Raw genomic sequence first — 127,714 nt, 5'->3', positions numbered from 1 at the left:
AACCCCCCAGGGAGCCCCAGCAGGGATGTGTTTAGTGGCCAGCACATCCCACATGTTGGCTCCTAGCTTCTATCACCAGACTGTCTCGACCTGCCAGCCACCCAGGTAATGACACGGAGACTTTTTATTATTATGAAAGCTTGGCCTTTAGGTTTGTTCCAACTAGCTCGTACAACTTAAACTAACCTGCTTATACTAATCTACGCTCCGGACCCTCATCTGTTTCTCTACATCGGGCTGGAGAGAAAGTCTCTATCTCTGCCTGGAAGTCCCTCCTATCTCCTGCCCAGCTATAGCTGTCAGTGCTCTATTAAACCAATCAGAAAGTGATGGAGAAGATGCTTACAAAACACCAAGACAAAGCCAGCATGCTGGGCGGTGGTGGCACACGCCTTTAATCCCAGCACTCCGGAGGCAGAGCCAGGCGGATTGCTGTGAGTTCGAGGCCAGCCTGGTCTACAGATTGATTCCAGGACAGCCAGGCATACACACAGAGAAACCCTGTCTCAAGACAAAAACAAACAAACAAAAAAAACCCCAAAGCCTGCCGTGATGATGCTGCCTGTAATCCCAGCACTTAGTGATTTCCAGTCCAGCCTGGTCTACAAAGCGAGTCCAGGACAGCCAGGGTGACAGAAAAAAAACCAGAACCGAAAACACCAAGACAGGTGATGCTTCATAAAAATAACAATAAAATAAGCAAATAATAAAATAAAAATAATAATACTGGTCTGGCCTTTACAGAAATCAGCATCTGAATAATACAAAGGCAACCTTTACATGACCCACAAAAAGATTATCCTAACAGGCTTCCTGGCCTCCCCAGCAGTACCCTGAAAAGGAGCCACAGAGTCACAGAGCTGTACCCCAAGACCTCAGGCCTCTGACTACAGATATGGCACCGGGCCTTGTCCCTACAGCTCTGGTCCTGCATAGTTGTGTTTTCTGGGGGAAAAGAATTTGAGTGTATGTATTCCTTTAAAGCATTGAGTTAGGGACTGGAGAGATAGCTGAAAGGTTAAGAGCACTGACTGCTCTTCCAGAGGCCCTGAGTTCAATTCCCAGCAACCACATGGTGGCTCACAACCATCTATAATATGATCTGATGCCATCTTCTGGCCTGCGGGTGTACATGCAGGCAGAGCACTGTATACATAATAGTAAATAAATCTTAAAACAACAACAACAACATTGTGTTCGGGACTTGGGTGTATGTAGCTCAGTGATCAGTCATGTTATGGGTCCCAGGTTTAATTTATGGGAGAGCAGACTGTGGCCATCAGCATCTTATCATACCTGAAGGGTCAAGAGTGCACTGAGGAAAAACAAGGGTCAACACCTTCCGAAATCCTGGAGTAGTGATGCGCCTCCCTCCGCTAGCCCAGCATTTGAAAGGCAGAGGGAGGGAGTGGCAGGAGTTCAAGACCATCCTCAGCTACATAGTGAGTCAGAGGCTAGCCTGGGCTACAGGACTCTGAGAACAACAAAACCCACCTGTGGGCCTGAGGATGCACCTCAGTTGGTAGAGTATCACATATGCATGAAACTCTGGGGTTCATCCCCACCACTTAATCCAGGGCTCATGGAAACTGCTTGAAATAGAAGCTGCAGGTAGAGGCAGAAGGCTCAGCCTTGGTCTCATGGAGAGTTGCAGGCCAGTCTGGACGACATGAGTCCCTGTGCCCTGCCTCTGTTTCCAAGTCACTACATGTTTAGAGTGTCCCTAGAGATGTTCAGACATGCTCAGTTTTGAGGGCTGCATAGATTTGAACTCACAGCGCACACGTGGGCGGCTTCCTAAGGTGAAGTTTCGTCTGGAGCAATTTGGGGGCTTGGCAACATTCCTTTCTCCTACTGCAGGAAGGTGAGCTAGACATAGGCCCTGATTTGCCTCAAGACACTCTGTAGTTTCCCTTGAAATAAACACTCAGCTCTTAAAGAGGCTCTGATGGATGAACCCAGATCTGGCAGGCAACGCATGGAAGGAGCTGGTGGCGGTTTACCCAGCCTAAGCAGCAGAGGAAGTCCCTGGTGGCTGGGGAGGCTTCTAGGCTTGAGACTAGCATCTAGCCCTGGAGCTGATTCTTTGAGGAAGAGTCCAGGAAGGACAGTGCCTCTCTGTAGCCACCCCTCCCTGCAGAGCTGGTACCCGAGGCACATGCAGGGTCCAGTTGTCTGCGGCTCTGCCCACGACGACGTTGCGTGGGCTGCACCAGCAAGGCTGTGTGTGCTTTGCCCCAGTTCTGCTTTAGCTCAGGGCAAACAAACCATCCCCAGTCCTGCACTGCCTGATTCTGACCCAGAAATCAGAACTTTAGCATCAGGCTGCCTCTGACTCCAGGACCTGGTTTAATGGATCTGGGGTGGGGGTGGGGTAGGGGTGGGGTGGTTGGTACAGATACCTGCTGGGAGCCTAAAAAAGAGCAGCTAACCTTTTGGAATGAGTGAGTGTGCCCAGACCGCTGTGGTCCTCACATGTGGAGAGCTGGGAGGCAGTGAGTGGAGATTCTGAAGGACTCAGCAGGGCTCATCTGGACCATTAGAGGCTGCACAGACTGTTGGGTGCTGTCCCTTTCTGGGACACAGTGTCCAGCAGGGCACTGCAGGACTGGAAACATCTTCCTGCCTGCCCGGTTCTAAGGACAAAGACACATAAGAGCCTGTGTTTATATTATTATCATCTTGTAGTCCTGAGACATCCCCAGTTGATGTCACTAAAAAACCAACTGGACAGACACAAGTGTTCCTGTCAGGGCCTCATGGGTACCTGATGCAACTTGAGACATGGGGTGGGGGATGGGGGAGGGGCTGCTGAGTGCTGGCTGGCTGCTTTTCCATATTTGGACACCAGAGGAAATGACCATTGTCACTGGTTAGGGATGCCAGTGCAGTTCTGCGTTCTCCCACTAGGGGCCGCCACCTCTCTCACCAACAAGGTGCCTGGGGCCTGGGTGTGGCCAGGGCAAGCTGGATGCTGAGGGGGCCTAGGCCAGCTAGTATTTCCAGAATGCCAGAGAAACCCATCCCAAGGCCGTGTAGCTGTTCTGATCCTGTGAATTAGGGACTTTTCTGCAACCTCAGGACCAGGATAAGAACCACAGCCTGGTTCGTATCCTGGTTCACAGCCTTGTTGAGGGTCGCCTGCCTCTGATTCACAGACTCCTTTCTGAGGGAACAACCAAGTCCTCAACATCCTGGAAATGGCTTTCTAAAAGTATTATTTTTTTTTTCCTGAGACAGCCTTGGCTGTCCTGGACTCACTTTGTAGAACTTACAGAGATCCTCCTGCCTCTGCTTTCCCAGTGCTGAAATTATGGGCGTATGCCAACACAGCAGGCCTGTATATGGCCCTTTAGAGCCATCCAGGGCTGCTAACTTGGTTTACAATTCTAACCTGGTCATTGGGAGAAAATAAAAAATGAACCATGAACATATTCTCCTGCTGCTCAGACTCCCACACACATTAGCATCCCTGAGGCCAGAGGTCAAACAGCTGGAGGAGGAGGGCTGGAGAGGTGGCTCAGAGGTTAAGAGCACTGTCTGCTCTTCCAAAGGTCCTGAGTTCAATTCCCAGCAACCACACAGTGGCTCACAACCACCTATAAAGAGATCTGGTGCCGTTTTCTGGTGTTCAAGTGAAACATTGTATACATAATAAATAAATAAAAAAGAAAAGAAATTGCTCTCTTGCTAAGGAGCCACACACCCCCCCATCAGCACCCCTCCCATGACAGGGCATAGACAGAATGGGTCACTGTGATATGACTTTCCTAGGACCAGAAGTGACATTTATAGTTAAGTAGGTCCCTAATCTGTCCCTGAGTAGACATGACTTGAGTTTACATAGTGAGTGACAGAGAAGACAGAGGTCAGCCAGCAGCCCTGGAAGTTTCCAGGATTAGACTCTACCCCTCCTTCCTCCACCTCCCCCGCCCAGTGCTTCTTTATGGATGTGTTTACCAACTTAGATGTATAGGAGACTCGATCGCTCGATCAATACTGGTGAGAGTTACTCTCTACCACTATCTTAGTTTGAGATAGGTCCCACTATGTAACCCTGGGTAATCTGGAACTCAATATATAGACCAGGGTAACCTTGAACTCACAGGAATCCACCTGCTTCTGCCTCCTGGGTGCTGGGATTAACAGCATGTGCCTCTGTGGTTTTTGGGATAGGGTCTCAGATTTGCTGTCCAGTGGGTGGCTGGGATTTACTTGCCTTTGTGACCTCTCACCTTAGTGTTGATGGTGCAGGTACTCACTGCTGTGCCCTGTACAGGAAGTCTCTTGTGTACCTGTATGACAGGATGCAACACCTGTCTATTAAAAACAAAAAACAAAACAAAACAACAACAACAAAAAAACTATGACTGAGGCAGGAAATAGATGAGACATCCAGCAGGCAGAAGGGATTCTGCGATGGAGACAGCCGTGAGGGATTCAGCCGGCAAGACGTGAGGAAGATGGACGCATGGCAGAACTTAGATTAGTATGGTGGGATAATTTAAGTTATGAGCTAGTCAGAGAAGAGCTTGGCTATGGCCTAGATATTTGTATAATATTTAATGAGTCTCACGAGTAGTTATTCCAGGAGCTTGGGGGGCAACAACAGTGCCCAGCTTTTTATGTGGATGCTGGGGACCAGCTCAGCAGGCCCTTTACCCACTTAGCCATCTCCCCAGGCCCAGAGACATCTCTTCACGCAAGCAGAGAACCGTGTGACTGTACACCAGGAGTTATACTTTATTTAACATGGAAAGGACTAACATTTAATTACAAGGTTGAGAGTGCCTGAAAGCACTTTGTTTGGTTTTAATTCCACCTCCAAAGAAACAGGCAAGTCTAAGACCTGATAGCTGTGAGGGCTTTCCCAAAAATGTCATTCCCTCAAGGCTTAGAATTAGTGCAGCGCGCGCGCGCGCGCACACACACACACACACACACACATACACACACACAATTTAAAAGGTGCTTGATCTCAGGCTAAAAGAGGACTTGGAACCATTATTAGAGACATTCTGGATGTTATACATGAAATCAAAAACGAAACACAAAAACTGCAGTTTCTGGAAAAATACTGGCAGGAACAGAACTTTTTTTTTTTACTTTGTGTGAAAGTTCTACTCTCACTACAGGTGTTGCCGGAAGGCATTAGAGGCCTCCCTGTGCGTTATTTGGGCTGATCCCACTGGCTGAGCACGCTCAGCCTAGGGGAAGGAGCCACGACAGCTTCACATCCTGCATAGAAAAAAAAAAAACCCGGTAAATGTCAAGTTCCTTTTATTTTTGTCTCTAAGCCATTTGCAGGGCAGGTTCTTTTACAGTGAGTCATTCTTGTAACAGCACTCTAGCAGCTAGGGGTGACAGGCAGTGGGTCCTGGGGAGAGGGGGGCGTAGAGCTTCCTGGGAAATCCTGCATTCCCCTCCCCCCACACCCGGTACAATTCCACAGGATTTCCACAGCAGGCCATCTGTCTTGGGAGGGCCCCCGAGGATGCTCACCCTCCATCCTTTCTGGACATAGGTAGTACAGGAAGTTAAAAGAGAAGTAAAGGGTTAGGAGGAGACAGGCACGGGCCTTAACAGTCACTTGAAGAGGAAGATTGGCAACTTATCCATTTTCCTTTTGTGGCAAGAGCCTTTCTTGACCTTCGCGTGTGCATTCCCGAGATCTGTGAGCAGATCTGTGAAAACCACTCCGGTTTTGGTCAAGCCCAATTTGGTGAAGAAAAGCAGAGGTTGTGGGGATAGACGCCTGGTGACCTGTTGGAGCGGTCAGATTAACTGTGTCAGAGTTGAGGCCCTGACAACCCTCACTCTTAAGTGCCAGGCTTCTCTTTAGTTCCCTAGGCCTTCCTCACGTGAGGAAGGACACACCTGCTACCCGGAACAGAAGCCTTGGCTCCTGAACAGCCTCGCAGGGGCCCTAGAGGGCAGTGTGCATGACCCTGGGCTTGGCCTTACTTGGGAGGAGGAACCGGGGTAGAGAAAGCCTGAAATTCTTGCTTGCTCTTGAAACTCAAAACCTTCCTTCTCAGCTGCTCCCGACCCTGGTACCCTCTGTCCACCGTTACCTCTGTGGCAGCTTCCCTCTGCTGTGAGGTTGGTGGTGCTGTTCCGCAGGGTGGTCTACCAGCCTCAGTTGGCAGAGACTATCTGCGTTTCCACAAACCATGGACAAAGCACAGGCTGGACCCTGATGACCTGCCCTTTCTGTCCCTGTCTCTGTGGTCTCTGTAAGACTCCCATGCCTTTGCTCTTCTGACCTGATGCCAAGCTACCTTCTGCCCAGAGGAGGAGTGCCAACTTTCTCAAGCTGGTGGAGTGCCCTTCACAGGGGCTTGTGGCCAAGTCTTGAGTGCTTCTGGACTGGGACGGAAGAGAAAATGTGCGGAGGGCTACGCTGGGAATGGCTACGTCAGTTCTCCCAGCAAAGATCTCTCAAACTCCATCCTCCCCGAGGGCTTCCAGAGCAGAGCATTGGATTAAATGCAGGAGCAGTGGCCACAGCCACTAGAGGGACCACAAGAGGCACAAGGTCTTTGGTGACAACATTATAGAGTCCTCAAATGCCACTTAGGGGACTCAGCGGGCCCACCTTACCATAATGAGCTAGTTTGGGTGTGAGGCCCTCCATCACAGGATGCCGTGAAGAGGCGGACAGCGCTCACAGAAAGTAGACGCAGGCAAGACAGTAGGGCTGGCCCACAAGCTGGATTTGGGACTTCAATATGGACCTTCTTGGGCCATGTAGGTGGTTGAGAACCAGAGTGGGGGTGGGCAGGGGCTGGGCGCCCCGCCCCTCCCGTCCCACCATAGGGGTGGACTATAGAAGGTGTCGGGGCTGAGATGTTGGAGAACAGGTGACCAAGGAGGGGCTGAGGCAGCAGCCTCTGGAGAGGACACATTTGATGAGTCCCAAGAGAAACACGGATGACAGGTGGGCGCTCAGTCCACCCGATGCACAACTGGCCCTTCCTTGTCTGGATTCTTGTTAGTTACCAGGAAACCGGCGGCGACGGTTGACAAAGGCACAGTGTGAAATGTGCAAGGACTGGCCAGGTGATCTGCGAGTGGACTGGGAGCCCGGAAGGAGCAGGGACACACAGGCACAAGTCCAGCCATCTTTGTGGCCTGTGTGGGTGGGGATTGGAGTAAAGTGGACAAGCCCTGTGTGGGGCTGAGGAAGAGAAATGCCCCCTGCCAGTACAGTAGGCAGAGGGAACGGCAGAGCCACAGGAGCATGCTGTGAAGGAGAAAGGGAGGTGGGAGGGACGTGGGGACCCAGCTTGCAGAAGGGCTGGAGGATGCCCAGCCAGCCTGGGTGGTGCCGGAAGCCTGTGGGGGACAAGCGGGCTGGATGATGGTGGCTCCCAGGGAGGATCACGAGGGAACTCTGGCCATGTGCACCGCCTTTAAGAACCTACGACACAAAAAGAAAGAAGAAAAACCCTGGGTTAGAAAGAGCAGCAGGTGAGAGGCAGGCATTTTGCCAGTGGCAAGCTGCTTGCCTAGAGAAAGGAGGGGTCTGAGGAACCGTTACCAGAGTGGCTCTGCCGTGGGGAGCTTTCAAGGCTTTAGTCTCCTGTTTTGAGACAGGATCTCATGTAGCCTAGGGTGACCTCGGATTTTATATATAGCTGATGGTGACCTTGGACTTATGATCATCCTGACTCTACTTCCTATACTCTGGCATGAAAGGCCTGGCTTTTTATTCCCCATCTTTAGCTGGCCCCACTTCTGGAAAAAAAAAAAAAAAAAGAAAGAGAAAAAAGAGCAATAAGTTTGCCTGCTTTTTCATCTTCTCAACAAACTGAAACTCTGTGTTTTATTTTATTTTGTCCAGGATGGGGGGAGGAAGCTAAAGGGCAGATTCTCTCTCCCACTGTAGCTGTAGGTCCCTCTGAGTAGGACGGACCTTTGGCGGGAGGGGAGTCTAAGGCTGCCAGAAAGCTCTCCATCGCCAGAGGCTAGCGAAAATGCAAGAAAAGCAGACGCTCCAAGCCCTGAGGACAGGATGGGTAAGAAGGGAGGCAGAATTATTTAAGAGGGGCGGCGGAAAAAGCATTTGGCTGGAAAATTCCTCAGTACTAGAGAAGAAAGAGTTAAATATCCATTGCAAAGAATAACATTCTCCAAAAGGAGGGAAATCACTTAAAATACACAGCACGGAGAAAAAGAATAACATTTATTAGAGAGGCGAATATGAGGGCACAACTGGGGGGAATGACAGGCAGATTCTTTTCTCTTAGGGTAAGAATAGAAAGAAGCAGTCATGACAGCTGTATTCAAACTTACTCAGAGGCCAGGGGTTTACAATAAACTCAAGTGTGCAGCAGCCAGCCAGGGGACCTAGCTACAGTGCAAGAGTCCAGGGACCTCCCCAGCAGTTATAAAAACAAAAAGGTGGTTAGGCAGAGGAATAACAAATAAAATAGACAGGTAAAGGCTAAAACAACACTGTTCTAAGGCATCCTTTAGTTTTTCAAATTGCAATATATACAAATCCACTCTGTGGGGCGGGACTACGGATATGTTTGACAGAAAGGGACGTCCAAAGTGACACTAGCGCAACAAGGCTCGGAGGAGTCTAAGCAATTTGGCAACAATTAAGCGCATCATTGATACTGCACACACAGAGAACGTGCCCTGGCATCATTTTTTTTTTTTTTTAAACCAAAGAGGTGCTTTGAGTTTCTGGGAGTCAGGGAGCAGCAGCCGGGCCCATAGGGTTTGGAGGTGGGGGGGGCGGGGGGGGGGGTGGGGAGTGGGGGGAGGGTGGGGGGGGGGTTGGAAGAGTCTAGAAAGAGAATGCTACAAGACTGCTCAGCTCTCTCCTCCTGACTTATTTACTGTCTGTTGTTTTGAGACAAGGGTTCACTATGTAGTCCTGGTAGGCCTGGATTTCACTACATAGACCAGGCTGGCCTTGAACAGACAGAGATCTGCCTGCGTCTGGCTCCCAAGTGCTGGCATTACAGGTGTACGCCACCATGTCCAACTGTCTATAGTTTTTTACATTGATTTGTGTGTGTGTGTGTTGTGTGTGGTTGTGCACATGTGCCATGGCGTATGAAGGTCAGAGGTCAGTTTTGGGGAGTTGGTCCTTTCCATGTGAGTCCTACAGACAGGAGACCTGCAGGGGGCACTGAGACTCTGCCCATAAAGGGGCTCCAGAAAGGCTGGCTTTAAAGACACTGTGACAACAAAAGTTACTCAAAGGAAATATGAATTATAAAATGATGTGTATTAAAAAAAAATATATCAGGCAGGCTGGGTCAGCTTCCTGATTTCTGAGACTGTACTAAATAGTGACGTGTGGCTGCTGGGGCCTTGGGGTGGGCATGGGGACCTCTTTGTACCAAGAGCCAGTAAAATATTTATCTCAGCAAAATCATGAGGCTGAGGCAGGAGAATTGTGAGTTCAAGGCTAGCATGGGTTACATAGCAAGACACAGCACACAGACACACACACACACACAGACACACACACACACACACACAGACACACAGAGACACACACACACACACAGACACACACACACACACACACACACACACACACACACTAGTTGGGCATGGTAATGCTTTTAATCCCAGCACTTGGGAGGCAGAGGCACGTGGATTTCTGAGTTGGAGGCCAGCCTGGTCTACAGATCGAATTCCAGGACAGCTAGGGCTGCACAGAAACACTGTCTCAAAAAACCAAAACAAACAACAAACACAAAAAAGAAAGAGTTAGCTGTGGACGGATCCCTTCTGACCCATTCACAGCTGGCTCGTGGTGACCTCAAGGTGGGCTATCAGGACGGACACTATTCAGACCTGGACTTGGCAGCTGCTTCTGCATGTGACCAGTGTCACTGTCACGCTCTCCCCTTCAGCATCAGTACCAACTTAAAATGCAAATTCTCACATGGCCCAGATTCCTTTCAAACACTAAGACCGTTGACTTTATTCCAGCTGTAGTTAGCCGGATTAAATGTGCCGGAAATGCCAAAAATGTCTAGTAAATTCAAACGCTGGGTCCTATAGATGCCAAAGATTAAAAAGAAAAAGAAGGTCTTCCACTTAAAAGGGGCCATTGCTCGCAGCGGCTGATGTACAGCAACTCCGGCCGCTAACAGGAATAGAACCAAGTTTGAGAAATATCACGCTCAGCTTGGGCACCCAGTTGCTGGACAAGCTTGTCGCTCTAGCACCAGCCCAGGTCCATCGGATGGAGCCAGAAGGCTAATGCCAAGTCACAATTAAATCACTCAAGGAGGACACCTTCCTGGATCTCTTTTGGTTGTTTGGGACACTCAGCGGGGAACTGAGCTTCGGCTTTTAGGGCACTCAGTGTGGGCACCAAGAAAATGTTCCCAGCTTCACTCGAGGGCAGGGAGATGTTACTTACTCCCATCGATGACGTGACACAGGTAACTTCTGTTTATTTGCTCTTACTCTGTAGCCCAGACTAGCTTGAAACTCATTGGGATAGCCCTCACCCAGCCTCTTGAGTGTTGGGATCACAGGCACGAGCCACCGCCTTACATTTGTTTAAAAAAAAAAAAAAAAAAAAAAAACTACATGTTTTGTTGAAGGGGACGGCAATGCTGATCAGATTTCAAACGACACAGTAGTGAGCTGGCCACTGGCAGCTCTGCACGGAGCCAAAGTTGGACAAGCGAACTCAGGCACAAGACGGCCCCCTCAGGTCCCCCCAAGTGTCTGCGTCGCTTGCTTTCTGCTGGCCTCTTGAAGGCCTGTAACAGCCACAGTGGTGGGGAGAGACAACTCCAAACGCTTTGCAGGGTTGGTTTGGTTTAAGTGGATTAAATATAAGTCTTAGCACCTTTGGCGTTTTTGTCCAAATAGACTTCGACGTAGGAAGTCGGGACGTAGCCCTCCTCGTCTTCGTTCCTGCGGATGCGGGTCCACCCGTCGCCCTTGTCCTCCTCAATCACGCTCAGCATTTCTCCTTCCACTACGGAAATGGTGCCTTCGTTCTGACCTAAAGGAGTGTGGGAGAGCTGTCAGGTCCAGGGCAATGCCAGGAGGGCCCTTGGGTGAGATCTGCACAGAGAATGCCCCCTTGGTTGGTCCTCTGATGCATGCTGGGTCTCTGCCCCTGCCCTAAGAGGTTTCCTTCTAGGTGTCTCTTTTTGTCTGTGGACCCTTCCTCAGGTCCTCCGAGGGTCACCTCCCCAACCTTTGCCTCCACACAAGCTCTGGTGAAGTCTAAGCCACTCTCCTCAGGGTTTCTCTTGTGGCAGGGGGCAGGGGCAAGGGTCCTCTCTCATCTCTTTCCTCTTCTGGCATTTTTCTGGAGTCAAGGTTCTACTTTTCCTACTGCCTGTAGGATAGTTCCCCCTTGTGTCACCTCGACCCTAGAAATGTAGCCCAGGGGATCTGGGTTCAGCCATCAGGATGGCCTTGGTTCTCTCTCTCTCTCTCCCTAATTTTATTTATTTATTACATATATAGTGTTCTACCTGCATATACACCTGCAGGCCAGAAGAGGGCACCAGATCTCATTATGGATGGTTGTAGGCCATCATGTGGTTGCTGGGAATTGAACTCATAACCTCTGGAAGAGCAGCCAGGGCTCTTAACCTCTGATCCATCTCTCCAGCCCGGCCTTGGTTCTCTTCTCCTTTTGTTTGTTTGGTTTTGTTTTTTGAGACAGGGTTTCTCTGTGGAGCCCTGGTTATCCTGGACTAACTCTGTAGACCAGGCTGGCCTTGAACTCTGTCTCTTCTTTTTCCTCAGCTCTGCCGACTACCATATGGCTGTGTCCTCTTCTTAGCCTAGGCCCCCAGGCAGCTCTCTAAGATCATTTAAAAGCCACAGCTGATGTGCGGAGCCTGTGATGGTTGGTACACCTGATACAACTGGAAAAACCACCTGGGAGGAGGTCAGTGAGGAGCTGTCTACAGTAGATTGGCCTGTGGGCGTGTCTGTGGGAAGCTGTCTCTCCTCCTCCCCCAAAGCAAGGTTTCTCTGTGTAGCCCTGGCCATCCTGGAACTCTCTCTGTAGACCAGGCTGGCACTGAACTCCGAGATCCGACTGCCTCTGCCTCCAAATGCTGGGATTGAAGGCGTGTGCCACCACGCCCCGCTAAGGAAGTGGTCTTAACCACCATAACTGGGGGGAAGCCCCAGCCTGAAGGTTGACCCTACCTCTCCCTGGTTGGGCTATGGCTGAGTAAGAGTAAAGGCTGGCTTAACACAGGCGTGACCAGCTGTTCACCGGTCTGCCTGGGCTCCCCTGCTGTGACCGCCTAGGGCCTGGAACTGTGAGCTAAAATAAATCCTTTCTCCCTTGACTTGTTTTTTGTCAGATTTCATTACCGCAACAGTGCTGAACTGGGGCAGGGGCAAGTGGTTTAGGCAGCTGTCAGCAGAGCCACTGTGTGTGTGTCTGTGTTGGGGTGGGGTTGGTCGCCAAAGGCTCTGAGGCTCCTGTCAAGGCGCTCCTCCTAGGGCTTCCCACAGCCCTGAGCCCTGACTGCGTCTCTCACAGCATCTTTGTAGCTCGCTAGATGGCGTCCAGGTATGTGGTGCTGATGCTGCACCCCGTTTCCTGGCTGATCCCTCATAAGGGACAATGGTGTACCCGTCAACCACTTTAACGCCATCAGTAGCTTCCTGGTGCTGGCTAGTGCTGGCCAATTAAAAGCTAATACTTCTTTTTCTCACCCAGGTACTTTACTTCCCACCCTCAGATGTATGTGAGAGCGAGATGGTGTGAGTGTGTGTAAATGTGTGTTTACGTGTTTGTGTGTAAGTGGGAGAGACTGTGTATGAGTGTGTGAGCACCGGTGTGTGTGAAGTGTATGAAAGGTGTGTGTGTAGGTGTGCATGACTGTGTTTAAGTGTGTGTGTGAGATGTGTGTGTTAATGTGCGTGTTTAAGTGTGTGTGTGCATGTGTGCGCGTGCGTGCACCCACGCGCGAGAGCGGGCATATAGTGTGTGATGGTCAGAGGTTGATGCCAGGTGCCTTCTGAATCATTTTCCATCTTATTTACTCATTTAGTTTTCTTTTACTGGGGCTGGAAAGATGCCTCAGTAGGTAAGAAGAGCCTTGGCTGCTTTGGCAGAGGACCTGGGAGTCGGTTCCCAGCCCCCACATGGTGGCTCACAACCATCTGTAACTCTAGTTGCAGAGGATCTGATGCCTTCTTCTGGCCTCTGCAGGCACCAGGCACTAACAGGTTCATAGACACACACGGAGGCAAAGCACCCATAGACATAAAATACATAATTTTTTCTATAATTTTATCATATGAATGTGTGTGTGTGTGTGTAAGTGTGTGTGTGTGTGTGTGTGTGTGTGTGTGTGAGAGAGAGAGAGATATGAGATACTTGGGAGAGTCAGTTTGGGAAGGGCAGAAGATCTCCCCACGGGCAGCTGTACCTTCAAACGTGTAGAGGGCCTTGCAGGTCCCTATGGCAGGAAGCGGCTCCTCGTCATCAAATTCATCGTCAAAATCCGTAGCCAGCACCTTGAGCTCGCTCTCCTGGCTTTGCTCCTCTGTGTAACTCCCATCTGGGCTGCTCAAGAGACGAAGACACACAGCCACTATAGCGACCAACCTGGAGATGCGGCTCCGCCCACAGCACTGTGGAGCCATGCTCAGCCTTGCTGCAGGAGCTAAGGCACCTCAGATCACCAGCCCAAACTGAGCTATTTGCAGTGTGGGAAGAATCAGAGGCGATGAGGCTCTGATCCTATGTTCAGAATCTCAAAGCCAGACTGCCCCTGTGCCAGAGGCAGGCCCTCACAGGTACTGTACCTCTCCCGGTCCTGGGCACAATTAGTGACCGGCTGCTGTGTCTGGCCATCGTACATTCCACTCTGCCGTCGTGACTGCTCACTCCGAGCTGGGAGTCTGCCTTCCACCTCAGCCAGCCAGGCCTGGAAGCGAAAGCCACAGAAGACATGAACCCGGGGCTGGCCTAGGCTAGCTCATGACCTGTCAGGCCTTAACTCGGGGCTGGACGGTCACTTAAAGCCGACCCTGATGTCTCAGAGCCTGCACTGGCTGGCTATACGGGTGGGCTCCCAGCCAACCACTTCCTTCTCCTGCAAAGCTGGGGAAAGGGCGGGGGGGGGGTGGGGGTGGGGACCAAATTTCGCATGGCAGACAGCAGGCACTCTGGGCCACACTCTTGGGCAGCCATGTAATGACAGATAAATTATACTTCCTGTGGCCCTGAGGTCACCCTGGGAAACCCCGTGCCCCAAGGCATGTCAGTAGTCTGGGTTTTCCTTTCCTGGGACACAGCCCAGCAGTCCCAGAACACCTACCACTGAAAAGGTGGGAGGTGGGGGCTCCCCCAGGGGCTTCCCAGAGACACTTCCCCCTCCCTGCATCTTCCTGTTCTCCGTACCTCAAACTTCTGTGTCTCCAGCCGCAGTTTTTCTATGTTCTGGGTGACTTCAGCGAGTTTGTGGTCCAAACTGGCCGGGTCTCCCATCTGAGGGTTCTTCAGGTAGACATCTTTCATTTTGGTGATGGCATCCCTGAGAAAGACATCAGAACAACATGGGGGCTGAGGCGAAAGCCAGTAGTGGGGGTTTTCTCTGGCTGCATCAACAGCCCACATCCCTGACGTCACAGGCTTCCCACCACCTCTTACCGTATTTGCCTGTAAAACCAAAAGCGGCTGTGAAAACCCATCATCCTGCTTGCTTGGTGACACTGGTGATCTCAGCACTCAGGAGGTCAAGGCAGGAGGCTAGCCTGGGCTATATAATGAGACCATCCCTTCTCTCCAAAAGTTCACTGATTTTAGTGTGTGCATGCGCGCGCGCGTGTGTGTACATGTACATTCATGTGTGTGTGTGTGTGTGCACATGGAGGTCACATTGAGAGTCTTCATCTATCTCTTGTCTACCTTTTCCTTTTCTTTTAAAAAAAAAAAAAGCTCTATGTGTGTGTGTGTGAGTGCAGGGGAGGTGCCTACGTCAGTACACAGAAGGCACAAGAGGCAGTCGTGTGTCCTCTTCACTCTTCACCGGGAGATCCCACTGACTCTGCCCACCGCGGCGGATCCCCTTGAGTTCAAGGCCAGCCTTTGGTCCTATGACTTCAAAGCACGTGTTTGTAAGTGCAGAGGCGTCTCTCCAGCCATTCCCCCTGTCCTGAGAGACAGGGCCTCTTACTGGCTGATCAGCGATGGGGCTACAGACCTGCCCTGCTGTGCCTGCCTCTTACATGGGCACTGGGGATCAGAATTTGGATCTATTTATTTATTTATTGGTTTTTTGAGACAGGTTTCTCTGTGTCACCTTGGCTGTCCTGGAACTCACTTTGTAGACCAGGCTGGCTTCAAACTCACAGACATCCACCCGCCTCTATCTCCCAAGAGCTGGGATTAAAGGCGTGCGCCACCATGCCCCACTATTCTCTTTGTTTTTTGTTATTTTATTTATTTATTTTATTTTATTTTGTTTTTTTTTTCAAGGCAGAGTTTCTCTGTGTTGCCTTGGCTGTCCTGGAACTCACTTTGTAGACCAGGCTGTCCTCGATCGCACAGTGATATGCCTGCCTCTGCTTCCTGAGTGCTGGGATTAAAGGCCTGCGCCACCACGCCTGGCTTGTTTTTTTTTTTTTTTTAGTTATGTGTGGAGGGTGTGTGTGCACATACACATAAGTGCCCACTGAGGCCAAGGGCATCAGATCCTCCTGAAGCTGGAGTTCCTGGGTTGTCAGTCACGTGATATGGGTGATGAAGGTAGAGCTCAGATGCTTTGCAAGAGGAAATACGTACTCTCAACCACAGATCCCCGCTCCCATCCCACCTTTCTTTGCTTTTCTTGAGATAAGGTCTCACTCGGTAGCCCAGGCTGGCCTCGCTGGTCAGCAATTTTCCTGCCTCTCACTCACACCACATGGCTTTTCTTTTCTACCTGTGATAACCTTAACCTGCTGTCCCTTCCCTTCTGTCATGAGGTGCCTCAGTTATCTCACTTTTGCTTTTTTGTTTGTTTGTGGTTTTTGTTTGTTTTAACTTGTTTTAAAAAATCTGTGTATAAGCCAGGTGTGGTGGCACATGCCTTTAATCCCAGCACTCAGGGAGACAGAGCAGGTAGATCACTGTGACTTCCAGGCCAGCCTGGTCTATAAAGGGAATCCAGGACGGCCAAGGCTACACAGAGAAACCCTGTCTGGAAAAACCAAAAATAAATACGTAAAATAAAATAAAATAAAAATTGCGTATGTGTTTGTGTGCCTGCTTCTCTGTGTGTGCGCTTCCTGTGTGCAGTACTCACAGAGCTCAGAGCCCCTGGAATTGGGGTTACAGACAGGTGTGGCCACAGTGTGTGTGTTGAGAAAGAAACCCTGGTCCTCTGCAAGGGCGGCAAGTGCTCTGATGGACTAAGCCATGTTTGCTCCTATTGTTTTGAGACAGGGTCTCACAATCTAGCCCAGGCTGGCCTCGAACTTGTGATCCTCTGCCTCAGTCTAAGTGATGGGATAACAGATGTACCATCATGTGTAGCTTTTTAGCTTTCTTTGTAGTATGTAAAAAGAGCTACGTATCTCTTTCTACAACCTCATGGTGGCTCACCCTTTTAGTCCCAGCACTCGGGAGGCAAAGGCAGGTGGATCGCTGTGAGTTCGCGGCCAGCCTGGTCTACAAAGTGAGTCCAGGACAGCCAAGGCTACACAGAGAAACCTTGTCTTAAAAAAAAAAAAATACCGTCTCAAAACAAACAAATGTCACAATTTCAGGATACATAAGATGTAAATATTTTTATATGTGCTGTGATTCAGTAGACACAATCGGCAGAACAACTGTCTGACGTGCATGAGGAGGCCCTGAATCCACTTTCGAAACTGAGCTCGGGTTGTGTGACAGGGCACAGAGATCTGTCCGTCTGTCCATCCGTCTATCTGTCCGTCCGTCTGTCCGTCCTACCTCTGATCTGTCTCCTTCTGGATCTCTTTATTGAGATCGTCAACTTTCTGTTGCAGCTTTTTCCTCCTCTGCTCAGGCGGCAGGTTGCTAAAGTCTTCTGGCGTGGCACCCTGCAGACACAAACATAAGTGAGAAGCCAGGGAGCCCTGAGGCGCTTCAGGGCAGGAGAGGGCACACCAAGCCTGCAGACCTGCTTGGGCTTCCCAGAACCAGCTGTGCTCTCCTGCCACACCAGCTGAGATATGAAAACCGAACACATGCAAACCTCAGGAGTCCCACAAACAATTGCGTGCCATCTACAAGGGCCGGAGCAGGCGAGGCAGGAGCAACCACACCACGGGGAGGAGAGACGGAGGAAATAGGTCTGACCCGGAAGGAAACCCATAGACAAATTTAGAGACCACTTCATTTGCATTTTTGACTAGTCCCACCCAGGGCAGAAGTGCAGGAAGTGACAATTCTGTAATGTTGTGCCTTCGTCTCTGCTCTTTCCTTAGTTGAAGCACTCCTTCCTGTCTCTCCTCTCAAGGCTGAGGCCGAACTCCCACCCCTGGGAAATGGCAGATGGGCTATCATTTTTCCTTGAGGTTTTGAGCAAAAAGTATGATTTAAAAAACAAACATCAGCCGGGAGTGGTGGCACACGCCTTTAATCCCAGCACTCAGGAGGCAGAGGCAGGCAGAGCTCTGTGAGTTCGAGGCCAGCCTGGTCTACAAAGTGTGTCCAGGACAGCCAAGGCTACAAAGAGAAAGCCTGTCTTGAAAAACAAACAAACAAACAAAAAACCAAAAACCACCCACTTCCGGTGTTACTTGTCACTCACTGGGACCCCAGAATTACTTCCCACAGGGTACAAAACCAGATTCCCCTGCTTTTCCTGTCAGAGTGTATTTTAACATCACCCCCACTTCTTTTCTGTAGGATTGAATCTGGGACCTATGTGTACTAGGCAAGCCTTTACCACTGGACCACAGTCTAAAACTCATGGTGATCCCCCTGCCTTAGTTTTCCAGGTACTGGGATCATATAGGTGTAAACCATTACTTCCGGCTCTTGATTCCCTTCCCCCAGTTTAAAAGATTCTATTTTAGGGTTGTTGTGTGCATGCTCACTCACGTGTGTCTGGTGTGTGCAGAGTCCAGAGGAGGGCGAGTTATAGGTGATTATGAGCTACAAGATGTGGGTGCTGGGAATGGAACTTGGGTCCTCCATATTCTCCTAACTACTGAGCCATCTCTCCAGCCTTTCTCTCTACCCCCCCCCCCCCCCCGCTTCTTCTACCTTTTAGCTCTGGCTTCTGTAGCCGGGTGCTTGCGTACAGATAGGCTGGCCTTCCATCTGAGGCAATCCTACAGACTCAACTTCCCAAGCGCCAGGGCTGCACTACTTCTGCCTGGGACTCTGCCTTTGTACAGTGCTGTGAGTGAAGCCCGCAGGAGCTGGTCTCCCTCCCAGGACCGCCTCCTTGCTCGAGAGCCACAGCATCACCGGGCATCACTGTAGTACAAGAGCTTTTCCTTAAGAGAGGCCATTTCGCTGGGCGTGGTGGCGCACGCCTTTAATCCCAGCACTCGGGAGGCAGAGGCAGGCGGATCGCTGTGAGTTCGAGGCCAGCCTGGTCTACAAAGCGAGTCCAGGACAGCCAAGGCTACATAGAGAAACCCTGTCTTGAAAAAAAAAAAAAAAAAAAAAAAAAAAAAAAAAAAAGAGGCCATTTCTATACAGAATGAAATATATTCAAGGGGCCTAGAGAAAGCCAGGACATTTACAAGAGTTTTTTACTTGAAAGCTGCAATTCTTTTCAAACAAGAGCGAGACTGACTTGGGGACAAGAAGAAAGGGGGCCCAGAGAACGTGATTCTGGAACCCAGCTGGATTTGCCAAGCGGCTTACTCGGGGCTTGTGACAGAAGCTTCAAGGCCGATTAAGAGAAGCCGATGGCTGGGAAGCCGGAAAATACTTTGCTTCTTAGGCCACGTGGAGATCAGCGCTCTGGTCCCAAGACACCCTCAGTGTGTGCGATGGGTATGTGAGCACAAGGGGTCAAGGGTTAAGGGATCTGCGCTACTCCTGTCACCAAGCAGGAAGAAGCACCTCCCTCAGCTTGAGCACAGCTTTAAGGCAGTCTTCCTCTCCCATGAGCGCTGTTTGAAAACTTCAGTGTCTACCTTTCTCCTTGCTCTATGTAAGCACTGAGCTTGTGGGAAAGTACAGCTTTAAAGGTTTTTTTTTTTTTTTTTTTTTTTTGGTTTTGCGAGACAGGGTTTCTCTGTGTAGCCTTGGTTGTCCTAGACTCACTTTGTAGACCAGGCTGGCCTCGAACTCACAGTGATCCGCCTGTCTCTGCCTCCCTAGAGTTGGGATTAATGGCATGTGCCACCACCACCTGGCCTATCTTTACAATTTTTTATTGATTGTACAATCTGTGGGAGTCAGCTCCAACTATCAATTTAGGTAGGTCTCTGAAATGGAGCTCAAGGTTCCTGGGCTACAGCAAGCACTGCTGTCCCTCTGAGCCATATTGGCGACTCCATACTTGTTTCCTAGATTGAGATGGTGTGTGTGTGTGTCTGTGTGTGTTTAGGTCAGAGGACAACTTGGAATGTTGGTCCTTATCTTCCACTTTGTTTGAGACAGGGCCTCTTGGTTGCTTTTCTTTTTCTTTTTTCTTCTTTTAATAATTTATTTAATTTTATTTTAGCGTGAAGGTGCCAGGGCCAGAATTGGACCTGGAATTACAGACAGTTGTGAGCTGCCATGTGGGTGCTGGGAATTGAACCCAGGTCCTTTGGAAGAGCAGACAGTGCTCTTTACCACTGAGCCATCTCTCCAGCCCCTTGGTTGTTTTTCCACTGCACATCTTTCTTCCCACAGGGTGCTGGGATCACAGGCACACCCGCTGGCTGGGTGCTGGGCTTTGACACTGCTTCTTGGAATTTAGACTCAAGTTCCGTGTTAGGGTTCTAAATACTTTCACCTTCAGGCTCATCTTGTCAGCTCGGAGATTTTTGGAGCTTTAAAAAAAAAAAAAAAAAAAAAAAAAACCTCGGATGCAATTCAATACAAGTCCCAGGGCAGCTGTAGAAGAGGCCAGAGGGCCCTCTAGAACTTTCTGAGATGATGAAAAAATTCCGTGGCTGCACCGTCTGGCACAGCAGCTACAGGAGACTGCCTGCACTTGAACGTGGCAGGTTCAGCGGTGGCCTGAGTCTTCTGAATGTATTTAGAACAGGTGTGAGGCTTGGGTGGCATCGGAATGGCTAGAGATGCCTGTGAAGACCACTCTGGCTGGTGTGGTACTTAGGGCACTGGGTACTTAGGGCAACAAAATAACCTAACAGAGCCACACATGTTATCTTCAATTGATAAAGTGTCAACCTAACTGACCAGCCAGCTCCCTTTCAACAGCTCCCCTCCCTATTCAAATCGCATTGTTATTTGAAAACAAATCGAGGGAGAGGCCTCAAACCTTGGTTGCTATGGAGATTCAGGTCAGCAGCTTCCCATAGACACTTAGGATCTGTAGAAAGGGTGTCTCACCCAATTAGGCTTTTGAGGTTTTCATTTCCTCTGACAAAGCTCTGACAGGTGACTGACTTTACAGAGAAGGGGCTCTTGTTTTTTTAGCTCTGAGTCAGCGGGGATGTTTCTGACGTGGCCAGAGTGGCCCAGTTTGCAGAGTGGTGAAACCTGCCCTGGAGGGTGCGGTCGCACACATGCAGGCTAGAGGGCTCTGTATTCGGCCTTGCTTCCTCTTCTGATGGAGCCCACATTGCTCCTGGCCACAAGCTCTGGGTAGAGCAGGTCCTTCAGATGTTTGCTTTTCCAGTCAACCCATTCTGCACCTGAAAGCTCATGTCTGTGTGTGTGCTTGTGGTGCCTGCACTCAGTATTTGGATGTGTGCACACTCGAGGGGTCACTCCAGCAGGGCGTCAGGTGTCTTTCCCTCTCTGCGTCTTACAGCCTTGAGACTGGTTTTTCTGTGAGGCTGGCTGTCCAATGGCTTCATCTGGGACTCACCTATCTCCACCGCTCATGCTGGGGCTGCAGATATAAGCAGCCATAACTGGCTTTGTAGATGGTCCCGGGATCTAAACTTGTCTTCACACGTGTATGAACAAGCAGCGCCCCTATTCACTAAGCCACCTCTAAATGGCATGGAAACAACGGCTCACTCTCAAGCTGATGAAAGGATGCGTACCCCCCAAAGGAAAGACTGCTTAAACCTATCCAGCGCCCAAACCTCTTCCCCTCCTGGAGAGACCTCACTTGATTGCAGTCTCTTCCCAGGGTTTCACTTCTGAGAAATGTTATTTAATAAAATATTATTTTGCTTTGGGGCTGACTGGACTGCATGAGCACACACCCACATACATGGCTATAGGAAAGTCACTGTCACGTGCCATGTCAGGTATTGTCCTTGATCAATGCGAGAATGTGAGGCCATGCTCTGCCTTGATATTCAGGGAGGCATCCACAGCTTTCATGTATGTATGTATGTGTGTATGTATGTATTGATGGGGTTGGGGATGGAACCCGGGGCTCTGTCTGTGTGTTAGGGTGACACTATACTGCTGAGCCATGTCCTAGCCCTCATCCATTCTCAAAGTACAGTAGGTTATGTTGCTTAGGATTTTCTTTTAATAAATTACTCTGGCTGTTCACTAGAGTGAGGGAGAAGCAAGACAGACAGACACTAAGTAGACAGACAGCAAGGATGGATGAGGGGTTGCCCTTTTCAGCTTTACCCAAGGCCCCCACAGAGCAGTGCAGCCTCCCCCGAAGGAGGTCCCTGGCTTCCCACTGGTCTTCCCTACCAAAAACCTGAGTAGTCACTGCAGGCGTGACACACGCCCAGGTGTCTTCTTCGGGCTCCTAGTTTGTGTTTGTTTGTTTTTTTGAGACAAGGTCTCCCTAAACAGTCCTGCTTGGGCTGGAACTCACTCTGTAGACCAGGCTGGCCTTGAACTCACAGAGATCTGCCTGCCTCTGCCTCCCAAGTGGCTTCCTCCTTTAGGTTCTTAGTTTTTTTGGTTGTTTTTTGTTTTGTTATTTTTTTAAATATCTACTTCTGTGGATCCCAGAAAGGAGTACCTTCCAACTGTTTAAATTTATTTTGACCCAAAATGATCCAGTAGGAATCGCCCCCAATTTCTGACATCCGCATTCAGATGAATATGGACAGTTCATTGCTGGCTGGAAAACCGTAAGGCCTCCGCAGGAAGGGAAATCAAATCATGTTAAGCATTAATTTTCTTAGTGAATAAGACAATCACACACCCAGAGGCCAAATAAGCACCACCAAAAGTGCCCACAGGAGAAGGAATGTGAACAGTTAACGTGGGAGGCTGCCCATGGCTTAGCACACACAACACACACCAGAAACCCAATTAGACTAGGGACATGCACGGGGGACATTGTGCTTACCAGCTTGAGAGAGAGCTTCACGGAAAATTGAAGAGGTAACAAACGGGAAGAGAGAAAGAGAGAGAGAGAGAGAGAGAGAGAAAACACACGTCAGAAGAGGCAGCACTTGGCTAGTCCCACCGGACTCATAGCATCAGCTCCCTGCCGACATGTGGAAATGGCCAGGCGGATCTGTGCGAAAGTTCACAGGAGGGTCATCACTGGGACTCTTCTCAGGCGGCTTGGGTGCCAAAGCCAAGACAAGGTGTGAGGAGGGTCCTTCATGGCCCTGCACTGTCACCTCCCACTGGATGCCTATGAAAATCAGCTAGCAAGCCAGGCACAGTGGTGCACGCCTGTAATCCCAGCATTTGGGGAGGCAGAGGCAGGTGGATCTCTGTGAATTCGAGGCCAGCCTGGTCTACAAAGCAAGTCCAGGACAGCCAAGGCTACACAGAGAAACCCTGTCTCAAAAAACCAAAATAAATAAATAAATAAACAAATAAGAAAATCAGCTTGCTGGGGAGAGTGTTTTGGGGAGCGTCTTTTAGGGTGGTGCTGGGAACAGAACCCAGGGCCTTAAACCTGCTAGGCATATCGTTGATGCATAGTGACCCTAAAAAGAAAAAAAAAAAATCACAGAGCACTTTTTAAAAAAAAAAACAAAATCGCTCCCAGAATATCTTTATGTGGATTCTTTTAAAATCTTTATTGTATTTGAGACAGGGTTACCCAATGTACAGCCCTGGCTGGGATGACCTCAAGTTATCAGAGACATCTCTCCTGTCTCCTGAGTGCTGGGGTCACAGACACAGCCCTTTCCCAGCCCCCACACAGGTGTTTAGTTTTTATTTTTTAATGTCAGTTTTAAAATACTTATTTTCTTTATGTGCGTGTGTGTGTGAGTGCACTCTCTCTGGCATGCACAAGCTCCTGAGCATAGTGCCTACAGAGGCTAAAAATGAGCAACAGACCCCTTGGAGTTATAGGGGGTATGAGCAGACCGACATATGGGTGCTGGGAAGAGAGTTCTGTCTTCTGCAAGAGCAGCAAGTGCTTTTAACTGCTGTGCCATCTCTTCATCACACCCTCCCATACATTGATGTGTGTGTGTGTGTGTGTGTGTGTGTGTGTGTGTAGGTCAGAAGCTAGAAAACCTCTTCCCAACAGAATGGAGGCAGCCAAACAGTGCCATCTCCCACCTGCCACCAGCACCACTCTGGGGCCATGACGGTGACTTTTGAGGCTTGATCTTTTTCAAAATGAATTGATTTCCTTCTGGGAGAGCTTTGGGTCTTCCTACGGAGCTCAATCTAGCCTTGAACTCCTGATCCTCCTGCCTCAGGCTCCTGAGGAGTGGGATTACAGGCGGCTTGGGTTATTACACTCGGAGCCTGTCCATGGGAGCTACACAGCATTGAGGGGGAAGGGGGGTGCCCGGAGCTGCAGTTTGTGGAAGCTGCCTCTGGGGTACAGGTTGCTGGCTGTGGTGGGTGGATGATCTGATCACTGGAGGGGCTACAACAGCCCCAGTACTGCTAGGCCTGGAGAGCAGCAAAGTCCCACGGTCCTGGGACTCCAAGCATAGTAAGAGGGCTTTGAGAACTCAGAATGGAAACCCAGTTCTGTGAGAGCCAGCTGTCTACCTAGGGAGTGCTCAACCTGTGTTTGGCATTGACTTAGCTTCTAGGAATCCTGGAGGTCCTAGTAACTGGTAGCAGGTGCAAACGTATTTGGAAGGCAAACTAAAGACACACACAGAGGTGTGTGTGCGTCTTCTTTGTAAACAGGGAATCACTTTTCAAAGGCACTGTTCCCACATGGAAGGAAGGGATTGTTAAAATGGCTGGACAGCTTTTCAAAAAGCGTCTGCATAGGCTGCGGGGCTGTGAACTTGCTGAGCCTCCTGGAGCTTAAGCACAGATTGCCCGTCACAAGCTGAGTTTGTCCATTCAGACAGACAACACTCAGTTGGTCGAGCAGGAAACGCCCCCACAAAGCACACCTGCAGACACTAGAATTTCCTCCAACACAATCTCATTGCGAATTTCAAGGACTTGACTCACTATTTGTTCTATGGGGCTCCTCTCTTGACTCGAGACTAGAACCGAAATCTCCTGGAACCGAATTTGCAATCTCAATAAAGAAGGTTTTACCACTTCAAACTAAGAACACACGATTAGAATAGAGATCGGTCCCCAGAGAAACAGGAAATACTAACTTCTCACACTCAGTCTTTAGAGACACCCAAACCTCTCAAATTCCATTTTCTGAAGTGGGCAGTGGCAGACCACCTGGCGGAGGTGCCGCCGCTCAGTGCACGAGCGAGGATTTCTTTTTAAAGATGATTAAGTGTATTTCGGGTCAGAAGTCTTAAGCCAGCCAATTAGGTCACTTCTGATTAGAAAGCAAGGCCTCTCCTAGGAGAAATAAAGGTAAAAGCCTCACCGAGCAGCGTGTGACTAGACACTAAGGGACCAAACACCATCAGCTTCAGGCGACAGTTAGGGGCTCTGGGAGAAGCGAACATCAATAACACGGGAGGGAGACAGAGCCAGCGCGTCCATGTGACATTGGACGGTCACAGCTACTAACCTTAAGCGCAAAGAAAGGGGACAGTGAGTGCCCAAGCATATACTTTTTGGTGAAATCTCCTGGGACCCTCTCTGGTCCTGCTTATCTGAGTTTTTTTTCTCGGGCTCATGGCATGACTCTTTAGTGATGGCGCAGATGTGGGTCCCTGAGAGGTCAAATCGCCATGCCCTAGACAGTCACTTTGCAGCAACTACACTCTATATAGATGTGTTTTATGGGTACATTTCTGTCATAAACTCACATCCAGGGACACCACAGACATCTCAGGTGGCAGTTGCGGGCTCTTTAGAGATTTTACCAGAACTAAGACAGAGAGAGGCACTCCAAGGAGTTAGAGCTTTTCCATACATGTTTCGGAGCTAAAATAGCTGTTGACTTTGTACAGTAAGGACCCCTCCTTGCCTTGGAGTGTTCCGGCTGCACCTGTGTCCCCAGTCTTGGCGCTGTCCAAGGGGTTAGTGTCTGGGCTGTGACTGTATATGACCCTGTATCCCAGGCGGACTTACAACATAGTCCCTAGCCTCGAAGGCATGCGTGGGTTTCCCTAGAGTCCTCTTCATGAGCTCTTTGTGATAACACAAAGCCTGAGTCTGCCAACAGTCAGCAGGAGAACGAGGTGAGAGAAATAAAAAAGGAGGCACACATTCATAAGTCGACACACAGCAATGGCTTCCCAAAACGCCTTGCCCTGCTTCGATGGTATCTCCTAAGATTAAACTATCGAGGGAGTCACCTAGTTTTAGCTAGGCAATTGCCTTGCACAGGCTCGAAAGGAAATCCTCACTTAAGACAATGGAATTACCCTTTGCAGAATCAAACCCAGGACATATTATCATCCACCCACCCACCCACCCATCCATCCATCCATCCATCCATCCATCCATCCATATCAATCTCTATCTCCCAACACTCCTCTGGCTCCCCCCACCTCTCCCTCCTCTCTATCCATCCACCCATGTATCAATCTCTATCTCTCCTCTGGCTTTCCTCTCACAGAGCTCACAATGGCCTCAAACTCCACGTATGGTGGAGGATGATCTTGAACTCCTGATCCTCCTGTTTTCACCACCCAGGCCTGGATCACAGGTGAGTGCCCCCCACACAGCCCTGGGGACACACTCTGTGCTTTAATCTTTCTTTGACTTGTGTGGAGATGAGCTAATGAAAGTCTGGTGGTGTAGACTGCCTGTAAATGTCTCCAGAAAACGGCTTACGACAATAAAAATATTTCATCTTGCTTAATTATTTAAAAATAAACTAAGCTATGCTTAAAAAGGTTTGCACATTGAGCTGGGCAGTGATGGTGTAAACCTTTAGCCCTAATACTAGGTAGGCAGAGGCAGGAGGATCTCTGTGAGTTCAAGGCCAGCTTGGTCTACATAGTGAGTTCCTGGACAGCTAGGGCTACACAGTGAGACCCTGTCTCGGGGTAGGTGGGGGGGGGGGGGTGAAGAAAAAGAAATGTTTGCACACAGTTTTCACACTCTGGTCATTAAACCAGATACTTAGAATTCAAATCTGAAGGTTGTTAAATGGGATAAATTAAAAGACACCACAGGGAGCCAGGTAGTGGTGGTGCATGCCTTTAATCCCAGCACTTGAGAGGCAAGAGGCAGGTGGATTGCTGTGAGTTCCAGGACAGTTAAGGCACACAGAGAAACCCTGTCTCAAAAAACAAAAAAACAAAACCAAAAACAAGACAAAACAAACAAACAAAAAAAAACACCACAGGGTACTGGAAAGATGGCTCAGTGGTTAGGAGCACTTGCCACCCTCTTGCAGAGGATCTGGGTTCGATTCCTGGCACCCACATGGTAACCCGCAACTATTGCTAACTCCAGTTCCAGGGGACCTTATGCCTTCTTCTGATCTCTGAGGGCACCAGACACGACACACACATGGTGCAGAAATACGTGCAGGCAAAATTCTCACACAGACAAAAGATAAAACGGGAAAAATCTGAACGGAACAGAACAAAAAGATACGTTGAAGTCACACAGTTACTCTCTGAGAATCCTCTGTGGAGCACATCTGCTCGGGTGGGGTAGCCTCAAGTTCAAGTGCAGGAGAAAGTGAACCGGAAACAAAGGCTCCACCCTCTTCCAACCAAGGATCTGCCAACCTGTACCGAGCGAACGCACTGACGCTGCTGCTGAGCAAACAACCGCGTGTAGTTCTCCAACTCTGGCCCTATGCTGTTTCCCTTTGCCCCCTTCCCCTCCATCCTGCCCTCCCACCCACCACTCCTTGCAAGAAGAAGCATCAGATCTGTCCGCGATGGAAGCAAATCTACTCTCTCCCTGTTCCTCACTGCACAGCTTCTCAGCTTTGTTTGTCATTGGGAGAATGCACTTACCGTCCAGGAAAGTTTCCATGCGAGAAATTTGCTGAAATCAGAATTTTTTTTTAAACCATTTTTTCTTGTACTAAATGAACACAGACATTCTTTGGTCCCTGCCTACACACTTAGGGGACACCGGAACACAGACGCAGAAACCACCGATGACCGACTGTGTGATGTGACATCATGGACCAACTATGCAAACGGATGATGGCTGTGAAAACACTCAACACGTTCCATCTCTAGTGTCTGACAGACAGATGAAGATGTTTATAAACACGAGTGAGCATGTGGCAACATTGATGTGACTGACTCTGAGCCTGGCTCACCCTGGTTACATCCATGGAAATTTCTCTGATGAAGAGTGAAGTTCTAAAAGCCAGCATAATTGAGCCAAGAAGCTCCCGATTGTACAGCCAGTCCCAACAACAGAACTCAGCACAATCCACCGTCCACTTCTGAAGCTACTTTGCCTGCTGACAGTGGCTGTCCTGACAGCTTTAGGAAATTACATTTCTGATTTAATTTGAAAAATGATTACATTTATTTATGGTGTTTGTGTGTGTGAGTTTGAGTGCCAAAGTGCGGATGTGGAAGTCGGAGGACAACTTGTGGGAGCTGGCTCTTTCCTTCCACCTTGTAGGTCTCAGAGACGGAACTTACACTGTCAGGCTTGGCAGCAAGAGCCTGCATCCTATATCCACTGAGCCATCTCACCAGCCTACATTTTCTGATTTCTAACTTGATATACTAAGTCACCTCAAAGGCAAAATAAATCTCTCAATTGTGTCCTTCCTTCCTTCAACTTTGGCTTCTTTGGACCCTAATATATATATATATTTTTTTTTTTTCATCTATTTTATTTATTTATTTATCAGGTGCATGTGGAGGGCAGTAGATGGCTTTGGGGAATCAGCTCTCTCCTTTCAGTGTGTGTACCCTAGGGATTGAACTCAGGTGGTCAGGCCTGGCTCCAAGCATTCCACCTACTGAGCCATCTCTACGGCCCCCATTATCTTATTCGAGAGCTAGGATCTCACATAGGCCAGGCTGACCTCAAACTCACAAGGCAGCCAGCGATGACCTTTGACCTTGGATGCCTTGCACCACCAACATCAATGTTTTATGCCATGCTGGGGATGCATGCTAGGCAAGCACTCTACCAACTGAGCCACATCCCCAGCCTGCCTGCTTGCTTGCTTTCCGTCTTTCTTTCTAAATGAGATCTTATTATAAAGCCCAGGCTGGTCTGACACTTACTGCAATCCTCCTGCTTCAGCCTCTGGAGTGCCGAGGTCAGACGTGGCTAGGGACACCGTTTCTACAGATGAGGAAAGCCACCAGCACTGATCCTGAGCCTACAGACTGTTTGTTGGAGGCAGGGTCCCGCTTTACATCCCTGGCTAGCCTGGAATGAGTTGCATGGCCCAAGCTAACCTTAAACTTTCCTGCCTCAGCCTCCCAAGTGCTGGGATTCCAGGTGTGAGCCACCGCACCCAGCCCAGATGTAAGTCTCAGAAGACTTATTTAGTTTTACTTGGGAGGCTAAGCTGGTAATCCATGTTGGATGACTGCCTAATTCCTAGAGAGGTTTATGAATGGTTGCAAACTGAAGGGCTGTTTGTATGTTTGTTTGTTTTGCCTTGAGACAGAATCTCATATAGCCCAGGATGGCTCAGTACTTGTGATGTAGCCAAGGATGTCCTTGAACTCTGGATCTTCTGAAGTCTGGGAGGACAGCTCTGCAACATCACACCTGATATTTTTGGCTTTTCGAGATAGAGTTTCTCTGTGTAGCCTTGGCTGTCCTGGACTCGCTTTGTAGACCAGGCTGGCCTCGAGCTCACAGCGATCCGCCTGCCTCTGCCTCCCGAGTGCTGGGATTAAAGGAGTGTGCCACCACCCCTGCCTGGCCTCAAACTTGAGTCTTAACAGCAACCATGCTCTAAGAGATCCTCGTCCCCCCCTCCCCCCTCCGAATTTGGGTGCCACAAACGCTCATACCATCTGGCTCCACAGTTTCTATCTGCACACTGGCTTCACTGCCAAAAGAGGAAGCCCGCTATTGTCCCTTTTCTCTTCACAATGACAGGCAGGTTTGGTGTTCCTCACAAGAATGCCTGGGGCCACAAGTGTTTCAGACTTTAGAGGTGGGGAGATTTATGTAGATAAAACGAGACCCAAACCTAAATATGAAACTCGCGTGGGTTTTATATCCGTAGACTGAGGAGTACTTGAGCATTCTTCCGGTATCTGTGTTTTGTCTCCGGGGACCTGGAGATGGCATCTGGGCCTCAAGGAAAGACCAGCCTCAGAGCCACGCCCACAGCTTGGCGCCGCGTTAGGGCCACGACACTTCACGTGAGGCCACGTGTGGAATTTTCCACTCGCACTGTCACACCAGTGCTCAAAACGCTTTAGATTTTTGAGCTCGGATTTGAGCTGCTCGAGCTGCACGGAGGGGAGTTCTGCCCTCTTCAGTTAAGAGGCGTTTTATCACCGTGCCTTAAGTTCACGAGGGAACAGTGGTGCCTGCTTGGCTCCCTCTCTGCCAGAGGCATCTCGAGGACAGAGGAGCCTGCACGGTACTCCTGTCTGCAATTAGTCGACATATATTTTCTGATTGTCCAATCACTTCTACTCTCTCATCTTCTACACTGTGTGTCTGAGAGACCTCATCAGAGTCAGTGAGATCAAGAAGGAGAATGAATGACTTCAGTTCTCTGAAGGGGAAGTGTGGGGCGCTGCCAGCCTGTACTAGGGAAGAAAAGATCTCAGGCCTGCTAGCTTCCTCCTCCTCCCACTTCTCCACCCCACTCGGTTCCTTCCTTTCTTCCTCCGCCATTCTTTCGCTCTCTGGCTCTCCGGGAGCCCAGGCTCACGCCTTTTCTTCCTCTAAACGTTACAGGAAAACACACTAGGCTCATTCACAAAACAAAGTAAATTATGCAGAATGAGACATGCAACACAGTGCGCAAGAGACGCAGGATTCCAGAGCAGAACTTACCCCGCGCTTTAGGCTCCGGAAGCAGTGGATTTTGGGTTTGGAGGTCATGAACTCGTTGAAGCGGTGGGAGAGGGGTTCCTTTTGCTGCTTGGGAGACTGGGGGCCGTTGGGAACAGCAGAGGGTGAGGCAGAGGCAGGGGGAGGAGGAGGAGGCTGATGGGGCGATGTTAAAAGGGACATAAGCTATGTGTGAGAGATGGAGCGGTGACAGTAAAAAAAAAAAAAAAAAAAAAAATCAGAAACAAGAAGACACAAAACAGAAATAAGCATCAAATCATAGTCGAGGTCCAAAGCAAGTAAAACACAAACCATTAATATCGATGCAACGGTACAAAAGAAATCATGTAGGATGTGTCCACGAAGAGAGGGTGAAAAGGAGAGGGTCAGTGAGTGTGCAACAGGAAAGCAGAACTTTACGACCCAAGGCTCATGCAGACGGCCACATGCAAGCTAAGGCTGTTGTTAGTCATTCTAAAATCAGTTTAAGCCGGAGGAGTAAACGTTTCCACACCTAAACTAACACAGCTCGATGGGGTGGGGTGGGGGCCAGGGGTGAGAGTTCTAAATTACTGAGGTTGTCAAGGGATGAGGGGGAAACAGTGGGACAGCCCTGTCCTGGAAAACTCAGACATCCAGTCTGATCTAAGGTTAATGCGGTAATGCCACCTCCATCCCCGTATTTTTAGGCTGTCGGGTTAGCGCTGTCATGCACCTACATACGACGCTATGAAAAGAAAATGGAAAAATGTTCACGGAGACAGAGGTTAACATGTCAAAACCGAGCCCAGACTGGCAAGCTTGATTAGACGGGACACTATCCCCTTGCTCCCAGCGGAGGTGCCCAGCAGTCTGGGAGGATAAGGAGTGGGTGAAAGGGCCGTGAGGTCAGTGATGTTAGTGGGGGTGACCCAGTCCAGGTGACAACGCATCTGCAATAAGACAGAGGCCATGGCAAAGACACCACCACCACCAGAAAGAGACGCAGCGCGCTAACTGTTCTCTCTCGCTTTCTGAAAGTACAGATCTCAGCTTGATGAAGACCAAAAGATAAAACTCCGAGCCTCTGCACCTTGTCGTCTCAGCCTGCACGGGGTCCAGACTGCCAGTACCTTGTTTTTCTTGATGAATGGCCATAGCTTGCCTCTGGACTTGCCGCCAAACTTGAGCTCTGGCTTGCCTTCTTTGGCGCTGGAAAGGCTGTTGTCTGACACCGTGCGTTTCATCGGCTGGGTGTAATCTTCAAATTCAATATCTCCAGGAGGCTCAAATCCCGACTTGTAGGCTTCTATGACCAGCTGGGAGTCCTGCAATCACACCCACAGACAGACACATGAAACACAGAGTGGCGGCGATGACGCGCACAGAGGCCTATCCAAGAAAATCCTACCAAAAGTGGGTTTTTTTTCTTCTTCTTCTTCTTAGTAGTGTGCTAACTACTAGAAAGATTGATTCATAAAGCTTTGCCTCCAGGTGAGAGCTTAAGATACTTCCCACGATGCTTTGCCTTTAAAAGAGTCCCCTCCCTTTCACCACATCCCTGTGGCATGTCACAACACCCTTAAACAGGTGATTGGAGTAAGCTTCAGTAGACTTTTAAATTTTTCTGAGGTACCTAAGACTGCTGACAAAAATATGAGGGGAAAAACTTCCAGTCACTTTAAGATTGGTTTGAGTACCTCAGGTGAAGAGCTCACCCATAGGATGTAGCTGGGGAGGATGTGTTTTGGAGCATTGGGATATATACATATATATATTCTCTCTCTCTCTCTCTCTCTCACACACACACACACACACACACACACCACACACACATACACACACACTTGGCTGAGGCCCTTGAAGGGTGCCTCAAGGGAGGAAAGAAATCTTACAATCAAAACTCCACAGAAGAAAACCACCTATTATTGCCTGGGATACAAGGCATTTAAAACATCCCAAGGCCTCTGTGCACACCGGGCTGACACAACTGTATACAGAGATCATTAAAAAGTAGAGTGGAGCGATCCAAGTGGGTATTTTACACAAGAGACAATTTTGTCTCCTGGGGGACTTTCAACAATATCTGAAAGGGACACTGACTATCCAGTGAGGGGTGCTACTAGCATCTGGTATCAAACACCCCACATTCTGCAGACAGCCGGGTTGCTGGTGCCCTACAGAGCTTTGCCTCTTTCCAGAAGTCAGTGAGATCCAAGGGAAAACACTTCCATTTAACTCAGTGATAACCCTGTGAGTGTGTTTTGCACAAAAGGGCAAACACTGAGGGCTTCTAGGCTAAAAAGCACAGAGATCACACCCAGCGGTTCCCTGCCCCAGGGTCGCTGAAGGAGCTGATGCTGCAGGGAGGAGGAGAGAGATGACGGAACCATGAAATGCCCAGTGACCACACTTACGTTTTTCTGGTCGATGGACTCGGCCGCCTTCACTATGCCGTCCAGGCATTTCCCGATGATGGGTATCACCTGCCGGTCCGCCTCCGCGTACGTCTTCATGGACTCTCCGATGCGCACGATCCGCCTCTCCTCCATCTCTTGTATTTTCTGCAAAAATCAGACCGCGTGTAAATAAAATGGTCTACTACTACTTGAGGCGGTTGTTTTGGGGGTGATACTGTTTTCCTGGGGATCGGAGTCTGCATGACCATGGGTTTATCAAACCATCACAGGTCAGCCCACTGTGCTGTGTGTGCACACTGGCAGTGAATGGCTGGGCCGCCTGGAGAGCCCTTCGCATGACTGCACTGCAATTTCAGTAAGACTCCTGTGATGTGTTAACATTGATTTCAATGGGCAGATCTCCAGTCACAGAGTGGCCTCTGGGCACGTCAGGGAAGGATTTCCTAGATTAGTTTAATTGAGGTAGGATGACCCACTGTAAATGTGGGTGTCACTGTTCCTTGTGCTGGGGCTCCAGACTGGTGGCTGGGGGTGGTGTGGTGTGGGGAGGAGCAGACCTACAAGACACCTCAGCAGGTGTAGGCTCTTTGCCACCAAGCTTGATAACCTGAATTCAAACCCTGGAACCCACATAGCAAGGAGAAAATAGCACATTCTCCGCCTACTGTGTGCACTGTGATACAAGCTACCATAACCACACGCCAAACAAATGAGTCTAAACCAAGTTTTCCTTTCCATATAAGGAGAGTGGGCTGGAGAGATGGCTCAGTGCTTAAGAGCACTGGCTGCTCTTCCAGAGGACCTCGGTTTGATTCCCAGCAGCACCTACACAGGGGCTTGTAACCATCTGTAACTATAGTCCCCGGGCCCTCAGCGACCTCTCCTGGCTCCCACAGGCACTGCATGCTTTTGGTGCACAGAGTATACCCATGCAGACCAAACACTCAGACATATAAAATAAGAATATAGGGGGGGGGGGGGAAGCCAGGAGCAGTGGCACATCCTTGAAATCCCAGCACTCTGGGAGGCAGAGTGCAGGTGGATCTCTGTCAGTCTGTGAGTTCGAGGCCAGCCTAGAGATCTACAGAGCGAGTCCAGGACAGCCAAGGCTACACAGAGAAACTCGGTCTGGAAAAAACAAACAAACAAACAAAAACAAGAAATTAAATAAGGAGAAAGTGAACTGAGCATTAGCGGTCATCGTCTCTTCTTTCTTGACTGTTGATGCCACAGCACCAGCCACCTCCTGCTGCAGTGATGTCCCTGTCACAGTGCTCTGTACCCTCAACTGTGAGCCAATAAACACAGGATTTCACAATAGTGACAATGAAAGTAACTACAAACCTCATTATAGGGGTTGTATATTATTATTATTATTATTATTATTATTTTTTTTTTTTTTTGGTTTTTTTGGTTTTTCGAGACAGGGTCTCTCTGTGTAGCCTTGGCCATCCTGGACTCACTTTGTAGACCAGGCTGGCCTCGAACTCACAGCGATCCGCCTGCCTCTGCCTCCCGAGTGCTGGGATTAAAGGCGTGCGCCACTACGCCCGGCTTTATTATTATTATTATTTGTTGTTGTTGTTGTTGTTTTGAGACAGGGCTTCATGTAGCCCAAGCTAAGTTATAATCCTCCTGCCTCTACTTCCCAAGTACTAGGATTACAAAAGAGGTACATGCCCCACGCCCAGCTCAGTTTTATCAGTGACCCCCTCGGCAATACACATCCTTTTACTTTCCATCTCTTACAAAAACATTGTGGTAACAGTCTCGATGCAGCCTAGGCTGAGGCAGAACCAGTGTCCTGCCCTCTATGGCCTAGAGCCGTGGTTCTCAGCCTTCTTGATGCTGGGGCCCTTTAACACGGTTCCTCATGCTGTGCTGACCCCCAGCCATAAAATTATTTTGTTGCTACTTCCTAAGTGTAATATTTTTGTGCTGGGATTAAAGGTATGTGCTACCACTGCCTGGCTTTTAAAATATTTTTATTTTATTTTTTATTTTATGTGCACTGGTGTTTTGCCTGCATGCACATCTTGTGAGGGTGTTGGAAATCCTGGAACTGAGTTACAGACAGTTGTGCGCTGCCATGCGGGTGCTGGGTCTTCTGGAAGAGCAGCCAGGGTTCTTAGCCATTGAGTCATCTCTGCAGCCTTCATAACTGCAAATTTGCTACTGTTATCAATTGTAATGTAAACACCTGTGTTTTCCGATGGTCTTAGGTGACCCCTGTGAAAGGGTCATTTGATCCTCAAAGAGGTCACGACCACAGGTTGAGAAACATGGGCTTACGGATTCTTTGGTGGAACCCTGAGAACCCAAGCAGACCCAAGTAAAACAAATAAAAACAAGGCAGAGCCAGGCAGTGGGGAGGCAGAGGCAGGTGGATCTCTGTGAGTTTGAGACCAGCCTAGTCTACAAAGTAAGTCCAGGACAGACAGGGCTACAGAGAGAAACTCTGTCTTGAAAAACAAGCAAACAAGCAAACAAACACAAAAACAAAAAGGCAGAATGCTCCAAACAGGAAAATAGCTATATATGTTTATTTATTTTATTTTTTTGTACATCTACTGACTAATTGTAGCAATGGGGAAGGAAGGTCAGACTTAGGTGTGACAAACCAGTGCTCCACAGTGAGCTTCCTCCAGAGTCTCTCATATCACTTTTGAGCACTTAAAGTAGCTAAAAAAAAAAAAAAATCCAGAAGCCAAGGCACACCTTGAACCCCAGCACTCAGAGGCAGATGGATCTCTGTGAGTCATCCTCCAACCTCTCTGTGTGAGCATGCCATGTGCACGCGCGCGCGCGCGCGCGCGCACACACACACACACACATTTTAAAAAGAAAAAAGAAAACAATTCAAAGGAAACAATACTTGTTTGTTCAAATCCCACAACTCTGAATGCTGCTTTGTCTCCTAAAGCTAAGCTGGCGTTTCTTGTAGCCAGAGTGTCCTTTAAAAACGAAGCACTCATCTCAGAGGCACAGTTGTAAAATGTCAACGCCCCACAAAAACAGGGGTGCAGTGAAGCCACAGGACGCTTACACAGGCACCTGACGAACCCCGGGTGAGCATTATGCTCAATTCTTACTGCTGGCCACCGATTGATTGACATGCTGTGGGAAACAGCCCAGTGGGGCTGGGGAGAGGGCTCAGTGGCTAAGGGGCTTGCTGTGCACCATAAGAACCTGAGACTAACACCCAGAACCAGGGGGAAAGCTGGGTGTGGTGGGACACATCTGTAAGCCCTGCGCAGGGTAACAAACAGAATCCACAGAGCACTGGGTGCAGTGGCGCAGGCCTTTACTCCCAGCACTCGGGAGGCAGAGACAGGTGGATCTCTGAGTTTGAGGCCAGCCTGGTCTGCAAAGTGAGTCCAGAACAACCAGGGCTACACAGAGAAACCCCGTCTCAGACAAAACAAAACAAAACAAAACAATCCATGGGGCTTGCTGGCCAGCCAGTCTAGTCTAAGGTTTTTAAAGATTTATTTATTATTTGTGTATGTATGCCTGTGAGTTTATATATGCCACATGTGTGCTATGTCCACAGAAGTGCCCAAGGAGGTTAAAAGAAGATGGCAGATCTCCTGGAGCTGGAGTTGAAGGCAGTTGTGAGCCACTCAACATTTAAGAACTAAACTCCAGTCCCCTCCAAGAGCAGCAAGCATTTTTCTTAAAAAAAAAAAAAAAAAAAAATATATATATATATATATATATATATATATATATATATATATATATATATATATATATATAAAATTTCATGTACATTGGTGTTTTGCCTGCATGTATATCTGTGTGAGGGTATTGGATCCCCTAAAACTGGAGTTACAGTTATGAGCAACCATGTGGGTTGCTGGGAATTGAACTGTGGTTCTCTGGAAGAGCAGCCAGTGCTCTTGACCACTGAGCCATCTCTCCAGGCCCGAGCACTAAGCATTTTTTAACTACAAAGCCACTTCTCTCCAGCCTCCCACTGAGAGATTGATGCAGTTTCAGAAAAAAGACCGGGAGAGAGAGGAGATGAGTTCAGCACTTAAGGGCACTGGCTGCTCTTGCGGAGGACCTGGGTTTGATTCCTGCACCTGCACGGTTGCGCGCAATCGTATGCGACTCTAGTTCCAGGGGACCCAAGGCCCTTGTCTGACCTCCAGGGTCACAAGGAATGCACTCAGTGCACAGATATACAACCAAGTAGACCTCTGGCCTACACATGTGTGCATGCAGAGGGCAATGGACAGCTTTGGGGAGCTGTCCTTTCAGTGTGTGTACCCAAGGGATTGAACACATGAACGCACTCACGCACGCAGGCAGACCGGATGCGGTGATGATGCAAACCTGTGATACCAGGACTCAGGAGGCTGAGGCGGGAATGGCTGCCAGCCGAGGAATGAAGTGACATCCAGGCTCCAGTGAGGCCCTGTCACATCAGAAGGATGCTGGCTTCATTATGTGAGCTCTGTGGAGTGCTTACCTGGAAGATGTTGGGGACGTGCGTGTGGTAGTATTCCCACTGCTCCTGGTTGAATCTCTGCAGCGTTGAGGAGTACTCTGCTTTGCTGTCCTCTGCCATTTGGTGACGTAGCTGAGCTTGTTGCCGCGCCTTGGGGCAAAAGTGAGAAAACACTGTGTATACAGAGTAAAGCCTACAGACAAGGCATACCAGGGCTCAAACCATTTCATATATTTTATATTAGCAGATGCACTGAAAAATGATTTCTTAGGCTGGGTGGTGGCAGCACACACCTTTAACCCCACCACTCGGAAGGCAGAGGCAGGTGGAACTCTGTGAATTCAAGGCCAGCCTGGTCTACAGAGTGAGTTCTAAGACAGCCAGGGTTACACAGAGAAACTATTTCCTTAAAAAAAAAAAAAATTAGCCAGGCGTGGTGGTGCACGCCTTTAATCCCAGCACTCGGGAGGCAGAGGCAGGCGGGTCGCTGTGAGTTTGAGGCCAGCCTGGTCTACAAAGTGAGTCCAGGACAGCCAAGGCTACACAGAGAAACCCTGTCTCGAAAAACAAAAAAAATTGTCATGGTGATTCCCGGCTCCCACTCAATAGCCCCTCAGAGGAGACCAGACAAACTGAGTTCTGCCTGGCTTAAGAACCTCACCCGTCTGGATGAGATGCTTCCAGTGTCACTCCAGAGTCAAAACCACACTCCATTGTCAGAAGGGCTCCCTTGTAGCATGGCACGTGAGGTTTTCTCTCATTTTGACTAGGTTCATGGCACCCATGTCATGGCGGATTAAGATTCATGACTGAATGAGGCCATGCTCGGAGGTGAACACAAACACAAAACGCCGCCGACCGTGTCTGCCCACTTCCGGGTGAGGTTGTTTTTTTTCTATAATTTTTTTTTACATATATTTTTACTAATACTTTTTATTTATTCTTTGACAATTTCATACACGTATATAATGTATCTTGGTCATATAAATCCAAATTCTCCTTCCCACTCCCCTGACTTTTAACATTGTTGTGTGTGTGTGTGTGTGTGTGTGTGTGTGTGTGTGTGTGCTGGTGCCCAAAGAGGCCAGAAGAAGGCATCAGATTCCCTGGAGCTGGAACTACAGGCAGTTGTGAGCCATCATGTGGGTACTGGGACTTGAACCTTAATTCTTGAAAAAGCAGTCCAAGTTTGTTAGTTAGTTTGGGGGAGCGGTTCTGGGTGTCAAAGGCATGGGTTGGCTCATGCTAAGGACACCTCTCCAGCCCCCTCAGGTGAGTTTTTTTATTCTCAAAATTTCTCACTGCCGTCTGATCTGGTGACCTTGACCCAAGTCCCACTTCCTCCACACATTTCACTCACGCGGGGCTGGCCAAGGGGATGGGTCCCCGGTGGCTTCCTTTATTTTCTTCCCTATTCATGAAGAAATGTCACCCAGTATTTCCAAGCGTTTCCTTATTTCCTGGGGCTTTTCAGCTCTTTAAGGTGCGGAGTCTTCTCAGCTAACCCAGGTTTTAGCCACCACTTTCTCTCCCTTGGCCGGCAGCCTGTCAACATCGTGGCCATATGCTCTGCCTTCCGACTCTGATGGAGTCCCCCACCGAGTCCGTTAACTGAATCTCTGTGACATTCAACCCTAGCTACCTTCAACACTGTGTCGTCCCCCCCCCATAGCAGACAGCAGTGATCCTGTGAAAATAACAGTGTCCCCTGCCTGCCTCCCATCTGCACTGCTGAGGCAGCCAACACCAGCTCTGCAGCTCCTTGGTTAACGCTGTCATGGACATTTTAAAAAGGGGGTTCCCGTGTAGACTAAAACGAAAATATCTTCTGTGTCATTCAAAGACCTTGCTCAGAGGAAAGTCTCAGAGGGGAGGGAAAGAGAAGGGAAAGGAGGGGAGGGGAGAGGAGGGGAGGGGAGAGGAGGGGAAGGGATCTCACTCTAGACAGAATACTATTGCAATCAGATAAAGTGGTTCCTTGTTTATTTCAGAGAAATGGTCCTAAAACAGAGATGGGATATCTTCTGATGGAATATGTATATGGTAATGTCAAACACACAGACACACAGACACACACACACACACACACACACACACACACACACAAAGAGAGAGAGAGAGAGAGAGAGAGAGAGAGAGAGAGAGAGAGAGAGCGCTTCAGTCTAAATCAACATGGCAACTTAAGTGCTAAGAGCTGTGGTCCCCTTGCACTGTCTGGGCTGTCCAGCACTGTCCCTCAACTCCCCCTGAACCCCTCATAATATTTCATTGACCCAGTCAGACACTCACTTTTATAGCTTTCAGTGCCTAAAGTTTCAGGGTGCCCTACCCCAAGACTAATCATCATGGCTTCTCATCTCTTGTAAACTTGTGTAAAAATAGCCCACGGTGAGTCGGGCATGCTGACACACACATTTAATCCCAGCAGTTGGGAGGCAGATGCAGTAAAATCTCTGTGAGTTTGAGGCCAGCCCGGTCTATATAGCGAGTTCCAGGGCAGCCAAGGCTACACAGGGAGACCCTGTCTCAAAAATGTAAAACCTAAAACTAAAAAAACTAAAAAAACTAAAAAAAAAAAAAAAGAAAGAAAGAAAGAAAGAAAGAAAGAAAAAGCTGTGGCTATTTATCTCTGAGCCCAAGTTTCCCCTACCACCCCCACCACTGTACTTTTTTAAAGTTCCTATTCTAGGAACGCCTTACGTGCAGCACCGCTGTAGGACAAAGACACACACACAGGTGTTCTGGGGCTTGGGGGGTGTGTGTGTCAGGGTTTCAGAATGCAAAGATGGCCCACACTGCCCAAGGATGTAAATCTTGGACACATCTGAATGAGACTCAGGTTATCTTGTTGCTGTCCGCAAGATTAAATCTGCCCTTCACAGATCTGTTGAGAAACCCCGGGGAATCTCCCCAAACAAATCCAAAAGGGCCCAAGGCATGGCTTCACTTTTTTTTCTCTCTCTCTCTCTTTTCAAGACAAGGTTTCTCTGTGTAACCCTGGCTGTCCTGGGCACGCTTTGTAGACCAGGCTGGCCTCGAACTCACAGTCATCTACCTGCCTCTGCCTCCCAAGTACTGGGATTAAAGGCATGCGCCACCACCACCCAGCCTGATTTCACGTCTTCCTCCTCCTCCTCTTCTTCTTCTTTTGTTTTTTGAGACAGGGTTTCTCTGTGTAGCCTTGACTATCCTGGACTCACTTTGTAGCTCACTTGGGAGGCAGAGGCAGGCAGATCGCTGTGAGTTCAAGGCCAGTCTGATTTCACTTCTTAACACAGTCCCCACCTGGCTCCTGCATGGAGGTGAAGCCTTTGGCTTAAAATTAAAAGGTCAGAGGGTCACTGTTAACAGGAAAGTGTGTTACATACAGCCCAGCGCTCTAATATTAAGGATAAAAGGGCCATCTTCCTTTTTGTCAGCTCATCGCATAGTCTTCAAAGAGAGTGACCTGGTTATTTCAATGTGATTTTCCTTCCTTAGGGTTCGGAACATGAAGGAGAAAACGGCAGCATGGCCTCCGTCCCCACCATCACTAAGCAGGAATGCAGGGTGCACTAAGATGTCTCTCTGGGACACGTTAGATCTGTTCACCTCTACCAGCCTTTGCTCCTCCTCTTTCTTCATGGCTGGATGGCTTTTGAGATCCTAACATGGCTACACAAGGTCTCGATCTTTTTGTTGTTTTTATTTTTCAAACTGGTTTTCTCTGTGTAGCCGTGGCTGCCCTGGAACGTGTTCTAAACCAGGCTGGCCTTGAACTCAGAGATACGCTTGCCTCTCTCTCTGCCTCACAAGTGCTGGGATTAAAGGCAGGCATGAGCTGCCACCCTTCAGCTCTTGAAAAATAAATCTTGTGTGGACATCCTAATTGCTGAGCTTCTCACAGACCACCGGCCATGCTCTCTGCTCAGGGTCTCCCTATGTAGCCCTGACTAGCCTGGGACTCACGATGTAGAGCAAGCTGGCCTTAAATTCATAGAGAGCTGCTTGCCTCTGCCTCCTTAATGCTGGAATTAGAGGCAGGGTTTCTCTGTGTAGCCCCGGCTGTCCTAGAACTCGCTCTATAGGCAAAGCTGGCCTCCTGAGTGCTGGGATAAAAGATGGGCTTCACCACACCAGGCCAAGCATGAACTATATAACTCAGCTGAGCTCACATCTTTTGGGAAGCTATTTTTTTTTTTCCCTTTCCCATTGTCAAACAAGTAAGTACAAGGCTGTAGCAACTGCTCATTAGCTAAGAGCATTTGCTACTCCTGCAGAGGACCTAAGTTCCTGGCATCTGTCATGGTACCTCACAACTCTCCCTAACTGGATTCCACATGGGAGATCCAGTGCGTTCTTCTGGCATCCATGGCTTATACACACGCAGGCAAAACACTCATACGCGGAAAATGAAAATAAACAAATCTTTTTTAAAAATTATAAAAATCCAGCCGGGAGGTGGCAGAGGTGGGCGGATCTTTGAGTTCGAGGCCAGGCTGGTTTACAGAGCAAGTTCTAGGACAGCTAGTGCTACACAGAGAAACCCTGTCTCCAAAAATACCACCATCACCACCAACAAAAAAGCCAAAGAGCAAAGCAAACCAAAAAACAACAACAAAACTCAAACAAACAAACATTATAAAAACCCTATCTTTTATTACCAAACGTTTGGGGGTTGGGGAAAGTGATGACGACCATCTTAGGGATCCTAGTGCTTGCGGGGACAGTGGCTTCTCAGCTTATTCCCCGGGAACTCTAGGGCTGCGTTTTTACATGGGAAGAGGAGGAGGCTCAAGCTGCCCTTCATTCCCCACCTCCATGAGGGCACCATGGTGCAGCCACAGGGGCAGCTCACAGTCTGCAATGCCTGGCAGCCGGCCCTGGCCCTGGCATATGGGCCTGATGTCCCTGCAGGGGAGGTGCTGGGAGAATCCAGCAGGGCGCAGGGCTGTGGCCCCTCCTCAAACTCTTTAAGCCAAGAGAAAGGTAAAGTCAGGAATTTAACAGTCTGGGCTGGTTAGTGTTCCTCCAACCTGCATTCTTTTCCTTGGAAAGACCAAAAAATCTGTTTGCTGAAAATAATTTAAGTTTACCTGTTTTTTTCCCCCCTTATCTGTTTTGATTTGGTTGAGACAGGTCCTAACATTGTAGCTTAAACTGGCCTGGAACACCCTATGTAGTAGCCCAGACTGCTTTCAAATTCACAGCAATCCTCCAGCCTCAGTCTCCTGAGCTGCTCGCTGGGATTACTGACAAGAACCACCATGTCCAACATCAAATTTAGAGTTTGTGTAGTGTAGGTTTGTGTGTGTGTGTGTGTGTGTGTGTGGTTTGTTGTTGTTGTTTGGTTGGTTTTTTGTTTTTGGTGTTTTGAGACAGGATTTCTCTGGCTGTGACTATCCTAGAACTCACTCTGTAGACCAGGCTGGCCTTGAACTCAGAGATTTTGAATTTAGAAGGCCTGCCTCTGCCTTCCAAGTGCTGGGACAAAAGGTGTGCGCCATCAACCCCAGCTTAGTTTGTGTAGTTTATAAATATTCCTGCCCATCCCACCTGCTGAGAGCCTGACTGTCCATGTAGCCAGGAAAGAGAACAGGACATACAGGCCAGATATTAATAATGTAATAGGCTATTAATAACATTGCACACTATTACCTGTTTTCTAGGCACTTTCACATCAAAAGGTACAAACCCACAGAGGATCCCAGGATACTGTACTCAATAACACGAGACTTCTCTAGGCTGGCCAGCAAGCAACTTTACATCTGTGAACACAGCGCCGGAAGCCATTTCAGTGATATGATGGCTTATTTACATGGCTTTCTTTTCGAGGCCGGCTCCTTGTGTAGCTGTGGGTGACCTTAAAGGTCAGGCCCTGCCTGACTCCACCTTCCACAGGCTGAGATCGCTACCGGCTTGTACAGCCAGCACTGTTCTGTGCAACTCAGAGCCATGCTGGCTGCTGGGCAAGTCCTGTAAGGGCTTGGCTGCCCAGCAAGAGGTACCCTACAAGCTAGACATAATAAAATGGAACACCCCTATAATCCAAACATTTGGGAGGCTGAGATTGAGACTCTGCCGCAACAAACAAACAAGCAAGCAAGCAAGCAAGCAAACAAAACAGACAAAAGGAAAAGAGCTGACTAGTGCATTGGCCTTGTTCAACAGCTAGTAATTTGAACCGATAATTGGAAACTAGGGCTGGAATGTGGCTCAATGCTTGCTTAGCATGCACAAGCATTAGGCTCAGTCTCCACACCAGTAAATAAATAGATAAATGGAACTCAGTGCCCAGTATTTTGGTTGCTCACTGTTGATGAATAGATGTTCAACCTGGTTTAAAAAAAAAAATAATAATGTAGGCCAGAATTGGTGGCACACACCTTTAATCCTAGCACCCAGGAAGCAGAAACAAGAGTGTCTCTGTGTTTGGGGCTAGCCTGGACTACATAGTGAGTTCCAGGCCAGCCAGGGATACCCAGTGAGACCTTGTCTCAAAATAACAACAATAATGATGAAAAGGATATTATTGTTTTTGTTTTTCCCTAGATAGGGTTTTTCTGTGTAGCCTTGGTTGGTTTGGACTCTCTTTGTAGACCAGGCTGGCCTTGAACTCACAGAGATCCACCTGCCTCTGCCTCCTGAGTACTGGGATTAAAGGCATGTGCCACCACACCCAGCAAAAAGAATATTTTTATTTATTTATTATTATGTATACAGTGCTTTGCCTGCATGTACATCTGCATGCCAGAAGAGGGCATCAGATCACATTATAGATGGCTGTGAGCTGCCATGTGGATGCTGGGAATTGAACCCAGGTCCTCTGGAAGAGCAGCTAGTGCTCTTAACCACTGAGCCATCTCTCCAATCCTGATGAAAAGAATATTTAATGAAAAGAAATGAAAGCTTTATATAATGTTTTAAATGCTTCAGAATTGTATATTTTTAGGTTTAGTTTTAAGTGTGTGTGTGTGTGTGTGTGTGTGAGAGAGAGAGAGAGAGAGAGAGAGAGAAAGAGAGAGAGAGGAGAGAACACGCAAGTGAGTGCAGGTGCTGTGGAGGCCAGAAGAGGGTGTCAGATGTCCTGGAGTTGGAGTTACAGATGGTTGTGAGCTTCCTGATGTGAGTGCCAGGAAATGAACTCGGTTCCCCTGCAAGAGCAGGAAGCGATCCTAACTGCTGAGCCGACCTCTCCAGCCAATGCATCCTCAACTGGGGATTGAACCTACTACCTCACTTATGTTGGTTGAAAGCTGTACCACAGGAGGGCGTGCGCCACCACGCCTTTAATCCCAGCACTCGGGAGGCAGCGGCAGAGGCAGAGGCAGAGGCAGACAGGTCTCTGTGAGTTCAAGGCCAGCCTGGTCTACAAAGTGAGCCTAGGACAGCCAGAGCTACACAGAGACTCTCTGGGCTGGGGTGGGGTGGAAGCTATACCTCAGAGCATAAAATAATATTAATAGCCTAATTGTATTATTAAGGGATACCTTCTTTTGTCTCAACTATGAGTAAATGGTGTAAATTCTAGCACTGAATGATGGAAAAGACGGGAGAGGCAAGCACTATGGGCTCTGTGAAGCTCACAGAGGGGAAGGTGCAGGGGGGGGGGGGGGGGGGGGGGGGGGGGGGATGGAAAGGGGGCAGTGGGAAGAAGATGAAGCCAGTCTTTGTCCTGCCTTGTCGTGGTGTAAGTGGCATGGTTGGGCTTTTCCAGCAAAGGGTTGCATCTAAAATACATTTTCAACTTCAAAACTAAGAGTGCATTTGACAATTTCTATTCAGAGTGCTTGGGAGTGCTGTTGGAAACTTCTGGGCCAAGGGCTTGCCAAAACAATGCAGTCTGTCTGGGATAAATTATAAGGGCAGTGAAAATACAAAACAGAAAAACTTCAAAATAAGTTAACCAAAGAAATATGCCTGAAGTATTCCAGCAATTTCCTGAAGTTTTTTTCCCCCCTAAGTCTTACAGTGTTCCAGCCCCAGGGTTGCGGGTTACTCTGGTGCACAGTCATTGAAATAGAAGAAGAAAAGGGGGAAAAAAAAAAAAAAAGAAAAGAAAACCAAACAGAAAGACAGCAAATGAGACCAGGATCTCCATCCGGAGGCCATTCACTTGCTAAACAGGGCTATAAAAGGCTTTCTGTTGCCCTGTACCCCAGTTACCCAAAGTAGAATTCAAAATATCTGTTAACTCTTGGGGAAAGCAGGGGTGTGAGGCATGTGGACTTGTCCTTCTCACCCAGAGAAAAGACTGTAGAAACAGCCCTGGCCTTAGCTCACACACTCTCAGTTGATGAGTCACCGTCCCTAGGACATGACAGTGGCCTCCTGGTTTCTACTATGGGGTGCCTGAAGTTGCTGTCTCACTATGTAGCCCTAGCTAGCCTGGGACTCTCCATGCAGACTAGGCTGGCCTTGAACCCAGAGACCAACGGACTACCTCTGCCTCCTGAGTGCTGGGATGATAGGCGTGCATCACAACACCAATCCAGGATGAAATGATTTTATTTCCTCTCTTCCTTCTCTTAGCAAGCAGCTCCACCCAGGGCGCACAAAAGCTCTGACACCCACGGCCATGGGCACCCTGGCTAAAGGGAAGGTCTAGGGCACAGCCAGTCTGTACCACCAGAGTTCACATAAGACTGCATCTGCTCCTGAGGGTCACTGTAAAATCTTAAATGGCTTGTAAACGCAGCTTTGGAAAAGAAACACTCCAAAGGAGGCCCAAACACAGTCCTGTTCCCCACGGGAGCAACAACACTGTGTTTTCATTCTTTCCTTTTCAGTGTGTGGACATGTAAATGTGTATGTGCACACATGTGTACGTGTACGTGTGTGTGTGTGTAGGGCAGAGGTTGGTGTTGATTGCGCTCTACTTTCCTTCCCTTCCTTCCTCTCCCTCCATCCTCCCTCCTCCTCTTTCTTTCTTGAGAGTCTGTCACTAGCCCTAAACACACCGGATTAGGCTAACAGCTCGCCTGTGCTACCATTATAAATACAGCTTTTTTTTTTTCTTTAAACAAACAAACAAAAAAAGGGGGGTAAGTTTATAGGATTGAACCTTGGTCCTGAACTTTCCTGGTGGCAGCTGTGGGCCTTTATTGTCCAAGTCACAATCATCTAATGAAGAATCATCCCTGTGGCCAGGCAGGAGCGGGGCCATTGTCGGGCGAGGGCAGGGCACACCTTTAATCACAGCTCTCCGGAGGCATAGGCCGGTGCATGGAAGGACACATGCCCTTTATTCACTAAGCCTAAGCCGTCTCTCTGGCCCCACTGTGTTTCTTATCTCTGTATGTGAACTTCTGTGTAACTTTCATTTATTCTATTAGTTCATTTATTAAGTTTTAAATTTTTTCTACAGCTACTTTTTCTATTTCTATACGTTTCACTGGAGTCTTCTTCAGACCGTCCCTTATAACATATTATTAATGTGACTTCTGTTGCTTTTGGTTTTCATTTTTTGCTTTTTTCATCTTCTTGTTAATTTCTTTCAGACATTCCTACAGTCCAGATTCTGTGGTAACTATTCTCTGTGGTATTGGGTCTCATGGTGGCCTATTCCCCTGGTGGTAATCTTTTTTGAATGAATATCTTTTTAAAAAAAGATTTACTTATTTATTATTTGTACAGTATTCTGCCAGCATGTGTGCCGGCACACCAGAAGAGGGCACCAGGTCTCACTGTAGATGGCTGTGAGCCACCATGTGGTTGCTGGGAATTGAACTCAGGACCTTTGGAAGAGCAGTCAGTACTCTTAACCTCTGAGCCATCTCTCCAGCCCTTGGATGAATATCTTTAGTGACTGCTCTTCTGGAGAAGCAGGACTGTGGAAATGCCATCCTAGCAAGGGTGTGTATTGCTTCTGCCAGTCAACTTTTATGCTAATTTGTGGGCTTGGGCATTCTTTTGCAGAGTTTTTTTATTGATGATTTTATGGATATATGTGTGAGTGTACACGTATGCAGCAAGTGTGTTGTGTGCCTGAGGAGACTTGGAAGGAGCTTTGGATCCTCAGGAACTGGACATAAAGGCAGCTGTGACCTCTAAAAGAGCAGTAAGCGCTCCTAAACATTGAACCATCACAGGCTTGGCATTCTTTGTTGGTGTTGTTGGTTCTGTTTTGGTTTTTGGAGACAGGGTTTCTCTGCGTAACTTTGGCTGTCCTGGACTCGCTTTGTAGACCAGGCTGGCCTCAAACTTACAGAGATCGGCCAGCCTGTGCCTCCTGAGTGCTGGGATTAAGGGCATGTGCCGTCATACATGGCTTGTTTTTTTTTTGTTTTGTTTTGTTTTTTTGAGACAGGGTATCTCTCTGTAGCCCTGGCTCCCCTGGAACTAGCTTGGTAGACCAGACTGGCCTCAAATTCACAGAGATTCACCTGCCTCTGCCTCTGAGTGCTGGGATCAAAGGTGAGTACCACCACACCTGACAATTTTTGAGGCTTTAATGCCTGAAGTTTCCTTGCATTTATAAAACATATAAAGGCTCAAGGATCTCTAAGCTGAGGAAATTAAAAACAAACAAACAATGAGTTTTGAACTATCATAACCACGTCACAGAACATCAAAGACAAACATGAGGTCTTAGCTGCTGGAGAACAAAGCCAGCTCTTTTCAAAGTAATGCAGTTAAGTAGATGACAAGTTCCTGACAAAGTATGAGATAACTGACAAGCTACAACATGCTGAGAGGAAGTAAAAAAAATAAAATAAAATAAAAAGTTAACCTAGAATTTAATACCTAGCTAAACTACCACAACGATGAAATAAAGACATGGGATCGGGGGAGCCACTCAAACTCCTAGTAGGAAAACAAAGCAAAACAATGTGTCATTCATGAAGAAAGACATTTAATTCAGAAAGGAGTGTGAAAAGTAATATCTGGAGGCCCACACATATCAGCATTAGCACATGGCTACGGCTATGTGAGAAGGTGGTGAGTCATAGCTGTTCCTTTACACGGGACCTAGGCTGGTTCACACCTCCATGTACTGGGTCTTCACACTGAGGCCCTGTTCTGATTCCTGCTTTTTGCCTTTAGTCAGCCTACCCATCTACCCATTTCTGCTTCACTCATATCAAGAGTTGTGGAGTTTAATCAGTACAGTGCAGTGGCAGAGCCACAGAGTCACCTGGCAAGAGCCCTGACAATGAAGTACAGAAACACACGTGATACCTACAGTGCCCATGGAGGTTACTAGCCGTCCGCCATCTAACATGTTCTCAGCCCTGCTCTTTCCATTTGTATGGCTGTGGATTCTGGGTAAGGCTGAGACCAACGCATTTTCAGTGCATGCTTTCTGTGAAGGGGGCCTCATAGCACCTCAGAGGTCACAATCACCCTGCATCTGGTTTCTGAGATGCTTCAATGTCCTCCATCCTCTCTTGCAAGGTGACACTCACAGTGAGCCTTCCACAGGCCAGGAGTTCTCCACAGCCCAGCTGCTCTCCCTCTGCGCCGCCTTTTCACCTCCTCCCATCCTTCCTGTTCAAGCCACAATTCTCTCTTCAGGCCTATTCCTACACAAGCGACAACCTGTGTGTCTCTGGGTGTGTCACAGTGCACACGTGGAGGTCAGAAGACAACCTGTGGGGGGTTAGTTCTCTTTTTCTGCCACGTGGGTCCCTGAGACTGAGCTCAGGTCATCAGATTTGGTGGCAAATGCATTTACCCACTGACCCATCTACCACACCGCTGTGTCAGGCCTGGTGTTCAAGGTCAATCTTGACTATAACCCTGATTGGATTGAGACACACCCACGAGGCTACTGGGGCATCTCTAGCTGAGTCTGTGAGGGCTTGTCCACAGAGGGTGAGCTGAAGGCTCTGACACAGTCAACAGATTGACCCTTCCATAGGCTCAGCTCTGACACAGTCAATGGACTGATCCTTCCATAGGCTCAGCCTTTTAGCAGGCTCCTAGGAAAAGGTGGGCTGTGTAAGGTGAGGCCTGGCTAGAGGAAGCAGCTCACTGGACATGTGTCTCTGCAGTCACTCTTGTCCTGCCCTCTGTCTCTCAGTTTTCTGTCTTCTTTGATGTGAACCGCTCGCTTCCACCTAGGTTACCCTGCTAGGACAGAGAGAAACTTCCAGAACCAAGAGCAGCTTGGTTTCTGCCAGGCATTTGGTCACAGCGATGATAAAACTAACAGGCCATTTGATTCCCGTGGAATGTTTGCTATTCCACGTCCAACCGCCTCCCGTTCTGTGTATCTCCTATCTTAACTGGAGCCCTCATGAAAGCGACTATTATGATCCAACTGGAGCTACACGTTCCTCGCCCACCAGGTCTCTACTGAAGGCCCAGTCGCTGGAATACTTTTTGAGGCCACATCTTTCCTCTGATTAGCAGTTCATCAGAGCCATTCATGATGGCCATGTGCCTGTGACCCCGGCATTTGCTAGGCTGAAGCAACGAGGGCTGTGAGCTTGAGGTCAGCCTGGGCTACTTAGCCAAGCGGTCTCCCAAATAAATAAATAACAGGCCTGGCGAAATGGCTCAGTGGGTAAAATGCTTGCATGCTTCATGACCTGGGTTTGATCTGCAAAATCCATAATGAAGAGGACTGACCCCCAAATTTTGACCTCTGACCTCCATATGAGAACCATGGCACACACATCCTGGTGCACAAAAGTGTGCATACCCCCCAAACACACAACAATAGCCCTCTAGCAGAACTGAGGAGTGGGAGCCTTAAGTAGCCCAAGGTGGTCTTAAGAGAAAAGACAAACTTGGTGGTGGTGGTGCAGGTCTTTAATGCTAGCACTTGGAAAGTAGAGACAGGCGGATCACTGTGAGTTCGAGGCCAGCCTGGTCTACACAGTGAGTCCAGGACAGCCAAAGCTACACAGAGAAACCCTGTCTGGAGAGGAAAAAAAAAAGATAATGACTCTAATGTGGTCCTGTAGGCTGCAGGACAGAGCTAGGTCGCTGAGACCTGAGGTGTATATTCATATTGGATGTGCAGGAAATGTAAGAGATAAGTAAATTGCCTCCCATGTTTCCATTAGTAAGACAGGGATGCCTTCTCTGAGTGGCTGCACCGCTTCCTACCCTCAGAGGCTAAAGTGCTCTGGGTTCCTGAGTAGTTTCCCACATTAACTCACAAGCTGCCAGAAATGCAGACTCCACAGCCCGGAACCCTGATTATAGACTAGAAATAAACACAGGATCACAAAGTATCTTTTCTAGGGTCTTCGAGCATGGATCCACTTACAAAAGACTTGTACGTGTCTTAGATTTTTTTTTCTTTTAATTTTCTACAACTTTGTTTTGTTTTAAATAAAAAGCATGTTAGCTGGGTGTGTCTCCGGAACTTGGGAGGCAGAGGCAGGCAGATCTGTGAGTTTGAGGGCAGCCTGGTCTATACAGTGAGACCCTATCTCAAGAAAGCAAAGTGTTGAGGCTGGAGAGATGGCTCAACAGTTAAGATATTGGCTGGTCTTCGAAAAGAACAGGTTTCAATTCCCAGCATCCACATGGCAGCTTTCTACTGTCCATAATTGCAGTCCCAGGGGCTCTGACACCCTCACACAGACATACATGCAGGCAGAACACTAATGTACATAAAATAAAAATAAATAAATAATTGCTGGGCGGTGGTGGCAGCAGCAGTGCATGCCTTTAATCCCAGCACTCAGAGGCAGGTGGATCTCTGAGTTCGAGGCCAGCCTGGTCTACAGATCGAATTCCAGGACAGCCAGGGCTACACAGAGAAAGCCTGTCTCAGAAAAGAAGAAGAAGAAGAAGAAGAAGAAGAAGAAGAAGAAGAAGAGAAGAGAAGAAGAAGAAGAAAAGAAGAAGAAGAAGAAGAAGAAGAAGAGAAAAGAAAAAGAAAAAGAAAAAAGACGAAGAAGAAAGAAGAAAGAAAAGAAGCGAAGAAAAGACAGAAGAAGAAGAAGAAGAAGAAGAAGCAGAAGAGAAGAAAGAGAAGAAAGAAGAGAAGAAGACGAAGAAGAAGAAGAAGAAGAAGAAGAAGAAGAAGAAGAAGAAGAAGAAGAAGAGAAAAGAAAAGAAAGAATGAAAGAAAAAGAAAAGTATTTTTAAAATTCTTTTTAGGTTCTAAGATGAAACTGCAGTTGCAAAATGTATTTCCTGCATTTGTGCCGACTACTTCCTTCCTCTTTTTATCTTTTTTTTTTTTCTTTCAAATTATCTTCTAGACTGCTAGCAGGGTACGGGTGTTCCAGCTACTGACAGGGCTGGGCCACTGCTGCCTTTAAGGAACTGGCCTTCCATGGCCTTCCTGATTCCTGAAGGATTCCTTCAGAGAACTAGTCAGTCTTCTTTGTCTAAAACAGAAACGGGACGCAAGCACGAAAGACGCTTATACACTCAATAAAGATGTCAGCTCTGTGGCCCCAGGGACAGCAGAGGAAGCCTGTAGCCACGTCATTCCAAATGCCACCCAGTGCTAAAGATGAGGCTGGAGACAGACAATCTCCCCAAATGGTGAAAGGGTTTAACACTCGGCTACTCATCTGGTTTCAGTCCCGGAAGACCCGCCCCTGCCCTTCCCGCCCCCCCACCCCACCCCATCAACCCCCCAGCCCCAGCCCCCTCTGGCAGAAGTTCTTGGCTTCAATTTTAACCTCTCTTTAAAACATTCCACTATATAATCTTATAGGACATTAAAACACAGATATGTACGTAGTTAAAAATAATAAATGTTTAAAACACATACATATATACACAGTATATGGACTTCTATGGCCAGGGCAGTGGTGGCGCATGCCTTTAATCCCAGCACTTGGGAGGCCGAAGCAGGAGGATGTCTGTGAGTTTGAGGCCAGCCTGGTCTACAAAGTGAGTCCAGGACAGCCAAGGGTTGGTTTGTTTGTTTTTCTTTTTCTTTCTTTTCTTTTCTTTCTTTCTTTCTTTCTTTCTTTCTTTCTTTCTTTCTTTCTTTCTTTCTTTCTGACAGGGTTTCTCAGTGTGGCCCTGGCTCCTGGAATTCACTCTGTAAAGCAGGCTGGCCTTGAACTCACAGATATCCACCTGTCTCTGCCTCCCGAGTGCTGGGGTTAAAGGCCTGCGCCACCACACTCGGCTCGGGAACATTTTCTTAGTTGATGATTGATGTGGGAGGACCTAGCTCAGTGTGGGCTGTCCCTGGGAAGTTGGTTCTGGCTGTATTAGAGAGCAGGCTGAGCAAGCCGTGGGAAGCACCCAGCAAGGCAGTGCCCCTCCATGGCCTCTCCTTATGTTGCGGTCTCTACTCCTGTAGCTGGGACACCTGTACCCTGCTAGCAGTCTAGAAGGCTACACAGGGTTTCTCTGTGTAGCCTTGGCTGTCCTGGACTCGCTTTGTAGACCAGGCTGGCCTTGAACTCATGGAGATCTGCCTGCCTCTGCCTCGCTAGTGCTGGGATTAAAGGCGTGCGCCATCACGCCCGGCTTCTCTGCTTCTGCTTCTTGTCCTGACTTTCCTTCATGATGAACCGTAGGAAGATGAAATAACCCCTTTCCTCCCCCATGCTGCTTTGCTTATGGTTGTTACCAAGGCAATAAAAAGCAAACTAGGACAGTCTACACAGTGAATTCTGGGCCAGCAGCTGGGACTACATAGTGAGACCCTGTCTCCAAAAAGCAAAACAAAAACCTCAAGTCAGAAGCGAGCAAGATGGCTCAGAGGGCAAAGGTGCCTGCTGCCAAGTCTGACAACCTGGGTTCAACGCCCAGAACCACATGGTGAAAGGAGAGCCCTGACTCCTGCAAGTTGCCCTTTGACCTCCACTGGCATGCTCACCCCTCTACCAGGCCGGGATAACTAAATAAACAGCTGAATGTAAAAACCTGAATTCTGCTCTGTGGAAAAATATGTGAGCGACACTAAGTCCATGGCCAGAGGCTAAACCAAACCTCAGCTCTCATTCTCGGGGCCACCATCTTAGAAGTCTCTCTGTCTTCATGGCTCAGGACCTGCTATCCGGCCCCATAACGGAGACATTTATGTAATGTCTTCAAATTAGCGACATTCAAACTCTAACACTTTTACTTTTTTGTTGTTGTTGTTGTTCATACTTCCGGGAGAGGTGATTTGAGAGTCTCTGCTGTTGTCCATGCTGGATATGAACCATCCTGACTGCTGGGATTACACCTGTAATGTCCTGTCCCACCCCCCACCCCCAAATTTTTGGGAGTCTTATCACTATAGAAACTGGTCTGCTCTTAGGCACTTATGTTGAGAATTCTAGTGTAATTTAATTTTTGTTTTTCCGGCCTGGCCTGGAACTTGCTACCCGAGGCTGGCCTCAAAATCCTGGACATCCACCTGTCTCTGCCTCCCAAGTGCTGGGATTAAAGGTGAGCGCCGCCACCACACCTGGCAATAATTTAACTTTTATGTACTTCCTCGATTTGAGTTTTGTAACAAGAGCCTCATGATTAAACCAGAGAGAAGGTTGCCCAGGCGGTGGTGGCGCACGCTTTTAATCGCAGCACTCGGGAGGCAGAGGCAGGAGGATCGCTGTCAGTTCGAGGCCAGCCTGGTTTACAGAGTGAGTCTAGGACAGCCAGGGCTACACAGAGAAACCCTGTCTCAGAAAAACCAAAAAGAAAAAAGAAAGAAAACTAGAGAGCAGGTGACCTCACTGGTAACTAGGGGTTCTGACTAGTCAGCCCCCCTTGAAGTGTTAAGAGAAAAGGCTGAGGAGATGGCTCAGTGGTAAAGGCACTTACTCACACACTCCCAAGCCTGCCGACTAGGCTTCTACGCCCGGCACCCACAGGGTGGAAGGACAGGACCAACTCCTGCCATTGTCCTGATACTGAAGTTTGTAAACAAACAAACAAACAAAAACAAGCAAACAAACAAAACACCTAATTCAACTGCCATTTTCCATTTCTGCAGCTGGTTGTAGCCACTGACTGTAGCTTCTGTTAGACAATGCCCCCTCTTGCATATAGGAGTTATGTAAGAGACAGCAGTCACATGACAGGGCCGGGTGGTTCACCCAGGCCTCGGATGGACCTGAGTTTAACTCGAGTCTTTGGAGCACAGTGCACTCTCTGTTGGGAAACCTGCGTGCATATACAGGCTGTTCAGTTTGATAACCATCTCCTCTTATCCCACACCAGGCTGACAAACCATGGCGCTGTCAGAGCTCCAGGACGAGGCCCCGCCATGTTCAACCAGCATGCTTTGACTCTGGAGCAGTTGTCACAGCGACCTGGACTTCAAAGTTTTTGGCCCTGGACAGTCATTCCAGTCCTGTCTCTGGGAAAAGCCACTGCACGCTACACCACAGAAGGCAAGAGCCTCACAGGCCATGGTGGCGTGCTCCTATCAAGCACCTGCGATACCCACACCATGCCTACAGCCATGAACAATGACCAGGAATAGTTTCAAACACTTCGAATATTGGAGATCCCATCAACTTGCTATATTTCTGCAAAAGTAAAAATCAGCCCCAGGTGTGTAGCCCTGGTGGCAGAGTGCTTGCTTGCCTGGCGTGCACAAGGCCCCGAGTTCCACTCAACATGGAAGAAAGTGTCATCCTGGCACTTGTTACAGCCAGCCTGGTCTCCACTCAGAAAACCAAAATACAAAACCAAAGCTATAAAACAAATAACCAAACTTCTTATCTCTGGCTGGGATCCAGGCCTAAGGGAGCTGTCTGGCATCATCCCTTATCTGGTTTAGTTTTGATATGGTCACCTCAGCTGCACTGGCTGGTCAGCCCCCAGGGTTCCCGGGTCTCTGCTTCCCAAGTGCTGGGATCAGGCATGCACCACCATGCTTGGCTTTTACATGGGCACTGGGTCCATGCAAGCCCTTCATCCGCTGAGCCATCTCCCTGGGCCCAAAAGGGAGCTTGAGGCTTTGTGTTGGGGGAAGGATAAGATCTGTTTTTACGTGGTGGCGCACGCCTTTAATCCCAGCACTCGCGAGGCAGAGGCTGGCTGATTGCTGTGAGTTTGAGGCCAGCCTGGTCTACAAAGCTAGTCCAGGAGAGCCAAGGGTATACAGAGAAACCCTGTCTCGAAAAACCAAAAAAAAAAAAGGAAAAAAATCTGTTTTAACTAAAACCGGAAAATATATTCCAACATATGTTTGTCCAACAACATCAAGCAAGGAAACCACCTGAAGCTGAGGAGCCCAGGCTCTGACGGCTGCTTATCTGCAGAGGAGAGGCCTGAAGGACAGCCTCCTTCGTCACCGTGCCTCTGAGGAACACAGTCTCCAGGTACCATCCAAATAAACACCCCTGCCCAGAGGAAAAAAAGAAAAACCTTCCAGGGAATTACCAGGCTCTGAAAGTGTCCTAAGGTGGGTGGGGACTTCTGCAGGAAGTCTGAACACAGTAGTACTGTGACCATGGTGACTCACAGAGCCCCAGGAGGAGGGACAGTAATGTCTTCAGAAAGAAAAGGCGATTCGGCTCACACCTAGGCTCAGAAATGCATGCAAGATTATGCTTCACATCCCCTGGGCTGTCACGCACAGTCTAGAGTCTAGACAGATGCATTCTGGGAGGCGGGCCGCAGCACTCTATAAGCTGCCTGGCTGGCTGCTAGGAACAGGAAGGTGAGCTGAGTCAAATACAATCAGGTCACTTAATCATCTGTGGAAACCGGGGCAGAGACATCTGTGTTGAGTCCAAGACTGTCAGAAGTAGCAACGGAAAGCAGGTGTGGCCGTGCACCCCTAAAATTGAAGCATTTGAGAGGTTGGGGCTGGCAGGTGACCAGCTTAGACCTGTTTCAAAAACTAAAGCAAGAGCCAGGCAGTGGTAGGGCAGGCTTTAATCCTAGCACTCGGGAGGCAGAGGCAAGTGGATCTCTGTGTGTTCGATGCCAGCCTGGTCTACAAAAGAGAGTTCCAGGGCAGCCAGGGATACACAGAGAAACCCTGTCTCGGGGGGTGGGGGGGGGGTGGGGGGCAGGTTTGGGGAGCAAAGATAACACTGGGGAATTCAATGAGAAAAGTGGACTTCAGGTTTCTACATAGCCTGCGGTGGACAGCAGGTCCCAGGTCACCTTTAAAGCAAAAGGACTTGAAATATTCAGTGTTTAGACATCAGTTTTGTGCTTTGAGGGCTGTGGCTCCCAAATTGAAAGCCTCACATTCCTGGGGAGGGAGGTCATGATACGTTCAGAAAAATAATAAACAAACAAAGATACTTCCTGCAGGGAAAGATAAATCAATGGCAAATATGAAAGTATCTGAGGTAGCAATTCAACTTGAAGGTAAGGCCGAACATCCTAAACTGGGGTGGTGGAGATGGCTCAGTCAGGAAAGTGTCTGACATGCTAACGTGCGAGTTTGCATTCTCAGCCCTCTAAACAGCAAACAAACAAACAATACTAATAACACCATTACCAACCAGGCAGTGGCATTCACCAGTAACCTCAGCACTGCCAGGGCAGAGACAGGCAGCCAGGACCTTGCTGGAAGGCAGCCGAGCCACAGCAGCAAGCTCCAGGCTCAGTGGAAATTAAAAAAAAACAAAAACAAAAAACCCACCAGGATCAAAAATGGAGCAGACAATGAAACACAGAGCCAGGGGCCGGAAAGATGGCTCAGAAGTTAAGAGCCATTTCCTTTTGCAGAGAATCCTGTTCATCACCACCTATGTTGCCTGTAACTCCCGCTCCAGGGGACCTGACACCCTCTTCTGGTCTCTACAGGCACTGTACACACATGGTACACAAACATACATCCAGGCAAATGTCCAAAGACATAAAATCAAATCAAGGTATTTCGGCAAAACAAGAAAAGAGCGACAATTCCTTTAGTAATAATAAAAGATATGGTAAAATCAGTTTTTTGACTTTCTCTTCCCTCTCCTTCCTTTCTTTTTGTTTTTGGCCAAGGTCTCCAGTGGCTCTAGCTGGCCTTGAACCTGCAGCAATCCTCCCGGCTGACGCCGCCTCCCAAGTGCTAGGATTGCAGGCCTATGCCATTACACTCTTAGTGGGAAAAAAGCTGAAGCACTCTCCATAATCAAGAAGAAGATAAAGAAAGCCACAATGACTGTTGCACTCTGTACAAGGAGGTCACAGACTGTAGAGGAAGATAAGAAAAGCAAATAAATAAAAGGCACAGAGATGGGGAAGTGGAGTACAACTGCCAGCACTGGCTGCTGACGGAAACCCAAACCAGGGCCAGCAGGGAGGCTCTGGGCTCTGATACTGACGTACGCCCATGTTCTATACATCTGTGAATTAAGGTCTCAGAAACAGGGCTGATGGGGCCAGAGAGATGCTCAAAGGTGAAGAGCAGTGGCTGCTCTCACAGAGGACCAAGGTTCGATTCCCATCACCTACCCAGTGGCCCGCAACCACCTGGAACTCCAGTGCCAGGGAATTGGATGCCTGCTTTTGACCTCCACCGGCACCAGGTACACACATGGCAAACAGATCTATATGTAGACAAAACATTCATACACACAAAAATAAAGATCTTTTAAAAAAAGAATTTGTACATTTGTGCCATATATGTGTACGTACACACACACACACACACACACACACACACACACACACACACGGCCTATAAACTGAGTTCACTACATTTACTCTAGAGTTTTCAAGTATACGTCAGTCAGTCTAGCTTAGTTTTTTATTATTTAGAATTAGTATCTATCTATCTATCTATCTATCTATCTATCTATCTATCTATCCATCCATCCATCTACCTATTGTTTTCTTGGTTTTCAAGACAGGGTTTCTCTGTGTTATCTTTGGCTGTCCTGGACTCTCTTTGTAGACTAGGCTGGCCTCAAAATCACAGTGATCCACCTGCCTCTGTCTCTTGAGTGCTGGGATTAAAGGCGTGCGCCACCACACCTAGCCCACCTCTGTATTTTAAAAAAATATTTATTTATTTTAATTTTTTTTAGTTTTTTCAAGACAAGGTTTCTCTGTGTAACAGTCCTGGCTTTCCTGGACTCACTTTTGTAGGCCAGGCTAGCCTCAAACTCACATGATCCACCTGCCCCTGCCTCCTGAGTGCTGGGATTAAAGGCCTGTGCCACCATGCCTGGCTTTTTTTTTTTAAGATTTATTTATTTATTATTTGTACAGTATTCTTACTGCATGTGTCCCTACACACCAGAGGAGGGTACTATATTTCATTATAGATGGTTGTGAACCACCCTGTGGTTGCTGGGAATTGAACTCAAGACCTTTGGAAGAACAGACAGTGCTCTTAGCCTCTGAGCCATCTCTCCAGCCCCTAGCCTTCCTTCTAATTGTGACATTCTCTCACTCTAGGCATCTCGAACTCAACTAGAAGAAACAAATGGCACCATGAAAAAGCAGAACTTGCTGGGTGTGGTGACGCATGCCTTTAATCCCAGCACTCTGGAGGCAGAGGCAGATGGATCGATGTGAATTCGAGGCCAGCTTGGTCTACAGAGCAAATTCCAGGACAGCCAGGGCTATACAGAGAAACCCTGTCTCAAACACACACACACACACACACACACACACACACACACACACACACACACAGCAAAACTTTTCCAGGGAAAGACAGACTGCGATGCCCAAATGGCCCAGGGCACCATGAATGAATGCCACTATTTAACAGCATAATTGTGTTTACATTATCTTGATGACTTTTATAAAAAGAAAATGGGGCTTCTAGGGAAAAAACACACACACTGGGCCTGGGAGGACAAGGGAGCACTTTATGTCCGAACCATCACAGAGGAAAGAAAGCTACCGCAGACTTCCAAATGCCTCTCTCACCCCAGACTCCTGGGTATCGGCCCGAATGAACCCACGACACAGCTGGGCAGATGGATCAGCCTATACGAAAGCCTTGAGCTGCCCGGCTCTCCCCCAGGGGCTGAGATGGCTGCCTCAGCTCCCTAGACACAGAAGTGGCCTTTGACAAGCCCCCGAGGAAGAGTGTGGCCTCCTGAACCACTCCTGTTTTGACAGGGCTGGGTCTCCCCATTAATCTCCTTGGTGACTAGGTTCCACCGCCCCCTCCCCCCCTGTGGACTTCTGGTCCCTGTGGTTATGACACAAAACAAAACCCTTCCTCTCATCAAGTACCCTCTTGTGGTTGTGTCAGAAAGAGGAAGCTGGGGCCAGGCCTCTCAGGGGCAGCCTGGGAAGCACACCCCAGGGAAGTGAGACTGGGTCCCCTCACCTTTTCCACATCGGCCTTGGTCACATTGATGTCAGCGTCCATCTTCTCAAAGTACTGCTGCGCACGGTCGGCCTCCTTGCAGTCGCGCTCAAAGCGCCTCTTACTCTGCGGACAGAGCACAGCCAAGCCTGGGGTCATCCACCCATCCTGCCAGCCCACCGGCATACTCTCCCCAGACCCCCGCATGGCGCTCCATCGTTTCCGGAAGTGACGTCAGCACTTGCTCACATTACAGTGACCCCTGTCTGCTCTCCGCGTAGGATTTACCTGCCTTTACTTGAGTGTTTGTTAACGAGTGTGTGCGCATGCATGTGCATGTACACGAAGAGGTCAGAGGTCAACAATGGGTATCTTCGCCAAGCACGCTCCACGCCGCTATAAAATTTTTAAGAAGGGTTATTTTCGTTTTAACTAAACGTGGTTGTGTGTGCATCTGGGTGCAGTGTAGGTACCTTCAGAGCTAGAGCTGTTGGATCCCCAGGAGCTGGAATTACAGGTGGTTGTTGTAAGACACCCAACACAGATGCTGGGAGCAACAGTATCACGTGCTCCAGGTTGTTGAGTCATTCTCTCTCCAGCCCACCCGCCTTGCTCTCTGAGACACACTCTCTCACGAAGCCTGGAGCTAGGCTGCTTGGCCTCCCCAGGCTGGGGTTATAGGCAGGTGCTTTACCCACAGAGCCAACTCTCCAGGCCTCCTCAAGCTTTCCAGCCCAGCACTTTGTTTGCCATTATAGGTCTAGGAGCAAACCAAGTGCAATACAGGTGAGGTAACTCGAGAAAGAAGACACCTTAGTGGTCTGCGCTGCGCTAGGCTTTTCCTTAGTGAGCCATCTTCAAGCCAGATTCAGACTGAAGTGAGCTGGTGCGAGAGACGCTGGTTTAGCTGCGGGCTTCCCACTTACCGACTCCAGCTGCTTCCAACACGTCTCTATGTGCTGCTGAGCTTTCCGCCCATCATGGAAGTTCTGTGAAGTGGAAAACAGAGCAGGGGTCAGCACCCACCCTCTGCATGCTAACACAGAGGGAAAGCCTTCCATCTACTTAAGTAGCTTTAATGATTTGCGTTTGTTTTTATATGTGCGTGCACCATGTTTGTGCAATACCCCCTTGAGGCCAGAAGAGGGCATCAGATTCCCCAGGGCTGGAGTTGCAGATGGTTGTGAGCCACCACGTGGGTGCTGGGAACCAAAGCCAGGTCTTCTGCAAGGGCAGCAACTGCTTTTAACTGCTGAGCCATCTCTCCAGCCCGGTAAGTAGCCTTTAGATATCACCTAGGCTGGAGGTGTGACTCAGTGGTAGTGTGCCTGACTAGGACGTGTGACGCCCAGCAAAGCAAATAAACATTGGCCACCTAGTCTGTGCAGTCCAAAGAAACCTAAGCGTTCATGCCAGGTTTGGTGGTTCACGCCTGTAACCCAGGACAAGTGTGGCTGATGCGGGAGGGTTTCCATGGGTTCAAGCCAGACTAGATGAGGTCCTGGTCTCAAAAAACAAGCAGGGTTTAAATCATAAACAAGTTAAGGGGAAATGGAGACGAGGCTGGTTGTAGAGTTCCTTCTTAAGTTGTAGACACAGCAATATTGAATGTGAAAAAATGTGTTGCTTGCAAAAACAGGAATGGCTTACTGAGCCAGCCGTCACAACAGGCGCCCTAGCACAGATCTCTAATCCCAGCGCTCGCCAGGCAGAGGCAGGAGGGTGTTTGAGGCCAGCCAAGGACGCATAGTGAGACCCTGTCTTAAAGGGGGGAAACTTTCAGCAACCACCCGGGGTCATCTTTTGAGCATCAGTGAACATACGTGTTATATTTTCACCTCCCACATGTGAGAACTGTACTTCTTAGCTGTCATCTCCAGCCTCTCCTGACTTAGAAAACCACCCCTGTGCCTCTATGAATCTGTCTGTTTTGGATATGTCGCATAATGGAACCACACAGACTGAGGACTTTCGTGATTTGGCAGGATGTCAATATTTCTTCCTATTCACACGAAAGGATGCTTTCAAGGTTCATCCTGTTGCAGTGTATGTATCTGTCCAGCCATTCTTTTTTTTTCTGGCTGAATAATAGTCCACTGAATAGATATACCACATTTATGCACCCACTCATTGGTGAAGGGACATTTGCTTTGTTCTTAGTTTAGGAAGACTATAATATAAACACTGCTGTGGGCTTTACGTCAATAGATGCTGTATCTTAGAAGCTGCAAAAATACTTTGTTATTGTGTGCATATGACACGTATAGTGGCGTTGCAGGTGCCACGGGACATGTGGAGGCCAGAGGGTGACGCGCTGGAAGTGGTTCTCTCATTCCAATGGTGGCTCCCTGGGGATTGAACCTTATCGGTTGAGCCATCTCAGCATCCCTAGACTCCTTTAAAACAGAAAGGCCTCATGGTAGACATGTGACTAGTGTTAACGTCCAAGGAGCCCAGAGAGCCGGGTCAGGGTAAGTTGCTAAGAGAAAGGGAGGAGATAGGCTTACAGAGGGGGCGCTGGTGGCTCAGGTGAACAGCAGGCTGGGGCGGGGGGGGGGGGCGGTGAGTTTGAATTTGGGATATAAAGGGCTGATTTCAGAATGGAAGCTGTTGCCTGATGACATGGCATGGGGGAGAACCTTTGCCAGGCTCCACAAGCACTCTGACACTGGCCCCAACAGCAGCCACCATGGATGACTTTTGATTAGTCAAGCCACGAGGAGGTCTGGATCAGATATGAATGAACAATGAATCCCGGGTCTGAGAGATAGCTCAGTGGATAAAAGTGCCTGCCCCCCCCCCCCCCCGCCCTCAGGAGGCAGAGGCAGGTGGATCTCTGTGAGTTCGAGGTCAGCCTGTTCTACAAAGTGAGAAAAGAACAGCCAAGGATGTTACACAGAGAAACCTTGTCTCGAAGGAAAAGAAAAGTGCCTGCCGCCAAGACTGATACCCAGAGTTCAATCTGGGGGTCTCGCAAGGTGGAAGGAGAAGCCGGGCGATGGTGGCGCACGCCTTTAATCCCAGCACTTGGGAGGCAGAGGCAGGCGGATCACTGTGAGTTTGAGGCCAGCCTGGTCTACCAAGTGAGTCGAGGACAGCCAAGGGTACACAGAGAAACCCTGTCACAAAAAATAAACAAACAAACAAACCCAAACAACGTGGAAGGAGAGACTCAACTTCCAAAATCAGTCCTCTGACTTCCATTCAAGTGCTGCCCGAGTATACAGGCATGGCCTCAGTTTTGACCTGAAGCAGGATACCATAAGGCAGAAGGAAACATCAAACCCAAAGAGCTGACCTGTGACCTCCAATTGCACACGTGACACACCTGGCCAATAAATAAAGGCCAGCATTTGGCCCAAGTTTCAGAAGAAGGAAAGAAGGGGAGCCACAGTGTGAGGAGCGTAAATAGACCTGTAGTCTTATTTCTAGAAGATTCCGGAGTCTGGCCCAATGTGGCCTGAAGCCTGAGAGCTGAGAAGGGTTAGCATGCCAGAGAAGGCTCATCCTAAGCCAGGTAGTTAAAGCTAGGAGGCCACCAAGGGCGATAGCTCTGGAAAAGAAAATGCTACTGCTAGAGAGAGGAAATGACATCTCGGTCACTTAGCATCCAAAATCACCAGCTCCCTTTAACAAACTTCCAGCAGATACTAATGGGATCAGTGGACCTTGTCTGCATGGCCAGAGGCCGCAGGGCGTGTGCGGGGTGAAGGGTTCTGCCCTCTGGGTCTGCTTGGGTTTGTGGCCTGAGGCTACCTGGCCAGCAAGTCCCTTAAAGAAGGACACAGTAACCTCAGAGCTCCTCCAGGGTTCACCCTTGGCTCTGAGGACAAGGGGAGGTAGCAGAGTTCCCCACCAGGTTGTCCTAAAGCTCACTGGTTCTGCTAGACTGGCTGGCCACTGACCTCCCGGGATTTGCCCACTTCTGCTTTCCTTTGCTGGGTTACTGGTGTGCATCACCACACTGGGGTTTTACATGGGTGCTAAGAATTCAAACTCAGAGCCGGGGGCGCGGGGGCGCACGCTTTTAATCCCAGTGCTCGGGAGGCAGAGGCAGGCAGATCGCTGTGAGTTTGAGGCCAGCCTAGTCTATGAAGTGAGTCCAGGACAGCCAAGGCTACACGGAGAGACCCTATCTCGAAAAGCCAAAAAAAAAAAAAAGAAAAGAAAAGAAAAGAAAAGAATTCAAACTCAGGCAGCTCGTGTTTATAAAGCAAATAGTTAATTCATGGAGTCATCTCCTCAGTGCCTCCATGCTCCTTTTAATAAACCCCCTTAGTTAGCCAGTCTGATGGTCCGCTTGCAAGGTTGCAGAGTGACTAACAGAAAATACCAGGGCTCTAAAGTCCACCTCCTCTGAGCTTAGCAAAAACCCCCTTTCCTTGGCCTCCCCTAGTCAGACAACAACTCAGCAGAGTCTGGGGACAATCAAGTGCCAGGGAAGGCTGGGGGAGGGGAACAAGACCAGCTGTAGTCAGAACAGTGACAAGGGGATAAGCTCTTGTTTCTCCAGAGGTCAAGGGTCACCTTTCTGAGTGCATGTATTTTGTGTGTTACATGCATGCCCGGGACTGGAGTTTAGAGTGTTGTGATCTTTCATGCGGGTGCTAGGAACGGAACCCAGGACCTGGGCCGATGCCCCATCGCTCCAGGCCCATCCTTCAGTTTTTGGTCTCTACAGACTTAAAGGTCTTGTCCCTCGGGCCTTCATGTTTTAATCTCATAATGGTCAAAGGGTAGGAGATGGGAATGCCAGAGCCTAAGGCTTAAGGTTAAGGAGCCAGGGGCAAGGCACAGGGAGAACCAGGCAGCTTGCTGATTGCAGGGTGCAAAAAGCCCAGCTGGGGAGGACAGACAGGAAGCTGTGCACTGCGCTGGCTGTGGCTGCGCTGTAAGAAGAAAGGAGTGGAGGCCAGGAGGAAGGGGGAGGGGTGTCCTCAGGGGAAGAGAGAGGCAGTCAGGAAGGAAATAAAAGTCCTTTTCAAACAGAGTTAACCGTGCCCTCACTGAGGCACCTTGGGTTCTCATCTGGGGCCTTCTCTCTACAGAGGCCGGCGGCCCCCCATTCCCAGGCAGGGCAGCAGTGTTTTTGCTGCCACCTGAAAAGATCCCAGTGACTTCCAGGTTCAAAGATGGAGCCAATAGGTGGTACAGAATGTGATCTTAACTCTACAGGCAGAGGCAGGAAGATGGTGAGGCCAAGGCCTGCCTAGGCAACTTAGCACTAGCCTGTTTCAAAATACAGAGTAAAAAGAGGCCGGGCAGTGATGGCACATGCCTTTAATCCCACACTCGGGAGGCAGAGGTGGGCAGATCTCTGTGAGTTTAAGATCAGCATGGTCTATAGAGCAAGTTCCAGGACAGCCAAGGCTACAGAGAGAAACCCTGCCTCAAAGAACCATAAAAAAAAAAAAAGTAAAAAGAGGGCTCAACTCTCAGCACCTCAATACATACACACAAAGATGAATAAAACGAATAAACAGATATGTAAAATGAAAAGTTGAGGCTAGGGAGGTGCTCGGTTCAACTCCCAGCACCCAACCACGGCAGGTGGCTCACGGCTTCCTCTAACTCCAGCTCCAGAGGATCCAACGCCCTCTTCTGGGCCCCTGCGGCCACTGCACTCATGTGCGCAGACACACAATTGAAACCTAATAAAAATAGCCTCGGTGGCACGCCTTTAATCCTAGGCCTAGGGAGGCTGAAGCAGACGGATCTCTGTGAGTTTCAGGCCAGCCTAGGCTACACAGTGAGACTCTGTTTCAACAAATAAATAAATCTTAAAAACAAACAAACAAACAGTTCAAGGGCTGGAGAGGTGGCTCAGCAGTTAAGAGTCCTGGCTGCTCTTCCAGAGGACCCAGGTTCAATTCCCAGCTCCCACATGGCAGCTCACAACTGCTTGTAATTCTAGTTCCAGCGGATCTGACACCTTCACATCAATGCACACAGAGTAAAATTAAATAAAATTATTATAAAACAATTCATATTTTGGGGTAATCCTGACTAAAAACCCAGACAGAACACTATATAAGCGTGGGGAAAGCAAGCATACACATTTGTTGCGTACATTACACGGTTGGAAGCTAGCTGGTGGCTGTCTCCCACGAAGACATCTCACCTCCAGGCCCCCCAACGCCATGATTACCATATTTTTCTGACCATAAGACATGCTTTTGCCCCCCAAAAGTGGGGGAGAAATTAGGGTGCACCTCATGATCCGATTGCTGTTTTTCTTGTTTTACTGCTCTAAAAACTGGGTGCATCTTATGGTCAGGTGCATCTTAGAGTCTGAAAAATACAGTAACCAAGCACCAGAATCGCAGTTCATGGCGATGCTCTTTCCAGTCTCTTCTATGGGGCGACCCCCACCTCCAAGGAGATGGATACCCTCCTCACTGCTCTGTGGCATAACTGACCTTGGCAGAGGTCACCAGCTCCAGCTGGCTCGTTGGAGGGAAAACAGTGGTTTGAACAGATAGAAAACTTAAACAAATAAGCAGACTCGCCAGATGCACTTGTTGGTTACGAACAAACAATGGCAGGACACTCCTCCTCAGGACAGTGAGGGAGTGTGTCGGAGAACCGTGCCCTCACCGCTCTGCATAAAGAGGGATTGTTCCCAGGACAAAGATATAAGGGCCGCTTTGGGAGCCTGGGATGAAGTCACCGCTGCTCTTCCCTCCTGTCAGAAAAGGGACAGGAAATGCCATCTCTGGGGACCCAGAGGAAGCTAGTCACTCTCCCTGTAATGAGATGCTTTCGGTGTCTTATTTAAAAACACAATAATGGACTTGAGAGAGAGAGAGAGAGAGAGAGAGAGAGAGAGAGAGAGAGAGAGAGAGAGAGAGAAAAGAAGAAGAAGAAGAAGAAGAAGAAGTAAAAAAAAAAAAAGAAGAAGAAGAAGAAGAAGGAAAAGAAAAGCCAAGAGGAATCTGAAGTCAGCTACAAGTATTTGTTTTTGTTTCAGTTTTTTTTTTTTTTTTCTTTTTCTTTTTCTGTAGTTCTGCATATCCTGGAACTCCCTCTGTACACCAGGCTGACCTCAAACTCACAGAGATCCACCTCCGCTGTCTCCTGAGGGCTGGGATTAAAGGCGCCTGCGCTACGGCATCCAGCCCTCAGTTCAGTTCTGAGTTGTTCTTGAGTCTCTACAGAAGAATCATCCTTCAAAGAATTGTCTAGCTCAGTAGAAAAGGTGCTTGTTGTGCAAGCCTGAGGACCCGAGTTCAGATCCCCAGTGATGCTTAAAAGCTGAGCATGGCCTTTAATCCCAGCACTTGGGAGGCAGAGGCAGGCACATCACTGTGAGTTCAAGGCCAGCCTGGTCTACATAGTGATTCTAGGACAGCCAAGGCTACACAGAGAAACCTTGTCTCAAAAAACAAAAATAAAAAACAAACAAAAAGCTGAGAATGGCAGCGTGCACCTGCAATGCTGGCACCAGAGAGGCAGGGATAGGAGAAACCCTGGGGTTCACTAGTCAGCCAGCCCAGCCAACCCAGCACTGACCTCTGGACACCACATATTCATGAATGGGAGATTAAAAAAAAGAAAGATGGTAAGAAAGAGAAAAAGAAAAACCTGAATGTGGTAGGGTAACAGGTACCTTTAATCCCAGCACTCAGGAGACAGAGGCAGGTGGATTTCTGAGTTCGAGGCCAGCCTGGTCTACAAAATGAGTTCCAGGACAGCCAGGCCTACCCAGAGAAATTGTCTAGGGGGTAAAAAAAAAAAAAGCTGGACCTCATGGCATGAGTCTGAAATCCTGACACTTGGGAGTGGGGTGTGGTGGAGGTAGGTAGGACAGGAGCAGGAGATTGCTAAGTTTGAGGCCAGCCTTGGCTACCTACATAGTTAGCAACCAGGCCAATCAGGACGTTCATACAAAGAAAGTCTCAAAAACATTAATAAGCCCCAGCAGAAACCAAACAGAAAGGGGACTAGAACCTAAAGAAAAGCAAACACCAGCTTCAAGGGAACTGGAGGTAACAATGTCTGCGGTAGCTTTCCTATCCTGTGGGCAACACGTGCTTATCACTTGCTCTGCAAGGAGTCAGTGCACCCGACTTTATATGTAACCACTGATGGCTAAGAAAGCAAAAGAGAGCACTGTTGTGGAAACTGCCACTTCAAACACAAAACAGGAAAATTAAAAGAATACACGCTGCATCGGCTGCAGTCTCACCCATCTGGAATTTTAAACACAGCTCAGTTTCCACAGATGGAAACAAACGGACACAGAGACTTTAAAAGGGCAAAGACAGAAGGGGGCCCCCAGACAGCCCGTGTGTGGCAAACGCTGTGGTGTGGGTTGGGATTCTGGGACACCCCAACCCCCACCCCTGACTCAGGGTCCCCTGGGTTGGCGGGATTTCAGACAGGGCTTCATTATGTAGTCTAGCTGGCCTTGAACCCTCCACCCCCGGGCCTCAGCCTCCCCAGCTGGAAGGGAAAGTGTGCGTAGCCCTAGCTTCCAGCCCTGGCTCCCTTTGGATTCTGACTATACAGCGTGGAAGCCGATCATCCACCCACTTGGTGTCCTGTACTCCACCTAAACCGTGTTTGGTAATCCATGTTAAAAGTCCTTTTCAGAAAGGGTGTCTCTGTGCTGGAGAGATGGCTCAGAGGTTAAGAGCACTGGTTGCTCTTCCAGAGGTCCTGAGTTCAATTCCCAGCAACCACATGGTGGTTCACAACCATCTGTAATGAGATCTGGTGCCCTCTGTACATGCAGACAGAACATTGTATACATAATAAATAAATAAATCTCTCTCTTTTTTTTAAAAAGGGTGTTTCTGGCCTCATAAAGACACCTGCCTCATCACACTCATCTGCCTACTCTCCCAAGCACTGATTGACAAGGCATAGTTTTGGGGTTCTAAACAGGGTGCAGGGTCTGCCTGGGCTGGTGGCTGAGGCTGTTTCCTGGCCTTATTTCTCTAGTTGCTCCTTTGTCCTTGGTTTCCCTTTGTTTTCTTAGTAGATGCAGCATCCAGAAATCTCCACACTCAACACCCATAAATTGTGTTTAATCTCCTGTGCAAAGTCATCCTGGGTTCACATTCCTTAAAGCTCTAACCCTGTGGGACCTAGGCTACATGCAATGACACAAGGACCAACTCGAAAGGAACCTCACAGACTCTAAGGACATGACCCCACATCTCTTCCAAGAGTACAAAGCAGTTGCTTCTAAATCAAAGCAAGGACCTCCGTGACGGGTTTAAGGGAGTACCAGGTGGAAAGGAGAAACCTCCAGCAACCCCACCATGGCTGAAAAGGTCTCCTTATCTGATTCCATCATCCATCAGAGGACGTGTGCAGGCCCAGGCGTGTGTGTGGGGACGAGCTAGGTATAAGGCATGCAGCAAGATGCCAGAAGGGCAGTGAGCCAGTGCCTGTAAAATCCCAGCACTCACGGGAGGCAGAGACAGGCGGATCTCTATGAGTTTGAGGCCAGCCTGGTCTACAAAGTGAGTCTAGGACAGCCAAGACTACACAGAGAAACCCTGTCTAGAAAAAAAAAAAAAAAAGCAAAAAACAAAACAAAACAAAAGTACTAGTGCAGCTCATTAAATCCAGAGTGATGGAATATAATGAGAGGATGTGGGAGAAGGGCAGTCTGGGATGCTACTGCAGCAGAGGCCAATGAAGCACAGGACCAAACGGCCAAGGATGGGGGATGGACCCTCCTGTATGTCATCTAGGAAGCATGAGCATCTCGCACATACTTGGAGATGCCATATCTGAGACTGAGTGAAGGCAAGAAAAGGGTGATTGGGCTTTGGCTTTGGTTGCTCTCCACAGCCAGGGTGAGCATGACTGCCAGGACCACTAGAAGGGGAGTGGCACTCTTGGGTTGGCCTTATGGGAAAGACAGACCGGTGAGTGCTAAGTACAGGACCCATTGGGCAAGGAGCAAGTGGGGGGTCAGGAACAGGCTTGGCAGTGACTAAGACAAATGAGCTAGACAGCTGGTTCACTGGCTCCAGGGCCAGACTGGAAGCAGAGATCTGAGTGAGGAGGCACAGTGCCTCCCTATAGGTGACAGATGATGACACATGGGGTTCTAGGCATACAGGGATAATGAGTGGAGAAAATCTGAGCTCAGAGCATTTACTGACCCACTAGGACTGGCCAGATAAGAGACGGAGGGTGGGGGCTCTAGCTCAGGAGAGCTAGCATGCCTGAGGTCCTAGGTTCAATCTCTAGTATTGCCAAAGAGGGAGAGAGAGAGAGAGGGAGAAAGAGAGAGAGAGAGAGAGAGAGAGAGAGAAGGAAGTAAGGAGAGAAAGAGAGAGGGAAGGGAGGAGAGAAGAAGAAGAGCTGGGCGTGGTGGCGCACTCCTTTAATCCCAGCACTCAGGAGGCAGAGGCAGGCGGATCGTTTTGAGTTCGAGGCCAGCCTGGTCTACAAAGCAAGTCTAGGACAGCCAAGGCTACACAGAGAAACCCTGTCTCGAAAAACCAAAAAAAAAAAGAAGAAGAAGAAGAGGAGGAGGAGGAGGAGGAGGAGGAGGAGGAAGAAGAAGGAGAAGAAGAAGAAGAAGAAGAAGAAGAAGAAGAAGAAGAAGAAGAAGAAGAAGAAGAAGAAGAAGAAGAAGAAGAAGAAAAGTAGTCCTGGCTGTATTTCAAGCACATGAAATCAAGACAAAAAAATAAATGCTGACGTTTAAACCTCTTTGGTCCTTGCCACGGATATGGCTCGGTGGGCCTGGGTTCCATCCCCAGCACCCTGTGGGGGAGCTGGTGCATGGCTACCACCCTGGCTCTTGGGAGGTACAGGCAGGAGGAACAGGGGCATCTTCAGCTACATAGTTCCCTCATGGCCAGCCTGGACTGTAAAGGACCAGGTCGGCAGGTGTATGCTGAGGCTTGTGAAAGCTTCAAGAGCCACTAAAGACATCGATAATTGTTTCCTCTACAACTTCCTAGACAGTTACTGGAGGGAAGCAATGCGCAGTGGCTTTTCCAGCTGCAGACAGCAGTGAGCCTGCTGCTCCCTGCAGGCTGGCAAGACCACCTGGGCTCCTTGGTGGGAGCCACACAGCTCTACAAAATCCTCCTAGGAGCTTAGTGGGGCTCGTGCTGGCCTCAGAGTGACACAGAAGTGGAGCTCGGCCAGCCCCTGAAACTCCAATGAGTCCTCGGTGCTGTTGTCTGTCCTCTATTTTATGACCTAGACCCCAGATAAGGCAGTCCAAATCTCAGATGCCTGGAAACTGATCGCAACACTGCTGGAGACTGTCAGTGTAGGAAAGAGATAAGAGTTTGACCGAAGACTATAACCCAGGATGTTGAAAACACCCCTGCTTTAAAGCTCTTCTCACTTCTGGGAATTCTGTGGGGATGAGAAGATAACCTCAGCTCCCACACAAAGCGAAGAGCTAGCCTGGGAATCGTGGAGCAGGCTTGACATCCCCTTAGAGGCCGGAGTTCTTCAAAGCCAGCTTCAGCTATATCGTGGATTCCAGGATAGCCCGGAACATCTCAAAACAAAGAGCTAAAAGGAGCTGACTGTAGAATTGATTAACTAATCTAAACCAGTCAAAACCAGTAAGACTATAGACGAACAAAACAATAAAAAGTACTTAAACAATACGCATATGGGGCTGAGCTTCCAGCTCACAGTGTCTGTGTAGCTTGATCAAGGGTCTGGCTTTGAGCCCTGGAGCTGTAAAATCATTTATGAATGAATGACCGGAACATCTACAAAAGATCTGATTATGAAAATAATCCGTGGCCAGGGCGTGGTGGCGCCCAGCACTCAGGAGGCAGAGGCACTGGCAGAGGCAGAGGCAGAGGCAGGCAGATCTCTGTGAGTTGGAGGCCAGCCTGGTCTACAAAACGAGTTAGGACAGCCAAGGCTGTTATACAGAGAAACCATGTCTTGAAACAAACAAACAAACAAACAAACAAAGTAAACAATGCGTTTTCCAAAGAACACATAGAAAACAATTCTTCTAGTACATGGAGAATTGAAGGTACAAACTACAGACCAGTGAGATGGCTCCGCCAGCACGTGAGAGGTGCTCGCTAGGCAAACCTGCAGACCTGAGTGTGAGAAGAAAAGAGACTCCACAGATCAGCACTGTCCATCCAAAGTGTCCGTGGGCCCTGTCCTGACCTCAGCAGAAACTGGGAAACGATATTGTCTGGCCAGCGCCACTAGTGAAAGTCAGGCAAGCCCGGAGCAGGTGGTCTACAGGCAGGGCTGCCATGTGCAATCCGTGGCCTTATGGGTAAGCTAAAAACCCACCAATGAAATAAAAGCGTTTGTGCATCCATGCTCCTCCCTGAGGTCCAGGCTGCCTGGGTGTCACCCGCAGCTGGACCTGTGTGACCCAACAGACCTACACCACCTCCCTGTGTTCCAGGCTCCTGAGCAGTGAGTAATATCACAGGCCTCCGATTGGGCAAATGTTAGCTACTGCTATCCAGAAAAGTGGCTGCAGGGCTACCCAATCTCCCAGACCACCACGAATTAACACACGCACAGGACACGGCCCTCCAAGCTTCTTGGTTTGTCTGCTTGTGATTTGTTTTGTTTGTCTTGGAACTCGCTATGTAGCCCAGGCTGACTTCAAACTCAGAGATCCGTCTGCCTCTGGCCCACAAGTGCATGCGTCATCACTCAGGCCGGTTTTGAACCCAGATCTCTTACATCCCAAGCTGGCCACAAACTCACTGTGTGGCTGAGGAAGGTCTAGCATGATCTCCTCGCCTCTACCTCCCCAGTATGCTCCATCACACTGCCTTTTAAATTTTATTTTTAAAAGCGTATCTTACATCTAGGTACGGAAACATCCTGTGCGTGGTGGAGGTCAGAGGATGTCTTGCAGAAGGCAGTTCTCTGTCTCTGTCTCTCTCTCTCTCTCTCTCTCACACACACACACACACACACACACTTTTTTTTTTCAAGACAGGATTTCTCTGTGTAGCCTTGGCTGTCCTGGACTCACTTTGTAGACCAGGCTGGCCTCGAACTCACAGCGATCTGCCTGTCTCTGCTTCCCAAGGGCTGAGATTAAAGGCGTGTGCCACCGCGCCCAGCTTTTGAGGCAGTGTCTTGCTAGCTAGCCTGTTGGTTCCATCCTCTAATTTGTAGTCCCTCCCGCCTCAGCCTCCCAAATGCTGGGGTTGACTAATGCTGTGTTACCACACTGAGCTACACAGTCCTTCCAAACAATGGCAGCTATGATATAGGAAAGAAGAGACGGCTTCACGAAGCCACAGATGAAAGTACCACAAATATGTGTTTGTTGACATTCTTTCCAGGATTTCTAGAGTTCGCAATGTTCGTAATGTCAGTCTAGTTTAATTGCAAAATGCTTCAACAAACAGAGTGGTGTTTGTAGATCCTCCTGGCAGAGCAGCTGACTCCCAGGCCCGGGCTGGTGACACTCCTTAAAAGCAAAGGATGGTTCGGTGGTTAAGAGCACTGGTTGCTCTAGCAGAGGGGCAGAGCTCAGTTCCCAGCACCCACACAGAGGCTCACCTGTGACTCCTGTTTCAAGGGACCCAGTACCCTCTTCAGACCTTTTTGGGCACCAGGCATACAGGTAGGCAAAACACTAATACACAGAAAATGAAAATTTTTTAACAAAACAATTTTTTTTTTCTAAACAGGGTTTCTCTGTTGTAGCCCTGGTTGTTTTTGGAACGCACTCTGTAGACCAGGCTAGACTCAAACTCAGAGATCCATCTACCTCTGCCTCCTGAGTGCTGGGATTAAAGGTGCACCACCCATCTTAAAATAAACAAATTTAAAAAAAAAAAATTTTAAGGCACATGATTTAAGAGATGTTATAACAGATTATACAAAGATAATTAACAGTGAGTAATAATTCATTTACAAGATAGCCCAGGCATCTAAAGGTCCTTATCTATAAGCTTTCAAACTAAGCAGACATTAACGTGTGTGTGTGTGTGTGTGTGTGTGTGTGTGTGTGTGTGTGTGTGTGTGTATAACCCAGTGCTCTGTATATGAGAGGCGAGTCTACACCACTGAGCCACACCCCTGGTCCCTTACTTGTAAACTAGGAAAATGCTCACCATTGCACTGCATTCCCAGCCCTGGGCCACATTAGTCATTGCCAACTATTCCTTTCCCTTACTGTGTGCCCGCCTTCCGCAATGCTGGACCTCATGAGGTGGGCAAGGACGGCCTTGTCCTGGAGGAGCAGCATCTTCATGGAAGGCAGAAGAAAAACCAGTAAGCACCCCTGCTGCTGGGGGGCAGGGGTTAGCGGGTGCGTGTGTGATACGCATGCTCTGTCCCTACTGCTTCTCCAACACCCCCCCTAAAAATCTAGATATTGTTAATAACTATGCAAAAACAATAATGGAAGGAACTGGAGAGATAGCTGGGAAGTTAAAAGTGCTGGCCGCTCTCGCAGAGGATGTGAGCTTAGTTCCCAGCACCCTATGTTGGGAGGCTCAACTCACAACAGCCTGTTAACTCCAGTTCTAGGGAATCAGATGCCTTCTTCTGGCCTCAGAGGCCACCTGCGCCCATACAAACTAACTGATGCCTTCCTTGTCTCTCTCTGTCTCTGTCTCTCTCTGTCTCTGTCTCTTTTGGAAAACACTGCAAAGCTGGTGGATATGGTGGCGCGCATACCTTTAATCCTAGCACTCAGAGGCAGGTAGATCTCTGTGAGTTTGAGGCCAGCCCAGTCTATGTAGTGAGTTCCAGGACAGCCAGGGCTACATGGAAAGATCCTGTCTCAAAACAAAACAAACAAACAAAACACAACACAAAACAAAACAAACAAGAAAAAAAAAAAAAAAAAACATTGAAGGAGGAGAGGCCAGAGGAACTTTGTAACTTTAAGTGAGGCAAAAGGGAAAGTCCTCTCTGAGAAGGAACTGTTCCTGAGGCGTGGGCCCTGAGGTACCGGACAGAACGCTTTCTGAGGGAGAAAAAGCAATACAAAGGCCCTGAGGCCAGAGGCCAGTGAAGCCAGCCTTGGACCACACAGCTGGAGGAGACTGATGGGGGGGAGGGAGGAGGCGCTGAAGCCCTTCCCATTTTCTGACTCACTCCTAAAACAGACTCTGCTAAAAAGGTAAAAGCACTTGCTGGTTGGGGAGCTGGCTAAACTGCCACAGAGAGAAACAGCAAAGGTCAAGGCAGGTTCAAAAGCAGGGCAGCTGGCCAGGGCTGGCTCCAGACCCAGGGTATTTATTTTATCTTTATACTAGATGGTAATGTTTTGCTCTGAGCCCCAGGGTTCCAGCTAACTACTTTCTAGCTGGTTCACAAAATAAAATACCTTACCAGGTGTGGCGGCACAGGCCTTTAGTCCCAGCACTCACAGGCGAATGGATCCCTGAGTTCGAGGCCAGCCTGGTCTACAGAGTGAGTTCCAGAACAGCCAGGGCTACACACAGAGAAAAATCAACTCCTGCACGCTGTCTTCTGATCTCTAAGCACATATCATGACTGGTAATAAGTGAATTCATGTAACACACGCGCGCGCGCACACACATACACACACACACTAGCCTTGAATTGCTGATCTACTTACCCTCTACCTTCAATGTACACCATCACGCCTGGTTCTAATTTTTTTTTTTTAAGATTTATTTATTTATTATGTATACAGTGCTCAAGAGGGCATTAGATCTCATATAGATGGCTGTGAGCCACCATGTAGTTGCTGGGAATTGAACTCAGGACCTCTGGAAGGGTAGACAGTGCTCTTAACCTCTGAGCCATCTCTCCAGGCCTAATTTTGTTTGTTTTATATTTACTTTTATGTGTATGAGTAGTTTCCCTGCATGTATATATTCATACCACATTGGTGCTTTGTACCCAAGCAAGGAGGCGAGAAGAGGGCCTTGGATCCCTTAGATTTGGGAGTCACAGATGGTAGTGAGCTGCCATGTGCGTGCTGGGAACTGAACCTGGGTCCTCTGCAAGAACAGCTAGTGCTCTTAACCACTGAACCCTCTCTCCAGCCTGTTTGTTTTTGAAACAGAGTCTCATTTACGTCACCCTGGCTGGTCTGGAACTCAGTAGGTACGCTAGGCTGGCCTTGAACTCACGGAGATCCACCTGCTTCCTCTACTGCTGAAGCGTTCAAGGGGTGCAGTGCCCCGCCCACGCCCAGCCCCCTTTCTGTTTATTAGGCCAGGGTCTCACTATGCAGCCTTGAAGGCCTAGAACTCATTGTGTCGCAGAGCCGGTCACTGAATTTGCAGAGAACTTTCTGCCCCTGCTCTGTTAGGCGGTCAGGTGTGAGCCGCCACCACACCCCACTCCCATGTTGCTCTCAGATGGGAGACATCCCTAACTTTGGTCCCTGTTTGGTGGGGGGGGGGAAGACACCCCATATGCATTACCGATTTCCTCTCCTGCTTCAGTTCCTGCACGTAGCGCATCAGGTCCACTGTGATCTGTGACGTCATGTTCTCGGAGATGACCTCGTGTTGGCCGGCATAGTCGTTCATCTCATTCAGGGTGGAAAGAAACGCTTTGCATGCCGTGTACCTGGGGAGGACAGAGCACCACGGCTCCTTCTCAGACAAGCCCACCCCCACCCTCACATGCTTCACTCGAGGAAATAGTAATTAAAGCCGGTCTGCTCTGCATCTGCCTCCCAGAGGACCTTGCTGGTCCATTACGCAATGGCTCTGAATTAATTACAACCCAAACGCGGTCACAGGTACTCTGTGAAATGCACTATTTGCTCAGCCCAGAGATGGTCCGAAACTCACCCACCCATGCCCACTGAGGACACCAGGCCCCTGTGGACCTTCATCAAAGATAATGCTCCCACCACGCACAATGACCCATCACCGCTGACTGACATGGACATGGTTCCTGGATGGATGAGCAGGTAAGGCGGGGCTTCTGACACTACAGAGGGAAGCCCAGTTGTTCTCAATCGGTGGGTCAAGGCCCCTTGCGCGGGAGGGTTCAAATGACCCATTTCCAGGGGTCACAAAGCAGACACCTTGCATATCAGATATTCGCATTATAATTCATAACAGTAGCAAAATTAATTACAGTTATGAAGCAGCAACGAACGAGTTTTATGGTTGGGGGTGGGGTGGGGTCACCACAACAAGAGGAGCTGCGCTTAAAGGGCCGTAGGGTTAGGGAGGTTGAGAACCACACTGCCTGCACATGCTTGCAGCACCTCCTGAAACTGTCCCTAGTTTATCAGAAACAGTGTGGAGCGGGTCCGGTGGCTCAGCGTCATGGAGGTTAAGGAAGTGTTCTCATTGTGTCGTCCCGTCCCTTCACAAGCACCGCCAACTCCACACACATCTCACCCACACACCCACCAGCCACGGACGTACCTGTATTCTTCCTCTTCTTTCGAGTTCTTCCTGGGTTGGTACTTCTTTGAAAGATTCCTAAGACGAAAAGGAAGACACGTCGCCTTATTTGGAAACACAGAGAGAGACCAGGAATGAAAGATGATGCGTGCACTTTACTAGGTTTTTGGAGTTTTTTTGTTTGTTTGTTTTAGTTCATAAAGTTGCACAATTAAAGCCCATTTGTGGGGCCAGAACAATGGCTCAGAGGGTAAAGTCGGCTTGCTGCCAAGCCTGATGACCTGAGTTTGGCTCCCTAGGACTCACATGGTGGGAGAAAAGAACGGATTCGACAAAGCTGTCATCTGACCTCTGGACACCATGGGATAGCCCCCTCACACACATATCATATACAGTAATAAAGAAACAATGTTTAAAAGTCATCAGCCTAACAAATGATAGGTTGTACATACACTTAAACACACAGCGTACTCTTCTATAGAAATGTGGGGAGATAGCAGATTTACCTAATAAACACATATTTAAAAAGCAACATTTGGCCGGGTGTGGTGGCACACGCCTTTACTCTCATCACTCCAGAGGCAGAGGCAGGTGGATCGCTGAGTTCAAGGCCAGCCTGGTCTACACAGTCTTGGACAACCAGGACTGTTATACAGAGAAACCTTGTCTCAAAAAAATAAAATAAAATAAAATAAAAAGCAACATTTTCTGTAAGGTTGTGCATTAGAGGGAGAAAAAAAGGTAACAAAGGAGAAACACTTCATACTGAAAGACCCTTGGACAGTCTCTCAGAGGCAATGTAGTAAAACAAGATCACTCCAGAGCCAGGTCAAGGGGACAAAACAGGGCGAGCAGGGCTGAGTTCAGCAACAGAGTCTTCTGTGTACGGGAGCAGGGAGCACTGAAGAACCCCGTGGCTACCTTCCAGGTAGTTTTAGTGCACAGCTTGAAATAGTAACCATCCCTTTTGCTAATCATAACTTATAAATTGAAAACACCACTTCTAAGTTCACATCTCACATAAAATTCTCAAACTGTGGTTTAAAAAAAAAAAAAAAAGCCAGGTGGGAGTGACACATGCCTTTACATGGACCTTGATGAGTTCCAGGCCAGCATGGTCTACACAAAGAAACCCTGTCTCAAAAAAACCTAAACAAACAAATAAATCCATTTTTTTTTTTGGTAGCTTCTAGTCCTGTACATAAAATAATTTAAATGTTACATGGAATTGAAGGAAGCTGAGCCTGACCAGATGTGACGAGTGTTGCTCTGAAGGGCTGGCAAGATGGTTTAGTGGGTAAAGGGTGGCCACCAGGCCTGATGACATGAGTTGAATCCCCAGGACCCACACTGTGGAAAGAGAGAACCAATTCCCATAGGTTGCCCTCTGACTGCCACATGTGCACTGTAGCTTCCCTCTCCCCCACCCCCCCCCCCCAAAAAAAACCCAAACAAACAAGATAAAATGTAAAGACTTGTTCTGTGGTCTTGAAAGGTTCATGTCTGGCCTTGAATTTGTAGTGATCCTCTTGCCTCAGTCCCCTGAGTGCTGGGATTAAAGGTGTGCACCGCCATGCCCCCACCCCTTGCAAAGGCCGGAGTGAAAGTCCATGGGATGTGCGCTGTGTTTGTGTGCGAGCCTCCACATACACACACGCAGAGTTCAGAGGCCAGCAAGTGTCCTTTTCTTCCACTCTCTGCCTTGTTCCCTTGGGACAGAACCTGGAGCCAGGCTGACAGCCAGCAAGCCCCACAGACCCCTGAGATTCCACTCTTCGCAGCTCTGGAATTACAGGCATATATGGCCATGCCCAGCTATTTCAGTGGGTGCTAGGGATTTGAACTCATATCCTCATGCTTGGCCAACAGGCCCTCTTACCCACTGAGCCATCTCCAAAGCCCCAAGCCCAAGGTTCTTTCTCTATAAGCCTTTCCCAATTTCTAGTCCTGGGGACAGGTTCTCTGGCTTTGTGTTAAGCATTTTTTTTTTCTGGCAGGGGGCGGGGGTGGGGGGGTGGGTCGGTTGAGACAGAGTCTCTCTGTGTTAGCTTTGGCTGTCCTGGACTCACAGCGATCCACCTGCCTCTGCCTCCTGAGTGCTGGGATTAAAGGCATACACCACCATGGCCAGCCCGCATTTTTTTTTTTTTTTTAAACCAAGCATGCAGGGAAGCCCTCAAAACACCACCTTCCCATTTACAGAAACTGCTGATGAAGTCAGCATGCTTTTCATACACAAACTGGCTCTTAGGGTACAGTAAGGAGCAGGGAAGAAGGAACTATGAGTTTCCGAGGTTGCTGGCTCGGACTTGGCCAACCCTACGAGCCACAGCTGGCCTTTTAAAGCAGATACTCGGGCCTCTTTCCAGGTGCTCTGAACCAGAACGTCCAGGGCGGAGCCCAAGAATGTGTGGGTCTGTTCTGTCTTTTATTTTTCAAAACAGTTACCACAAGATAATCTGAAGTAGATGGCAGTAGGTGTAGGGTGCTTTCCCAACCAACAAAAGGCACCAAACAGAAGGGGATCAGGAGCCTGGCCAGAGGCACAGACCTGTAATCTCAGCTACTTAATGAGGCTGAGGCTAGTGGACCCTAAATTCAAGGGTTGCCTGGACTATGGGGTCCGTTCAAACAGCCAGGGCTTTTACACACACACACACACACACACACACACACACACACACACACACACTCATGAGTGGGAAGGTTTGCACTATCAGAGACAATAAATAAGTGCAGCGGAGATGCTTACCCTCGGCCCATACACTTTGGAAAGCAGTATCTGAGAGCTGAGGTGGGAAGATTTGGAGGCTGCTTACAATGGACGCTGACTCCGCCCAGCTCCCCAGATGAAAGGAAGTAAAGAGCCCTGGCCTGAGTCACCTCAGACAGAAGCAAACTGAACAGAGAAGGACACACTCAAGAGCCAGGGGAACTTGCCCTGACTAAACACCCATGTTATCCCTTGCCGTCTGTGTGGGGTAGTCTGTGGTCTCCGCTCCTCAGGTCTCAAGCTGCATGCTTGCGCAAGGCTTCATTCATAAACCTATCGAATCCATGCACAGCCCACAGCCAAGGAGTTTCAGGACAGACAATAAATAGCTCAGAATCCCTAAGTCAGGCCCCTTCCCTAACGGACTCTCAGAGGGAGGCAGCTGTGTCCAGCTTCCAGGCAGAGAACTCAATACTTTATCGTCAGAGAGAACTGGACTAAAAAAGACGGGAGTATCGGGAGGCACAGTCACTTCCAGGGCCATCGGCACTCACGTGCGCTGGGAGTCACTCGTGCAGTGAGTATGCTGGGAGCCAGCTGGACGGCTTTCAACCTCCTCTCCTTCAGTCCTTGTGACAGGTAATCTTCGTGGTCAATATGGCTAGATTCAGAATCACCATGGAAGTTCAGCTCTGGATGTGTCTGGGAGGGCTTTTCCAGAGAGGGCCAGCGGGGGGGGGGGGGGGGGGGGGGGGGGGGAGGCACCCTGCACGGGGTTGGCCCCTATCCATGGGAAGGAGGAAGTAACCGGGATTCACTTCCCTGCTTCCTGACTGTAGGCACCGTGGACCGAGCTGCCTCAAGCTCCTACCACCGTGAGGGACTGTGCGCCCCTAAAACTGCGAGCCCAGACAAACCTTTCCTTCCTTAAAATGCAGGTGTGTGGTGACAAGGAGGAGGAAAGCAACCCACCACCTTTAGAAGGCGTCACATTTCACAGCTGTTCCTAGAGAACAAGGCGTCCCACGCCCGTGTACTGTGAAATGCAGCAGGCACGGGGTCACCCCCACAGCACAGGGCGCCTAGAAGTTGAGCTCGGCCAATCCATCAAACTGCCCAAGTCAAGCACACCCAGCACCCAGTGGGGAAAAGCTTTGGCAGGCGCTGTCAGGCAGAGGGAGGCGTGGGGAGAGAAGGAGGAAAACCCAGCCTGGAGAAAACACACAAGAAAAATAAGCAACTCAAACCCCTGTGGAGTAGTCCACATTAGAGACAAACTAAAACCTATACAGAGAAAAAAAAAAAAAGAAAGGCCGAGCAGAACAAGAAGAGCAATGCCAGACTCAGGAAATGAACTTTGGGCTAAAACACAGCAGTGGCGAATGAATAAACACACCAGGCTTTATCAAATGCAACAAGAAAAGAGCGAGATAACCACAGTGCCAAAACAGAGACACAGCTGAAGAGCATGCCCAGCACCCTGGCCCAGCTCAGATCCTTGGTCCCACCGCACAGATTTATTCAGAAAAAAAGCAAGCGCTGCCCGTGAGAAAATATTATCCTGATTGTCCCCAGACTTTCTCACTAAGGCCATGTGGCAATCATGTTTGAAGGGCAAAGGTAGGACCCGGGGAGAGCCCAAGCAGGCAAGGCCTTTAGGCATTTGTCAGAAGAACTTTGGATTTTATTTTATTTTATTTGAGACAGGGGAAATTTAATTTTAATAAGACCAAAAAAAAAAAAAAAAAAAAAAAAAAAAACCAAAACAAAACAAAAAAAAAACCCATAACCAAGGAGTTGCTGAGGAACTAACGTGACTGCTTCATAGAAGGCCAGCAGACAGTGAGACAGCAAGGTGACCCAACTGGTAAGAGACAGCAGTGACCTGGACCCAGACGCAGCAAACAGCTAAGAGAATGGGTCAGGACCGAGGGTAGAATGGAAGGCACGCCCTGACGGCGTGGCAAGGAGGGAGGGAGCGCTCTGGGCTTCTGTCCGAAGGCGAGGAGGGCAGCACCCTCACAGGAGAGGTGGAAAGGCGGTTCCAGCCGTGCATGGATGCAGGCAGGCATTGTTTAGAAACGCCCCGTGAGAGTTTAGGTAAGCTGCTTCTGGAGGGGAGTGAGTGATTGCTAACATCCTGGTGCTAAAGCCAGAAACAGCTTGAGGAGAGAGGACAGGCTGTGAGCGGTACGACATGGAACTGGATGCTGCACACAGCTGTGTTATAAGAGCAAGGATGAGATCTGTAAAGTGGAAGGAACCCAAGAGGCTGTCACTTGGTCTCCAGGGAAGAAGGATGCTTCCACGGAGGACAAAGGACCAGACATCCATGCCCACCAAAGCTGTAGGCAGACCTCCACAGCACAAGGCAACGGGGGGCTGAGGCACCACACGGAAACAGAAGAGAGAGGAAGGCACAAACGAAGTAAGCCTGCAGGAAGAGGACTCATGACTAGGCTGGGCTGTTGTGAGACGTGGGGTCAGTTCTCTCCTCCCACTGGATTCGAACTCACAGAGATCTACTTTGCTCTGCCTTCTAACTGCTTAGCCAGGCACTGTAACTCATTTTCACAGGAATGGCAACATATCAGGGCTGGCGCTGTGAAGCAGCCATTTGCTACTTTTTTAGGTTTTTCGAGACAGGGTTTCTCTGTGTAGCCTTGGCTATCCTGGACTCACTTTGTAGACCAGGCTGGCCTCAAACTCACAGAGATCTGCCCATCTCTTCCTCCCTGAGTGCTGGGATTAAAGGTGTGTGCAACTACACCCAGCTGAGATCCAGACTCTTACATGGTTCTAGAGACTAATCTGAACCCAGCTGGTAGGAAACATACTTTCTTGGTTTCTGTATTCCAGCTACTCATGGAAACAAAATGTATCATCCTAAGAACGTTCCATAGCTAACAACTGAGGTGCTTATTTAAGCAAAAACAATGACCTTGTGGCATCCTAACTTTGAACTCCTGATCCTCCTGCCTCCACCACCAAATGCTGGGATGTGCCACCACACTCCATGTATGTAGTGCTGGGGGGTGGGGGGAACCCAGAGCTCCATGTGCACTAGGCAAGGCCTCTATCAACTAAGCCATGTACCCAGCCATCTATCAACGGTTTTAAAATATCCTATGTCTCAAACAAATTTTCCAGATAATCTTCAAAGGTTTGGAAAACACATGAGCTTCCTGCCAGGAGACGGAATAGTATACAGACACCTGTGCCATTCTTTCAAACAGCAGGTGACAAGGAACTAGAAGTTCCTTGCTGGAGCTAAAAGGCTAGCTAGGAAAGCTAAAGCTGGCCTGGCCTGGATCAGCAAGACGGGCTCAGCGGGCGATGGCGCTTGCTGCGTAAGCCTGGTGACCTGTGTTCAAACCCTAGAACAAACATAAGGTGGAAGGAAAGAACTGACTCCATGGAGATGTCTTTGATCCCTTTTTTGTTTTGATTTGTTTATGTGTTTGTTTTTTCAAGACAGGGTTGTGTTTTCATTTTAATCTCAGGTGTGGGAATATGGGGCTGCTTCATAGCAGCTGACTATGATTTGCCTCATGCTCCGGCAGGGCTGTGATTTTGCAGCTGCAGATGTGTGATGTTTGGAATTCTGGGGACTTTTCCTTTTTTTTCTTTTCTTTTCTTTTCTTTTGTATTTCCAAGACAAGGTTTCTCTGTGTAGTCTTCACTGTTACGGATTTACTTTGTAGACCAGGCTGGTATTGAACTCATGGAGATCTGCCTGCCTCTAGCTCCAGGTTCCAGCTACCATGCCCGGCTTTTGGGGACTTTTCAGAGGGTATAAAAATGCTAGGGCGCCAAGAGGCTGGGTGGCTGGTTGGATGCTGTTGGTTGTGGTTTGGTTTTTAAAATATGTATTAGTGTATGTATGTCAGTGTGAGGTTGTCAGACCTTGGAATTACAGACAATTGTAAGCTGCCATGTGAGTGCTGGGAAGTGAACCCACATCCTCTAGAAGAGCAAGCAGTCTGTGCTCTTAACCACTGAGCCATCTCTCCAGCCCCTGGTTGTGGTTTGTTAAGCAGTGATGTGCAAAGAATAAAGAAAAAGAGGAGGATGATAAAGAGGAGGAGGAAGAGGAGGAGGGAGAGGGAGAGGAGGGAGAGGAGGAGGGAAAATTAGATGTCCTCACAGCAAAGATCAAACTTGCCCCAAGGAGTTCAATGTCCCTAATCAGCAGGAAGTAGTCACCCCTTTCCTCTCTGTCCTCTTTCCTATCTAGTGTTAGGGGGCTGAATGAGAAGAAAAGGGGTGGAGGAGGGAGGAAGAAAGAAGAACCCACAAAGTAGCATGTGCTGGCTACCCCAGCATGAGTGAGACTAATCAGCTGCTGAGTGATAGCAGAACAGAGAAGCCATGGAAACTTGCAACAGCAGAGTCATAAACAGCAAGGAAAACATGAGCAAATGACCTCACACCCAACGCAGAGCGAAGGAAGTCAGAGCCAAGGCTCACATCCACAGGAAACTCACAGCAGGCTCTACCAACCCCGGCCAGGGCGGGCTAGGCCAGAGCCCTGCAGGCGGGATCCCTGTGCCTCTCTGCACCCGTGAGGCTGGGTGCAGAGGACAGGGTAACTGGGGTAGGATGGAGTGAGGGTGGGGACCAGACTGTGGCTTCAATGGAAACACTGTAAAACAAATCAGAACCCGGCACAACAAAAGAAAACACAGCAAAACACACTAATAAAAGCAGAATGGTGGGGCTGGAGAGATGGCTCAGTAGTTAAGAGCATTGACTGCTCTTCCAGAGGAGCTGGGTTCAATTCCCAGCACCCACATGGCAGCTCACAACTGTCTATAACTCCAAGATCTGGCACTCTCATAGACGTAAATGTGTGAAGCAGGCAAAACACCAACCCATATAAATAAAAATGATTTGGGCCGGGCAGTGGTGGCACACACCTTTAATCCCAGCACTTGGGAGGCAGAACCAGGCGGATTGTTGTGGGTCCGAGGCCAGCCTCGACTACAGAGCAAGTTCCAGGACAAGCAGAGATGTTACACAGAGAAAGCCTGTCTTGAAAAAAACCAAAACCGCCCCCCCAAAAACCCAAAAACCAAAAAATCTTGTCTTAAAAAAAAAAAAGCATGCCGGTTGTGGTGGTGCACCCCTTTAATCCCAGGACTCAGGAGGCAGAGGCAGGTGAATTTCTGTGAGTTTGAGACCAGCCTGGTCTACAAAGTGAGTCCAGGACAGCCAAGGCTACACAGAGAAACCCTGTCTCAAAAAACCAAGAAAAACAAAAACAAAAACAAAAGAAAAAGCAGAGTGGTGGCACACACCTGTAATCCCAGGATCTGGGAGGTGGAGGCAGGAGCACCAGGAGCAAGGCCAGCCTCCATTATAAAGTGAGTTTAAGACTAGCCTGGGTTACATGAGACCTTGTCTCAAACAGAGAGATTGAAGAAGCAAAAGTAATAGCTTCATCCAGCCAGGCATGGTGGCGCACACCTTTAATCCCAGCACTCAGGAGGCAGAGGCAGGTGGATCTTTGTGAGTTGGAGGCCAGCCTGGTCTACAAAGCGAGTCCAGGACAGCCCAGGCTACCCAGAGAAACTCTATCTCAAAAATAAAACAAAATCTTTTTTTTTTTTTGCTATTTATGAAAATTATTTTTCTGTATTACAAAAACAGCTATTTCCAGTGACACATTACTTTATTGTTTTGAAAAACAAAACAACAACAAAAAAACCCTCCAAAATAAGAACACACACACGCACACGCACACGCGCACACACACACACACACACACACACACACAGAGTGAAATGAGAATAGAAATCATGCTTGCATTGGGTGGTGGGGAGAGGCTTGCTGTCAAGCCTGATGACCTGAGTTCAATCCCAGGACCCACACCATGCAAGGAGAGAAAACCAACTTGCACACAAACACCACGGCACACACACGCCCTGCCCTACAAATAAACACATGTCATAAAAATGTTAATAGAAAGAGAAATGGCCCTTCTGCATGTGTGCAGCACCGCAAGCATCTTTCCAGGCAGCCTTACCTGAGTTGCTTGGCATAGCTAAGCTCGATCTCAGTCCTCTCCTTGACAAACTTGATGTATTTCTCAAGCATATCGATTCCCCACTGTGTATGTTTTTCTAAGTTGTCAAACTGATCCTGTTGGAAAAGAGAGAGAGGGGGACGATTACTGTCTCTTTCCCTGGTTGCCAGTTCTACCATTCGCAGGTCCAGGAGAGCGGCTCTAGCATTTTCCATGAGAGCTTTACATCAACATTACCAAATTTGGTTTGAGCACCGTCCGGGATAATTAATGTTCCATCGCAAAGGAAGATGTCTCAGATGCCAAAAGCTGGCAGGTGAAATACACACACACACACACACACACACACACACACACACACACACACACACACACACACACACACACACACACACACGACCACTCTAGGGCAGAAGAGATGGCTCAGTAGTTAAGAGCACTTGCTGCTCTCCCAGAGGGCCAGGGTTACCAGTGTAACGCTAGTTCCTGGGGACCAGAAGCCCTTTCTAGACCCCCTGAGAATCTTCATGCACATGTGCACGCACATACACAATAAAATAAAAAATAGTTTCTTGGTGCTGCGGAGATGGCTCGGTGGTTAAGAGCACTGCCTGTTCTTCCAGAGATCCTGAGTTCAATTCCCAGCACCCACATGGTGGCTCACACCATCTGTAATGGACTCTGATGTCCCCTATTAATTTTCAGATGTACACGCACACAGAACATCTGTATAAATAAACAAATCTTTACAAAAAACCAATAATTTCTTATATTTGTTTTATGTACATGGGTGCTTTGCCTGTGTGTATATAAGTACACCATGTGCGTGCCTGGTACCCATGCAAACCAGAAGAAAGTCTCAGATCCCTGGATCTGGGTTACAGGCAGTGATGAACTGTCATGTGAGTGCTGGGGATTGAACCCTGGTCCTCTGGAAAAGCAGCCAGTGGTTTTAACTGCTGAGCCATCTCTCTAGCTTTGCCCTCTCCTTTTTTTTTTTTTTTTTTTTTTAATAATTTTATCTTATGTGAATTGGTGTGACATTGTCAGATCTCTTGGAAGTGGAGCTACAGACACTTGTGAGCTGCCATTTGGATGCTGGGAGTTGAACCCAGGTCCTTTGGAAGAGCAGACAGTACTCTTAGCCACTGAGCCATCTTTTCAGGCTCCCCTTCCCCCTCCGGCCCATTTCTGTTGAGACACTGTCTCACTCTATAGCCCTGGCTAGTCTGGAACTTGTTATGTGGCCAGGGGCCTGGAACTCACAGAGATCCACCTGCCTCTGCCTCAGGGATGCTAGGATTAAACACATGCACCATTGGGTCTGGAGAGATGTCTCAGAGGTTAAGAGCACTGCCTGCTCTTCTAAAGGACCTGAGTTCAATTCCTAGCAACCACATGGGGGCTCACAAGCATCTATAATGAGATCTGATGCCCTCTTCCGGCATGTAGGCAGAATACTGTATAAATAATAAATAAATAAAAAAGAAAACCCAAAACACATGCACCATCACACCCCACATTATTATTATTATTATTATTATTATTATTATTATTATTATTATTATTATTATTTAAAGAAAGAACCAGCTGCTGGAATTTGGAGAGAAGACGTGGTAGGTGAAGGATTATGAAATTTGTCTTTTTCCAAATGAGTAAAATAGCTCAATGTGGACTTTGCTACGCTATGGGCAACAGACAGTGGTGGGACCCAGGGAACCTACCAGGGTCGGTTCCCTGAGCAGAGTTAGCCACACCTTGTACAGAGGCTGGGCGTTTCTGCTTTGAAGAGCAAGATAGGCAGGTGTGCAGCCGCTGGATTTGTCCCCCTTGAGTGCAGGTGAGGAGGGGAGGGCACCAGGGAATGGGCAGGTGATGAAATTGGAGCCGGTGTAGGGCCAGATTATCCCAGGCCGGCCTTCGCTGCACAGTGAATAAGCCTGAACTCTCGGAAGACACACACTGCCCTTGCACGAGCGTGGCCATGGATCTGCACGGAGTCACGGGTGACAGAGGCCAGGAACCTATCCCAAGAGTCTGAAAATGAGAGCAGGAGGAAGCCATTTTGGAGACACTTGGCAAATGCTACTCTAAGTGACAGGTTGGCTGCAGACTCTGAGGGAGACTTGAGCAAGGGGGAGGGACTCCAGGGCGACTCCAGTTCTGCTTCCTGTGTGTAAATAAATAGTCCATCCAGGCAGGAGGACCCCATGCAGTTTGGTCGTGCGAATCAAGGGTTTGGTATGCTTAACAGAGCCTGGAAGCACAGATGGACTGTGCGCTCACGGGATGCGGGGGAGTGGACCGGTCTGCAGAGCGACAGCAGCAGAGCAGAGTGGAGTGCCAGAGTAAGGGCAGCACTACCCAGGAGCAGCAGGGAGGACTGGCCCAGGAAGTGGAGCCGGAGAGCCATGGAATAGAGCCAGAGAGCGATGGAACAGAGCCAGAGAACGCATTAGAAAATCCTAGGAAGAGTCTGGAGCCAGGTCAGATGGGAGGCGTGCTGCTGCCGCCTGTGTGAGATCCTCCAAGGGGACAAGGCTCCTGCCAGCCACAGGACTCCACTGACACAGGCCACCAACCCTCTCAGCGGCTCTGCCCTCAGTCCCTAGTGTGCCCTGATCCCTGACTCATTTCACTAAGGCACACAAGTCAGTACATAAATGACCCACTTTGGCTGTCTTTGCAGCCCTGTCCCTGTGACGATGTAACTGGCATTGGCGCAGCACTGGGTGGTAGTTCAGTGGGTAGAGGGCTTGCCTGGTGCACACGAAGCCCTGGGGTCCATCCCTAACCCCTGTTGAACCATGTACGGTGGCACATGCTTGTAATTTCAGCGCTCAGGAAGTGAAAGGCAGGAGGAACAGAAGCTCGGCTACATAGCAAAATTGAAGACAGTGTGGTCTACATAAGAACCCAGCTCAAAAAAAACCAGAAGGGTGAGGTGAGACGGCTAAGTGGTTAGGATCAAGGACACCTCAGTATCCACTTTGTCCCGTGTAACTCCAACTCCACAGGGGACCTTAGGCTTCTGACCGCCACAGGCACTGTTCTTATGTGCACAAACCTATACTCAGGAACACACACATACAAATAATAATTAAAAATAAAATCTTCTAACCAGGCGTGGCAGCACACGCCTGTAATCCTAGCACTCGGGAGGCAGAGGCAGGGGCATCTCTGTGAGTTCCAGGGCAGCCTGGCCAACAGTTCCAGGACACACAGAAACTATGCCTTGGCGCCTCCACACACCCAAAAATAAATAAATAATAAATAATAAGATCTTCTTTTTTAAAAAAGGCTATACATCTTTAGTCAGGCACAGTGATGGGATACATTTACAATCCCACCTCTCAGGAAGCTAAGACGGGAGGACCACATGAGGCCAGGAGTTCAAGGACAGCCTGAGCGATATGGGGAGCCTATGTCAGCAACAAAAGCTATAGAACCTGAAGGGTCTGCAGGTAAGCGTGTGCCCACGAAGCCAAGTGCCACCACAATCTACCCCACAGATACATCCCGCGCCTCCTAAAAGCTTCCTCTTTTGATTCTTGGTGTGTGAATCAACCTCTTCCAACACAGTACAGTATTGTTGGACGCTGGAGCCAAGCTGTGCTTTCAGCTTACGGTTTGCATCAACCTTGAGTCAGTGAGAGTCACGTGACCTAATTTCCTTCCTGTGGCTGTGATAAAAAAGCCCCCAGACCAGTGACGAGGGAGAGGAGAAAGTGTAGGATTCAGCTTCCACTCCAGGTCGTAACCCACCGCTGAAGGAAGTCAAGACAGGAATTTAAAAGAAGAACTTGAAACAAAAACCATGGAGGAATGCTGCTTGCTAGCTTTCTAGCTAAGTGGTGGTCCGGGACCTCCACCTAGGGAATGGTGCTACCCACAGTGGGCTGGACCCTCCTAACAGTCAAGACAAGCACCCATAATCACGCACACAAGCCAATTTTGTGTGGGCAGTCCCTCAATTGGGACTGTCTTCTCGGGTGACATTGTGTCAAGTTGACAGTTAATGCTGAGATTACTGGTTTACAGTCACCATGTCTAGCTCATTTGCCTTAGTCTTGCTTCCAGCCAGGTGCACAGAGCAAAGTGTCAATTTAGAATCCTGGAGTCTTCTGCCACTAAAATGACTCTCACTGAAAACAACCTCTGTAAAAACAAAACAAAACAAAACAAAAAAAAACCCCAACTATCCTTATAATCAATCATTTAAAATGTTGGGGCTGGAGAGATGCCTCAGCGGTTAAGAGCATTGACTGCTCTTCCAAAGGACACAAGTTCAATTCCCAGCATCCACATGGCAGCTCACAACTGTCTGTAACTCCAAGATCTGACACCCACACACAGACATACATGCAGGCAAAACACCAATGCACATATAATAAAAATAAATAAATTATAAAAACTAAACTAAAATAGAATGTTGTCACGGGACAAAGATTTAAAATTCTTATCACTTTTTAGTCCACAAGCTATCTCCCGCCCCTCCCAGATTCCACTTTAAGAAGCACTGCTCAGAAGATTATTTATTTATGTTATCACTATAGAGGAGGCTTGTTGAGCAAATGAGCAGGGTAAACAAACGGCAGTTCTCTGTAAACAGCTGGGAAAGGCGAATACACAAACAACTCAAGTGATGGTTATGAGTGGACAGCTCCAAGCACCTGGGTAAGGCTTCCCCAAAGTGATCTGCTGCTCAGCGGGCCCCCCCCCCCTTTTTTGGGGAGTTTTCGAGACAGGGTCTCTCTGTGTTAGCCTTGGCTTCCCTGGACTCACTTTGTAGACCAGGCTGGCCTCGAACTCACAGTGATCCTTGGGCCTTTGCCTCCCGAGTGCTGGGATTAAAGGCGTGCGCCACCACGCCTGGTCTACAGTGGCCCTTTCTTGATCTAGTTTCATGTCGATTGAATTTACTTAAAAATGAAAGCTGGGTGATGGCTTTGTGGATTAACAGAGCCTTGAAAGCACGAACAGCCAAGTCCAGTCCACAACATCCATGTCAAAGTGCACGGTGCTGGGTGGGTGGAGACAGAAGGGATCTCTGGGGCTCACTAGCCATGCCAGCCTTGTATCTAAAGGGATGGGTGGTGTTTCTGCAGATAACACTTGAGGTTGACCTCTGGCCTGCACACACGCGCGCACACACACACACACACCCCTCCAATATATCATGTTCCTCTATCTACTTACGTACCTCCCCATCTCTCTTGTCTGTCTGTCTGTCTGTCTGTCTGTCTATCTATCTATCTATCTATCTACCATCTATCTATCCATCCACTCATCTTTATATCTATATATATCTATATTATTTATTTGTTTGTTTGTTTGTTTGTTTGTTTATTTTGGGGTGTGTGGAGGCGCCAAGGCATAGTTTCTTTGTGTCCCGGAACTGTTGGCCAGGCTGCCCTGGAACTCACAGAGATGCCCCTGCCTCTGCCTCCCGAGTGCTGGGATTACAGGCGTGTGCTGCCACGCCTGGTTAGAAGATTTTATTTTTAATTATTATTTGTATGTGTGTGTTCCTGAGTATAGGTTTGTGCACATAAGAACAGTGCCTGTGGCGGTCAGAAGCCTAAGGTCCCCTGTGGAGTGGTTCCAGCCTCAGCACTGAAAAAAAAGAAAACTCTCCCCTCCCCTCCCTTCCCCTCCCCTCTCCTCCCCGTCTCCCCCTTGACTTCTCTCTACAGCACCATCCCCCTCTGAAAGCTCCCGGAGGCTTCTGCTCTTGGATTTCACTCTGTCCCATTGACAGTCTGCCCACACACCTGCCTGCCTCTGTTGCAAGGGTAGAAGTCCCTAAGTCCTTGCAAAACAAAACAAACAAAATAAAAGAAAGAAACCCTTCCACAGGGAACTGAGTCCCCTTTAAAGTTCACTGACCAATAACATGTTTTCATTGGCTTTAGTTTTGAGACAGGGTGTTCTGTAGCCCAGGCTGGCCTCAAACTCCCCACGTAGCCAAGGCAACCCTGATCTTCTGGTCCTCCTGCCTCTACCTCCCACAGGATGGAATTGCAGGCATGCATCGCCAAGCCGGCACCAGGGACCAAACCCCGGGTTCTGTGCATGCTAGCAGGCACTCTATTAGGTGAGCTACACACCAGACCTCAGCAATGTGTTTCTAATAGTTATCAGTTACAGAGAGCGTTTTTGCAAAGCTTACCAAAGCCCTCCCTCAATGCACAGGACCCAACAGGACAGAAGAGCCTCAGAGTAAAGCCTTAAATAGTAAAGGAGTAAATGAATGCCTGCCGCCTCTAAGCAGCATCCTCTGTGGGCGCTATTAAGGCGTCCCTGAAGGGACCGCACCCTGCTGCTACTATCACAGGACAAGGCAGCCAGAGGAAAATTCAAACCAGATGAAAAACCAATCGGCCCACTTACATTCTTGACTAGAATGTGGAAAATTTAATGGGAAGAAGAAATTCCAAGTCTCAAAAGGACTCCTTTGTGAGCAAGCAGTGTGAACAGTCCTTAGAAAGATATCCCAGGCTCCAATGGGGATGGCGACGTTAGCAAGAGCTGTTCCTTCCTTAATGTGGTCCGGTGCTGCAACCCAGCACCTGGGATCACCATGCATCTAAGGCCAATCGGGTCTCAAAACAAACAACTAAGCAGATGAAGGCGATCATCTCCGAGCGAGAATTTGATCCCCAGGACTCACACGGCGGAAGAGAACCAACTCCCACAAGTTGCCCTCTGGCCTTCATACACACACAGGGGCATGTGAGCACATATCTATATGTATGTGTGTGTGTATATATAGTGTGTGTGTGTGTGTCTTCACATGTATGTAAAACGTAACTAAGAAACAAGCCCTTCCTTCTGTTGGAGGTCAAATGACTAGAGTCCTACAGACCCTTTGCCCTTTTTAAATGGATTGTGAGGCCCCTAAGAAAGGAGCCTTTAAGCAGGATCACATTTGTTACTATTTATTTTATGTGAAATTAAGGAGATTCTTAAAAATCGATTGATTTACTTATGCAGCAAGTGGCAGGCAATTCACTTAGCAAGCAGGCCACAGGCATGTGTAAAGCGCGTTGTTTTTCTGCTTAAGAACTGGAGTTCTCTGGACAAAACTCAGTAGTGGGAAGAGTGGCTTCACAGAAGGCAGGCTGCTTCCGCTTCCGTCTGCAGCCGGTCCTGATGAGGTGAGGCCAGAAAGAAAGACAACGGCACTCAGGCGGGGGCAGGGTTTTTTGTTTGTTTGTTTCAGTGGGGTGAGGGGGCATGCTGTGGGTAGACTCTATGGCCTTTGCCTACTAGGCACTCGATCCTCAGCCCTAAGAAGAGTAGTTCTGTGGCCTTTGCAGATAGCTGGATCTCTTCCTTGGGTACCACACCAGTAGTTTCTCAAGTACTAGGGACCATAAGGTACCTGCAGCCATAGCAACAAACTATCCTCGACAGTTACAAGGGAACCCGCGATACAGCAAAGCCTGCTTTGACCTGTGTGTGACTCTGTGTTAAGTCAGTGGTGTCAGTCAGCCTCAGCTGTCAATGGGGGTTAGTTACCTCCATCAGAATGGCATATGGGCATGTTTGTGGGGCTGGACATAGGCCGGCCCAGCCCACTGTGGGCGGTGCTATTCCTAGGCAGGTAGGACTGGGCTGCAACAGAAAGGCAGCCAAGAAAAGCAAGGGAGGGAGGAGTCAGCAAGCGAGGTTCTTCTAAGGACTCTGCTACAGTGCCTGCCTCCAGGTTCCCACCCCGGCTCTCCTCAGTGAGGGACTGTGACCTCTAAGCCAAAGAAACTCTTTCCTCCCCAAGTTGCTTTTGGTTAGTTTTGTTTTTGTTTTTTTCCGAGACAGGGTTTCTCTGTGTAGCCCTGGCTGTCCTGGACTCGCTTTGTAGACCAGGCTGGCCTCGAACTCACAGAGATCCACCTGCCTCTGCCTCCCCAAGTGCTGGGATTACCTTTTACCACCACACCCAGCTGCACATTAGATTTTCACTTAGGAAATACTTTCCTTGGTATATGTAGATTTTTAAATTATTGGCATTGAAGTTACTCCACCATTAAAAAAAAAAATTTTTTTTTACATTGCATTTGTCTCATCATTGCCCGTCTCCTCTTTTCCAGGAATTTAAATATTTGCAAGCTGTCAGGCTCACAGTGAAAATACAAATTTCCTCAAATTCTAATTTATTTTTTTACATAGAAGCCAGGATGTTATAATTAGCAACAAATGTTGCCGGGTTGCTCTTCATTCAGTGAGAAAACGGCTGCCACATACGCAAGAGCTTTTCTTTGAGGCGAGAGTGAAGTCCCAAGAAAGAGAAGCCACTAGGCCCGCCAGCCAAACATGCAAATGTTCAGCTATACACGGAGTGCACCAAAGCCTGCATCATCTGTCACAGCACACACACACACACACACACACACACACACACACACACACGAAGGAAGGAGGCGCGCATGTGAATCAAGACTTCATAGAATTAAGGACCTGAGCCAGCTACGGCACCCCTGTGCTCCCAGCACGAGGGAAGCCAGGCTGGAGGATCAGGAATTCAAGGTCATTCGTGGTTCCAAGGCAACTCTGAGAGCAACCTGGGATACGTGAGCCGTCCACTCAAAACAAAACGAACAAAAAGCCCACAACAGGCAGCTGGGGGAAAAATGGCTGAGCTCTTAAGAACGTTTTCTACTTTTGCAGAGGAACCTGAGTTCAGTTTCCAGCAGCCACATGGCAGCTCACAACTGCCTGCAACTCCAGTTCCGGGGATCCAACAGCCTGGTCTGACCTCTGAGGAGTCCTGCATGCACACACAGGTGCACATAATTACATAAAAATAAAAGAAAACATGGGGCTGGGGAGATGGGTATAAGTAAGTATGAGGGAGGACCCAAGGGAGGATGTCCCACGTCAGAAGCCTTGCTTGGCATCCTAGCACCTAAGAGGAAGAGACAGGAGGAGCCCGCTCTTGGCCAGCCAGTGCTGACAAATTAACAAGCTCGAGGTTTATTGATATAGCCTATCTCAAAAAATAAGTTTGAGGGGTTGGAGAGATGGCTCAGCGGTTAAGAGCACCGTCTGCTCTTCAGGAGTTCAATTCCCAGCAACCACATGGTGGCTCACAACCATCTATATTGGGATCTGATGCCCTCTTCTGGCATGCAGGTGTACATGCGTGCAGAGCACTCATACACACTAAATAAAGAAACAAATAAATAAGTCTGAGAGCAACTGAAGAAAACATCTAACTCCAGCCCTGGCCTCTAAATGCACATGCACAGATACATTGCCCCCCCCCCACAACCCCCCAAAAACAATAAACTAGGTATCAGCCTGCTTACAATTCACAAATTTCAAGGAACCCAATTGGGGGGGTTGGCGCATGCAAACATACAATACATAAGCTTGTATGTGTGCACACACAGTAAATAAACATAATTTCAAAAGATTTATTTCTTTATTTTGAGGGAAAAAATGTCTCCTTTTGCAGACTAGCCTGGCCTCGAACTCACAGAGATCCCCTTACTTCTGCTTCACAAGCACTGCATCACAAGGAGGTGGCATTATGTCTGGCTGGTGAAAATTACCCTCTATACACACATGTTTTCATATATTCCTTGTAATATGTCACAAATACTTAGTCTGTAAATATTTATGAGCTTATCTGTAATTCGGTTGATGGGAAAATCTTCAAAATAAGAGAAATTTAAGGCCACCTGAGCCTCTGCCAACTAGTGGTAAAAATGAAGATAAAATATTTGGGAAAGAAACACTGACATCAATTTCAAAAGCCTGCCACAGAGTATTGAACTATGCCTTTTTCTTTGATTGATACACTTCCTATTTTGTCCCCATAAGAAAATAGACATCAGCCTTCAGAAAATGGCACCGAGCAACGCCCACGTATGGATTGTTTATCAACTACATACAAGTTTTCACACGCCGGGGGACGGGGGGGCTTAAAAACAAATCCAGGGTGAGTTGGGCACATTGGATCCCCGTAAGTTTGAATTGAGCCTGAACTGCAGTGAGACCCAGTCAAGAGAAAAGGAGAGCGAAAGGGGGAGGAGGAAAAGGAAGGGGAAGAGAATAAAGAGATGGCTTATCAGTTAGAAGTGCTTGCAGCTCTTCCAAAGGACATGAGTTCAGTTCCCAGCACCCGCACTGGATGGCCCATATGCATCTATAACCCCAGGTGCAAGGGGATCTCATGTCTTTGTCTATGCCTTCTACAGGTAGTGGCACACATGTGGCACACACACACACACACAGGCACACATACACACACAGATAAATAAATACAAATTTAAAAAATATTTTCAAAAAAAGAGAGAGGAAGGAAGAAAGGAGAAAATAAAGTTCAGGATTAATATTGTCTAAAAGCCAAGATAATTTAGCTCCCTGTCAATTAAGTTATTCATTTAAGTTACAAACACAAAAAATTTTTACAGTAAGTCATATGGGTTTCTTTTCTTTTCTTTTTTTTTTGTTTTTGTTTTGTTTTCTTTTTTGTTTTTGTTTTTCGAGACAGGGTTTCTCTGTGTAGCCTTGATTGTCCTGGACTCACTTTGTAGACCAGGCTGGCCTTGAACTCACAGTGATCCACCTTGCCTCTGCCTCCCGAGTGCTGGGATTAAAGGTGTGCGCCACCATGCCCGGCTTCTTTTCTTTTCTTTTCCTTTCTTTTTCTTTTTTTCTTTTTTCTTTTTTTTTTTTTTTTGGTTTTTCGAGACAGGGTTTTTCTGTATAACTCTGGCTGTCTTGGACCTTTAGACCAGGCTGGCCTCGAACTCACAGCTTGCTCCCCAGGGCTTGCTCCGTGCCTGCTGTTGGCATAATGTTCTTGCCGGCTGTGTACAGTTTACCCTTCTTCATTCAAATGCTGATTTCTCTACCCCACTATCTGGATCAATCCAGACATAGCATTGTGATGTTTATTTTAAGTATCTCCTGCCTCAAGTTTGTGTAAACATGTCACCATTTGTTCTCTGTGTTGCCAATAAAAATCAACTAGCTCCCAGCAATCAGGAGGCAGAGGCAGGTGGATCGATGTGAGTTCGAGGCCAGCCTGGTCTACAAAGTGAGTCCAGGCCAGCCAAGGCTACACAGAGAAACCCTGTCTAGAAAAAAACAAAAAAACAAAAAACAAAAACAAAATAACAGGAACCAAAAAAAAAAACAAAAAAACCAGAACCAACTAGCCAATGCTGAGCAATAACAGAGAATAGGGTGGGACGTCCGAGCCCAGTGAGGGGAGGAGAAAGGGCAGGAAGGAGAAGATGGAGCCATGAAGAGAGACCAGGAAACATCAGGAGAAATGAGCCAGGTCCTGGAGATGATTTAAAAGCAAGTATAATGTGGGAAATCAGAATGGGAGGAAACTATACTAGCATGGAGGTTTGGGATGGAGTGATTATTGCTCAGCATTGTGCTATAGGCTAATTAAATAGATCCTTGTCTCTCTGTGTGGTTGCTTGGATATAAAGCTGGTTAAGGAGTAACTGCTGTTTTTGTTAAAATTATTAATATTAAATATTAATAATCTTTCAACAGCCTGCTTTATTATAGAGGCCAGGTCCGCCAGCCCAGGGATGACACCACCCACGGTGGGCTGGGCCCTCCCCCTTCAATCACTAATTAAGGAAATGCTCTACAGGCTTGTCCACAGCCTGATCTCATGGAGGCATTTTCTAAGTTGGGGTTCCAACCTGTCTGATGACTCCAGACTGTGTCATGTCGACATAAAAGTAGCCAGCACAGACTCTTTCTACTCTATGCTGAGATAGCCATCCATCTCTCCTCCCTCTCTCTCTCTCAAGATGTCTGTGTGTAGACAGAGTTTCACTACGCAGTCCTGGCTGGCCTGGAACTCACTGTGTAGACCAGGCTAGCCTCACACTCGCACTCTGCCTCTGGAGTTCTGGGATTAAATGTGTGCGCCACCACTCTTGACTCATTCATGGAACTCCCTCTGTAATTTCTTCTTGTAATTACCCTGTGCTTAGTAACTGTTCGTTTTCCTGCCAGAAACTTTGTACTATATATTGTTCTGCAGACGCTCTTTATATGTTAAGGTAATTAAGAGTGTCACATTGGCCCTCTCCCCTCGCCTCTCTCCCCTCTTACCCACTTACCTCTTCTCTCCTGCCTCCTCTCTCTTCCCCTCTCTCTCTTTCTCTGAGGGACCCCTCCACTTTCCTTCTCTCCCCATGCTTATACATACATACACACATACACACACACACACATACGTGCACACACGTGTGTGTGTGTGTGTGAGAGAGAGAGAGAGAGAGAGAGAGATCAGGAGGCAGAGTCAGGCAGATCACTCTGAGTTCAAGGCCAGCCTGGTCTACAAATTGAGTCTAGGACAGAAACCCTGTCTTCAAAAACCAAAACAAACAAACAAAAAAAAATAAAGTTGATCACTTAAAAAAAAAAAAGTGTTACATTTTGAATACTTTTTTTTTTTTTTTTTTTTTTTTTTTGGTAGAGACCTGAAAGATGGATCTCCAGGTAATGGTTCTTGCCACCAAAGTCTGACAACCTAAGTTTGAATCCTGGCTCCACATGGTAGGAGAGAACTGACTCCAGCAAATTGTCCTTTGACCTCTACTCATGTGTGATGATATAACCCTAACCGACACCCACACACCCACACACATTTTTATTATTTTTATTTTATTATTATTTTTTTTAACGCTTTCTTTGATTGTTTGGCTTGAAATTTTATATATGACTGCTCTAGACTGAATGTTATATGTGACCCAAACCCAATGGCTGCAATCCAATCACTGCAGGAGGGACCTTCAGGACATGAATAGATGCTGGTTAGTGCGCCATAACAGCAGCCTCTGATGGCTCTCTTCTGGCTTCTGCTAAGAGGGGTTTACACGATAAGACAGAGTCTAGTGTCTGCGTGCCAGGAAGTGGTCGCTCACCAGACACCATATGTCTGTGAGCCTCTGACCTTGGACCTTCCAGCCTCCAGAACTGCGAGGGGTAAGTGGTTTTCATAAGCCACCCAATTTATGGCATTTGACAACAGCAGACCAAACAGGCTAAGACAGGTCCCGTTTTGACACAGACTAAATGCTTGGTGACCTTTCGGGCTGGGTCCAGGAAGACACTGCCCCCGCCTCCCCCCAACCCCCCCCCAACCCCCGCCCCACACTATTTTACACTTCGGTATGAGAGCTAAAGCTTCTTTGGCAAGCGTCTTCTTGTGGTTGCCTATTTAGTACCAGACGGACTTGATCACGGCTTATTATTTTAAAGGCACCTAAGGAAGTAGTAGGAAGCAAAGCAAGATTTGTTATGAAAATAACATGCAGGGACTGGGGAGAGAGCCTCGTGAGTAAAGCCTTTGCTCTGTTCCTGTGAACACTGGGGTTTGGCCCTTCAGTGCCCACATGCAAGCCACTGGCCCTGGGGACCTGGAAAGAGCACATTCTCCTTAGCGAGCAGGCTAGCCAGACTAACATCATCAGCAAGCTCTGGGTGCAGCGAGAACCCCCCACCTCTGTCCCCACCCCCCCCCCGACCTCCGTAAATAAAGTAGTGACTCAGAAAGACACCAGATGTCAACCTCTGGATTCGGCAAGTACACATGTGCTCCCCCACACAAGAGAACACTGACACAGACAACACGCCAAAACCACCCATCTCCGCTTTCTTACACAGCCTCATGCCCTTGGAGACCATAATTCATGCTGAATTAGCACAGGCAGTACCATTTTGTTTTGGTTTAGTATTTTCACTAAAAGGAAAGAAGGTTTTCATAAACAGGTCATTTAACATGAAATAGAGAGGCCAGATGTTTGTTGCCTGGAGACCTTAGTTTGATCTCCAGACCCCATATGGTGTTAGGAGACAACTGATTCCCACAAGTGTCCTCTGATCTCCACATGTGTGCTGTGTTGTGGGTACACAAACACATGCACAAGCAGACACTGGTGCATACACGCACACGTGCGCACACACATACACACACCAATGTAATGAAACTTAAAAACAAAAACAGCATGTCGGGTGTGGTGGCGCCTTTAATCCCAGCACTGGGGAGGCAGAGGCAGGCAGATTGCTGAGTTCGAGGCCAGCCTGGTCTACAAATCGAGTCCAGGACAGCCAAGGCTCACAGAGAAACTCTGTCTCGAAAAACAACAACGAAAAAGAACACTGCACTGTCAATGATGAAAGGGTGCTGCTCTCAGAGCTATTTAAAAAAAAAAATCTAGCCCATGGGCCTGGGAATGGGGCTCAGCTGTGCGAGAGCTTGCCTAGCATGCACACTCGTATCCCTTGCACCAGGAAGTGGAGGTAGGGGAATCAGCATTTTAAAGTGATGGGAGCTGGAGATAGCTCAGCAGTTATAAGCATTGGCTGATCTTCCAGAGGACCCAGGTTCGGTTCCCAGTACCCAAGTGGTAGTTTTCAGCCATTTGTAATGCCAGTTCCAGGATATTTGTTGTCCTTTTCTGGCCTCCACAGGTGTGCACAGGCATCCCTGCAGGTAAAACATCCCACCCACATACAAATAAATAAATAAAAGAATGTCAAGGCCCTCCTCAGCCAGTTCAAGGCCAGCCTGGGATACAGGAGACTGCCCTTAAGAACTGCAACATCTAACTTACGAAGAAGAACTGGCAATGACATGAGACTATTACACAGAGAAGGGGCATTGCTGGGTACAGTGGTGCATGCATTCAGGATGGTGAAAGAGAGGACTACAAGATCCATTCCAGCCTGGGCTACATGGCAAGACGCTGTGTCATTAAAAAAAAAAAAAAAAAAAAAAGGCAAGGTAGCAGGCTACCCTCAAACTCACAGCGATCCACTGGCCTCTGCCTGAGTGCTGGGATTAAAGGCGTGAGCCACCATGCCCGGTTACAAAAACATTTTTAAAAATGAAATAAGCAAATAAAACTCTCTAGCAGTGGCCTTGCCCATCTCTTGCTAGAGAATCTGTGCTGACTAAGTGTTTGCATATATAATATTTGGTTTTTCCAGACAGGGTTTCCCTGTGTAGCCCTGGCTGTCTTGGACTCACTATGTAGACGAGGCTGGCCTTGAACTCAGAGATCTGCCTGCCTCTGCCCCCTGAATGCTGGAATTAAAGGTGTGTGCTACCACCGCCTAGTTTAAGGGTCATCTTTTTAATCCCAGCACTCAGGAGGCAGAGGCCAGTGGAAAGCCAGCTTGGTCTACATGGTAAGTTCCAGAACAGTCAGGGTTACATAGTGAGACCCTGTCTCAATGAATAATTTTCAAGACCAGTTTTATAATTTGCTCTGATGTTTAGCACAGATCAATGAGAGAAGTTTCCAAACAGATCACCATGGCTGCTCCATCTGGTAGGACCAAATCTGCCTTATAAATTCAGACTTGGCTAGTGCTAACTGGAAGGAAATCGGCTATCCCACGGGCTTATTTTATTGTTCATTTTGGTCTTTGAAGGGGTGGCCTGCCAGACAGAAACCTCAAGATTTAAGTGGTCAGATGGGCACAATACTGACTTTATCTACACAAACACGGAGCTGTTTTCATAAGACCGCGATAGACTAAAACAAAACAAAACAAAACACACACACAAAAAAAACTCACTGCTATCGAGATTCAGGGAGCAACACTGCTGGGTTGTCTTGTGGTTTTCTTTGTAGCTCCCAAGCTGAATACTGAGAGAGAAAGCACTGTGAATCAATGCCTAGTGTGACACAGACCACACCAATGGGGTGACTCTGTCCCTGACGTCCGTTTCCATGCCAACAGCACATCAACAATCCATCCTCCTGAGCAGGCACACGAACGAACGGAACTCACTGCCAAGGCTGCTGACCTGAGTTCAATCCCACGACTCGGCATGGAAGAAGGAGTGAAGCAATTCCCACGAGTTGTCCTCTGACCTCCACACCCACCCACCGAGGATGTGCAATGTCCCTCCCATACATGAGATAAAATGTGAAAACAAAAACAAGCAGACAGATGCTCTGTGGCCTAGGGATGATGTTCAGTTGGTCGAGTGCTTGCCTGGCAGCCACAAAGTCCTGATTACATTCTTCAGTAGGGCATAAACCAGGCTTGGCTAGCATGCCTGTAGTCCCGGTCCCGAGAGGTACAAGGGGAATCAAGAGTTCAAGGGCCTTGGGCTGGGCGTGGTGGCGCACGCCTTTAATCCCAGCACTCGGAGGCAGAGGCAGGCGGATCGCTGTGAGTTCGAGGCCAGCCTGGTCTACAAAGGGAGTCCAGGACAGCCAAGGCTACACAGAGAGACCCTGTCTCGAGAAAAAGAAAAAAGGCGGGGGCAGATGTAGTTGTGCAGCCATATGCCCAGTTTACCTGGTACTGGAGATAGAAGTCAGGGGATTGTGCACGCCAGGTCGGAGGAGCTACTTCCCCCCAAAGTCCCTTTATTGCTTTGTAATAAACAAGTGGAAGTCCATGTGTATCTGGCTGTAGTTTGAGTTAGTTTCGCTAAGACATCCGGACTGAGTCTGGCTGAACTGGCATCTTGGTTTGTATTCCCTTGGTGTTCCTGCAGCCCAGGGATGAAGGGCTAAAAGCGGCCTGCCACTTGAGAAAATGGCAGCGTTTCAAACTCCTTGAGCATTCACCTCCTGTGAATCTGGTAAGGCATTCAGGAGTGAGAGGGGAGCGGGGACCCTGCCGCTCCAGCTGGACGGCACCCCTGCTGAGCTGGCAGATCGAGGCCTCCAGTCTCTGTGCCCACTGATACCCTGTGGGATAGCTCAGTTCTCGATGCTTTTAGCTTCATATCCGATGCTTTTAGCTTCATGTCCGTGCAGGCCTGTGTAAGTGTGGCAGGAACAGAAATGTTAAAACGATTGTGTTTCTGTTTTCAAGTGGCAATGTTTGCTGGAGCAGAGAGAAAGGAGAGCCTTCAAAGGGCAATGCTACACAATCGGCGGGCGCAGTGGAGCGGGAGGGACCGGTTGGGTTTCGGAGATGGCTCAGCAGCTAAGAGCACCAGCTGCTCTTTGCAGAGGACCTGCAAGTCTATGATCCCAGCACTCGTGAGGTGGAGGCAGGAGGATCAGAAGTTCAAGGCAATCTTTGGCTACATTACAAGTTCAAGGCTAGTTTGGATTACATGGGACCTTGCCTCAAAAAACATGATATAAATAATAACAATTAAAAAAATGAAAATAGAAAAAGCAAAAAGCAGGTTGGGGAGGACCCTTTCCAACCTCCTAAGGGTCATAAGTTTGATCTCTAGCAAGGAAAAACAGACAAAAAGACAAGAAATCAAAAATAACGTCAAACCAGCTGGGCAGTGGTGGCGCACGCCTTTAATCCCAGCACTTGGGAGGCAGAGGCAGGTCGGATCTCTGTGAGTTTGTGGCCAGCCTGGTCTACAAAATGAGTCCAGGATAGCCAGGGCTGTTAAAAAAGAGAAACCCTATTTCGAAAAAGCAAAACAAAACAAAAAAATGTCAATCCCAGACATACGGTGAACGCATGCCATCATCCATTACTTTAGCTCCCACCTTCCACGTGCCCCATGAGAGTGACTAGAAGCCACTAAATGCTGATTTTAGTAGATCAATTAACAGCTGGTTTGGCCGGAACTTAATTTCCATGGAAAGCAACTCCTTTCACTTGGTATATATTGTTTTTTTGGGGGCATGGGGGGGCGTTGAAACAGGGTCTCTCTGTGTAGCTTTGACTGCTCTGGACTCGCTTTGTAGACTAGGCTGGCCTCGAACTCACAGCGATCCGCCTGCCTCTGCCTCCCGAGTGCTGGGATTAAAGGCGTGCGCCACCACGCCTGGCTCTACATATATATTCTTAAACAGCACCTGCTAGGCCCTTCCAACCTGTTTAGCAACAAGAGTTCTCCACTGGTCTTTAAGGACGGTAGTCCTTCCAATGCCAGGGAGGAAGTCCACAGATTCCTCCTCCAGTGGAAGATCAGCTGTCTCCCTTGGCTCTTAAATTCCTGAATACAGAGTAGCTTCTCTGATTAGCCTTTTGTCATTACAACAACCACCACCAAGATGCCCTGGGCCAAGCTGTCTTGTGTTTGTGTGTGTGTGTGTGTGTGTGTGTGTGTGTGTGTAGACGCAAATAGAGACCAGAGGTTAACATCAGGTGTGTCTCCCAATTACTTCCCACTTGGGATTTTATTTTTACTGAGACAGGTCTTTCTTTGAACACAGTTTGGCTGGTCTACTAGCCAGCTTGCCCTGGGAATTCTGTCTCAACCTCCCAAGATAGAATTACAGGAATGCGAACATCCTGGCCTGGTTTATCTCTGAATTTTATATTACATTTTGTTTGTGGGCATGCTGCACTGTTTATGTGAAGGTGAGAGGAAAACTGGTGAGAGTAGGATCTTTCCTTCCATCACGTGGATCCAGGGGCTGAAACTCAAGTAGATTTGGCAACAAGCATCTTTTCCAGCCATGCCACCAACCCTCGTTCGGCTACTTCTGCAGTACTAGAGACACTAGGCAGTGTAGTAAGTACCCCTAAGCTGCATCCCAACTCTATTTTCTTTTCGTCTTTAGAGTTTCTGTGTGCTTCGTTGCTTTTGAAACATGACGTCAAGTAAACTAAGCCAGCCTCAACCTGGGTGGGGAGCTGAAGAGAGCCCTGAACTATGGATCCTCAAGCCTCTGCCTCCCAAGTGCTGGGATTTCAGGCATGACTATGCTTGACTACTCCTGGTCTGGTTTCGTCTGAGACAGGGCTTCTCTGTGCAGTCCTGGCTGTCCTGGAGCTCACTCTGTAGACCAGGCTGGCCTCAAAACTCACAGAAATCCACCTGCCTCTGCTACCATTACCCAGCCACAGTCCTGGTTTTTTCTTTGTATTTTGAGAGGAGGTCTTACTAAGTTTCACAGGCTGGCCCTACAAGTCTCTATGTGGTCCAGACAGGCTTTGAACTTGCCATGACCCTACTGGGTTTGAAAGAGACATGTCCCCCCCATTGGGTCATATATTTGACCGTGGCACTATTTGGGGAGTTACAGAGTCTTTACAAGGTGCATTTTGCTAGAGGAAGTACATCGCTAGGGACAGGCTTTGATGTTTTGTAGACTCAAGCCACCTTCTGTCCCGTTTCTGCTTCCAGTGTGAACATAAAGATGTGCACTTGGTTATACACTATTGTTTTGTTGGTTTGGTTTGGTTTGGTTTTTCAAGGTACGGTTTTCCTGTGTAGCCCTGGCTATCCTGGACTTGGCTTGTAGACCAGGCTGGCCTTAAACTCAAAGCGATCCGCCTGCCTCTGCCTCCCGAGTGCAGGGGATTAAAGGTGTTCGCCACCACTGCCTGGTTACACTATTGTTTTTAAAAGAAAATTGCTTTTTGAAATGGATTCTTGTTAGGTAGCCCTAGCTGGGCTGTGGCTGGCTATGTAGACCAGGCTGGCCTATGCTGTTGGAACTGCAGGCATGTGCACTGAAAGGGCCCTTTCTTAGGAGGCTAGCCGAATGTCTGCTTGGTCTGATCACCACCCATTACCCACACCCCAAATGGTGTCTCAGCAACATGCCCTTGGTGATAGGCAGGCACCCATGGAGAGAGGCAGGCAGATTTCTGTGAGTTCAAGGCCAACCTGATCTACAAATTGAGTCTAGGACAACCAGGACTACAGGAGAAACCCTGTCTCAAAAGGCCAAAAATAAGTAAATTAACAAATAAAGAAAGAAGGAAGGAAGGAAAGAACCCATGCCCAGCACTCAGGGAGGCAGAGGCAAGCAGATCACTGTGAGTTCAAGGCCAGCCTGGTCTACAAAGTGAGTCTAGAACAGTCAAGGCTAAACAGAGAAACCCTGTCTCAAAAAATAAAAATAAAAAAGAAAGAACCATGGATGGGCTATTTTTTTTCTAAAATTCTGAATATTTCTAATTTTATTCATTTTCCATGAAATCAATACCCTCTCTGCTCCTAGCAGGTTCTACCTCCCCTTTGGTTCCTTTCTCCCTTTGGCTTCACATGCTATCTGTCCCGAGACCATGCTCAGACTCAGAGTGCTGAGCATTCGGTGTGCCAAGCACCAGGCTCGGCTCTCTGCCACACCAAAAAATCAGAATGTGTACAGATTTTTGCATCGAGCCTTGCAGTGTTGTTCAGACTGACCCTTAACTGCTGGGCTCAAGTGACAGGCTTGCCTCAGCCTCCTGAGTAGCTAGGACTGCAGGCATGCCTTACTTCCTGGACCTGAAATAGGTTTTAGGCTGGCTCACATCTGCAGTCACTTACCAGGCAGCCCCTTCGTTCCAAGAATGTGAGTGGGATTGGCCCCATACCACAAACAAACATTGTTCAATTTTAAATAAGCAAAACTTTTTTTATAGACAGGCACACGTGAGTGACTCCCAGAAAGTGCTGCCAAAGGGGCAGAGGAGATGATTCTCTGTCCTCTTGTGCAATTAACTGTTTAGGTTCTCAGTCGTTCTTTCATGACAAAACAGTCTGAACTTAAGAGTGACCTGAGAATCGGGGACTGGCCCCTTTAAGAACTGCTCCCTGCACCCCTGCCCTTCCTTCAAGTTGATGAGTCTGCTTAAAGTTATCCAAAGTGGCCTTTATCCTGCCCAACTGTCTTCAGTGGTGTCCTCCTCTTCCAGATAGGGTCTTTTGTAGCCCAGGCTAGCCTTGAAGTAACTATGTAACCAATGCTGGCCTCCACCCCCCAGTGCTGGAATGGCAGGAGCTCCTCACCTCTTCCAGCTCCATTTATTATCCAAAAATAAAGGCCAGGCTATTTATTTATTTATTTCTGGTTGAGTGTGTATACACACACACACACACACACACACACACACACACACACACTGCTATGTATGTGTGAAGGTCAGAGGAAAACTTGTGGGAGTCCTTTATTCCTTCCACCATGGGATTCCAGGAACTGAACTTAGTCCACCAGACTTGGCAGCCATCTTGACAAATGCCTCTTATTGAACCTGGATGGCATGCCAGAAGCCTCCAGGGTCCTCCTGTCTCCATAGCGATGGGATTCTGGGCACCCACCACCACACCCAGCTTTTACATGGGTGCTGGCCATCCATACTCAGGCCAACTTGGTCTACAAAGCAAGTCCAGGACAGCCAAGGCTACACAGAGAAACCCTGTCTTGAAAAACCAAACCAAACAAAACATACTCAGGGCCTCCATTTGTGTGAGGCAAGCACTTAACTGGACTGTCTTCCAATCACAACCAGAAAGTAAATAGACCTGAGTGCTTTGCCTGGAGAGTCACGCCCAGGACACCTAATGCCTTCAGGAGCCCTAACAGCCTAAGGCGGGTGTCTAATGACTCTATTTATGTCCGGCTGTGCAATGGTGGGACCTCTGCAACCCTCCTATTAATGTTATTGGCGTTTCTTTGAGGTGCAGTGTGGGAACCGAACGTAAAAGCTCTAAAGAGTTTCCACGCTCGGAAGCTGCCACAACTGCCATAACCATATGTGTTGTGTGCGCATCACACACTGTGAATCGGGACTCCTGATCAAGGAGCTTTGGGCAGCCGAGGTCAGAACTTTAAAATGTTCATTTATTCTGTCTGTGTGCTGCAGAAAGGATGCTGCGTCCCAGAAAGCCACAGCTACGGGCAGTTGTGAGCCACCACGTGGGTGCTAGGAACGGAACCCAGGTCTTCCGTAAGAGCAGCAGGCGCTCTTAACTGATGAGCCATCTCTCCAAGCCCTGATTCTGGAACTTTCAAACATCTGGGTGGAGGAGCTAAGGTCGTGCCCTGCCGTCTGGCTTCAGCCAGTTTGTTGACTACACTAGAAGTCAAACATGGTGCAACACCACAGCCGGCAACGCATAAGGGCATCCCCTGATGGCCATAGCTTGGGCACATCAGACATAACTAGCGATGGCCGATCCGCGCTGCAAACCGGACGGCACCTGGAATCAACTAAAACCCAAGCTACCAGGCACTCACTTGCTGGGAGAGGTTTTCTTGATTACACTTTTTTGAATCAAAAGTCGCCATTCTAAATGTGGATGGCACCTTGTGGTGGCAGCGCAGATAAAAGGGGCACGGACAAGGGAAACTGCTTTGTGTGGGCAAGAAGATGATCTATCCAGCTGCTGCAGCATTCCTGCATAGATAGTAGAGCCTGAATGACAATGAGGACATGACCACACCCAGGTCCCGCTGAGGAAAAGAGTTTGTGCTGTAGACATTAAGGAGAGCACAGCCAAAGGCCTGTGGAAGGGTCCAGACTGGACGTGGGCCATGAAAGGAGTGGGGAGGGAGAGAAAAGAGGGAGGAGCTGGTGGACCAAGAGAGTAACAGTGGACCAAAAGCCAAGAGAGTGATGGTTGGGACGGCTGGGCAGCATCCGCTTTGATATTTTGATATGTTAATAGGCACCTCAGTTAACCACCTGTCCCTGGTTTCTTACACACACACACACACACACACACACACACACACACACACACACAAACGCACATTTTTTGTTTTGTTTTTTATTGTTTTAATATATTTTGTTAATTTATTCATATTACATCTCAATTGTTATCCCATCCCTTGTATCCTCCCATTTCCCCTTACTCCCCTCCCCTATGACCGTGATTCAGCGGGACCTCCTCCCCCTGTATATGCTCATAGGGTATCAAGTCTCTTCTTGGTAGCCTGCTATCCTTCCTCTGAGTGCCACCAGGCCTCCCCATCCAGGGGACATGGTCAAATATGGGTCACCAGAGTTTGTGTGAAAGTCAGACCCCACTCTCCACTCAACTGTGGAGAATGTTTGTTTTGTTTTTTAATCTCATCTGTTTTGCTCCTCCACAGAACTGCTCCAAGCACACTTGCCTCTTCCCAGTCATCCTCTGGGGCAGGGCATCACTGAGTCCCATTCACAACCTGAAGGAACCCAGGTTGAATGGCTGGTCCAAAATGACTCAGCAGGTTCGTAAGTGGAGGGAAGCCACAGGACCTGGCTCCAGACTCATGCTGTTGAGCAAGACCACACACTGTCTGCAAAAAACCTTGTAATAATAACAGTGACAATAATAGTAACAACAATAATAATAATTAGGTGGGTGTGCCGGCCTACACCTGCAATCCAGGCAAACAAGAGATGGAGACAGGGAGACTGTCTTGAGTTCAAGACCAGCCTAGGCTGCATAGGAAGTTCCAGGCCAGCTTAATCTACAGAATACAACCTTGTCTCGAACAGCAACACACACAAAAAGAGTGCGACCAGGTGTGGTGGTGCACACCTTTGATCCCAGCACTTAGAAGGCAGAGGCACATGGATCTCTCTGAGTTCCAGGACAGCTAAAGCTATACAAACAAAACAAAACAAAAAAAAAAAAAAAAAAAAAAAAAAAAAAATCAAAAATATGAAAACTAACAAAACACCTCAACAAAAAGCAGTCCAAAATAGCTGAGCCAAAGCCAATGTCTTCTTTATAATCCTGCCTTAAAAATCATGTTATTACTTCCGCCACACTCAGCAGTAAGGCAGCCCCAAAGAGCTGCCTGCACCCCTAGAAAAGGAATATAAGGCCCCTGGTGGCACTCAGTGGGAGGGGCCTATAGCTACAATAAGATGAGCCTTGGGTGGACAGCTTTTCAGGCACCTCTGCAAAATAGAATCTGTTGGCCACAAAGGTACGTTCTCTCAAAATCAGATTTATCTCACAATCTGTCAAGAGGAAAATTAAACATTAGACCTGGTGCAACAAAAATGTCAGTCACCAGTGTGAGATCTGAATGATTCTAAACTCAATTCATCTCCTTCCAGGCTGCGTTCAAAAGAATGGACTAGCGGGGGCAGTGGTGCCGCATACCTTTAATCCCAGCACTTGGGAGGCAGAGGCAGGTGGATCTTGGTGAGTTCAAGGTCAACCTGGTCTACAAAGTGAGTCCAGGACAGCCAAGGCGGCACAGAGAAACCCTGTCTTGAACAAACAAACAACCCCCCCAAAAACAAAAAACAAATCAAAGAAGTGGATTATACTAACTGCGAGTGGAATCTATTTTTCATTGCTACCCACAGCACAATGCCTGACAGTGGCAGTTTGTGTTTACTGGTCCTGCTTCCGACTTGGAAGGGCAGCGTCCCCAGACTCATGCCCTTGGGACAGTTTACGGAAGCCACCCATCTGAAAGCCAACTACCCAACTCAACACTATTCTCCCATGGTGCCGCAGTAAGCCATGCTCTACCAAATAGAGGCCATGGACGCTGTCCCGAGGGACAAGGACAGTTCACCAAGCGACTATCTCAAGTTAGACACTGGCCTTTTGAGGGCTGAGCTGGTGGAAACCTTCCGCCTCTGCTGTCTTAATCCCTGTTTTATGATGATCGTCTCTCATCATGAAATGATGCAAATGCCTCCAGATGCAAATGCCTGCCATCTCCAGCTCTCAGAGCTATCTACGGCTCTCTCTGGAGCGCCAGGCATCCTGATACCTGATAAATGAAGTGCCCAGCTTCCGACTAGAGGGTCCCCTGCCCTCTTCTCTTTTCAGAGGACAGTTGACTACCCAGTACTATTTAAATGACTCAAGAAATGAGAGCTGGGGGCTGGAGAGATGGCTCAGCAGTTAAGAACGCTGGCTGCTCTTCCAAAGGTCCTTGAGTTTGATTCCCAGCAACCACATGATGGCTCCCAGCCATGGTGCCCTCTTCTAGCGTGCAGGTGTACATGCAGGCAGAACACTGTATACATAATAAATCTTTTAAAAAGAAGGAAAGAAAGGAAGGAAGGAAGGAAGAAAAAAAAAAAAAAAAAACCAAGAGCTTACTTAGGTACCCGAGTAAGTCGAGGCTACTATGCTATTAGGGACAGGAAAGACTTCACGTGTGGTGGTGGTGTTCCTCAGTGGCTGGTTGGGCAAGGGTGCGGCTCCAATCCTGTAAGAGATGGTGCTTAGAAGGCTGAGGTGGGAGGATCGCAAGCTTGAGGCCTTGCCCGCTCCTCAAAAAAATATCCCTAGGCTATTGCTAGGTGTGTGTGTGTGTGTGTGTGTGTGTGTGTGTGTGTGTGTGTGTGTGTGTGTGTGTTTTAATATTTCACTAGTCAGACACTGAGACAGCGCACACCTTTTAATCTCAGCATTACGAAGGCAGAGGCAGAAGGATCTCTTGAGTTTGAGGCAAGCCTGGAAGCCTGGTCTGGAGAGAGAGAGACAGACAGACAGACAGACAGACAGAGACAGATGGGGGAGGGGGAACAAACCAGGACAGCCAGGGTTGCACAAAAAACCCTGTCTCAAAAAACAAAACAAGGGCTGGAGAGATGGCTCAGAGGTTAAGAGCACTGACTGCTCTTCCAAAGGTCATGAGTTCAATTCCCAGCAACCACATGGCGGCTCACAACCATCTCTTCTGGCCTGCAGGCAGAAGGCTGTATACATAATAAATAAATAAATCTTTCAAAAAACAAAACAAAACAAAATAGAACCAACCAAATAACCAAATAAAAGTAAACTAAATCAAGCCAGCTGTGGCTTTATATAGCTTTAATTTCAACACTTGGGGAGGCAGAGGCAGAGGAAGGAGGCTCTCTATGGGTTTGGCCAAGGCTACATAGTAAAACCTTGTCTCAAAACACCAAAAATAAATACGTATAAGTAATACAATAAATGGTGGGGGTTTTTTGTTTTGTTTTGTTTTGTTTTTGTTTCCTTTTAAATGGGTCAACCCGTAGGTTCTTTGCGGGTTTGGGAACTGCTACAGCAGGTCAGATGATGCTGACGCCTGGACCTAATCTGGGAGATACAGGATTGAATAAAGGTTGAATGAAGGGGACGGGAGTGAGGTGTGGTGCATTTGGCCGTGAGGAGAACCATCTAGTAGCGTCTAAGAAAGGCTCTCTGCTCTCCCTGTCAATAGCTCCACCTTCCCCAGGCCAGAGGAGCCTCAAGCCCCCACAGCTCGCTGTCACTAGCCATTAAACTCATCCGATCCTGTCAGGATGTTATGCTCTCCAGGAAACTCAATATAGACTATAGACTCCAGTTTTCTGCATAGATTAGCCTCCGGGGAAGGAATGTACAGAGATCGGCACTCGAGGAGCTCCAATCTCCGATCCTCACTTAGTTTCAAGTTTGCATTCTGTGTTATTCATCAGTCTTGGGAATTTGGTTGGTGCGAGTCACCTCCAGGCAAAATGAAAACACAAAACCTGTTAAGATAGAAACAGCTGAGGAGGGAGAGAGGGAGGGAGGGAGCGAGTGCTGATAACCCTACCGCTGCTGTGTGAGCAGAGAAGGCAAGGAAGAAGTGACAGCAGGTTTCATATGTGCGTGTAAGTGTATGGTGTATGTGCACGTGTGTGTACACAGTACACGTCTGCAGAGGCCAGAGGAGGACCAGGGATGTCCTATTCAGCCACTCTTGATCTTAAGATAGTGTCTGTCACTAAACCTGCTGCCAGGCTGGTGGCCAGCAAGCCCCCGTGATCTCCCCATCACTGACCCCTAATAGTGTATGACCACACCTGGCTTTCTACAGGGGTTTTTCGGGTGTGAACTCAGGCCCCTGTGTTTGCACACCAACCACTCTCACCCATTGGTTTTAAGTGTTTTGTTCCCCTAGCGAGAAGAAAGACTTGGAGCCTGGCTAGCCTCAGGCAGTTGAAAGACAGCTAACATGCTCTGAAGGGAAGCCAAGTCCACCCTCTCAGGCCACTCTTAACCCCATCACACGCCTGGCTCGACAGAGAGCTTTGTGTCCTCTCACATGTCTGGGCTTTTTGTCTTTAACTTCCTCTTCCTGGAAAAGGTAGTACGGCCTCCACCCCACCCACCTGACCACACTTCCCTTCCACACTCCGCCAGGAGGCAACTCTTTCCCAGCCGAGCTCTGCCCTCTCAGGTCTTTATTTTATGTGTGTGAATACTTGCCCCCATGTGTGTATGCGCACCGTTCTTGTACAGTGCTCTAGGGAGCCAGAAGAGGGCGCCAGATTTCCTGGAGCCTGTTGTGAGCTGCACTTTCTGCGGACCAGGGAGAGCAGCGAGCTGCTGAGCCATTTCTCCACCCCCGACCCTGCTGTCATTTCCTGTCTACCTTCCTATCACACCCTAAACCACTTGAAAGCAAGAAACGCATCTTAGTATTCTCAGTAGATGCTCAAACAATGGACAACGTGACGTAAGCGCATCTGTGCCACACATGCACACCACATCTTCCCTTCCTTTCTGTCTGTGGTATTGTCATTTTATTGTTTCCCACTGGTTACTGGCTCAGTGGGTCCAAGTGTCTGGTGTGCAAGAATAAAGACCTAAGTCCAGCTGGGCATGGTGGCGCACGCCTTTAATCCCAGGACTCGGGAGGCAGAGGCAGGAGGATCTCTGTGAGTTCAAGACCAGCCTGGTCCACAGAGCGAACCCCAGGACAGCTAGAGCTGTTGCACAGAGAAACCCTGTCTCAGGAAAACAAAACAAAACAAAAACCAACGTCTTGCTCTGACCTTACACACACACACACACACACACACACACACACACTAGCACGCCCATGCCACAGTGCAAACATGAACACTTGGGGGCACACACAAAGGTAATTTTAAGAATTCAGAGCCGTGATGAAATTTCTCTTTACATACCCAAAGACACTGAAGCAATCTAAATGTCTTTGTTTAAACACTTACAGGAATTTCCACGTGTATCTTCCCTAAAGTAAATATTTTTAAATCTTAGTTATCTTTGTTGAGGCGAAATCGATCCTGAGCCAAGCTGCTATGCAGAATAATTTATTATATGTCTCAAGTGGCAAATAGCCAGCTTTGTGAGGGAGAAAGAATGTGACTTAAGAATCTGTTTTTAAAAGTAGCAAAAATAGACTAAGAGAATTATTAACCTCTAGAATAAATTAAATGTATATGTTTAGTAGACCCAAGTGCAGTAAATCTTCGTATAGTGGGTTTTAAAATTTTGTCTTGTGTGTGTGCCTGAGCGTTCATATGTGCATCCCATCTTTGCCGGTACCCAAGGAGCCAGAAGAGAGTTTGGGTCTCCTGGAACTGGATTTACAGGTGGCTGTGAGCTGGGGTGCAGAAAAACCGAACCTCCGTGTTCTACAAGAGCAGCCAGGGCTCTTATGAGCTGAACCACCTCTGCTGCCCCAGTGTAGTGCTTTGAGGGCTCCTTTTATTTCTTTAAAGAAAAAGAAAATTGCTGGGCGGTGGCACACGCCTTTTATCCCAGCACTCTGGAGGCAGAGGCAGGCGGATCGCTGTGAGCGAAGCTAGCCTGGTCTACAAAGCGAGTCCTGGACAGCCAAGGCTAACACAGAGAGACCCAGTCTCAGAAAAACCAAAAAACAAACAAACAAACAAACAAAACAAAAAGAAAACCACACTGTGGTATGGCCTCCAGAGAACTGCTCTCTTTCAGAAAGCAATGACCAGCAGGCATCCCCCCTTCCCGTCCCCCCCACCCCCACACTAAATCAGTTTGTTTTGTTTTGGTGTTTCTTGGTTTTTGAGATTGAGATGACCCTGAACCTCCCTGATCCTCCTGGCCCCGCCGCCTACAAGCTGGGACAGCAGGCATGACCCACTACACCCAGCCCAATATCAGGTTGTTTTATTTTGTTGTTAGCACATACACAGAATCTATTTTCAATCAAAGGGCTAAGAGTCCACATGAAAACTAGAAGGCAGACGAGTCTACGGCAAAGGAGCTTGCATCAGGCGTTTCTTCCCATAATCCTCTCCTTTATTATAATTCCCACTGACTCAGTGGCTCTCACCCAACAGATGACACTCGGTACCTTCAGGCAACCACTTGCCCCATGCCTTCCTAGGAAGGAAAGCGTCACACAGCAGAGGTTGGCAAAGCCAGGAACAGAGAGGATGGGCCCCAGTGTCATCCAGCCCACCCTCTCCGGTGCCACTCTCTCAAATGGAGGCCTACACACATCATTTCTCCCCAGAGAAATGTCATCCCATCTCCAGAGTCCACAGATAATCTGGGCTGTACATAGATACATAAATGCCCAAGGGGATCAGCTTCCTTTAAAGGTCTGTGGGGTTTTTTTAAACCATAGATATGGGCGGAAGAGTTTAAAGTCTTGTACCAAAACTGTCTAAGACTAGGGTAGTGGCCCAGTTAGTAAAACCTGAGTCCCAGAGTTCGAATTACCCACAGAAAAAAAAGCCAGCTGTGCAGTGGGCACTTTTAATCGCTGGGCTGGGGAGAAGGTGTAAGAGGTTGAGAGGTGTGTCAGAGGCAGGCAGCTCCCGGGTGTCAGGCTGTCCAGCTGAAACAGTGAGTTGCAGGTTCAGTGAAGAACCTTGCCTCAAACCAAACCAAACCAAACAACAGCAAAAAAGCAACAACAGAGTCAAGAGTGACTGAGAAACCAGAAAAACCCTGTTTCGAAAAACAAAAGGTGACTGAAAAAGACATTTGGTCAACCTCTCTGCCCGTGTACACACACACATAAATATAACATCACGCACGCACGCACGCGCACACACACACACACACACACACACACACACACACGAGCAAACATCGAAACAAAAACTAAAACCCAAAGCTTTGAAAGCCTTACATATGACACTCAGAACACCCACAATTTAATTTAAAAAAAAAAAATGCTTTTTAAACATACTTTGTTAGAAAAAAAAAAATCAAAGCCTTTCTACTACTTTGGCTAAGACCCATATGAAAGAATTTCTTTAAATTAGGGGGGAAGGTCTTTGGGGGATGGGACACTCAGGGAAGACATCCCCAGCATTCCTGAGAACCAGGGTTCTGTGGCTGGAAAGAGAGCTCACGCCCAGGATCAGTCCTCCCAGCCCACACCAGCCTGCTGAGAATCGCATGCTGCAGGGGACTGCACCACCCACGAGGGGCCTTGAGCACCAGCACACACGCGGTGCACAGACATACATTCAGGCACTCACACCTTCACATAAAATAGAAGTAAATCAATCTTTAGAAGAAAGGCCACAAACAAACACAGCTCTGTATTTGAAAAACAGAGGGAGTCGGGTGGTGGTGGTGCACGCCTTTAATCCCAGCATTTAGGAGGCAGAGGCAGGTGGATCACTGGGTTCAAGGCCAGCCTGGTCTACAAAAGCGAGTCCAAGACAGCCAAGGTTACAACAGTGAGACCTTGTCTCAAAAAACCAACCCCTCCCCCACAAAACAACAACAACAAAAACAAAATCAAAACTGAGGCAGAAGATTCAAGCATAAAACTAGCTTGAGTTACAGAGCTCAAGGTCAGTCAGGACATCTTACTGAGACTCCAAAAAGAAAAAAGAAAAAAAGAAGTGGGGAGGAGATAAATCTCTGTGGAAGAGAACTAAAAGATTCCTTTTTATTTTATGTATGTGTATATTTTATGTACAAGTATGCTTGCATGTGAGGCCGTGTACCACGTTCATTCAGTGCCCTTAGAATCTAAAAGAGTGTATTAGATTCTGATGGAACAGGAGCCACAGGTAGCTGGGAGCCACCATGTGGATGCTGGGAATTGAATCTGGGTCCTCTGGCAGAGTTAGCTCATGGTCTTAACCTCTGAGCCATCTCCACAGCCCTGGGAAGAAGACTTAACAAACGCATGTCATGCCCTGGGTTCAACCCCCACTACCAAAGCCGAACAGGTGGTAGGGACCCAGCCCTATGTCAACTGAGAAGGAAGCAGGGGTGAGTAGCCATGGCTACTGAAAGAGTTACCAGCGTTGACTAGCTGGCTTTGGCACCAGGAAGAGAAACTTTCCTTTACATGGGAGCGGCACCCATGGGGGAGGTATGGGGTGGCACCTGAGACTCATCTACAAACTGGAACTAACTAGCTCCTGAGGTTCTTGGAAGAGGGGAAGAGATCCTTAACATCCTCTCGTTAAGGCCCACTAGCCACCTAGGGATTCCAGCTTCTTCCACTTTCAGACTTGAATAGATGAGGACGATAAGCAGTCTGGGCTTGGTTCTCCAGAAAAACCAGGGAAGAGGAACGCAGCACGGTGTGTGGTGTGCAGGAGAGACTGCCAAGGACACTGCAAGAGTACACTGCGTACAAGTGACATAAGGGTAGCAGAGCCCGACCGTTCTTGAGACTGGGCGATGAGGAAGTTAGGGGGCTCAGCATATTACTTTGTCTACTTCACGTTTATTTTAAATTCTGTATATTGGGCTGTGCGCAGTGGCACACGCCTGTAATCCCAGCACTCAGGGAGGCAGAGGCAGGCGGATCTCTGTGAGTTCCAGACCAACCTAGTCTATAGAGCGAGTCCAGGACAGCCAGGGCTACACAGAGAAACTCCACCTAAGGGGGGAAGAAATTCCCTCTATTAAAACGCTTGAACAAAGACAAAAAGGAGGGAACAAACAAACAAACAAACAAAAAACAGCTGAAACAATAACATTAGCTTTTTGTTTGTTTTTGTAAGGCAGAGTCTTGCTACTGAGCCCAGACCGGCAGTACAGAGATTGTCTTGTCCCAACCTGTAGAGTGCTGAGATTACAATAGTGAGCCATGATGCCTGCCTCTAAGGGTGAGATGGCTCCACAGGTGAAGGTGCCTGCCACCAAGCTTTTTGTTTTTTGTTTTTTTTTTGGTTTTTCGAGACAGGGTTTCTCTGTGTAGCCTTGGCCATCCTGGACTCACTTTGTAGACCAGGCTGGCCTCGAACTCACAGTGATCCACCTGCCTCTGCCTCCCGAGTGCTGGGATTAAAGGCGTGCGCCACCACGCCCGGCAGCCTGCTACCAAGTTTGATTCCAAGAAACCCACACAGTAGAAGGAGAGAGTTGACCCCAACTAAACTGTCCTGTGGCCTCCCTCCTACCAGGGCACATGTGCATCCCTTACACACCATACAAAAGTAATAAATAATTTTTTAAAAATAATTTTTTCTTAATTTTAAGAGAAAAGCACTAGAGCTTCTGCAGTAGAGAGCCTGCCTAGTATGTGAGGGTCCCTGGTTTGTCCTCAGCACTAAATAAATAAATAGCCTTTTCAGAGTGCCATAGACGCAGGACGCAGGACTCTGAGAACGAATCTCTGACGTATGATCTTGGGTAAGCAGTTTCACCCACTAGAGGCTCAGCCTCTTGCCGGGTCCTTACAATGCTGTGGCCTGTGGGGGGGGGGGGGGCTTGCGCCAAAACTGGACTCCTTGCTGAGGGGCAGGGCATTTGATAAGCAGCATCATCCCAGGCAAGAACTTAGCAAGACGAAGGTCAAGGTCACGTTCCTCTTGGGGGCAGATGGGTGGCCACTCCTGCTCAACGTAAGCCTTCCCTGGAATGGGTCGTCTCTACCTGGATCTCCCTCATGCCTTGGTAGAGACTGGGTGAGATCTGCAGGGTGACTGACTGCTTTCCTGTTACAGGGTGACCTGCCCTACCCCCCCCCCCCCCCCACGTGGGCCTTGCACAGTCCCGAGGGCATCCCAGGACCTTCTTCCCAAAAGCGGCCACAAGTGGTCATTGGCCCACCACAGCCTTATGGGGGAGAGCTTCAGCTTAGGTTAAAGCCACAGGGCAGTGCGTGGGATGTTACAGGTCTGCAGGGTTGAGGCAGTTGGAAGCCAGATTTTTTTTTGTTGTTATTGTTGTTTTTTGGAAGCCAGTTTTTAAAAAGGAAGAAAGTAGCCGGGCTTGGTAGCACACACCTGTAATCCCAGAGGCAGGTGGATCGCTGTGAGTTCGAGGCCAGCCTGGTCTACAAAGTGAGTCCAGGACAGCCAAGGCTACACAGAGAAACCCTGTCTTGGGGGGGGGGAGAAATATATATATAAAATAAATAAATATATGGGGGCTGGAGAGATGGCTCAGAGGTTAAGAGCACTGACTGCTCTTCCCAAGGTCATGAGTTCAATTCCCAGCAACCACATGTTGGCTCCCAACCATCTATAACAAGATTTGTATACATAATAAATAAATAAATATTTTAAAAAATAAATAAATAAAATAAATAAAAATAAAATAAAAGAAAAGAAAAAGAAAAAAGAAAAACAAATGGATACATTGAAAATCGCCGATACTGGACTGAGCAGCTCTTGGCTGGGTCATGGCTCAGTGGGTAGAATGCTTGCCCAGAGTGCATGAAACCCAGCCTTCTAAGCCCAGCATGGTGTTCCCTGCCTGTAATCTCAGCATGTAGACATTCAAGGTCATCCTCAGCTACATTTCAGGTTCAGGCCAGCTTGAGTTACATGATGCCCTGTCTCAGAAAAGAAAGAAGAAAGAAAGAAAGAAAGAAAGAAAGAAAGAAAGAAAGAAAAGAAGAAGAAGAAGAAGAAGAAGAAGAAGAAGAAGAAGAAGAAAGAAAAGAAGAAGAAGAAGAAGAAGAAGAAGAAGAAGAAGAAGAAGAAGAAGAAGAAGAAGAAAAGAGCCAGGCATGGTGGTGCACGCCTTTAGTGTCAGCACTGGGGAGACAGAGGCAGGTGGGTCTCTGTGAGTTTGAGGCCAGCCTGGTCCATGGGGTGAGTTCCAAGACAGCCAGGGCCACACAAAGAAACCCTTTCTCTAAGAAAACAAAACAATACCATCACTATCACCAAACAAACTAACGCAATTCCAATTATTAGGGCTGTATATCTAACTAAACCCCGCCCGCCTCCTGTCCTCCCAGCTTATATGATGTCACAGTTTCTTTTTTCACTAATTTATTGGGGGCGGGGGGCATGCGGCACGCCTGGACTGTTAGAGCTTGCGTGCGAAAGTCAGAGGGCAGCCTGCAAGAGTCATTTGAGGGTTCTGAGTGTGGAACTCAGCTCAAAAGCTCAACAGCAAGTGCTCTTACTAGGGTTACAGGATGTTTTGTTTGTTTGCTTGTTTTAATTTTTATTTATTTACTTAAAAAAATTTTTTTTGTAGACCAGGCTGGCCTTGAACTCACAGTGATCCACCTGTCTCTGCCTCCCAAGTGCTAGAATTAAAGGAGTGCACCACCACGCCCAGCCCTAACTTTTTATTTATTTTATTTATTTTTGCTTTGTTTTATTTTTCAAGACAGGATTTCTCTGTGTAGCCCTGGCTGTCCTGAATTCACTTTGTAGACCAGGCTGGCCTTGAACTCACAGTGATCTGCCTGCCTCTGCCTCCCAAGTGCTGGGGTTAAAGGCGTGTGCCACCATGTCTGGCACTAACTTTTTAATTTTATGACACATAAAATTGTAGATGTTTTGGTGCTGGAGAGATAGCTCAGAGGTTGAGAGCATTGACTGCTCTTCCAGAGTTCATGAGTTCAATTCCCAGCAACCACACGGTGGCTCACAACTATCTATAATGAGATCTGGTGCCCTCTTCTGCTGTGCAGGCAAAACAATATGTACATAATAAATAAATCCTTAAAAAAAAAATTTTTTTAGGTGTTTTGTTTTCATGTATGTCTGTGCAGCGCTTTGATGTTTGCTGAGCACAGAGGTCAGAAGAGGGCGTCAGATCCCCTGGGACTGAAGTTACAGATGGTTGTGAGCCACCATGTGGGTGCTGGGACTTGAAGCCAGGTCTCAGTTTAGTTTTCACGTAAAAGATACTGTGCCTTTTGCAAGAAAGAAAGTGGATATTCTGCTAAGTGTGGCGGCTCACACCCGTAATCCCAGCACTTAAGAAGATGAGGCAGGAGACTTTCTGAGTTAGGGGGAACATTCTGTCTATAAGTTGTAGACCAGCCTGAGCTATATCGAATGAGACTGTCTTTAGAATTTAAAATGTTTGCCGGGCGTGGTGGTGCACGCCTTTAACCCTGGCACTCCGGAGGCAGAGGCAGGTGGATCTCTGTGAGTTCCAGGCCAGTCTGGTCTACCAAGTGAGTCCAGGACAGCCAAGGCTACACAGAGAAACCCTGTCTCGAAAAACTAAAAAATAAAAAATAAAATGTTCTGTCTCACCAGGAGCCTACTTCATATGAATTCGTGGTACTAAAATGGGAAACAAATATTTCCATTCAAATTTCCTGATGACTTCACACCCACGTTCCAAAATCTAATTAGATTAATTTCCCAGGGCATCTGTGTATTCTTGGTAGTGTGCAATTTTTCAGTGTCAAAATAAAGCCTTGTTCTTATGTGTGGGTGGTGTGGGTGCTGACAAAGTAAGTGTGAGTGATGCCTGCAGGGAAACACGGCATCAGGGCGGAGCTGCAAGCCCGGTGGGCTGAGCTACGAGTTAGGGATGCCTGGACTGGGGAGCTTCAGCAGAGCTGCTCTAGGGCGTCCCAGTCTCAGAGGATGCCTAAGCTATGCTCTCCCTAACCGAAACAACAGCGCGTACAGGTTTTCAGAACTAATTTACAAACTGCAGAGTGAGGCTGGCTGACTCGAGGTCCTCAGTTTGTGGGCGCGCGGGCTTTGCTTCATTTCTGCTAAGCAGAAAGGCCGGGTGCAAAGCTTGTCGGAGGAAGAAATAGAGCTGACCGAATTCTACTAGACTTAGTCTCTCTTCCCAGGTCCTTTTGTTCTGCTCAGCAGAGCTGGTGGCCCAACTCTCCATCCTGTGCTCATCTTCCGAGGTTCCTCACACAGGAAACTCTAAAAGTGTAAAGGCTTCGGCACTGGGAATTCTCGATGGGCGTTGTTAACGTTCTACTCCCATTTAGAAGTCAAGGGCAGTAGAGTTCGCACCTCTTCCAAACCAGAAACCGTTAATCCTCGCTACTTCCGGTTGGTCAGCAATTTACCTAGTGTGACACCTTTACACGATATAAAGTGCCCTGCTCGCCATGAACCACAGAAAAGAAATTGCTTTTCAAGCCCAATTTTCATATTTGTGTGTATGTGTGTGTTTGTGTGTGTGTAGAGTGAATGGGGTGCACATCAAAGCACATGTGTAGAGGACGAAAGAGAGAAACTGCCAGACTGTGTTCATCTGGGGACAAAGAGCACAGGGCGAGGGGACAGTCTCTGTATCACCTACTCACTTTTCCTGGGTATCTCAAACTGTTCTTAAAAAAAAAAAAGGCAGTTTTAAAGGCATCTAAGAATATATAGAGCAAAACCACATACTTATTATACGTAACTATATAAAAATACATACATATTAATTATGTATCCTACAAACACCACACACACACACCTTAACAAGTTGCTCAGGGCTCACATATGCTGGTCCAGCGGTGCACCAACTTACTATACCCCACCTCTGTTTCGATGAATCTTTCTTAGAAACGTAAATGTCCCTTGAGACTGGGATGCCCCAGGCTAGAGGTAAAGTCCTGTATAGCATGTGCAGCCAGGAAGGAAACCATCCTGTACACTGTGGCTCACTGTGGAGGCTTGAGGGTTTCCACTTAACAGCTGATCAATGTTCAACAGTTACAGAAATGTTTCCTTGTCACCCACTTACAGGAAGATTGTTGAAAATTGTAATTAACCACCGGGTGTGGTGGTGCACACTTTTAATCCCAGCGCTCGGGAGGCAAAGGCAGGTGGATCACTTGAGTTCGAGGCCAGCCTGGTCTACAAAGCAAGGCAAGGACAGCCAAGGCTACACAGAGAAATCCTGTCTCGAAAGAAAGAAAGAAAGAAAGAAAGAAAGAAAGAAAGAAAGAAAGAAAACTGCAATTAAGAGATTTTTCCTTTTTTAAAAAATTGTTTTTATTTTATGTACATTGGTGTTTTGATGGCATGTATGTCTGTGTGAGGGTGTCAGATCCCCTGAAACAGGAGTTACAGTCAGTTGTGAGCTGCCATGTGGGTGCTGGGAATTGAACCCTGGGTCCTCTGAAAGAGCATTCCTAACTCTTGAGCCATCTCTCCAGCCCCTTTTCCTTTTTTATTATTTTTTTTTTTCATTTCTTCTTGTCCCACTGGGGGTGAGCCTAAGGCCTCACACAAGCTAGGCAAGCAACCTATCTATTATTGAGCGCAGGGTTCAGCTGCCAGCTAACCACTTTAAAAACTACCATTCAAGGGGGCAGAGGCAGAGACTGGAGGATCTCTGTGAGTTCGAGGCCAGCCTCTCTACACAGTGAGCTCCATGTCAGCCAGGGCTCCACAGTTAGATACTGTCTCAAGCAAATCAAAACAAAAACAATAAATAAATAAATAAATAAATAAATAAATAAATAAATTTGAGTAAATACACCAAGTTTAGAGCTGCCATTTATACTTTGTTTTGTCTTGGTCCCCACCCCAGCACCAGGGACAGAACTTGGGCTTCCAGTGCGCCACGCAAGCGCTGTGCCACTGATCTATGTCCCCACCCCTTTCTCTGCTCTAAGCTTTTCACGTGGACTTTCAATGTAAGCTGCTCAGGGCAGGCCTTAAAGTTTCAACCCTCCTGTCTCAGCCTCCCACGAGCTGGGATTACAGTCCTTAGCCAGCAGGCCTGGCTTTATGACATTCCTTTGATACAAAAATATAATTGTTAGAACTTTCCTCATAACTTCTTATAACGTTTTACAATTTTTCAAAGTTCCCCTGGACTGTTGAATGCTTTCTGGCTTAAATGGGTTTTTAGAAGAAGAAGGAAAGGGTTTCACGCCGTAACAAAGCAGGATGTGGCTTAAGAGAGGACTTTTCACGTAGAACGAGTGTTCAAAACCAGAAGGTTTTTGTTTTGTTTTGTTTTTCTGTTGTTTTTTTTGGGGACCTTCATGGACTTTCGCTAAAGTCCCGAGACTGTATAAAACCTGTTAGGATCAGTGAAGGTCCATGAGAGTTGCAGCCACCTGCCACCAATCACTCATGGCCACCCAAATTGGGCCACTCCAGCTAGAAGCATCACTCTGCCAAGTGAGGCTTTAGCGCCCCATCATTATCCCATTACACACGAGCCAGGTCCCAAAGCCACCATGTAAGGAAAACCCTTAATCAGGGCCTTGGCCTGGCCACCAGGCCCTCTGCACATCTCCATGCTCCTGCCCACCAGACACAGCCAACTTCTGCTCTGCTTTACTCTGTCCCTCTGGGCTGACTTTCTTTCTTTCTTTTTTCTTGAAAACTGTTTTTTAATATACATTTTTTTGCTTGTTTTTGTTTGGTTTGGTTTCGTTTGGTTTTTCAAGACAGGGTTTCTCTGTGTAGCCTTGGCTGTCCTGGACTCCCTTTGTAGACCAGGCTGGCCTTGAACACACATCTATTTTTTTAAAGACAAGGCTTCTTTGTGTAGCCCTGGATGTCCTGGAGCTTTGTATACCAGGCTGGCCTGGTCTCACAGAGATCTGCCTGCCTCTGCCTCCCTAGTGCTGCAATTAAAGGCTTGCATCACCACATCAGGCTTGAAAGCTGTCTTTTAAAAGATGAGACAACTGGGGCCTGGAGAGATGACTCAGCAGTTAAAACTACTGCCTGCTCTTCCAGAGGTCCTGAGTTCAATTCCCAGCATCCACATGGGGGCTCACAACCATCTATAATGTGATCTGATGCCCTCTTCTGGCCTGCAGGTGTACACGCAGGCAGAGCACTGTATACATAACAACAAATAAATAAATCTTTAAAACAACAAACAAACAAACAAAACACCTTCCCAGGCATCCTCTTCTGTTTCCCATCTCTGGTGCTGGGTTCAGTCCCCAGGACCTTGTGTGTAGCAGGCAAGTGTTCTGCCACCCAGTCACATCTTCAGCAGTTTTTTGTTTTGCTTTTCCAGGCGAGAGTCTTGCCATGTAGCTCCAGCTGATCTGGCACTCACTGTGTATTTCAGGCTGGGTACAAACTCACAGCAAATCTCCTGCCTCAGCCTCTCCAGTGTTGGAATTACAGGTGTGAACCACCGAGGGTGGCTCCTGTGTTTGACTTCCTGTCCTTCCAAAAGATGCAGGAAGGGCAGCCATGCTGTCAGTTCTTCCCAGCCACCTGCCCTCTTCTGGAGCTCGCTAGAGCAGTGACCAACACGGCTATGGAGCGTCCACCTCCCTGAGCCTCTCAGAATCTTGTGGTTTTTTCTCCCTTCCTAGCTCTATCCTGCTGTTTGAACAAGTGAGGGGAGCACAGTGCCCAGACTTCCATTCTGTCACTGACCATGACTTCTGATGTACCTCCACTCCAGACCCCCCTCTTTCTCTCTCTCTCTCTCTCTCTCTCTCTCTCTCTCTCTCTCTCTCACACACACACACACACACACACACACACACGTACACACACGCCAACTAAAAACCACCGAAACCCAAAGCCGAGGCAAGTGAAGATTAGAAAAGAAAACAGAACTCCAAGGAGGACTGTTTTGCCTAATGTAGGTTTGTACAAATGCTTCAAATGATGTGCTAATTTATTTTCAAAATGGGTATTTGCACACATCACCTGACGCTTTGACAGCTGAATGAAGGGGAATCCCTTCCACGGAGGATGTTTATGAAATGGGTTATCTTGATATACAGGAGCCAGTGTTCCCAGGATTTTCATATTAACAGAAGCTGCTGTAGTCTAAGCAATGGTTATAAAAAAATAATTAAGGCAAAAAAATTAAGGAGGATGCACTGCATTTCCCTAATTGCCCTAACCTTGTTTTATTTTGACATGACATTTCTTGGCCTCATCTTGGATGGCAACACCACCCCACACTTTCTCCTCACACACCCTTCACAAATGGAATTCAGAAAGGTAGTCAGCCAGCCGGCACTTTGGAGTCCATCGCTGGGAATGACTGGTCTTGGGCACATTTCGGCGCAGTAACAGCGCTTTCGTCCTCACCTTCACCCAGGCTACTGCACCACCAGCCTATGCCCAGCCTTTCCCGGGTGCTTTCCCGAGTGCAGAGGAAGGCAGGGCAACAGGCCCTGTCCCTCAGCCAACAGCCTCTCTTTCCCAAAGACGGCCTGAGAGCTGCCCTAGCGTCCTCTGACCGCCCTCGGTGGGACCGTTTCTAGACACAAGCTGCTCGCTAAACCACCTGCACCCCCCAAAACGAAGGATCCCCGCGAGGCAATCCCCTTTTGAAGCCGTTTCGTTTCCTCTGGGCAGAAAGACAGAAACAGGTCCCAGGCAACCGGCCCTTCGTGGTATCCTATGATCTCCTCTACCGCTGTCCCCTTGCGGACTAAACGCCGCAGCCCCCCTCAAATTCAGAATCTGAGCTGTCCCCAAAGAATTACAAGTGCGCCCCAACCGCCCTGGGGCTAAAGTCCTCACTTGTAGAGAGAAGACCTCACCCGTCGCACCTGGCACCCCCAAACCCAAGATCCCAAACCCCGCGCCTGGCAAGCCGCCCCGCCCCCGGGAGCAGCGCGGGATCCGCCCGCACCTCCCAGCACAGATCAGCCCCAGAGCTCCGGCCAGGGGCGCGCGCAATTACGCAGCCCGGCACGGCGCGGGCCCCACGCCCCCGGGGATCGCCCGCGGGTTGCCGCTCCGGGAGCCTGGACTCAGCCTCGCACCGCCCCTAGGCCGCCGGGGCCACCCGATCCGTGTTCCCTGTTCGCCGAGCGACGACGCACTCCGAGGCCCCTCGTCGCGCCTCCCGCCCAGGCCGCCCGCGGCCCGGCCCCTCACTCACCCAGAGCTCAGTGCCCCAGCTCATGGTGCAGGGACCGGGAAGGGGCTCCCGACCCCCTTCGCCGGCAATCGCTGCGGTCCCCTGGACCCTGCGAATGCGGAAAGCCCGCCGCCCGCCGCTTCCTCCGGCCTGCGCCTCTTCTAGCCCCTGCTCTCCACCTCTCGTTGCTCCGCGCGGAGCAAAATGGCCCGAGGAAGCAGCAGCAGCAACCGCCGCAGCGCGCCCGCCCTACACTGGAGCTGAGGGGCGGGACGAGAGGCGGGGCAGGGCGGGGCCGACTGACAGCTCCTGCAGACGGTCCCGCCCCGAGGCTCCCTTTGGCCGGGTTGCCCCGGGGTCTGGAAGGAAGCAAGCCCCTCGCGGCCTCTTCGCGTTCTCGGTATACCGCAACAAGCGCGCTCTACGCTGTCGGAACCCGCGCTCACTGCCTGCCGACTGGATCGCTCGTGATCACGACGCTGCGTCGCGGTCTGTTTTGCATTTGCATTCCAAATGCAGCTTTGCATTTCAGAACTTTCGCCGGGTGGCCACCGAGCCCACCTAAGAGACTCCGGGAGCGGCTTCTCCCTAACCAGTCGCCGCAGAGGCCCAAGGAGCCCGGAAGCGCGCGTGGGAGTAGGGTCTGGAACCGTCGTGTCGGTGTACTGTGTACACGGGGACGTTGAGGAAAACAGCAATGAGCAGATCCCGGAAGCTGGGGAAGAAACTAGGGAATGTACGCAAAAAAAAAAAAAAAAAAAAAAAAAAATATATATATATACACACACACACACACACACACACACACACACACACACACACTTGTTCGGCCAGTAATCTCGACAGTGAAGTTCTGTTAGCCCGCTAAAGGACCGCAGAATCTCTGAAGGGCCCACAGAGAATTTGGAGGGTTCAGATTCAGCCTCCGAGCCCATTGGCTAGGTGGTCTTGGACAGACTTCACCTCCATCTAGTAGGAGAGTCCCAGCTGCCAAAAGGAGGCAGTGTCTCCCAGGCCTGGCTGGACTGGCCTAGTGCTGTGAACCATGGAGGTGAACTGGCCTGGGGGGGGGGGGCGCTGATGCGCCGTGGTGACCCCTCGCTAACTCTTCCAAAGCTCCACAGAATGTCATTTCCCACAAACTGTAGGGAGTCTGGGACCTTCCAACTGTCCCCTCAGAATCCCTCGGGTCCTTTTTCCACTTTTCTTTCTCTGAATACAATTGCTGAGACCTTTCCTCCAGAGCCATGGCCGGCTTCTAAACAGTTTCTCTACTTCCTGCTCTCTTGAATCTGTTCATCTTTTTCCTCCAAGGAGTTACTTCTCCTTAAAGGGTGAATCTCAGCCCAGAGGGTGGTGGTCTAAAATTGTAGTCTCAGCTCTCCTGAGGCAGAGAGGCAGGAAGATTGCTGCAAGTTCGAGGCCAACCTGAGCCAAATAGTAAGTACCAAGCAAGCTGACCTGGACTTCAAAGTGAAACCTTACTAAAATAAAATACTACTATTAATAATGACGGTGTGCACCGAGCAGTCGTGGTGGCGCACACCTTTAATCCCAGCATTCGGGAGGCAGAGGCAGGTGGATCACTGTGAGTTCGAGGCCAGCCTGGTCTACAAAGTGAGTCCAGAACAGCCAAAGCTACACAGAGAGACACTGTCTCGAATAATAATAATAAAATAATAAAATAATAAAATAATAATAATAATAATAATAATAATAATAATAATAATAATAATAATGCAGTGTGGGGTACAGGCAGGTGGATCTCTATGAGTTCAAGGCCTGGGTTACATAGTGGCTTCCAGGCCAAGGGCCACATAGTGAGACCCTGTCACAAAAAAAACAAAATAAGCACAAAAATGATACATTTGTTTAAAAAGTAAAAGGAAAGAAAGAAAAAGGAAGGAGAGGTGGAGCCAACAACCTTGCTTCAAACCTCAGGACCTCCTACTTCCTTTGCTGTGAATTACATTGAAACTATCAAAACTATTTTGGTCTGTCTTTTGTCAGTTACAAGTCCCTGCCCCCATCTGTTGCTTCTGTTTAAATATTTTGCTCCCACGTTTACCAGGTCTGAGCACTCTTTACTCGCTAGACAACTGGATATGTAAGAGTCAGATGGTTAGGCACCCCCTGCTACTCAGGGAGTGAGAGAAGGGCCCGGAAACGTCAACAGTGTTAACAATGCCTTAGGGTTGTTTTGTT

The 127,714-nt window shown here is 48.4% G+C and overlaps 1 protein-coding gene across 15 annotated transcripts; it reads right to left on the bottom strand.

The window, feature by feature from the left end:
- Positions 1-6,804: 6,804 nt before the first annotated feature.
- On the bottom strand, positions 6,805-125,750 carry Fnbp1 (formin binding protein 1). Of its 15 annotated transcripts, XM_051167064.1 has the most exons (17): positions 125,531-125,750; positions 85,222-85,337; positions 76,502-76,558; positions 75,539-75,686; positions 60,116-60,178; positions 59,211-59,315; positions 37,139-37,267; positions 32,659-32,805; positions 31,375-31,569; positions 30,266-30,448; positions 22,344-22,358; positions 16,916-17,025; positions 14,381-14,513; positions 13,783-13,904; positions 13,404-13,543; positions 10,838-10,996; positions 6,805-7,423 (listed from the first exon to the last, which is right to left on the bottom strand). In XM_051167064.1, the coding sequence occupies exons 1-17, from the start codon at positions 125,552-125,554 to the stop codon at positions 7,416-7,418; spliced, it is 1,854 nt and encodes a 617-aa protein (XP_051023021.1). In that variant the 5' UTR covers positions 125,555-125,750; the 3' UTR covers positions 6,805-7,415. The 15 variants fall into 15 exon arrangements, with proteins under 15 accessions (XP_051023021.1, XP_051023019.1, XP_051023024.1 ...); XM_051167062.1 differs by lacking the exon at positions 6,805-7,423 and having other exon boundaries at positions 10,669-10,996; XM_051167067.1 differs by lacking the exon at positions 6,805-7,423 and having other exon boundaries at positions 10,669-10,996; positions 30,266-30,361.
- Between the last annotated feature and the right edge of the window lie 1,964 nt (positions 125,751-127,714).

This window comes from Acomys russatus, chromosome 24, assembly GCF_903995435.1.
Source record: "Acomys russatus chromosome 24, mAcoRus1.1, whole genome shotgun sequence".
Lineage (NCBI taxonomy): Eukaryota > Metazoa > Chordata > Mammalia > Rodentia > Muridae > Acomys > Acomys russatus.
This window is presented reverse-complemented; position numbering and strand designations above follow the sequence as displayed.

Coding starts and splice junctions, on each gene's coding strand:
- Fnbp1 (XM_051167062.1), bottom strand. CDS start 125,554: ATGAGCTGGGGCACTGAGCTCTGG. Junction 76,559..85,221: donor AGCTATGCCAAGCAACTCAG/GTAAGGCTGCCT, acceptor TTTTCGTCTTAG/GAATCTTTCAAAGAAGTACC. Junction 37,268..59,210: donor CCAAGGCCGATGTGGAAAAG/GTGAGGGGACCC, acceptor TTTTGCCCCAAG/GCGCGGCAACAAGCTCAGCT.